Source organism: Grampus griseus (assembly GCF_964374135.1).
Source record: "Grampus griseus genome assembly, chromosome: X".
Taxonomy (NCBI): Eukaryota; Metazoa; Chordata; class Mammalia; order Artiodactyla; family Delphinidae; genus Grampus; species Grampus griseus.
In genome coordinates, this window is record NC_138999.1 from 97,155,236 (window position 1) to 97,299,414 (window position 144,179).

Here is a 144,179-nt window from a genome sequence, read left to right on the forward strand (position 1 = left end):
CCATCCTACTTGGCTCACCGCAGAGCATCCCAAATCCATTTCACCATCCTTGTCAAGGTAAGCAAGAAATGGCTACTGCCTGGACAATTGCAAGGGAGAGGCTCAAGAAAGAATGGACTTTGTAGTAACAGAAAGCACAAGAGTGGGTGGCTGGAAGTAATAAAACTTCATGTGAGATTCTAAAGTTGACTGCAGCATTCCTTTGGATATATGGATGAGATTTGATGTATATCTAGCTTCCTCCTCCCTCCTCTGACATTCAGAGCAAGACCATGTGGACATAAACATTTTTATCTGAGATGACATCAGCATCTTAACTCCTTACATTGCTCTTATTTAACAGGCGCCTAGTGGAAAGTGACGAAGAAAGCCAATCAATCAATAGGCATTAATGGTGTCAGATGTGACAAGAGGAACACTGGGAATCTTAAAGGAGAGTAAAAAGGTATTTGACCAAGGGGCCCTTTTACCACTTCTATGAGGAAAAGAGAGGCCAAAAACCAATACACTTTTCTAACATTACAACTTTGTCTAGTATTACCTCAAGCTGAGTGTAAGTGTAGAAAATACCCAGAAACTGAAGGATCCCCACTTCAGAAATGTAGTCTATGAACAAAGATCAACTTTGCTCATTTTCTAAGTGAGTGATACTTTCAGTGCCACAGACCTAAAATTTAATAGAAATAGTGTTTTTGAGACATCTGCCAATGTGACTGAGAAGGAATTTCCAACTAAAAAGTCCTCACTTCCAGGCACTGTTTTCATTGACATTATTACTGTGATACAAAAATCCATGTGTGACTATTTTTGTGGCCTGGCTGGTAACATATAGATATGGACTATTTTTTTTCAAACCAGAAATCAAGACAGATGGTTTATCAAGATTTCTTTTTCTGATTTGCTAATGTATTATGAACATTCTTACAAGTAAGTAAGAATTAACCCGCACTTAGTTATACATTTACTTTCCCTTTATTTAAAATAAAATAGTAACAAATTGAAACTCTTCTGGAAATACCTGCATTTTTTTTACTTATTTGTGCAATGAATTTGTTGATAACTATTTCAGCTATACTTTAAGTAGCATCCTAGAATCCCTCAGTCCCTTACCCTTCCATGCTAACTGCCTTGTCACCATACCCAAACATCTGTTTTGTTTGTATCTGCCGAGCTCTGCAATACAAAGTTGGCCCCACTACAAATGAATGCCATTTAATCTCAGTTCAGCCCTAAATACTGATTGGCATTTCTTATTCTGCTCATCCCTGTGTTGATGCCCCTCAAACAGCTGTTCAAAATTGTTTCACTTTTCACAGGCTCTCAATCCTCAAAGAAGAAAATCAAAGGAAGGAAACAGAACAATTTCAAAAAAGTATAATTCATGAAAATGTATCTGAAATAGGATTTGAAACTGCATAGTAAAAAAGGAAATTGACCCAGTCAAAGCAATGAGACATATTCAAGTAAAGTTACTAGACTCTAAGGAGAAAAATGTCAGTAAAAGGACAAAATTGCTCATAAAGGAGAGAAAGCCAGATTGTTGTCAGACTTTGACAACAAATCATTATGCCAGCAGGAAATGGAATAGCATAGTTAATAAACTCAAGAAAAGAAAAGATGAGCCAAAGGTTTTATACCCAGTCTGATTTTCAAATGGAAAGGCTACAAACAAATGTTTCCACATGTGAGAATTCAGGGAATATTGTCCCCACAATTCTCTCCTTATTTTAGAGGATGAGCTTCTGACAACCAAAACATCTAGAAATATCATCAACCTAAAGCCTGATGGCATTGATCATTAGTGGCAGCTAAAATGACAGGAAAGAGAGGAAACCAACATTGTGTACCTCCAAACAGAACACACCACCACCTAAGAAGTCAAAAGAAAAAAATAAATAAACCCAAATCTGATCCATCCTGTAGAACCAACCACTAATCTACAGGAAATTCAGGACTGAGAAACATATTAAACTGCAACAGAGAATGTCATCAAGTGAAATCAAGACTGTGGGAAACTCTGGAGAAAAAGAACACCATTTCTTCAACAAACAAATTACAAAGAAAAAAGAGGACAGTCTCTAGATTAAAAGAGACTTATGGGAGAGTGGGAAACAGAACTAAACTAGTGCTTAGGAATGAACACTTGTCTGATAAACTTATAAAGAAAATAAAGAAATGATTACTATAAAGGTCAGGACTGTGATTAACTTTGAGAAGAGGAAAGGGGTTGTGGGTAGGGTAGGTAGATGGCAAAATTCTATTTTTTAACCTAGTGGTGGTGGTTATAATGTTGTTTGCCTCATAAAAACTGGTTGACCTATACATTTATTTTATGGAGTTTCTTATATCTGTTAGATTTTATACTAAAAAACTATTTTTAAAAATATACTATATATTGCTTCATATAGATTTTATGTTACAGCATTAAAGCATTAACAGCCAGTCCAAATACAAAGAATTTTACACAGCAGGGCAGGTCTAGAATGGTCTAGTTGCTTAGGAGATAAAGAAAAACTTAAGGTTTATGCAGACTCTTGCAGCAAAAAAAAAAAAAAGGAGAAAGAGGAAGAGGAAGAGGAAGAGGAGGAGGAGGAGGGAAAGGGAGGGAGGAAAGGAGAGAAGAAGGGAAAAGGAAAGGAGAGCGGGAGGGATAGGGAAAAGGAGAACACCATAAAACACATTCTCCTTCTCTTGTCTATAAGAAGTCTCATCACTTCCATTATTTCTGTTGTAAGTGGAGTTCCCCCATGTTTGCAACAAACGAGCAACAGAGAACTGTTTAAGAAAACAGTGTGCACAGGGACTCAGCCAAATACTGCCAATTAACACAATTGCTTGCAGAAGACCAAAGCTAACAAAATCAACAACTGTGTCTGGAAGTTTTATAATATCTTACGAAATTTTAAGTTTGCAGTGTTATAGCTGTACTTTAAAGTTCAACCATATGGATAAAGGAAGGAGTATTTACCTGGAAGCAAGATTTGGGGTAGCCCCAGCTACACGTTAAATTACATCACTTAAAACTTTGAGCCTGTCTCTTCAGAAGATGAGTGATACCAAAATTTTCTTGAAGCTCTATATCTCTAAGTTTTTAATAAATTGATTTTGAGTAGTATTATCTTTCTATGGAGTTAGACGATAAAGCTTAAAATCTCTTCACAACGAGTTAACTGTAGTTGAAAAACGCTTTAAGAGAAATAAGAAATAATATATTAGCACTGGGCTTCCATGGTGGAGCAGTGGTTGAGAGTCCGCCTGCCGATGCAGGGGACGCGGGTTAGTGCTCTTGTCCGGGAGGATCCCACATGCCGCAGAGCGGCTGGGCCCGTGAGCCATAGCCGCTGAGCCTGCACGTCCGGAGCCTGTGCTCCGCAGCAGGAGAGGCCATAGCAGTGAGAGGCCCGTGTACCGCAAAAAAAATAAATAAATAAAAATAAATTAAAAAATATATATATATAAGCACTTTAAGAAACACTTTCAATACAAGTTTTAGCTAAATATACAATTACAGGTGTTCCAAGGAGCTGCTATTTCTAAGATTGTTTTTCTAGCACAGTTCTGGAGATATATTGTTCTCTAAAGAGTTGGAAAAGCGTTGATTTGCTATATACTGAAATACTCACCTAAGAAGTAGGAGTGGAGAGGGAAAAACATGTTAAACCAGAATTCTGTTTCAGATAAATTTCAGGGCCAGATTTTTACCCTCATCTTAACCTCCTGTAATAATAATGTTTACATTCAAATTACGCTTAGCATTGTCATTTCTAGAAAAGTATGGGATGTAAAACTGCTCCTAATAAGAAAAAATCTCTGGATTGAAAATGCTTATTAACCACTAATTGGCATTAATAGCGTTCCAAACCCATCCACCTACCACCATGAGAGAAGTCCAGAGCGTGGCATGATGGGCCACACTCTGAATACCCTCCTTTAGTGAATGGCAACTGCCATATCATGGGAGTATATCACTCAAAACAAAAAAACACAATTCCTAATTCCCTCCAAACGCTCACTAAAATTAATATAATAAATTCAACTTCCTTTTCGATGTCTTACCCATCTGAAGGAAGCCTTCAGATTGCAGTGCAGATTCTGATCCTTCTGTTGCTGCTCTTAACTGGGAATGGAGGTGGAGGGTTCTGCCACTCACTGACACTTCTCTCAAAAGTCCAGTGGTCCAGTAGTCAAGATCTCTCCCTCTATGTTGTTGACCTTGTGGATTGTGGTTGGCTGGCCACTCTCTGCACACATTTCTACTCACTTGAAGACCTACTCATTTGAAGATCAATGATTCCAGACTACCTGGAATTCTTTGCCCTCTACTAGTTGCCCACATTCCTTTCCACAGTAAGATTTCTGGCTGCTCATCCATAATCAGGATGCCCTGGGTATGCAGTTGCACACTTTCCTTTCCACTAAGAAACCAGATTTGATTGCTATTATAGTTGGAATTTCCTATCCACTGACAGATTTCTTGTCTACTACCGCTGTAGCTGGAGTTTCTGGCCCACTATAGCTGTCCATTTTCTTTTCCAGCATGACCCAGGATAACCTATTGTCAGGATTCTAGAGTTTCCTGCTGACTCTGAGGCAAGACTTCCACTACTTCTATTATAGTTTGCTTCTACCACACTCCAGTATTTTCTTCATACTAGGAGACTCTCTCATGTCCTTAATTATTTTTCTTCACCAAATTTGCACTTGGGGACAAAAACCAATGCCAGTCACATCCACAAAGTTTTCCTTGATAAGCTAGTTGTATATAATACAGCTTAGCTGGCCATGTATTCCCCCCCTTTCTTCAGATAAGCATTTACTCATATGGATCAGACAACATTAATAACTAGTCTAGAAACAAATGCCACTGCAATTCATTTGGGATGATACTTTTTCCTCTCTTCCTTCAAATCAGCACTTACTTACAATTGATCAAGCCCCATAACTAACTTGCCCGGGATCCTATATCACCAGAATTAATTTTGGTATTAGAATTTGTTCCCCTCCTCTCTCAGATTAGAATTTACTTAAACAACACAAATACTAGCCTAGAAACAAACATAACCTCATATAATTTGAGAAGTGACTTTTTCTTCTCCCTCTTCAGAGAAGGGATTACTTATATGAATTGGACCCCATGAATACAGGCATATCTTGGAGATATTATGGGTTTGGTTCCAGACGACCACAACAAAGCAAATATTGCAATAAAGTGAACCACACAAATTGTTTGGTTTCCCAGTGCATATAAAAGCTATGTTTACACTATACTGCAGTTTATTAAGTATGTAATAGCATTATATCTAAAAAATATGCATAACTTAATTAAAAATACTTTACTGATAAGAAATACTAACCATCATCTGAGACTTCAGTGAGTCAAAATCTTTTTGCTGACGGAGGGTCTTGCCTGGATGTTTCGTTTGTTTTGTTTTGTTTTGTTTTTTGCGGTACGCGGGCCTCTCACTGCTGTGGCCTCTTCCGTTGCGGAGCACAGGCTCCAGACGCGCAGGCTCAGCGGCCATGGCTCACAGGCCTAGCCGCTCCATGGCATGTGGGATCTTCCCGGACCGGGGCACGAACCCGTGTCCCCTGCATTGGCAGGCAGACTCTCAACCACTGCGCCACCAGGGAAGCCCTTGCCTGGATGTTGATGGCTGCTGACTGATAAGGGTGGTAGCTGCTAAAGTTTGGGGTGGCTGTGGCTATTTCTTAAAGTAAAACAACACTGGGGCTTCCCTGGTGGCAGGGTCCAGAGCCTGTGCTCCTCAAGAGGCCACAACAGAGAGAGGCCCACATACCTCAAAAAAAATAAAAAATAAAACAATACTAAAATCACATCAAAAAGAATAAAATACCTAGGAATAAACTTACCCAAAGAGGTGAACGACCTATATTCTGAAAACTATAGAAGATTAATGAAGGAATTTGAAAATGATACAAAGAAATGGAAAGATATTCCATGTTCTTGGGTTAGAAGAATTGATATTGTTAAAATGGCCATACTACCCAAAGCAATCTACAAATTTAAAGCAGTTCCTATTGACAGATGAATGGACAAAGATGTGGTACACGCACACACACACACACACACACACACACACACACACACACACACACAATGGAATACTACTCAGCCATAAAAAAGAATGAAATAATGCCATTTGCAGCAACATGGATGGACCTAGAGATTATCATACTAAGTGAAGTAAGTCAGAAAGAGAAAGACAAATACAATATGATATCACTTATATGTGTAATCTAAAATATGACACAAATAAACTTATTTACAAAACAGAAATAGACTCACAGACATAGAGAAAAGACTTGTAGTTGCCAAGGGGGAGGTGGGTGGGGAAGGGATGGATTGGGAGTTTGGGACTGGCAGATGCAAACTATTATATATAGAATGGATAAACAACTGTATAGCACAGGGAACTATATTCAATATCCTGTAACAAACCATAATGGAAAAGAATATGAAAAAGAATATATATATATATATATATATATATATATATAAAGGAATCACTTTTCTGTATAACAGAAACCAACACATTTTAAATCAACTATACTTCAATAAAAAATAAATTAAAAAAATAAATAAAGCAGCCCCTATCAAAATACCCATTACATTTTTCACAGAACTAGAATAAATCATCCTAAAATTTATATGGAACTTCAAAAGACCCCAAGTAGCCAAAGTAATCTTGAGAAAAAAGAACAAAACTGGAGGTTATCATGCTTCTGACTTCAGACTATACTACAAAGTTATAGTAATCAAAACAGTGTGGTACTAGCACAAAAACAGACACATAGATCAATGGAAAAGAACAGAGAGCCCAGAAATAAACCCCCACAGCTATGGTCAATTAATCTATGACAAAGAGGCAAGAATATACAATGGAGAAAATACAGTGTCTTCAATAAGTGGTGCTGGGAAAATCTCAACAGCTACATGTAAAAGAATGTGATTAGAACATTTCCTCACATCATATACAAAAATAAACTCAAAGTGGATTAAAGACCTAAATATAAAACCTGAAACAAAGGCAGAACACTTTTTAACATAAATTGTAGCAATTTTTTGATCTGCATCCTAAGGCAAAAGAAATAAAAACAAAAATAAACAAATGAGACCTAATCAAACTTGAAACCTTTTGCACAGCAAAGGAAACCATCAACAAAATGAAAAGGCAACCTACAGAATGGGAAAAATATTTGCAAACAATATGACCAAAAAGGGGTTGATATCCAAAATACATAAAAAACTCATACAGCTCAATATCAAAAAAACTAAACAAACCAATTAAAAAATGGGCAGAAGACCTAAGTGACATTTTTCCAAAGAAGACATACAGATAGATGGCTAACAGTCACATGAAAAGATGTTCAACATCACTAATTATTAGAGAAATTTAAACCAAAACCACAATGAGATATCACCTCATACCTGTAAGAATGATGGTCATCAAAAAGTCTACAGTTTACAAATGTTGGTGAGGATGTGGTGAAAAGGGAACCCTAGTACACTACTGGTGGGAATGTAAATTGATGCAGCCATTATGGAAAATGGTATGGAGGTTCCACAAAAAATTAAAAATAGAACTACCATATGATCCAGCAATTCCAGTCCTATGTATATATCCAGAAAAAAGACAAAAATACTAATTCAAAAAGATACATACACTCCAATCTTCACAACAGTATTATTTACAATAGACAAATGGAAGCAACCTAAGCATCCATCAACAAATGAATGAATTAAAAAGGGAAGAGATATGGGAACATATGTATATGTATAACTGATTCACTTTGTTATAAAGCAGAAACTAACACACCATTGTAAAGCAATTATACCCCAATAAAGATGTTAAAAAAAACGTGGTATACATATACAGTGGAATATTACTCAGCCATAAAAAGCATGAAATTCTGTCATTTCCAACAACATGGATAGACCTAGAAAGTATTCTGCTTAACAAAATGTCAGACAGAGAAAGACAAATACTGTATGATATCACTTATATGTGGAATCTAAAAAATGAAACAAATGGATGTATATAACAAAACAGAAACAGACTCACAGATATAGAGGACAAGCTAGTGGTTACCAGTGGTTAATCCCAAACCAGGGGTATGGAATTAAGAAATACAAACTACTATATATATATATATATATATATATATAAATAAAATAGATAAGCAACAAAGATATATTGTATAGCACAGGGAATTATAGCCATTATCTTATAATAACTTTTAATGGAGTATAATATGTAAAAATAATGAATAACTATGTTATAGACCTGAAACTAATATAATAAATCAACTATACTTCAATAAAAAATCAATAAAATTCTGATAAAAGTGAATAAAGCATTTTAATCTATAGGAAGGAAGGAGGGAAGGAAGGAAGACAACAATGAAGTTTGCCACATTGACTGATTCTTCCTTTCATGAATGATTTCTCTGTAGCATGCAACGCTGTTTGATGGTATTTTACCCAGAGTAGAACTTCTTTCAAATTTAGAGTCAATCCTCTCTAACCCTGCTGCTGCTTTATCAACTAAGTTTATGTAATATTATAAATCCTTTGTTATCATTTCAAAATCTTCAGAGCATCTTCACCAGGAGTAGATTTCATCTCAAGGAACCACTTGCATTGCTCATCCATAAGAAGCAACTCCTCATCCATTGAAGTTTTATCATGAGATTGCAGCAATTCAGTCACATCTTAAGGCTGCAACCTTAATTCTAGTTCTCTTGCTATTTCCACGACATCTGTGGTTACTTCATCCACTAAGTCTTGAACCCCTCTAAGTCATCCATGAGTGTCAGAATCAACTTCTTCCAAACTCCTGTTTATTTTTATATTTTGACCTCTTACCTTGAATCATGAATGTTCTTCATGGCATCTAGACTGGTGAACACTTTCCAGATTTTCAATTTACTTTGCCCAGATCCATCAGAGAAATCACTGTCTATGGCAGCTATAGCCTTACAAAATATATTTTTTAAACAATAAAACTTGAAAGTTGAAATGACTCCTTGATCTATAGGTTGAAAAATCATGTGTTAGTAGGCATGCAAACAACATTGATCTCATTGTACATCTCTATCAGAGCTCTTGGGTGACCAGGTGTATCGTCAATAAGCAGTAATATTTTGAAAGGCATCTTCTTTTCTGAGCAATAGGCCTCAATAATGGGCTTAAGATATTCAGTAAACCATGCTCTAAACAGATGTGCTGTCATCAGGGCTTTATTGTTCCATTTATAGAGCACAGGCAGAGTCAATTTAGCATAATTCTGAAGGGCCCTAGGATTTTCAGAATGATAAATGAGCATTGGCTTCAACTAAAAGTCCCCAGTTGCATTAGCCCCTAATAAGAGTCAGTCTGTCCTTTGAAGCTTTGAAGCCAGGCGTTGACTTCTCCTCTCTAGCTCTGAAAAGTCCTAGATGGCATCTTCTTCCAATAGAAGGCTGTTTCATCTACATTGAAAATCTGTTGTTTAGTATAGCCACCTTCATGAATTATCTTAGCTAGGTCTTCTGGATAACTTGCTGCAGCTTCTACACCAGCACTTGCTGATTTACCCTGAACTTTTATATTATGGAGACAGCTTCTCTCCCTAAACTTCATGAACCAACCTCTGCTACCTTCAAACTTTTCTTCTACAGTTTCCCCACGTCTCTCAGCCTTCATAGAATCGAAGAGAGTTGGGGCCTTGCTCTGGATTAAGCTTTGGCTTAAGGGAATGTTGTGGCTGGTTTGATCTTCCATCTATACCACTAAAGCTTTCTCCATATCAACAATAAGGCTGTTTCACTTTCTTATCGTTTGTGTGTTCACTGGAGCAGCACTTTTAATTTCCTTCAAGAACTTTTTCTTTACATTCACAACTTGGCTAACTGTTTGGCACAAGAGGTCTAGATTTTGGCCTAGTTGGCTTTTGACGTGCCTTCTTCACTAAGCTTAATCAAAATTTCTAGCTTTTGATTTAAAGTGAGAGACGGGCGACTGTTCCTTTCACTTGAACACTTAGGAGCCATTGTAGGGTCATTAATTGGCCTAATTTCAATATTGTTGTGTCTCAGACACACCTAGAGTCTCAGGTAATAGGGAGGCCCAAGGAGAGGGAGAGAGATGGGGCAGTGACCGGTTAATGGGGCAGTCAGAACACACACAACACATATTAAGTTTGCTGTTTTATATGAGCACGATTCGTGGTGCCCCAAGGCGATGACAATAGTGAAATGAAAGATTACTGATCACAGATCAGCATAACAAGTATAATAATAATGAAAAAGTTTGAGATAAAATGTGAACATTACCAAAATATGATACAGAGACACAAAATGAGCAAATGCTATTGGAAAAATGGTGCCTATAGACTTGTTTGATGCAGGGTTGCCACAGATCTTCAATTTGCGAAAAGCGCAATATCTGCAAAGTGCAATAAAATGAAGCCTGTCATTCATACAGAATCCAATAGCATTTGGATTAATTTTGGTGCTGATGGATTTCCCCCTCCTCCCTCAAATAAGCATTTACTTCGATGAATCGGACAACCCAGACAACTAGTGGGGAAACTAACATTGCTGGATGTAATTTTGGCAATAACTTCTTAATCCTCTCTTCCTTCAGATAAGCATTTAAGTATATTAGCCAGACCCCACAGCTACCTCATCCATCCTCAATATCACTGGAATTAATTTCAGCGTTCACCTAGAGCCTAAGCTTTCCCCTGGGCTTCGGGGTTTTGTCTGTTTCTTTGCCCAGTCACAACCTCAAGCCTTGCCCTTTTCTTGTACCATTCTTGTTCTTTCCACTCTAGTTAGCACTCTATTTCACCTCTCCACTTCATAAAAATACAAGATTCTTCAACTTGGCATCTATAAATTACTTGACTGTCTGGTTTAAAGATTGTCTGAGGCTGACACACTCTAGCCTTGGGATTGGATGTAAAGAGTCCATATTGTAAAATATGAAGAGAGAGAAAGGACAAGCGGAAGGAGAGCAAGATACTACAAAGAAGCCGGTCACGTAATGTGGCTTATAATCAGAAAGAGCTGAAGAATGCCAGCTTTGATGTAGGAAAGAAAACCCACATAAAAGAGAAGTTGGTCCACTGTCTATTTAGAACCTTGAGAGTCATGCTCATAATTGATAATCAGTCTCCCTATCCAGAAATAGCCTCTGATAAGCTCTGCCTTTTATCACATAGCTCTTTTCCAGAAAGTTCTGTCCTCATTCCTCCACTTTCAGAGAAACACTCAGGGGAGGGGGTTTAGTTCAGCTATTCTTCAACCAAACACATCTGACCTTCCACCTCACTGTTTGATTCTTCCTGAATGTTCTGTTTTCATGCCCCTGCCCTTGCAGAAATTCCCAGAGAGGGGAATTCTACTCAATTTTCCTTCCATCAATCACGTTCTGAGCCTGCCCCTGATATTTTCCTCAACTAATTTTCACAAGCGCTCCTGATTAGGCTTCTTCTGCTTCCAGAGGCTAAGTTGTCTGGCCTCTCCAGAGCCTTGGGCCCAGACAAGGCCCTGAGGGAAACCTGCTCAGGAACTGTGGCAATGGCAATAGAGAGCTGGGTTTAGAGCGAGGGGCCTCATGGATACTGTCTGTGCTGTGTGCAACAGGTGGCCCTACCCTCAGGACACACACATGGCTAGACATGCAGGTCCTGGGGAGTGGGCCACAGACACAGCTCCTCAGGGGGAACTTCTGAAAAGGGGCCTGCCTGAGGCCTGAGCTTGAGCGACTTTTTCTGGTTTCCCTCACGTCTCCATCAGTCCAGTCCAAGAGCTTTGCCTCACTCATCCAGACCATACAGCAGCTCCCCCAAATAATACCCTAATGAAATTTATAAATAATGATGAATTGTCTTCTCCTCTTCCAGCAAAACAGTCCCACTCTCAGTGTATGCATTGATGGTATTTTCATGAACCAAAAAGTAGGGCACATTTTCTGTTGTAAGGACTTAGAGCCAGACAGAGATTTTGGAATTGAGTCTACCTTGGGGGATTCAGACCTTTTGGTTTCCAGGGAGTTGTCTAGACTAGTTTGGGGGAGGAATCTGAAGTCCAGTTCACTAAAATGAACATAATTCATTCAGCTGGACTTTATGAGGTACTTCTGCGGTCAGCACTGTGCACTGTCAAATCAGAACTTTCATCATCCTTGTCCTCAAGAGAATGACAGAGATTGTTCCATCTCCAAAATATTATAAAGAGCACAAATTTCTCCTTAAATGTGAGTACGTATAACAGTTGGATATGCAGGGACTCTGATGACTGAATAGTCTGAACGCTAAGTAAACATCCTCAGAGTGATTATTTATACAATGTAGGTTTTGTTCATATACCACTGACTATCAATACATATTGTAAACATTTCCAAATCATGCCTTGTACAAGTACAGTGATGGATGACAAGAGTTATGAACTGGCCATCAAGAAACCCAGGCATTACCATTCACTTGCTATGTCACCTTAACCAATATAAGTTGCTTAAAGCAGGTTATCTAAAAATCTTTGCCAGTTCCACAATGGATCAGAGCCTCCACCTTGACAGTTTTCAGGATTCAACAGGAAGGAAAATAGTAACAGTTTGGAGCAGTAAATTGTTTCTTGGCTCTATAGGCTCTCTTCAAGTCTAGGTATATCTGGAAATATAGCTAAGGCATCTCAAAGGAAGAATAACTCCTCTCTTTCTCCAGACTAAGAAAGATGCTGTGGTCTACACTGCTATCTTTGTTCAAATACAAATGACCACGCTACTCAATGGAACCCAAAACAAGGTTGAGGCATTTCTCTTTTTCTTCCAGAACCAGACATGTGTTGCTAAATTTTAACAACTGGCTCTCCAGCAGGGAAAGTGGTCTCTATTGTAGCATCTACATATTCCAATGGTATAAAAATCTCTTGCTGTGGGCTATTTCAAGCCATCAAAGTGATATCACTGAATGGGGAGTCAGGAAGAGGTGCACAGAATTAGCTCTCACGAGATGATGTGAGTCAGTTCCGGCTCTGTGACCAGAAATGTAAGTCATTCAGAAGAGAAGAGAAAGTTAAAAGGATAAAGAGAAGTAGCTTCCAGTTGTGAAGGGCTATCATAAAAAATGATGATTATTCATTTATTTCAATGGTGCAAAAAAATACGTGAAACTGTATATTGCAGGAAGATGAGCAATTGGTGTAGAATATAGAAATTACAGCCAATTTGGATTCAAGTCCTGGTTCTGTCATTAAAAACTTTGGTCACTTAATCTTATGGAGCTTTAGAATCCTCATCTAGCATAACTTAAGATGGTAGTACATGCAGAGTTCTAAGAACAACATATAGCACAGTCACTAAAATATTAGCTCTTATCATCATCATCACTATTATCTGCAGAATTGGTATAACAACCAGCCTATTTTCCTCACAGGGGTTTCACAAACTGAAATGCTGCATGTGAAAGTAATTTGTAATCTACAAATGCTAGTCCAATCAGGTATTTCCATAATCATTGATTAACCTAGAGAAGTAAGAAAACTAAAGGCGTTCCCGAGGGAAATATATCCTTTCTCTAGGAAGCTCTAAAAATAAGAGTGTCACTGTCTATGAAGGATCGTGTCATAGTCACAGTCATAGTCACAATCATGGGGAGTGTGTTAGGTTTTAGAGATCATCTGATCCACACCCTCTTGTATGGATGTGAAAATAGTTGCTGAAAGTTCAGGTAACTTAACTAAGAAGTTATTAGCAAGGCAAGGATTAGCATCCAGTCCATTTGACTTACAGTATTCTTGCCATCAAGGGCACATCAATATTGGACCCTACACTCTTCAGTCACTTGCAGATCCTGCTGACTAGGTAGCTAAAGTGGGATAATAAATGAAAATGAAATTCTTAACCAACATCCTAAGATCAGAAACTAGTGGGAGTTTTGATACATGTTACACGCTTAATTCAGTACCAGGGTTTTGGATTCTCTCTCATGATATTTTGTTACAAGGTAGAGAAACTGAAGGATCTGATTTAATCTAAGTTCTACTGCTGCACTTGTATTCTGAGGTCATTTTTTGCCTATCCTTTCCAGGGACAAGAAGAAAGGCCCCCTGGCCCACTGGGATCCAAAATGTAATCTCATCTAAAAAGTCCCATCACCTCCTTGAGCTTCAGTTTCTTCATCTGTAAAGACAGATGGTTTGATTAGCTATTTTAATTTTCAGTTTGGAAAACATTTATTGAGTACCTAGTATGTGGCAAATGTGTTAGACTCTGGTGATACCAGGAGAAAGCAGACAAGCCCCTATCCCTATTAAGAGTCTAATGGAGGAAACAGACACATCGGTTACACTACAAATGTAACTACTACAACTTGTGCAATAATAGCAATATGTACACGACGCCACAGAGGAGAAAATGGCCCCTGGTAATGAGGAAGGCTTCAAACAGTGGGTGACATTTAAGCTAGGTCTCGAAAGATAGATAAGAGTTTAATAGGTGAAGAACTTACTTAAGATAGAGTATTCCAGGCAGGATAAACAGCATTCACAAAGGCAGAGAAGCATCAAAGTTCCTGGCTGGTTTTGGTGACATCAAGGAATTTGGAATGACTAGAATTGAGTGTCTAGTAATAGTAACAGCTAACATTTATTGAGCACTTCACATGAGCCAGGAGATGTTCTAAAATCAATATAAAAAAGATTAATGACATACTTTGTTTTAAATCTGATATGTATTTTACATATACTCTACATCTCAATTCAAACCAGCCACATTTCCAGGGCTCAATGGCCACCTGTGACTAACGACTACTACATTGGACAACTCAGCCTCTAAGTGATACTTTTTGTACCACTGCAAAAAGAAGATGGGAAACGTCATCCTTTCTGTTGTTTACCATCTTTTTTGCTGTGATGTAGTATTTAGAGGGATTTTGTTGTTGTTGTTTTTTCTGTTTCAAAAATATCAGGTGATGCCCTGTGGACCCTGAAAACTCAGAGACTCCCTAACCAAGTTGTTCTGTAGTCTTGGGTCAGGTCAACTGATCTTCCTCTGGCACCTTTTGTGCTCTTGGGCTTGTACAGTAGGTAAGCGAATATGCATATCTGGACTTCAGCATAGACTTAATAGTGGGAGATATGCACGGTGACTTATTCATCAGCACATGTGGGGAATTGAAACCACGGGGATGGATGAGGTCAGTCAAGGAAAGTGTGCGTGTATATGGTGCAGAATGAGAAGACAGGAGGGCTGGGGGGATCAGGAAAGCTTCCACACCAAAGGGGAGAACAAAGAGAGAGAAATGGTCAAAAACTTATGAGCAGAGCCAGGGACAGAGTTGTGTCTCAGGAGCCAAGGAAGGAGAACCTTTAAAGAAAGGAATAGACAACGATATCAACTGCTGAAGACCGGTCACAGTGGTTCAGGAGCCTGTCAGCTCTATCATTATACAAATCCATGATCAGTTAACTAATGTGTTTTCAAAGATCACAAATTTAAATTTTTTAGTGAAAAGAAAATACAGTAGAGCCTGAATTAAACTGCCTTTATTTTCATTTTAGCTAAAAGCTCCCTCTTGTGTCTAGAAAGGGAATTTCTTTGACAGTTGGCAAAAGGTTTTGTGGTTTTTGTTTCTTCTTTTTTCTTTCTAATGAGAGTATAGTTGATTTACAATATTGTGTTAGCTTCAGGTGTACAGCAAAGTGATTCAGTTATACATACATATATATCTACTTTAAGAACATCTGTTGATTTATATTTTTCCTAATATTCTTCCATAATACTCACTCTGGCCAAGAAATGTTTATGAATGTTATAATCAAACAGAAACATTATAATAAGAAAAAAAAAACAAGACAGTGCTTTCCCTTCAGATTTAGGGCTGCACTGGAAGGAAAGTCACCATGTAAAAACACAAAAAATTCCGTTAAGTGGTATACCTTTCTCAAGGGTGGAGAGAGTTCACTGAGATTCAGTAACAGCTAGGAAAGACTGACATGTTTAACAATCATCTCAGGTGTTTCAGATCAGTTTAGAGTTTGAAACTATCTCTCTAGACCCCCAAACTCTATCTATCGTGTCTCCACTACAAGGAGAAAATAAAAACAAAAAACCTCTCTTTTAGGGACCCAAGACATCTGTAAGGCTCACAGTCCAGACACAGGGAATAGAGTAGCAGTGGAAGGTGCCAGAAGCAGAGGTCCTAGCCTGGTTTGTTCGACTGGTGGAGGTGCTGGGGAATTAAGAGCACTGTCCTGGGAAGCTGGCGGCCTAGGAGCTAGCATTCCAGCTCTGCGTGTGTGTGTGTGTGTGTGTGTGTGTGACCTTGGACAAAGTCCTTCCTTTTCTGGACCTCAGATTTTCCTTTGATCGGACAATTCCATTCCATGATCTGAGTTACACCCCAAAGGAGGCAAGACTATAAAGCTGGTGATCTTTCCCATCCTCTCATCTTACCTGTTTTCAAGGCTATTATCCCCTGAGAGCTCAAGGCCTGATGCCACCAACCCTAAACTACCAAGGACCCTCTATCTCAGCACCCTGTGCAAACCAGGAGCAACTTGGACCAACCTGCTCTCCACAGTAAATCTTACCTGTGACATAAGGAATGCTTAACAGTGGTTCCACAGTTACATTTGGATGAGGAACTGAGGGTTTTTGTAGAATAGGGAGTAGTATACCTTTTGTTAGGTTTGGGTTGTTTACCCCATTGTATGTGTACAAGTGTGTGTCCATATGTGTGTGTGAAGCAATACTTTGTCAGTTGGAATCTGTTTCCCTTATAGCTAAACACCTTTGAGAAAAGTAGATTCCCAGTGAGATGTTACTGGCACCACATAACGATAGAAAAATATACAGCCCAGGAATGTTGGCATTGCTACAGGTACTCAAATACAAGAAAGGGAGTTGATTTGGCACTGTGGGCCAGAAACTGTGCTAGGTCCTGGAATGAGAACCCGGGGTGATCCTGTTCTACTTCCTGTCCTCTCTCCATCATATCATATACTCTCCTGACCCCAGAGTAGAGAATGGAAAGGCTGTGGCTCAAAAACACCCATCATTTGTTTAATGAATTTCTGAGGCGAGAAGCAGGGAAAGCCACATGAGCTAGGCGTGGAGCCTGGGGACAATTGTTACAGAGGTTTTCTTTTTTTTTTTCTTTCTCTCCTTTTCTCTTTTCCTGTTCCTTTTTTCCTTTATCTTACCTTTCTTTTTCTTTCTTTTCTTTTTGTGCCGAAGCCTGAAAATTAATTTCCCTTTCCTTCATCTCCTGGAGACAGAGGTTAAGAAAGTGGCAACAGCAGCGGACACTTGGTGGTGATGAAGGCTGATGTTTGTGTGGTAGCTATAGCCTGGCCAGGGGAAAACAACCCTCAGCTGATTGATGAAGGCTCCACCTTGGATGAGAGCACAGCTCACCTGTGGAGCAGCAAAGGGCAGCAGTTTTGTAGGGGGCTGTAAGGAGGAGTGGGTTATTGTAACATGGGCTAGAGTTTTTGTTTTTTGATTTCTATTTTTAAACTCAACACTGTACTTAAAAAAAAACAGGTATGTAGGAAACAAAAGACTCTATCTTCTCCTCATGAACAAATCAGGGATCACGTTTGGATTAGATTGTTACCACTAGTCATTGGGAAGAAAATATCTTCGTGGGATTTAGGACACATGTGGGTATTAACCATTAAAAGTACAAAGCACACACAGGAAAGTAGTGCATGGCAATGGCAATGCATCCTCTCTTCCCTTCCTCTTACTCTCTCCTCCTCCCTCCTCTTTTTCCTCTTTTTTTCTGTTTCTTCTCTCTCTCTGTATCTCTCCACTCTTCACTCTTCTCTTCACTTCTCCACTCTTCACTCTTCTCTTCTCTTCTCTCTCTCTCTCTCTCTCTCTCTCTCTGAGGTAATCCAAACAGAGAGTCTTTGCAGAGATTTATTACAATTACATTGAGAGAAAGCAGAGTCGCTTGGTTCTCCCCTGTAAAACCCTATGCACAGATGGCAGCTCAGTACTCACCAGGGAGATCTCTAACTTCCCTTCTCCCTTAAGAGGGAGAGGATGTAAGCAGCTAGTCAGGCCCGCCCGCTGAATGGAGGCCAAGTGGTGGGGGGGGAAATGACTGAGTGCTACTCCTGTGCTGGAGTTTGCCTTGAGAGCCAAACCCACTAAAATGGGGTCTGGAAGCTATCAGAGAAGAAATCTGATGCATGTATGTTTTTACCCACAATCGTCCATCACCAAGGATTTTTGCATTTGAGGCATGTTGCAGAGACTCAGGCAAGCTGCTGTATATCAACTGTGATCAGTTTTTAACATGCTGTAATAATCTAAGGGGAAACAGCCCCTGGAATCTACATACTGCCTTTTTTTTTCCTTTTTCTAATTTGCCTTTCAGTATGAAAAAATTAAAACAAAAACCTGAAGGGCAAGATTGAAGGTGAACCATCACTATTTTAGAAAGACCTGACTTACTTTCATGGTGTGTGCGTGTGTGTGTAGTTATAGGATGGTGTGTGCATATTTAGGTAAAAACAATGAATTCAGGTAATGCCACTTGGATTGTTTTTGCCACCTGCTATGTTGCTAAGCACTGTGTTTGGTGCTTTACCTAGGTTAAAACTAAGAGGAAGCAACTCTTTCTTAGTCAAAGGGATGTGGTACTTCAGAGCATTTAGGTAAATGAGACAAAGAAAATAAATAGAATGTTTCTGCTTACAGAGGTTTTTAGTTAAGGAACTCGGAAAACTTTGTAATGAACATTTTTGCAAAGCAATTTGCAACAATATTCAGAAGTTACTACATTAGAAGTTGAAAAATATGCAGTCCTAAAAGTTGTTAAGATCCTCAATCATATAGGCCACAAAAAAGGTTTTAGAAAGTTCCAAGAAGGAAAGATTGGGGCTACCGTGTTGGGGTTTCTCATTCAACCCCACGGTTCCTAAAACATATAGTCCAGGGTAAGCACCAAACTTTCCTGAACCCTCTGCTCTGTCTGCCCATTGAATACTGATAGTCCAAAAAGTTTTTATCTTTGGCCCTCCTCTATTTTCACTATACATCCTCTTTCTGGTGATCTCATCCCCTCTGATGACTTTTACCATCATCCATATTCTGATGCTTTCCAAACCTAAATCTCCTGCCTTGATATCTCCCTGGAGCTCTAGACTCATATATCAAAAAATTTCCAGTGGACATTTCCACTTGGATACCCCACAACCATCTGGAACTCAAGATGTCCAAAATTAATCTCATCATTTTTCTTCCAGATTCTGCTCTCCACTCTTGGTTGGTGAAACCAAAATTCACTCATCATTAAGGTCACAAACCTGAGAATCCTGCTTAACTCCTTTTCCATCAACCACCATATCAAATCAGCCACCAAGTGCTGCCACTTTTAATCCCCCCGATCACTCCCCTCCGCTCTATCATACCTGCCTCACTTTGGTTGAGTCAGTCATCATCTCTAGTGTGAATTGTTACAATAATTTCCTACCAGGTTTTCCTGCTTCTGGTCTTGCCTCTTCTAATCTCACCCCCTCCAATCCCAGCCTCCACACTACCACTAGTCTAATAGGTGCATCAGTACCTCTGGTAGGCCCTTAATTAAGTTACTTCAATGAAAGGGAACCCTCCTACACTGTTGGTGGGAATGTAAATTGGTACAGCCACTGTGGAAAACAGTATGAATGTTCCTTAAAAAACTAAAAATAGGACTACCATATGATCCAGCAATACCACTCCTGGGTGTATACCCAGAGAAAACTATAATTCGAAAAGATACATGCACCCCGATGTTCATAGCAGCACTATTTACAATAGCCAAGATATGGAAGTGACCTAAGTGTCCATCGACAGATGAATGGATAAAGAAGATGTGGTACATATATACAATGGAATAGTACTCAGCCATAAAAAAGAATGAAATAATGCCACTTGCAGCAACATGGATGGACCTAGAAATTATCATACTAAGTGAAATAAATCAGAAAGAGAAAGATAAATACCATCTGATATCACTTATATGTGGAATCTAAAATATGACACAAATGAACTTATCTATGAAACAGAAACAGATTCACAGACATATAGAACAGACTTGTGGTTGCCAAGGGGTGGGGGTAGGGAGAGGGATGGAGTGGGAGTTTAGGGTTAGCAGATGCAGACTATTATAGAATGGATAAACAACAAGGTCCTACTGTATAGCACAGGGAACTATATTCAATATCCTGTAATAAACTATAATGGAAAAGAATATGAAAAAGAATATATATATATATATATATAACTGAGTCACTTTGGTATACAGCAGAACTTAACACAACATTGTCAATCAACTATACCTTAATAAAATAAATTTTAAAAGAAATAAAATAAATTACTTCAATGACTCCCCTTCACCTACTAGATTGAGTTCAAACTCCTTGGCATGGCACATAAAGTTTCCTCAACTTGGCCTCCGCATTTTTCCCTAACCCCATACCCTACCCCTGATGCACTTTCTGCTCCATCTATACTGAAATACTGGTTGGTCCTCCCACATTCCATGCTGTTGCCTATCTGCGCCCTTGCTGTGTTACTCCTACGACTGGAATGACAACACTACTCCTATCTTTTCTTTGCTTGGATAATTCTTTCCACCCTTCAAGACTTAGTTCCAGAAGTTCCTTTTATGAGTAGACTTTTCTGACCTCCCCTCACCCCTGAACAATGTTCTTTCTCTGTACTTCTCCAGAGCCCTGTGTGTGGGGCTCTCCCACTGAGCATACCACATTGTATTGGAACAGTTGGTTTGCCTTTGATTTGGGAACTGTCTTCTGCACTATATTGTGAGGCCCTTGAGGTGAGAGTAGAGGCTACATTGCAATTGAACTTATCTCTGTATTCACACTGCTACTATGTTAGTACAGACCCTCATTATCACTAGCTTAAATTCCCTCCCTGTATGCAGCCTTTCCACGTCTTTGATGATTCTCTCGAGTGTAAAGTCCAAACTCCTCAGTGAGGCAGACACAAACGGGTCTCAGTCAACCTTCAGGCCTATTTCCTGCTGATACCCACCTTGCCCACATCTGCACTCCAGCTATGCTCAACTACCATGCATTCACCTTTGCATACTGTCTGCCCCTCTTGGTGAATCCTTGTTTATCCTTCAAAGCCAACCCTATATGAGCTCTCTTCTGTGATGCCTTCCCCAGGTTTCCCCAGGAGGGGTTAGATACGTCCATCTTTGTATTCCTATTGCACCTGTCTATTATAGCACCTTCTACACTCAATTATAATCATCCTCTTAACTGCTCTTAGCCTCAGTTTCCTCATCTGGGAAATGGGGGATAATAATAGTTTCTGCATTATAGGATAGTTGTAAGAAGTAAAGGACACAATGCATGGAAACCATGTAGCACAGAGCGTGGCAATTAGTAAGCACTGACTAAACAGAAGTTGACATCAGTTGAGCACTCACTATGTGCCAGGTACTTTACAGGTATAAGCTTGTTTCACTGTCCGCATGAGGTAGATACAACTATTGCCTCCCTATTCTAAATGAGGATACAATGAGTCAGAGGAGGAAACGACTGGCCCAAGGTCACCTGGCTGGTTAGTGGAAGATCTGGTTGAATTCATGTGGCCTGGTACCAGGGCCATGTTCTTAACCATTATACATCTGTGTACACTTTTCTCTTCCCTAAACATAAATTCCTTTAAGACAGGAACTAAAAATTAGACTTACAATCTCTGACTTTCTCAGTTCTGCTCCCAAGAGGAGAGAGGGACACAGGTTTCAGGCCCTCAGCTCTGCTTAGACAAGTAGCACTTTACCTCTCCTCCCTCAGTGGCCCCCAGCTATTCAGCCACGTTGCCCTAAAACAACTTGCTTTACATTTCTAAGCCTGTCTCCAGCTGCCCTTTTGCCCCTTCACACTGCCTCAGTGCCTTTAATGCATTCCAGATCCACCTGAGGAGGCCCAGAGCACTTCAGGTGAATAGAATGAGGTTCTACACTGCATAAGGATTTCAATCAATGCTCGTTAACTGTTTTATGGAGTACAGTTTTATAATGATTACAAACAGAACTGCAAGGGCACCACAGAGGCTGTTATCCTGATTGATGAGTCCAGGCCACAACCTGGGACCTATATACCAGGTAAATTCTACAAACATTGCAGTCCATTCCAAAGATGTTAAATGTTGGTATGGTTTTGCAGTCTTGAGAAAGAGAGTAGCATCTAAAGTGGATGGACAGTGGTAGCTCTAGAATTTCTATATGGGGAAGCTGCCCCCTCATCCCTATATATATATATATATATATATTTTACTGTTTTTGTTCACATTCTCTATTTATGTGAAGGGGCTTGGTGGGGTTGGTAAAGATTAAGGGATTTGTCTTGAAGGTGTATTCGTAGAGCAAGCAAGCACACTTTCTGTAAGCTGATTTGGGGTAACTTGAGGGTGGCTAATATCCCCTTCCACAAGCCAAATGGCATTGTCACTGAGAACGGCTCATGGTCACATAGTGAGTCTTGAGAAAAGATAAATTAGAAGTCTCCACTTCTTAGCTCCAACTGCTGGGTTACAGAAAACTTAGTTCCACCATCCTTTCCAGACACTAATTTTGGAGAAGATGGAAACCCTTTGCTGGTGAGAAATCCCAATTAGAAAGATAAGAGAGTTAAGCCAGGAAAGGAGGGAGTAGGGGAAGAATGGGACAGGAGCCAGGAAGAAGGAAATCACACCCACACCACAGTCCAGGCAAGGTTTGTAGTTCCCACTAAGAAACCAGAAAGCTCAAAACAGGAAGAAAGAGGTGAGGTGCAATCCAAAAAGCAATCAGCTCGCTGACATTTTATTTATTTTTACCTGGGGGAAAGCGGTGTGGGGAGGGGCTGGAGCTCCCAGGCTGACCCAGCAGCTGCAGCTGCTATAAAGGAAGTGGGTGTTTGGGGGAGGGGAAGATGGGACCGGGGCAGGGGGGCGGCCGGTTCCCTGCCCCCAAAGGAGGCTCAGAGAATCTGAAGGAAGGAACCTGAGACTGTGTGAAGCCCAAGAGACTGAGATATTTCCAAGCCTCACAGAAAAGGAAGCCGCTCTCCATGGACACGGAATCTACCCCAGTCCGGACCTGGAAACCCAGAGGAGACCTCCCAGCTCCCACTGCCTTTAGAATGCACTGTTTGCAGATGAAGGCAATGGAGGCGCAAAGGGGATGAAGAGAAAGACATAAACTGTGCCAATAAGATATACAAAATTAACTGAAAACAAGACTTTCCTGGGATTTTTCCCTTGGTCTTAGAGCATCTGGTTTCATTTCTCCTCCCTGAAGGAAAAAAAAGAAAAGAAAAGAAAAAGGGGGTGGGGCTGGTGAACACAGCACGTATGTTTTCAATGGAGTCCTTTAAAACATACACAGGCAGCTGGGAGCCTGAGCCCTGCCAGGAGAGTGTATGCTGAAAGGTATAATAACCCTAGCCCTAACATTTTCTAGAAGCTTTCCTGTGCTTTACCTGCATTTTCTCATTTAATCCCTGCAAAACTTGAAGTGATTATTATTATTATTGTTCCATTTTATAGATGAGAAAAACAGATAATAAAGAAGTTGACTTGCCAAGGTCAAACAACCAATAATTGGAGGGACTTGAATTCAGTTGTACGGACTCAGGAGCTTTTAACTCCTAGATTATATAAGGTAAGATTGTTGGTATTAACTAAATGGTACACTTCGTGGTTTCCACAGTTTGTCTGGAGGAAATGTTAAATCTGAGTACAATTTTCTTATCTGATTTTGAGAGATGAAGACTGGGGTGCTTCAGCCTGTAAAGTGGGAATTGAGAGAGAGGAACATTTGATGCCATGATGCAAATTCCCAAGTTATGACTGGAGCAAATGACACCTCCCATCAGGCATTCTGGACTCAGGAATGTCAGCCTGAGCTAGTCAAGGAGTACTTTGCCTAAGTACCACTGTCCTCAACCTCTCTGTAATCCAGTTTTCTCATCTATAAAATGGAACAATAATACTACTTATTACATCCGGTTTTGTGGGAATTAAATGAAAAAATGCATGTAAAGCACAGGAAACTTCCAGCCAATGTTAGTGCTTTTATTATTTGTCTCCTGTCACTCAAGAGTACCATCCATGGGCTGCGTCCAACTGCACCCTCCTAAAATCCAGAGCACATGGGGGAAGGAACATGCCCACTGGGTATGGAACAGTGGAAAGATCTCTGGAGTTAAGGATGAGATCCCTTGAGTGCTATCTTTCCCTTTCTCTAGCAGTATGACCGTGGGCAAGTCACTTGCCTGTAGGTTTATGGGGTTAATCATACTTGCCTAGTCAGCTCACGGACTCATAGCCCAAAAGAGAGAGAGTAGTACAACAGAAAGTTCTAGAGTTGGTTCCACAGGGCGCATTCTTGACTCTGCCTTGTAATATTAAAGACTGAAAAACTATTCTGAGAAATTGAAAGTAATATTTTAACATAGTGACACCCTTATTTTTTTTCATGGGTTTAGAATGCAAGTTTTATTTTTGAATCCCCATTGAAATAAATATGTTAATCTTTGAAAAATATTTGGTTATATGCCACTAAAATTATCCCTAGAGCCCCCAGTGATAGTCGTGCCCCCATTCTGGAAAACACTACTATAGGGAATTACTGGAGGTACCCTGGGGAGGTAGGATGAGGCCATTGTTTGTTGGTGACACCCTTATTTTTAACTGACACGTCACACCATTTGTCAATGAAGAGACTAATTTTCAGCTTTGTCCCTACTGAACAGAAACGGCCCCCCCTTCACTTCCTAAATTTTAAACATATGTCTGGGTGGCTGTTGAGAGAATATGATGATCAGAGGCTTAGAAGAGGAAAATGTGACCAGCCAGGAAATCACCCTGGAGAGTAAAAATACAACTCTCTTTTCTGGCCATGGCTTAGCAAGTAAATATGAAAAGGGAGTGAGAGAAGTGGGAGATGGAAACAGATAAAGGAACAGAGAGGCAGAAGGCAGAGCGGAGGCAAAGGGAGGAAGGCAGGGTGAAGGACAAGGAGTTGAAGAAATCCAGATGGAGTCTTGGGCTTTAACACATCCAGCAGAGGCTTGACCTGGAGCAGACGTGGAAGGGTGTACAGATTTTTAATTTCCTCTGTGAAAAATACAAAATAAGCATTCGGTTCACATGAAGATAGCTTGCGATTTCTTTTGTCAATCAGTGTTTGCCTGAGTGTAGACACCAAAGGATGTTTCTCTGCTGTGAACTGACTCGACTTTTCTCCCAATCTTTCCCATTCCCTGCACTTTGGGGCTCTCAAAAGGTATTGGAAATGTTGGGGATGACAGCAGAGGAGGGGAGAGAGATTCAGAACTGAGGTGACTTGGATGAGAAGGGACATCCTGTCCTCTACAATGGTCCCCTGACTGGCCAATGATGCCATTGTAGTATGGTCATGACGAGTATGGGCACTGAAGTTGCCCAGACACGGGCTTGAATTTTGCTTCTGCCACTTATCAGATATGTGTCCTTGAACTTGTTGCTTCCTGTCTCTGTGCCTCAGTTTTCTCCCACGTCATGTAAACATAATAATCACTTCTGTCTCCTAACGTTATTGTGAGGATTAAATGGGTAAGTACACGTCAAAGGCCTGGTGCAGGGCCTAGCACATAGTCGTAGGCGCTTAATAAATGTTCAGCATGACTCTCATAATTCAGAACAAGAAAGAGCTGCCGGGCTTCCCTGGTGGCACAGTGGTTGAGAGTCCGCCTGCTGATGCAGGGGACACGGGTTCACGCCCTGGTCCGGGAAGATCCCACATACCGCAGAGCGGCTGGGCCCGTGAGCCATGGCTGCTGAGCCTGCGCGTCCGGAGCCTGTGCTCTGCAACGGGAGAGGCCACAACAGTGAGAGGCCCGCGTACAGCAAAAAAAAAAAAAAAAAAAAAGAGCTGCCACCTGGGCCATATATTTCGCAAAAATGTCTTATCTCATGCAGAGTGATCGCCAGAACCAGACTAGCCCGTACCCTCCATACTTTTTCAAACGTTTTCTCAAAATAGTGAAAAGGTTTTTCTTTTATCCATCTCTTTCTCCTGCCCTAGTACCCTCTTTGGCTCTCTCACGCTCTCTTGTGCTCTCCCCACCCCGCCTCCCCTGCTACCACCAAAGAAGCCCCCAGCTCTCCAAAGAGATATAAAGATGTGACAGTACACAGGCCTGGCTTCATTTGAAGCTGGGTAGACTTGTCCAAAACGGATGACAATATTGCTTTTGTTTCTCAGATCCTAAAATCTCCCACAAATCCTTAAGTGGACATTCCAGCGCCTCTTCAGCCCACTCCTAGCTACTTCAGCCTGGGCTCTCAGGAATCCAACAGTGCCACCTTTAAGGCCTCACTCACAATTCTGACACCTGCATCCTGGCTCCTATAGAAACTCTTTCCCTCTTCTCAATGTATGTGATGTTGAGAAAACTACAGGATGAATGGGGAAGGCATAATCATAATGTTAATGGGACTTTAGACATGCAAATGTATGTTCAAAGCAGGGATGAGCTGAACAAAGTCAGTGTGAGGGGCAGGAATGGACAATTGCCATCAGAGCCCCAGATGTGTGATGTTGGGAGGAGGGGACCGAGAAACGGTGAAAGGAAACATAGGGGCTATTTAGAAAAATGGGACATTTGAAGGACTCAGTGAGAGGTGTGTCAATGGACAGACAGCATGAGAAAGTCGGGGAAAGAAGTCTGAGTGCCTGCAGGGAGGACAGTTCAGAGAATTCTTGAAAGCCAGAGAGCAGGAGAGGAGACGGGTGGGAAACTGCTGGAAGCTGGGGGCTTTGTGCTCAAAGAACTCCAGGACAGGAGGCCATGGGAACCTGTCCGCTCAGGCTGCCAGGTAGATTCTGAACAGTTTCAACCTGGGACCAAAGCACTCACCTAGGAATCGGGCTGAAAGGATCTGGCTTTCCACTGATGAGTTAAGATGGACTGTGAACCTAGGCTTTTGCTATGTGTAACCTTTGAACCTGGAACATTCCTGGTTTTGAGTCTAACCTGCATCAGTGTCTAAGCCCCCAATAAATTGCTCTTCTCTTAACAGTGTCTTTCAAATTATGGACAAAACCAGAGTATTCTGCCACTGAAGATGAAACGACATGATAGTCTTTTCCCCAAATTTTTCAAGGAAGAGCAATAAGCTAATGGATAGAATGTGTTCTGGTCCCGTAAATTTTGCTGACATCCTTGGTGCCTATACTAGAATATAAAAGATAGCACTTGAGTTAGCATGGAATCATATTGGTAGATATTTTATGATTTAGATATGAATATTTTATGATATTCCACGAGCTCTGTGATTTTCAGTGCTATGTCACTTAAACAGGTTTAGAGGCTCTAGAATTAGGGATTGAGATCATTATCTTTATTCTGCATGATGATTTTCTCCCTTTCATGCTTGTTCCCTTCCAATTCATTCTCCACGATGTAGCGAGAATGATCTTTCTAATATGTCAACAAGATCATGTCATTTCTCAGCTTTAACTTTTTTAATGGCTTCTCATTGCCCTTAGACTAAAATAAAGCCTCCTGACCATGGTCCCACAGGCCCTGTAAGCTGGCCCCTGCCTGCCTGTCCATCCTCATCTTGCCCCACTGTCCTCCTTGCTCACAATATTCCAGCTACACATGTTTCTTAGTTCCTCAAATATGCCAAGCTGGAGTCCATCTCACTGCACTTGTGCATGCTGTTCTCTTGGCCTGGAATACCCTTTCTGTCTGTGGGAGGCCTGATAAGACCTTTGCAAGGGGAAAAAGAAAAAAATACACATATGCACATGCAACTTTGCATACAATGTCAGGGAATTCAGAGATGTCATAAACCTCAGGTTAATTTATATGCTACCTGCATCAAAGGGTAGTCACATTTTAATAGAAGTTAGCTGGCTTTGATCAGACGAGGTTCAGATGCCCTTCTAGATTTTAGATGGGTATTCCTGAAGCTAGGGAAAAGCCTTTATGACTCAAAGACGTTACATGCCAACAGTAAGGTGACAGGTATGGTGGTGGCTAGGATTTTAGGGATGAGGCTCTAACATCCTCTATGACTAAAAACCATGTGTCCCCCTGGTAAGACCTATAGGCCTGTAGCAGTTTCTCTGGTGGAACCTAATATTCCAAGTATTTGTGAAGTCACCAGAGATTTGAGAACAGCCTGAAGCAAAGCGAGTAAGAAAGCTCACCACAGAGCTGTGAGTTTTGAGGGAGGCCAGGATTCCTAACCACCCAGCTCCTGTGGTTCAAGGTCTGGGAGCTGTGACAGTTTCCCTTTCTCCAAAAGCCCCCGCCCAGCCCTGGCTCCGAGGAGTTTCCAGTCCCCCTCTGAGGACTGTTTCATCAAAACCAAGTATTTGTGTTCCCTCTCAGCTTTGTGTAACACTTGAAATTCCTTCCAGATAAACAACAGGATTGTGCCCAAGAAGGAGCCCAGAAAGAAGTGAGAGATAAGACCGTGAGGTTTGATTGATGAAGTCGAGTTTCTGAAAACTGCTCGTATCCCTCAGTGGCCTGCAGCAGCTGGCAGACTTCTCTTTTCCAGCTTCGCTGCCACCGTCCTAGGGTTTGCCAGGGCTCTTCTGGTGCCCACAACCTTGGAATGCCACTCTCCCTTTCCCTACCTCTCATCTCCTTCCTCACAGTGAGTCATGATGACCCCAGACTCTCAGGCTGGGCTTCCCAAGGGCAACTGAAACTACTCTGGGGAGGGCAGCAAGGAGAGCATCGGTACACGCAGTTCACATGCAAAGCTTGCTCATTCTCCACAGAGGGGGGCCACCCCAAAACGTGTGTCCTCTTAAGAGTCTGGACGTTTTCCAGCTAAATCCCCTTCACTTTTCTAAATGGCCTGCTTGCTCCTCATAGCCTTCCCTAGGGTTTCAGCTTCCAATTTGCGAGGGGAGAGCATAGTGGTTAAGAATTCAGGCTCTGGAGTCACGCTGTCTAGATTCATATCCAGTTCTGCTACTGTTTGCTAGCTGAACGGTGTGGCCTGCTGCCAGTTACCCAACATCTCTGGGCCCCTTTCCTCCTCAGTAGAAAGTATAGTATAGTTACTATGAAGATAGTAACTATAGCCCTGAACTCTTGGTGTTATGAGGATTCAACGAGTTAATATAAGTAAAGCACTTAGACCATTGCCTGGCTCATAGTTAGCACTCATCGAAATGTTAACTATTACTCTTTACCTATTCTGGGAGGCAAAGAATCCTCTTGTATATCCATAGCACAACTAGATACCTTACCTGCTGCTTTCAAGGCCATTGCTATGTATCATATAGAGCAATGTGTGATGGCCTCAACTTGGAGCTATGCATTGCCCCGCCACATTAATAATAACAGACATGACTTATTGAGCACTTACTAAGTTTCAGGCCCTGCCCTAAACACTTCACATACATTATTTCTTTTAATGCTCACTAGAAACCTAAGAGGTGGATGCTGTTGTTTTCCTCACCTACCCCATCAAGGCACAGAGAGATTAAATAACTAGGTAATGTAAAATATAAGTGAGCTTTGTGCAAGGGGTAATTGTCATGGGTTGGGGCAATAAAGGAATGCTCTGTGGAGGAGACAGAATGCTGATTTTGGATCACATAGATCCATAGATCATTCAGATAAGCAAAGGGGAAGAGGAGGGAGAAATCCAAGTAGAGGAAATCAAGGAAATGGAAGGTGGAAATGAGCCTGGCGTGTGTCCTGATCAGTCCAGAGGCCAATGTAGGAACTCAGGCTGATAGCATTATCCTTCCCACCTCACAGATTGAGCAATTGAGCCTTGGTCCTGGAACAGCCACCAAAATCCAAAAGCAGCAATTTTTTGCTTTTCCGCCCTAGTTTATCCACTTTAGATGATCTTGCTTTCTAAATCATCCCTCCGGGCTCCCCCCACCGTGGGCTCCATGGCCACATGATAGACCCTCAGTTTCCAAGGCCAAAATCTCACCCCCACTGAGATATAGCAAGGTGTATAGGTTAGGTCAGGAGAGTAAGCCTTGTGAAGTCTGAGCCAAAGTGGATCTATTCCCTACCTTAAAGTAGGGCTATCCCCTACCTTAGGATCCAAAAGCAATTCAAATCCATGCCAGAACCTTACCCCACCCCCATTCCTGCCCTCATTTAAATTTCTTACTTCTCTGCTGACCATGACTCTTGGGTTTTGCCCTAGGTGGGGAGAGCCCTTAAGAAAATTAATATTTATTTTTGCCACAAAAACTTGTGACTCTCTCAGCCATGTCAGACTGTTGGTGGAATCAGGAGAAAGGAGTAAGGAGGGTTGGATTTCTAAGGAAGCAGCTACAGCCAGAACAGGTTTTTTCCAGGCCAGGAAGGGTTAATGCAGCACAGTATTTTATATTGCAAGCAAAATACCAATGAAAAGAAAAGCTTCTCCTCTCCCTCTCTCCCTGCCTCCCTCCCTCCCTTTCTTCCTTCTTTTCTCCTCCCTCCCTTTCTTCCTTCTTTTCTTCCTTCCTTCCCTTCCTTCACCTTCAAAAATGAGGACATTGCAAACAGGAAGAAAAGAGAGTGTCCACCTTCTTATCACCCCACCCTGCCCTCCCCCACCCCTAACACTTGACAGTTGGAGGCCCATTCTCTTGGAGTGTCGAATCCCATCTTGACAAGAATGAGAGACCAGGCAGTATGTGAGAATTCTATCTTCTCCCTTGAGCCTGAAATGCATGCCCAGATGTTGCTATGGTAACTCGCTAGTACTCAGACTCCCATCTACACAAGCATGATGCTTCTTTAGTGACCACCGGTTCCCTAGCTTTTATGTTTGTTTCACCTTTTCTGGACATACATAACATGCTGGAGCCTTAGCAGATCACAGGCTAGTCTGAGCAACAATTGTACCACCAATAAACACAAAGGGAAAAAGAGTAGGCTAAAACTGGTCTGTAAGGTGGAAGACTGGGTTTTATGTGAAACTGCATTACTGGGCTATGTAACTTAGCAAGATGCTTCACCTCTCATGACCGCATAGTCCCTTCCTAGTATAGGGGGGCATGGGCTAGCTGATTTCCAGAGGCTTTTCTCTTCCCAAAATGATTCCGTGCATATCTTTAATATGCACAGAAATGTCAGTGGTAACTGTTTATAGAGCATCAGCTGGCATCCTGAGAATTTTTTAAAGAGGCTATTTAATGAGAGGCCTGTGAAAGGAGTGGGAGAAAGGAAGTAAATGGTGGGTTGGAGATGGCTGAGAGTAGGAGACAGATTGTAACTTTCTACCTCCCAGTTTGGTGGGAGAACACTCAGAGTCAAATACAAGTGGGAAATGGAGTCACCCTTTCACTCCTCTGTCCTTTGTACCTTCTGGGTAGGTGGTGTCCCTCACTTTACTCAATATCCCAAATTTCTAGATTACAGGAACTCAGTCTCACTTTCTTGTCTTTATGTGGTCCGCTTTCCCCATCTGAACTCCATATAATCTCTGCCAACCAAATCCTACCTATATGCAAAGTTTAACTTAAGCTCCATCACCTCCATGAAGGCCCTCCATAGGTCTCTTAGGCTATAGAGATCACTCACGCTTCGGAATGTGTATGGCTCTTGGGATGTCACCTCCTAAATCTTATCATAGACTGCTCTCTCATTTTAGCTACCCTTATTTTTATAGTTTTAAATATGCTTCCTTTTTAAAATTTCATTACTTTCATATTGATTTTAAGTATGGAGAGATGCAAAGAAGAAAACAAGAATGAACCATAATCTTCCCCTTTCTAACACTGTTGACGTTTTTTTGTAAAAGTAATACCCATATAAAAGTTAGAAAATTCAAACTATGGAAAGGTACCAAATGAAAAGCAAAATTCTTTCTCAACCATCCCTAGTCTCTTTCCCCAAGTTAACTATAAAATATTACATATGGTATTGTCCATAAAAGAAAGAAAGCAACATATACCAGCATACATATGTATATCTATATTACAGAGCATAATCCTTTATCCTAAACCCTTGAGGCCAGAAGTATGTTGGAATTCAAAATTTTTAACATTTTAACATGGTGAGATAGTGCTTGTGACACTTAGCATGTCACTCCCACAGTGGGGTTTGGGAGAGCAAAGACAGATTAGACATGTTCAATATTAATCAAACACATTAAAATTTGTCACACTATTTCGAGATAAATGAAGATTACAAATAGCCACATGTCAGCTAATATCAGGTTTTTCTCCAAACGAATTTGTGCCAAGTTTTGGGGAAAAAAAAGTGTTCTGTTTTCAGAGGTTTTAGGCTTAAGGAAGAGCAGATAAGGGATTGTCTTTGTATTCATATTCTCTCTCTCTCTCTCTCTCTCTCTCTCTCTCTCTCTCTCTCTCTCTCTCTCTCTCTCTCTCACACACACACACACACACACACACACACAGAGGGTACTATATACATACTGTTCTGCTCTTGCTTCCCTTTCTCCTGAATAACTTATATTAGGGAATTTTTAACGTCAGCCGATACAGATCTAACTTTTTCTTTTCGCCATCCCCCAATATTCCAACGTATGGTTGCATTAATATTTACTTATCAAGTCCCCTACTGGTTGACATTTTGGTAATATCCAGGTTTTGGGTTTTGGTTTTGATTAGTTTTGTGTGGGTATTTCAGATTTATTTATTTTAATTGTTTTTGCTATTACAAAGTTGCAGGGAAAATCCTTCTTTATACTTTTTGGTGAACTTTTGCATTCTATCTGCTGTAGGTGATATCCTTACCAATAGAATTTGGTAAACTTTTATGTGTTTGGATCGTGTCTTTTTAGATAAGTTGCAAGCTCCAAAGAACAGAGTTTGTCTCTTTAAGTTCTTTGTCATCCACCTCAGAGCTTTGACATATAGTGCTAGTAAATGTTTGTTAAATGAGTAAAAACAATAAACATAATGAAAAAAATAAGATAATGAAAACCCTTATGAAGGTCCTCATATAGATCTTAAAAATCAGACAAAAATATGTAGCAAGACCTTAAAAACAGCATAACTATTTGACCCTGTAGTTCACCTCCTGGTTATATTTTTCCTAAGGAAAGAATTTTAAATGTATATATTTATGAATAAAAATATCAGTTGGAATAGTATTCATGATAGTAAAACCTTTGAGAATGTATAAATGCTCAACCCTGCTGGTTTGCAAAATGCTTGTTTGCAAAATGATATAGAGAAAATTTTAAGATCAAGTGGGGAAAAAAAGCAAGGTAGAAATTATATATACAATTCTCAATTATCTAGAGGTGTTTTAAAGGCACTGTAATAAAACTTGACTAAAGCATGAGCAGTGGCTGCATCTAGGCGGAGGAATAATCAGGAATGTTTTTCATCTGTTTTATAACACTTTTCTGTACCATGCTTGTTATATTTCTACAGTTAGCTTGTATTGTTTTGATAATTAGAACCAAGATTTTTTTTAAGTTAGCTAGAAGGAAACTATCTTAGTCTATTTGGGCTGCTATAACAAAATACCATAGACTGGGTAGCTTTTAAACAACAGAAATGTATTTCTCACAGTTCTGGGGGCTGGGTAGTACAAGATTAAGGGGCTGGCAGATTCAGTGTCTGGTGAGGGTCTACTTTCAAGTTCAATAGACAGTGCCTTCTCTCTGTGTCGTCCTCCACATGGTGGAAGGGATGAGGCCACTTTTATAAGGCACTAATCTTATTCATGAGTGCTCCACCCTCATGACCTTATCACTTCCCAAGGGCTTCACTTCCTAATACCATCACATTGGGGGGTTAGGATTTCAACATATGAATTTTGGGGGGACACACACATTCACTCTAAATCAGGAAGGATTCTCATTTTCATCTCCACATGGAAGTGAGGGGACATCTTTTGGTACTTGCTCATATTTTCCTCCACCTGGTACCCTAGTGAATTCTCACAGGGTCGCTAGGATGCATTGCTAGCCATAAGGTATGTTCTGTCATGTACCCATTTTATAAACTCCAGCCCAGGTTGAATCATGCCTTCCTCAGAAAGTCTTCTTCTCCCCATCCCTGGCTCCACACATACATACCCTTTGGGCTCATTCTAGTTCAAATTAGTTAGGTTGACTACTTAATCATTTTAACAGCTTTCCATTCTTGGTATGTTTTTCATAAGAGTTGTCTGGTCTCTCTCTCTCACTCTCACTCTCTCGGATGTTGGCCCACTTGAAGTCCCCTGAGATCTGGGGAAGAGCCATGCCATTTATCAGAAGGAGGAAAGCCAAAGAAGTTAACAAGAGAGTCTGCTTGATTTGGGTCATTGTCTGGCACCACCTTTCTTCTGCCCGATTGGTTTCAGATGGATATCTTTTTCTGGGTTCTTTATTCTTGCCTTACCTTTGGGACTTCATAGAGAGTGGAGGCTGTTTATAAAGCCAGGTCTGAGTAGTATCCCACCTCTATCCATCCAAAATTATGTTCCCAAGCCATCCTTGCCTTTCTTATAGCCATGACCATATTTTTCCAGCTGATATGCATGATTACATGTTCTAACTGGGGAAAGGAGGCCTCTCATCTACATGCCACCTACCATGTGAAACACACTGATTCTTGGGACTTCCCTGGTGGTCCAGCGGTTGACTCTGTGCTTCCACTGCAGGGGGCACTGGTTTGATCCCTGGTTGGGAAACTAATATCCCATGTGCCACCCCATGGCCAAAAAAAAAAAAAAAAAGATATCTGGCTCCACCACAGATGCTGCAGGGTTTGGGGGTGAGGACTGGAAATGAAAATGAGGAGAGAAGTCTAGAATGTCCATCTGCTGCCTTATCTATGTGACTTCTCTTGTGGCCTTACACACCGGTGACCACTCTATTCTTGGAGCTCTCCACACTTTCTCCTCCATCTCTGGCCTGTTTTACTATTTCTTTCTGTGGCTCCTCTTGTGCTCTCGTCCATTAGCTCTCTCCCATTAACCCAGGGTTCTCTCTCCTGTTGCCACTCTTTCAGGCGCCTGGGTAGATAAAGGGGTCACTGAATTTACCCTTGGCTCTGTTGTTCTCGCAGCATCCTTCAGATTCTACCCAGAGAGGGATAGGTTCTAGAAGGAGTTGGAAGCCCTACTTAAGCCTCTGACCTAAGCTATGTACTCCAACCCAACTTTCCTAGAGAACCATGTATTGAATTTTCAGCTTTTCTATTAAAGTGATGTTTTGTCCTCCATTTGGCTACTGTTCTTTGCAAATCTTTCCCTTGGGAATCTCATGAGGGGAAAGGGCTGATTGGCAGCAAAAAATTTCAACATTTCCATGTACTATAGACAAATATCACCTAAATGCAAGCAAAATTTCACCCCAGTTCCCAACAGAAACCTTTTCTCTTGGTTCTCTTTTTTCCTCTCAGTCTGTTCTATCCCAGGCTCCATTACTAACCCTTCTTCTTGCGTCAACCCTTTACATGCTGCTGTGACCCCAGATTTTTTCTTTGTTCCTTTTCTCTTCACACTGTACACACTCTTCTTGGTGAATCAAAAAATCTTTATCTCTAGTCTAGATTTCTCTCCTGAGCTTCAGACCCATATATTCATCTGCCTGCTTACCATCTTAGCTTGGCTACCCCAAAGGCACCTCAAATCAACAGGTCCCAAAATAAATCAATTATCCCTACTCCCTCCCTTCAAACCTTCTTCTCTCCCTATGTACTCTTACTGCATGGCACTTCTATTCCCCAAGACACCCAGGTCAGAAACCTGGGAGTCATCTTAGATTCCTCCCACTATACCTCCCTCACCACATTCAATCACTCACTCTGTCCTATGAATGTCACTTCCTAATTATCTCTGAAATCCACCCCTCCTCTCCATTCTTATTTCTACTATTTGCCCTGGTTTAGGCACTCATTATTACTCATCGAAAAAGAAAAAAAGCAACTATGGGAACAATCTGCTTCAAGTCTACCCCTTTCAATCCATCCACCAGACTGCCAGAGTGATTTTTCTAAATTGCAGAGCAGGTTGTGTCCCTTTCCTGCTTTAAAACCTATAACTGCAGAAAGTCAAGTCTAAATCCCTGTGTGTGGCATGTAAGACTCCGTATGATGTGACTTCTGCTTTGCACACTCTTCTTCAAATACATCCTGCCCTAGTTGTCTTGAGCACCTTGCATTGCTCAACTCCAAACACATCAAGCTATTTCTGACCTTCGTGCCTTTGCCTAGAATGCCCTTCCCCATACTACCCTGCCCACAACAAATCTTGTAGCACAGCTTGTCAGAGCTTTGCTAGGTGACAAGCTAGCTAACATCTGATAGACATTCATACTGAGATGGCTGGTGGCTACTTCTTGTCAAAAAATAATACTAGTAATAGACAATACTTATATAGTGCTTACCATGTGACAGGCATTCTTCTAAGTGTTTTCTTATAGTAACCCAGGTAATCTTCATGACGGCTCTATGAGATAGGTACTACAATAATCTTCATGTTCTAGATGAAAATACCATGGGTCTAAATCACAGTCACAACAGCTCGTGGGTGGTAGAGATTCAAACTCAGGCATTCTGGCTCCAGAGTGTGTGCTCTTGACCACAGCTCTCTTGGTGTCACATTTCCATAATTCTGTCACCACTTTGGGGAAGGCAGTATGGGCTCTTCAGCCAGAACTTGTTTCAAATCGAAGCTCTGCCACTTACTAGCCATTTGACCTTGAACAAGTGAATTAATCTCTCTGATTCTCAGCTTCCTCTCTGTAAAATAAGGATAGCTATTGTAAACGTTAAATGAGATAAGCAGTATTTGCGAATGCGTAGAACAGAACTTGTTGATTGTTATAGTGAATAAAAACAATGACTCTAATGGTGATTTCAGATATCAAAGGGAAGGGAATATAGAAAAGTGGTTAAGAAAAGGACTGACTTCTAGCTCTGCCTCTTGATAACTGAGTGATCTTAGGCAAATTATGTAATCTTTCTGTGTCTCAGTTTCTTCATCTATTAAATGGGATAATAATAGTATCTATTTCTTAAAATTATTTTGAGGATGAAATGAGTTAATAAATGTAAAACTTTTAGAACAGTGCCTACATAACTGTTGGGTTATGATAACAAATATATTCCCTTGAGGCCCTTGCCTCTTCTGTCTCTGTGTATGGACCACCCTATATGCATCTTTGCTTTGGTAACATTTGTGCCAGATGGCTACTGTTTTTTTTTTTAAATCACTAGTGTCCTTCATAGAGAATGGACTTGAGGACACGGGGATGGGGAAGGGTAAGCTGGGACGAAGTGAGAGAGTGGCATGGACCTATATACACTACCAGATGTAAAATAGATAGCTAGTGGGAAGCAGCCGCATAGCACAGGGAGACCAGCTCGTGCTTTGTGACCACCTAGAGGGGTGGGGGGGGGGAGTGGGAGGGAGATGCAAGAGGGAGGGGAAATGGGGATATATGTATACATATAGCTGATTCACTTTGTTATACAGCAGCAACTAACACAGCAATGTAAAGCAATTATACTCCAATAAAGATGTTAAAAAATCATTAGTGTCCTTAAAGGCAGAGAATTTACTTTTTCAGTATATCCCGAAAGCCAGCATATCCCCAAAGCCAGCATAGCTCTCTGGAGCATGGTCTGATGAGTCAATGAATAAATGAATGAATGGGTCTGAAGAAAAACATGAATAAATAAACAAACAGAAGAATGAAAAATTGGGTTGAAGTTCTGGGGCTGATATAATATCAGCAGGTTGGACCAATTTTTCTGACCAAACAGTAGAATGGAAAATTTCTTCCTGCCCGCTCTGGGGACTTAATAAATATTTAATAAATGGCACTTAAATAGCAATATGCAAATGGCATATTCCATTTCATTTAGCTCAGTATGCTGCCTCATAGTCCTTCATTTGAAAGAAAACATGACAGATCATTCATTTTGCCTTACATATAAAGCATCAGAACGAAAAAGCTTCCTTTTTTCGAATCATGGCAGCCTGAGGGTCTGCAACTGATCTAGCTAAGGAAAGCTGAGGTTGGCTTTTGTGGATATGTCCACCTGTTAATTTTGGAGGCCCTCTAAGGCAAGGGTTTTCAATCCTGACTGTGCATCAGAGTAACTTGGGAGTTTATTAAATATGCAGATACCCAGGTCCTCTAACAGAACTACTCAATCATATCCTCCGGGAACACAGGTCCAGGGCCTTGACTTTTAAAAATCTGCCCTTACTCTAAAGCAGTGCCTTAAGGGTAGTCAAGATTGACCAGTAGCTGTCACTGAATCCTTCCTAGGCTCTATCACCTACCTGTCCTGTTGTCTTAACCTTTCCATACTTACTTGGAATACTGTCTACAGCAAGTAGCTCTGACCATATCCCAGAGGCATCCATAGCTCAGGTCACATGGACCATGAGAGAGAACAAGAGCCCTGTCATACATAGCATCTGGAAACCAAATGTTTTCCTGGGCAGCTTGGTAGAGCAAGCTTGGTGAAGCCTGTGCAGGAAGCAGTCCCCAAGCCTGTGGTTTTTCATTCCATCTTGATGCATTGACTGCTAAAGTGATATAGTCTGAAGGAGCCACTGTTCCTTTGGGTGCCTGGAAATAAATAGATCTGTTAAATGGAGCACAGAATCAGAAGCAGCAATTTTGTTTTCTTTAAAAATGAAAGAAAAAGAAAAAGTTTAATTTGTAAATCGACTTCAATTTTTAATATTTCTAGTTCTAAAGAAACAAGGCGGGGGGGGGGGGGAAGCACAGCAAAAGGAGGTGCAGAAATAATCCCATCTGCTACAGAAGGCCTCTACAGAACTTGACCACTAAAAAAAGAAACAGACTGTTCCTTGCTTCAACAACTCAGCCTCTCATGGTTCAATCGAGACAATCGTACCACAAAAGGATTCAGGGATTTGCTCAGAAATGTGGCTTTAGTTTAAAACACAAACGACCCCCTGCTGGAAAACAGTTGTGATGCTCCTTGTCTGGGAAGGCAGGCACCACTCATTCACACACCACACACCACTGCTTCCCATGTTTAGGGGCCTCAGATCAGGGTGGAGTTTCCTCTTGATTTGTAGCCCTTTCCTCCATGGCCGCTGTGTGCACGTCTGCATGTGCCTGAAGTGTGTTGGCAAGTATCTTAGTCAGCACGGACTACCAAATACCATAACAAATACCATAGACTGGGTGGCTTCAACAGCAGACATTTATTTTCTCACAGTTCTGGAGCCTGGGGAGTCCAAGAGCAAGGTTCAGCAGGGTTTAGTTTCTGGTGAGAGCTCTCTTCCTAGCTTGTGGACAGCCCCCTTCTCACTGTGTGCTCACATGGCCTCTCCTCAGTGTTCGCCCATGGGAAGAGACATTTCTCTCTCTTCCTCTTTTTGTAAAGCCACAAATTTTATCAGATTAGAATCCCATTCTTATGACCTCATTCAACTTGAATTGCTTCCTAAAAGTCCTATAGTCAAATATTGGGGGTTAGGGTTTTTTTTGTTTGTTTGTTGTTTCCGGTACGCGGGCCTCTCACTGTTGTGGCCTCTCCCGTTGCGGAGCACAGGCTCCAGATGCACAGGCTCAGTGGCCATGGCTCATGGGCCCAGCCGCTCCGCGGCATGTGGGATCTTCCCGGACCGGGGCACGAACCCGTGTCCCCTGCATCGGCAGGCGGACTCAACCACTGCGCCACCAGGGAAGCCCGGGGTTAGGGTTTTAACATATGAATTTGCGGATGGCAGGGGACACAATTCAGTCCATAGCAAGAAGGCAGTGTAGGAAAACTGCAAAGAGACACCTAGACTGGCCTGCAAGCACCTTCTGGAAAGGCTCAACCGAGAAAGAAAAGCACATATCAGATGAGGGAAGGAGCCCAAACTCAACTGACACCGAGCCAGTCAGTCTGCGCTCCCCAACTCCCACCCTCCCCCGCCCACACCTGTGGCCATCCCCGACGGCCAGATGTGTACACACTGCCAAGGCAAGGCGTATGGCTTTAACCCCCATTTCAACAGGGACCCCGGCCAGAGCATTTATACTCTCTAAGGCTCAATTATTCTCCCTCTAAGGAGAAGGGGAAGTTGGATATATTGGGTACCAATTACCAGCATGATAAGTAAGAAAAATGAATACTAACTAGGTTTCACAAGAGCAGAGACATGAAAGCCTTGCATAATGATAATCATAATTGCATCTGTAGAGTGTGGTTTACTTTGACTAAGTACATTCTGGTACATTACCTATTTGATCAAAGTAAGTCAGGAGTTATTAGTCCCATTTGACAGATGAGGAAACAAGTACAAATGACCTATGACAGTGCCCAAGGTCATAGACCAAGTTAGTGTTGAAACCAATACTGCACTCTTAAAGAATGTAAGCAGTCGTTGATAAGTTAACAGGGCCACACTGACCCCCTGGACACCAGAAGTGCTGTTATGAGGACAGCACCACACAATTTAGCACTGAATTTCTTTCCTATTCTTTCATATACATTTACTTGGTCTCCTTGAATTGTGAGTTTCTCAAAATCAGAGACCTAGGTTTGTATATTATCGAGTTGCCCATAAGGCTTAGCATAGGGCTGGGCCAAGAGAATGAAATCATTGAAAATACTTAACTGTTGGTATAGCACTTTACAGTTTGCAAAGTGCTCTCACATATACTAGTTTATTTCGTCTTTATGACAACCTCCAGAATATCACTTTAGGAAAAGTCATTTTGTCTTCTCATTCTCATGATGCTTATTTTAATGCATTCATTTTATGAAATATTCACTGAGAACTTACCGTTATTTTTATCATGAATAACTAACACTGATTGAGCACTTACTGTGTAACAGGCGTTGAACCAGGCACTGGGCCTAATGCTGAGAATACAAAAATAAATCATGTGTCCCCACCCTGAAGGAGTTTCCTGAATAAATAAATAATGCCGTTTGATGAATGCCTGGTAGTGATCATTTGGCTTCTGAACTGTACTGCTCTAATGATGAGGATCTAATTATCTTCTAAGTAGCTTATTTTATTTTCCAGATAGTTCTGGTACAAAGCTCTTCCTTACCTTGTATCTCCTTTGCTTCCACCCCTTTGCTCTTAGACTTAGTCCTGGGGCCACACAATATAAATTTTCCTTTTCACTTGACAAACTTCCAAATATTTGAAGGCAACTGGTATCATCAGTCACCCCGTCCTAAGCTTCCCTGTCTCTGGCTCTGCCTGCCCTGGCTCTCCGACAGCTGGGCCCACTGTTTTACCCCCAAGGACTCAGTTCAGCCCTTCCCCAGTTTCCAGAGCGACAGATGCTTGAGGTCAGAAGCACTCAAGTGGCCAGCCTGAGCCTCCTCCATTCCAAATTCCAATCCCTGAGGCTCTGCATTAGGGCACTCTCCTTGTTCTGTTAGTTTCTGAATCCCAGCTTCTTCCCCACCTGTGCCCTAGTTTGTAAAGCAAGAGATGAACCTGCAGCTTGAGCACTTTAATTAAAGAGGAGGAGGAACTGATAAGGGAAAGGGAATTTCGTGGGTGGACCAAAGTGCTTGAGGAGATAAGGATGAAGTCCAGAGCAAAGGTGAAGATGATGGGATTGATCTTGATCGGGAAGAAGGATGCCTTATCCACAGAGACTGAAGGAAAATGGTGAGCTGAGCGGGAGCTGTCGATAAGTTTGCTGTTGGAGAGGGCTGGGAGTTGAAATTGTTCCTGAGGCTGATTTTTGACCTGGTTAACACCAACATGGTGACATCACCTGTTAAAGCTGAAGTGCTTTCTGAATGTGCAGGGATAGTCCTTTACCTATTGTTAAATATTTTCTTCCAGATTCAGTGAGATATAATTGACATACAGCACTGTGTAAGTTTAAGGCATACAACGTAATGATTTCACTTACATACATCATGAAACGATTACCGCAATAGGTTTAGTGAACATCCATCTTTTCATATAGATACAACATTAAAGAAATAGAAAAAATTGTTTTCCTTGTGATGAGAACTCTTTGGATTTCCTCTCCTAACAACTTTCATATATAACACACAGCAGTGTTCATTATCTTTATCATGTTGCACAATACATCCCTATACCTATTGTTATATATTTTTAATAATAACCTTGGGTTCCCAAATGAAAACTCTACTTTCACACTGAAGTGGGAGTTGAGGCTATCGGTGAGGGAGGGAGGCAGGCGTGTAATTGCAGGCTTCAGGGAGAAGAGTGCTATGTGTGGAATACTTCCTGAGGGGAACAGGAAACTGGCCGAGGGCAAAAACAGAAGTTCTCAGCTGGAATTCGAGCCTCTGGCTGTGTAGTGGCACCAATTTCATTATCCTTCTTCAGCAACCACAACAGCTCAGATACAGGAATGGAGAATGCAGTTTAATTCATTCATTCATTTATCAAAAAATAATTTAGTGAGCACCTACTTTATGTCAGGCAGTATTCTAGGCTCTGAGGGTATAATAATGAACAAAAATAGGGTCATTTACAGTATCAATATGTCTGCATAGGTCAGCATTTTCCCTTTCACTTCCTGAAAACTATGCAAGAACAACAAGGAGAATGGGAAAAAAAACTCTCCAAGCTCCACTTATCTACCAAGACAGATATAATCTCCAGACTCCAAACTGCAGCTGCCGAGAAAGTATTTGAGATAGGGGAGGAATGGGAAGAAGGCATGGGAAGTGAAGAAGCACTGAGAGTGTAGAAAGAACACAGAAGATCTTAGGAAGCTTCAACAAAAGTATACTTCCTGAAGGTGGCCGGTACATCCTGAGGTATGAAAGCTAATTCTCTAGTTGGCAACAACAGGTCCAAGGACTAGGATGAGTACAGCAGGGGCAGATATCCTCCTAGACTAGGTTTGACTCAGAGAAGCTGACAAATGAGACTAGAGAAAGAACCTCACAGAGGAGCCATATTTGCTGTAAGATATCTTTGCCTGCAGGGGATAGAGCTTTGGGGTAGTGAAACGTGGAAGGCTACTCTGGCCCATTTTCCATCCCTGGAATGTCCTGCAAATAGCTGAGATAGGATAATCCAAATCATTCAAGGATGGATAATAAAAAGGGAACTGACATAGTATTGATAAAAGTATATTATCTGGGCTTCCCTGGTGGCACAGTGGTTAAGAATCCGCCTGCCAATGCAGGGGACATGGGTTCAAGCCCTGGTCTGGGAAGATCCCACATGCCGCAGAGCGACTAAGCCTGTGTGTCACAACTACTGAGCCCGCGTGCCACAACTACTGAGCCCGCGTGCCACAACTACTGAAACCTGCATGCCTAGAGACCATGCTCCACAACAAGAGAAGCCACCACAATGAGAAGGCCACGCACCGCAATGAAGAGTATCCCCCACTTGACTCAACTAAAGCCTGCGTGCAGCGATGAAGACCCAATGCAGCCAAAAATAAATAAATTTATTTTTTTAAAAAGTATATTATCTTTTAAAAGGTGGAAATGTGTAACAAAAACAAAACACCATAAACAATTTTGCCACTGAGTAGATGAAAATTGTTTCCAAAAATTCCTCCATATATTTAAAAAACAATGAGGTAACCAACTCTCTGAATGAAGAACACAAAACAGAGATGAACAAATTCTGGAAGAGATAGTGATGTAACAGAAGGTGAAACTAGCAGAACTCAAGGGAAGTGATCAGATTCTGGGTGTATTTTGAAGATGGAACTGATGGGATTTACTGATGGCTTGGATGTGGGATATGAATTCCAATGCCCTAGGAGAGTTCCTAGCAATGGGTTCACGTGGTAGTGTGTTTCTATAATATTTACAAACATAGGAGAGCTTAACCTTTTGGTTAAAATTGGTTAAGACTGCTCTGATTGTCAATTTTATGTGCTAACTTGGCTATGGTGGCCAGTTGTTTGGTCAAACACCAGTCTAGATGTTGCTATGAAGATATTTTTTTAGATGTTATTAACACTGAAATCAGTAGACTGTGTAAAGCAGATTACCCTTCATTATATGGGTAGTTCCCACCGATCAGTTGAAGGCCTTAAGAGCAAAGACTGACGTTTCCCAGAGTAAAAGCAGCTCTGCCTCAATATTTCAGACTTGATAACTTCTCAGTCTTTCTCTTTCTCTTTCTCTTTCTCTCTCTCTCTGTCTCCCTCCCTCCCTCCTCTCCCCTCCCTTATATTTTGCTTTTTTGGAGAACCCTGACTCATATAACTGCTATCTCATTCCACTCTCATTTCCCTCCCTTACACTTTCTCTCATGTTTGAGATCCAGCAAAGGGGAAGTTCAGTGGAAGATATATTTAGTTTGTGTTCAGTGACATATTTATGTGGTTTGCAGTCAGTCCTGTGTATAGATAAATCATTGCTAAACTATCCTGGTAAAGGAATGGCTTCCAGAAATACCTCCACTGCTCACTCTGCTGACTTATCCAGCATGGTAATACAAAGGTGCAAAGCCAGAGGTCTTACCACTGTATGAATGCATCTTACGGTCCTTGGCACTGAAAGTGTGTGGGTACGGAAATAAGGTTTGAAATGTATGGATTCAGAAGCTAATCTGAGGAAAATTTCTTCAATCCCCTGGTGTGCAAAATGGTATGCAGAGTATTTGGTTCTCACTAATGCCTGAAAACAGAGGAAGTTTTCTTCTGTCAGAAATGTACTCGATAATACAATGTATACAACTAGGCACAGTACTTTTATTTATTCTGCGATGGGAGCTGCATAAAATATAATTTATCAGAATTCTTCTGTGTATAGAGCACAAACCTGAATCAGTTCTACAAGTATCCGTTCTACTTCAAGTGTGTGAAGTTGCATTCTTCAGCTTTCCAGCTATCAATAATAACAATACATTTTGATCAACTATGCTAGTGGAAAGAGTAAATTATCTTCCTATTCTCTAGATAGGAAACGATATTACAAAACCACTGTTATATGAAGAAGCCAACAAAAGTATAAAGCCAAGAGTGTAGGAAAAATGTATTATAGAGGTGTGTCGGGCAGTTAATTCATAAAAAAAAAAATACCGCGTCGGTTTTCTTTTTTATTGTTATGTATGTGGTATTTGTCAGCTTTTAAAATTTTGTAGTTAGTTGTGATTTCTCATTCTAAATAAGTACTTTAATATCTGGTTGTGTATTTATAATTTAAAAAAATTCTCTTTCATAAAGAGGGCCTCCAAGCTGTCTAAGTTTCACAATTCACAAGATGTGGATTAGCCCCTGGGTGTGAGAGAAAGAAAAGAGTTTTAAAAGATACATTTGTTTTTGCTTTTTGGATCTTTTAACTTTGCTTGTTGGGAAGAATACATATGTTACATTTTTTGTCACAGAATTAGTTTTTAACACCTAGCAGTTTACAAAAATTTTATTTCCCTTTCCCCTTTTCCTAGCTCTAGTTAGTTCCATGGGTATCATGGTGGCTCAGCAAATGCCATCCTTCTCTTGGCCATCTACTGCAACATGACACACGCCTTGATTACTTCCCCTTTTACCCTCTTTTGTTTGTGTGACTCAGCCCCCTACAACTGGATAAATGTGAATTACCATAGACTCATGGCTTGAAAGAAATGTAAACTATTCTTCCTTCCCTCTGTTTTGATCTTCTCAGATTTTTCTGGGAAATTTATTTTTGTGGATGTGTCTTCTTTGGAAAATGACATGTATAGTAGGAGAATGAAGTAGGTATAGCCAAGATGGGGGAATAAAATGTCAAGTGTGGGCAGAACCAGTGGGAAAAAAAATTGAAGTTTGATTAATAGATTTTAGGCCTGTAGAATATTTTCAATATATTTAGAATTTAAAGTCTTTTATCTGTGCCACATAGCCAATTTTGGATACATGTGAAAGAATTTATAACCTGGGAGGTAGTATTTAGTCTTACGGAATCAAGGAACAGAAGAAGCAAAAGGGACATTAGAGATCGTAATCCAGTGACTTCATATTATAGAACAGTCATTGGAGATAAATGAGCTAACCAAGATCATAAATATGTTGGTGGTTGTCTCAAGGACTATAAACCATGTAAACCAATAACAAAAGCAACCAACATGTCTTGTTTGATCAGAGCAGTGAATCCAACCACTTAAGAGTTATATCTGGGGAGAATAGGCAGCTATATCACCATAGGTACTAAGGGTGAATGAAGAAAATAAAATGGCTGCCTACTGAAGTAAGGGTGTGTGTGATAGCTAATGTTCAAACTGGACTTTGAGGAACTGAAGAGGGGAAGGGAAGTAAGATAAATGCCAGGAAATCTTCAGCCAATGTTTCTCAAAGTTCTGTAGTCTCAGGACAAACTACATCAAAGTCTCCTGGGAAGCTTGTTAAATTGCAAATTCCTGGGTCTTATGCTAGAACTACAGGGTAAGTTCTCTGGGGGAAAAGCCAGGGAGTGTGCATTGAATAAACGCCTGCCTGAGGTGATTCTGATACAGATTGTTTGGAGAGGACTTCAAGAAGTACTCTTCTAGATTAGTATCAGAGAAAATAAGGATGCCATAGCAGTAGTGTCCTATAAGCGTAAGAAAAAGAAGGTACTCAGAATAAAGCACGATAATCATTCTACTGGAATAAGAGTCCAAGATATCTGCATTTTAGTTTCACAACCATCAACTGTAAAATTTGGGGTTAGTTGTTTGACTCTCACGGTCTCATTTTATTCACTTTGCAATGGAAGCTTTTGAAAGATTTTAAGCAGGGGAGTGACATGAATTATATTTGTTGCTGAAAAAATATAAATATTTGTGCTAAACAGATAAGAGAGTAGAACAAGAGCAGGCATGGCAGATCAGTTAATATGCTATTGAAATAGTCTAGGGAAAGATAATGATAGCTTAAAATATGTTGCTGACAGTAGAGTTGGAGAGTAGTGAATGGGTTTTGTTATTTATTTTGTTAGGATCAGTGATGGATCGTATGTCAGCTATGAAGGAGAGGGAGGTGTCAAGGATGACTCATGAGTTCCTGGCTTGTGATGAATGATTGACATTTTAAGGGGTATGAATGATTTGAGGGTTCAGGTGATTGAGCATGAGGTTCAGATCAGGTAGGTCAAGGCTAAAAGCCTACGAGGAAATGGGGACGTCAGATGACTTTGAAGTCTCTCAGAAGTCAAAGGGCAGATAGAGTAGAAGTAGGAGAACTGGGAGGATGGGAGACTGTGGCCAGAGAGTGGGGTCCTGGTGTATGTGATTTCTACGGTGGAGCGGTTCTGTGTGATGCCAAGGTCTGTGTCCGCCATGGGCACAGAGGACTCAAGTGGAATGGATGTGGGGGTCTGTGGAGCTGGAGAGGGCAACGAGCTAACAGGCCAGGATGCTAGCTGGGCCTTTGAGCCTGGAGAGGACAACTGTGATTGGGGGCCAAAATCATCATCGCACTTAGGATAGTGACCAAATTGTTAGATGAGAGTAAACAAAGACTAGCTGGATGACAGGGACTTTAAAGGAGCCGGAGCTTTTTATACGAGTGGCAGAGAAATAACAGCTTAGAACCTGCACTGGGGAGCCTTTAAAGAAAATATCTCCCCCTTTGATATGTGAATTGTGGGAAAATGAACTCCTCCAGTTTTGAGACTTGAAGTTGCAGTTTAAGGCAGGAGTTGTGGTATCAAACAAACAAGTTTTGCGAGCAAAACGAAGCCCAAATGTGATATCATTCTGTTTGGTTGGTGAGTTGTACGTTTTGGTTCCAGGTGTAGCACTTTAAATTTTTCACTATTAAAAATTTCATCTTTACGCATACAAAAATATTTTTGGAGGAGATGCTATGATGTCTGGGATGTGCTTCAACGTAATATAGGATGGATGGGTGGGAGCTAAAAATGAAGCAAGATTTGGCATGTGTTGAGAATTGCTGAAGCCCAGTAATGGTGACATGGAAGTGCCTTGCACTGTTCTGTTTTGTGCAAGTTTGAATTTTTCTTTGATAAACGTTAAATAAACCACTTCATCTTTATAGATCCAGCCTATCATTTTGACTTGCATTTTTTATATTCTCACTTTGTGAAGCTCTCTTATCCCCTCTCTATGAGGTTCACAGGGATAACTATTTATCCCCATTTTACTGATAAACTTCTCAGATCCTGTTAAGGGATTTGTCCAAAGGTAAACATCTGCTAAGCGGCAGATTTAGGACCAGAACTCCATGTTCTTTTGACTTCTGGACCAGTATGTTCTACCACCTACTTGAGTGAGTTTTTAAGTTTCCATTAAGAGGTCGTTAAAATTTAGAGTAGTTATCTAGGGACTTTGATCTTGGAAACAGTCTTCATTTGGTTGCGGGTCTGACAAAGTGAGATTGCCTTTGCACATGCTCTTTCTTTTGCATGGAATGTTTGTTCCCACCCCCTAGTTCACCAGGTTAACACCTGTGCATCTTTCAAAGCTCAGTTTCGTTTTTCCCACACACATACAGTCTCTGTTTCATTCCAACAATCATTCCCTCCTTTGCCTCGTACATAATGGCAACATCTAATATGGAGTTATTCAACAACTCCCACCAACTAAAACCATTGATAGAGGCAATAGGCTAATGAAAAAACATGGGAGACAAAATAAATACCCTGGACTTGGCCAGTTTGTGTATCTGAGGAATGAGTACTTGGATGTGGTATGAAATTTTGGTGCTGTGGAGAACATTTCTCTCTCTTTTTTTTTTTTTTGGTACACGGGCCTCTCACTGTTGTGGCCTCTCCAATTGCGGAGCACGGGCTCCAGACGCGCAGGCTCAGCGGCCATGGCTCACGGGCCCAGCCACTCCGCGGCATGTGGGATCCTCCCAGACCGGGGCACAAACCCACGTCTCTCCCCTGCATCAGCAGGTGGACTCTCAACCACTGCGCCACCAGGGAAGCCCCATTTCTCTTTTTGGAAACGAAGTCCTGTCATTCAGGTGTCTTCACTCAAATACCACAGTGATTGCCAATCAATGTGGAAACTATTCTAAGACCAAATGACTTACACTGAGCAGATCACTTATGGCAGGGGAGGCCCACAGGATGGGAGGTGCAGTAACACAGAGATAAGAAGATTGGTTATAACACTGGATAATATATAGAAATGTTCCTACAATGTGATCTTTGTCACTTTTGAAGGAATACTTGCTTTTTCTCTCCACAAGTGACTGCTCATTAAGAACTAGGTACAATATATTTCTGAAAGAAATGCTTCACAAAGCTTTGTAAGAAGGTGTGGTTAACTTAATGCTGTCTTCTTTGTCCTGAAAAACAGGAGTGGGCTTTCACACGTACAGTTTTCAAAGCACTCATCATAAATATGGAGGGAATTTAGCCCAATTTAGTAAAAAAAATCAAATTTAGAACGGAATGAATTCTATACCCTCTCCCTATCCATTCTGCAACACCCATCAAGCCCAATTTCACTGTGAAAAGTGTCATTTCAAAGCCTGTGGGGATCTTATCTTCCCGGGTCAGGCTGGGACTCAGTGGTAAACAGGAGGCACAGAGAGGGCAGTGTAAAGGCAGCTTTAACATTTTCAGTGAAAAGAGCCAACTTGTTTGTGGTTTTGATTTGCTTTTAATAACAAGCTCCCTCAACCAAAACTGATGAATTGGCATAAGAACAAGGGTACAAAAGGAACATCAAGGGGCCTTCCAAAATGCTAACCAAAGGATGAATTCTCTGCTTTGGGTGGCCATCATTTTATCCCTTGGAACCAGGAGATAAAAAGATGCAAAGCTTTTAATATATGCTTCGCGAGTATATAAAGGAACTGATTAGACCATGTGGCCCGTGGTGGTGTTGTCTTAATACTTTATAATCACATTCCATACTTTAAGCAAATGCAAATTCTGCCACATGCTGCCCTTGAAAGGCCATTTCACTGCATACTGAATTGAAAGTAATCACTGACACAGCGTAAATAAAGCCTCTGTTGGGTAAACACCAAAGCATTTTCCACACAGTATTGCATTTTAAAATAGCTAAGTTTATTGTCAGTGAAAAGATAGGCACAAAGTGGATTCAAACCTGCTTCACTTTATTGGAACTAGCTCAGTCAATTACAGAATGGGGTCTCAATCATTATGGGGCCACATACATTTTAAACCAAAGGTGATCCCTGTCTAGCCATCTGCCAACCCCAGCTATCCATTTTACAAACACATGCCATCAATCACAAGGGAGGCCAGAAGGAGGTTTGATGGCTCCATCGTTGCTACCGGAAAAAAATAAACAAACTCCCAACACTTGTCCAACTGATGATGGATGGTACTTGGACGCTATATTTCCAAGGATCATGGCGGGCTAAAATTGGTGGCAATTAGCCCATAGCTGATGCCTTCCTTTGAAAACATGTTCAGTAAGAATGCACACATTTTAAGTAACACATTCCATATGTGAATGAGCAATTGAGATAACAGGAGATGGTATGGCTAACAGACATGAGAATATCATTCATAAAGGTTAGTGCATATGTATACACTTGAAGCTGCCGCATTATGTTTAGGCTCTTCATAAAAAGTAGTCTGGGGCTTCCCTGGTGGCGCAGTGGTTGACAGTCCGCCTGCGAATGCAGGGGACGCGGGTTCGTGCCCCGGTCTGGGAAGATCCCACATGCCGCGGAGCGGCTGGGCCCGTGAGCCATGGCCGCTGAGCCTGCGCGTCCGGAGCCTGTGCTCCGCAACGGGAGAGGCCGTTAACAGTGAGAGGCCCGCGTACCGCAAAAAAAAAAAAAAAAAAAAAAGTAGTCTGCACAATCAGTTTGTTCCATTTTCCAATTGGTGTCCCCAACCCAACTGTGTGACAAGAAAAAGAATGCACGACGGGGCTCTCGGTGTGTTTCCTATGGCAGATGACGGTAGATATTTCAGGTTCCTGCTATCCTGTCATCCTGAAGCTCAAAAGCAGCACTGAGAATAAATCCTTCATTAAAACAGCAATCAAGATACATGATCTTAAAAGACAGCTCAAGCTAGTTTTATTTAATAAAAAAATTGTTAATAGGAATTTTATATCAAGTAAAGTTTGTTCTAATGAAGTTTTTCTGTACATGGGACATTGGTGTACAACTGACTTAGAAGGTCCCCAGAGACCACCAGGCAGTACAAGTTAAGACAACAAGGTCACCCTCCTGTCCTGAGGTGCCAGTAAAATGCATAGATAGATGGGAGTCCAGAAAGATCCCCCAAATGTTATTACATCCACACAATCATGAAAAGGTGGCTAACTTGAGATTTCTCCCATAAACCTGAAGTTTTTAAATGACACCTATTAGAGATTTTCTGAAAAGGCTGGATCTATCTTCCTCGTAAACATAATACACTGACATGGACTTCTTCCACCTCTTAGATGTTCCATATTATTTTAGCAAATTACCTGTGATAAAAAATTGAGCCAAAAGGAACTGCCTCTGGTGTGAGGGGGCAGAGAAGTTGTGGAAAGTTCAAAATAGTAGTTGGCCAAGAAGTTCCTCCTTTCCCCAAAATATATGAGTCTAAAGAGATGGCTGCCCCACAGTGTGGAATGTATGACATTTGTCACCTTACAGAATGTGATTAAAATGACGGCTCCCAGAGCTAGCAAAAATTCTGGCAATGTGTCATAACCATGAAAGGAGTAGATGAAAGGTTTCTTTTTATTTATTTTTTATTTATTTGAATAGAAAGTAGCAGTCCTGAAGTTTGCTACTTGTTGCTTCTACTATTTGAAGGATTTTTTTCCCCTGTGACTATAGGGTAGTATGAGTATTAACACAACTGCACTTTTAATTTCTATTTGGGATTCACTTGATGACTGAGGACTCGTGTAGGATGATCACTTCATCTTTGAAAATGTCAAGACTGGCTGAAAAATCACATCACCTTCCCTCCTGTCTCTCCCTCACCACATACAAAATAATTCCCTTTAGGAATGACCAGAAAAACATTGTTAAATATACCATTCCTATACTCGCAGAGGAACCCTGTAAGATGATCCGAGATAGCCAATCCCATAGCAAGAAAAGTGAGGTTGATTTCTTAGGGGGATGTTTCATGTGGCTCAGTGTTGAAATAAGGATCAGGAAAGGGAAAACCTTGCAAAAGGCACTGCAGGAGAGGCAAGATAGGAATTCAAAACCTTGGACAAATTACTCAAGCCAGGGACATTTTCCAAAATGCATGTGCCCTGGACCGTGTCAGTGTCTTTTCTTAAAGTGGGGCTTTTTGTATATAAGCGTTTCCCAAATTAAGCATGGTAATCGGCAGAGTAGAAAGCTGTGTTGTGTGATCTTGAAAAAGTCACTTAACCTCTCCAGGTCTCAGATTCCTCATTACTAAAATGAGGGGGTATGGCTATATTGCTAAAGTTCCTTCCAGCCACTATGCCTCACAATGTAATATATCAGGCCTACTCTTCTATGAATTTGGTTTCTAACTAACATATCCCCAAACCTCTACCCCCTCACCCTTACCTAATACCCCCACTCCCCTCACCCCCCCCAATACCCCTGAAAACTGATCTTAATGACATTGTCTATGGATTTATCACCTTAATGAAGGGCAGAGAGGCGACACAGGGCAGAGACCTGTGGCAACAGGCAGCCCTTCTGTGTCCCTGGAGGCAGACCTAAGGCAAAGCTTGGAGCCACGGCCTCTTTGGTCCCTGCCCACATGTGCGTTTCCTGCTGCTCTCCAAAGGTATTCCAAGATGGAGTCACTGGCAGTGAGAAGAGGTAGCTGAGGATACTGCTGCAGCCTCCCTCTCCCCTGACTGCAGCATAGTACTTTGGGCTTCTGATGCTATTCCCTTGGAGGTGATAGTCATATATGCCTTTTAAGACGTATGCTAAGAATTTGGGAAAACAACACGAGTTATTTCAAAGTAGTCACCAGAAATTCAAAGCATTCAACCTGTCAACGAAAACGCTTCCTCATTTTGCAAATGATTGGCAATTTGAGACTGGTGACACAGCCAGTGAATTTGTGCTGGAGAAGAAATAAACACTAAGCAGGTTGGTCTCGGGAAAGGCAAGCGAGCTATGTTCCTGGCTACACACAGACCACACAAGTCTGCATACAGCGCCTCATGCAACTAACTCTCCATCAAGGCCTCGGATGGTCTAACTCCCTAAGAGAGAAGAAGTTGTACATCACTCAGCTAATTTACTCTCCTAGCATCTGAAAGCAATATATTAATTATCCAAATGCATAAATTACTCCACAGTATATATATGAATGTATGAACCTCCACGAGGGAACCAAAAGAATCCACTTCCAAAGCACCACTGAAATAAAGATAAACACAATCTCCTGGCCCAGGGTAGCTGGGAAATTGGGAGGGAAAATTAGCTCCAGCACCCTTCCACACCCCAATACTCCCTACCTTTTCTCCAGTTTACATAGCTCTTAAAACTATTCCCTTTCATGTGCCTGAGGCGAGAGCTCTTTCTGGATGCTGCCTAGATGGAAACTATACAAAACAGCACACACCCAAATCCTCTCTGGCTTCGACTTCTGAACTACATGTTACACACTGTCTTCCAAACATACTGTGCTCTTCGATTAAAGAATGATCCAGAATATGGAAATGCTAAACAAATTTCAGCACATTGAAAACACTGATGTATATCCAGCTATTAACAGTCCCAGAATTTGTATAAATCCCAACAATAAACTTTAGAGCACATTCTCATTGATCTGTCTTTAGAGGTACTCTCTAAGTGTACCAGAACAGACTGGAGTTCATATGGTATTACCTAAGTACTATGTTGTTTCAATAAAAAGTCCCTTTAAAAAACATCCCCCCACCCAACCCTTGTCCTCACCCTCAAAATAAGAACAAACAAAAGGGAAAAATGATTAAAAGCATTCTTGCTGATAAACTGCAGCTCTTGATTAGGCCATTTAGATGAGATATTCCACCATCTCTGCATCAGGCTCTTGTCCCAGGATCTGAATGGGAGCTTTTCTTTCCAGAGTATTGGAGTGGAAAACAGGGCCATCTAAATGGAAATAAGGGGTTAGAAAACACTTAGGGACAAGGTGAAAACTCAAATTTTAGAAGGGGCTTTAGAGCCCCCATTAAGCCTCAGGCAAAGTGACATTGGCCCACTACACTCCCCCTGTTGTTCACCTGAGCATTTACTTTTACTGGGAAAATGACCTTGACTCATCCCCGTTCTATCCTGGAGAAGTCATTTACAGACTCTCTGCCCCTATCTCCTCTGATTAATCCGCTTTAGAACTTGAAAAGCCCTGCCCATATGACCGGCTGTGCCTAAACAGCGGGCCAACCACCCGATCTGTCACTGAGGGCGGAACCCAGGGCTACCTGATCCAGAGAATTACTACCTGTCTTATCTGGATTGCAGCTCAAACTTGGTATAGACAAACGACGTGGTCCAGAACCGGCAGCTGGACTTGCAGGAGCCTCAGCCTGAGCCAAAGCTGGAGCTGGAGCTGGAGCTGGAGCTGGAGGAGCAGCTGCAGCCGGAGCTGGAGTTGGTGCCTGAGTCTGAGCTGGAGCAGAAGCCTGAGCCGCTGCTGAAGCCGGAACTGGAGTTGGAGCCGGAGCTGGAACCGGAGCCGGAGCAGCTGGAGCAAGCTGAACAGCAGCAGCAGCAGCAGGAGCAACAACAGCAGCAGCAACAGCAGAGGCAGCAGCTGGAATCTGAGCAGCAGCAGCAGCTGGAGAAACAGCAGCAGCGAGAGCAGCAGCAGCAGTTGCTGGAGACGGGGCGGCGGCGGTGGCGGCGGCTGGAGCGGCAGCAGCGACAGCCACTGGAGCAGCAGCTACCATGGTGGTGGTGTTGGTGGCAGCGGTGGCAGTGATGGCGGCAGCAGTGGCGGCAGCAGCAACTGGAGCAGGAACAGAGATGGGAGCGACAGCTGCGGTTTTGTTGGGTTCCGTTCCCCGTTCTGTTTGCGTGCTGCAGTCCCGGCTGCCTGTCTTGGAGTGAGCTGACAGTAGGGGAGTCGAGGGCGGCACAGGCGAGGGGGTGGAAGGGACAGACTCGGCACGGTAGTCTCCACCCAGGAGGATACCTACAAAGGAAAGAGGGAAAGAGCTTAGAAAACTACAGGCTATTCCAATATAGACATCCGATTACCTCTTCTTCCTTGCAGGAGGTTCAGGAGGAATAGGAATGGTCCCAAATTCTCTACTTTTGCCTCCAGTGAACCCAGGAATCAGTTTGTCAGGCACCTCCCACCGTGGCTAAAAGCTTCTTTCAGACTTGGCAGATCCCTTCTGGTTCTCATTCTTTAATCCCCCAGCGAAACGTATTAAACCTTTAAGTGTCCTGGGTATCTGTTCTGATTTATTTTTCCAATGGTGATTGATTTCCAACGAGCTGTCAGAATGCTTCTACTTGGTTCCACTTATAACCAACACCAGCCATTACCAAACAGCTGGAAAGGATCAGGGAAAGAAGTCTGTGGTCGCAGAGGAGTGTGATAGTAATTGTGTGATCTAAGGTTCTAACCATGACCATGGTCCCCCAAATACCTACTCTAAGCAAAGGACACTGCAAGTGTCAGAGGACCAAGAAAGGTATTAGAAGCAACAAAGAGAGCTCAAATTAAAATATACATAGCTTGTTTCCTCAGCCTCCAAAAATGTGCCTCGTGGTATCCACAATGCTTCTGGGGTTTTGATTAGAGGGGAAGGAATGGACAGGAATGGAATGAAAAAGTACATTCTGTTCTCATCTCAGAATATTCTGGTAACAAAAACCTGCCACCCAGCTCCATTTAGCTTAACTAGAACTCTGCGTCCTCCTATTATATGGGAGGAAAGAACACAGAAAAAGCTGGAATTTTGAAATTTTCAATGACACGAAAGCCACATGGGCTTTGGACAAAGACAAAAGGTTCCGCATGGCCAAGGCCAAAGCTGAGAAGTTTTAAGAGGAAATTGAAGTTATCTTCTTTCCCACCCAAACAGAACTCAGGATTCTTATCGTCTAGGGCTGTGGCTTCAACCAGTGTTCTCTCAGTGAGACTTCATGGTGTCTGCTAAATATGCAGTCAGCCTCTCAGGAGGACAAAACCCAACCAGGTATATCTTCCTCTCTAGAAGTGGGACTATTACTCCTTCTCATTGCCACGTGGGCACATATCCAAGTCAGGGCTCTCTTTAAACGTGTCACTTTAATCTTCCTTATTTACTGTCATTACCTAGGCTCCCCTTCCAGCTCTTGTCATCCCGCTTCTCTTCCATGATGGGGGTGCCAGTCAGGGTGGAAGAATGGGAGAGCAAGCCTGATCCAGCATTGGAAATGGACATCAGAGACTTTGCTGGCCGCATGGATGACAGCTGCTCTGTCTTACTTGGCTCCTTCCGGGAACGCTGCTGGAGTACCTTGATCATGGCATCCTTCTCAATAATCTGGGCATGGAGGGTCTTAATCCTAGGAGCCAAAGACAAAGAACATATAAAACACTGTTGCCACCTCCAGGTTCTGGTCTCACTTCCTGCATGGACTTGAGCTTCCGTTATATTTTTGACTAGGGGGTGGTCTACTTATTTCTGAGTTGTAAGACAAGAGACAGTGTGCAACAATTTTTAATGCACACCCATATGGGCACAGAGGAACATCCAGGAGTTGTCAGTTAAACCTTAGGAAGCCAAAGAAAAGTATCTGTGAAAAGAAGGGCTGTATATGAGAGAGTAAACTGATGTAGTGGGTACCTTAGTGAAGAATCTGAGTCAATGGAAATGATGAGTCAGTCAGTGAGAAGATGAGAACTTCTAAGAATGGGCTACTTCGGCTAATAAGTAAATGATCACGCGCTTGTAAGAGACATCAGATGCCCTATCTCCGAGTTTGAGTGGATGTTCTTTTTTTTTTTTTTTTTGTGGTACACAGGCCCCTCACCGCTGTGGCCTCTCCCGTTGCGGAGCACAGGCTCCGGACGCACAGGCTCAGCGGCCATGGCTCACGGGCCCAGCCGCTCCGCGGCATGTGGGATCTTCCCGGACCCGGGGCACGAACCCGTGTCCCCTGCATCGGCAGGCGGATTCCCATCCACTGCGCCACCAGGGAAGCCCTGAGTGGATGTTCTTTTACCGAGCACTCTGCTGTACCACAGAGTTGAGGTGCAATGCTAGAAAGAATACCTCAGAGTGCAAATACCAACAATTCAGTTCTGGCAGAGGGCATATGGAAGCAATTTACCAAGGACAATGGGAAAAGCAGTGTTACTTGGAATTCCAGAGTTAGTGGGAATGATCAAGGTAAAGGTCATTGCATCTCAAATCCTAAATAACAGGCTGGCAGGGGTGCAGGGGTTGGGGGAGGCTGCATTATCAGGTCCCCCTGTTGTGAATGAAGATGCTTGCCCTTCCCTACTGACCTATCTGGTCTCCATATCAACTTCTCAGATCCACCAGAGTCCAGATCAACATTTTACCTGCCCTCCATGTCAAGGCAACGCTTGTTGGCCATCAAGATTTCTTCTTCCTCCTTCTGGATGCGAGCTTCTAGAGCTGTGTCATAGCTGGTGTTAGGAGAGTGGCTGATGACTGTTGTGTCCCTGGGAAGGAAAATGGCAGTGATAATGACGGGAGGGCAACAAAATCTCTGTCCTAAGTCAAAAGCCTTAGGCTGGAAGGCCCTACACTGAAATCAAACTTATTAGGAAAGGTCGGTTTCCGGGTGACTTACTGATAAGAATCTCCAAGATGGGAAGGTTCAGCTTTCAGAGCTAGAAGAGGTTATTGACAGACATAAGTGCAAAAGTCAGTGATGAATTCTATGAGAAGTGCACAGGCTTGCCTTCAGAACTAGAGAGACACCCTCCCAAAACCTCTGGCAGAAAGTCCCTTCAAGTTTGTAGATCATGACCAGGCAATAGGAAGATATTCATATTTCCACTTTATATGATTATTTATATTACATATGAGATATGCCCACTTTATTCTCATGACAGTCATGAAGGGGAAAAGGCTAGACTTTGAAGGAAGTCAGAGAAAGTACCAAAGAGCTATTGCTACATTCAACAGCAGTAACTCCACCTGAGTGTTTGCTAGAAATGAACTCTAGACATGTCAATAGCCAAGTTCAGGTAGGGCATGGGAGCTGAGTGAGAAGCAGGGCCTTTGAGTCCGTGCCCCTTGATTCCTATCTAAGCTATATCTGAAACATTCAAGTGCCAAATCAATGAGTCTCCCCCAACTAAGTGACTAATCTCTTGCCAGAGTCCCAACTGCATGAGGGACCATCATGTTCCATCTGAAAGTGTCTCAGGTCATTAACTCAAGGGGTAATTAATAAGGAGAAGAGTGTGTGTGTGTGTGTGTGTGTGTGAGAGAGAGAGAGAGAGAGAGAGAGAGAGAGAGAGAGAGAGAGAGAAGAGAAGAGAAGTGAGGAAAGGAGAGGAGAGGAGAGGAGGGGAAAGGATGTAACCCATGGGCAAGGCTGATGTTTAAACAGCACAAGTCAAACACATAATGGGAATCCTATACCCTCCTGATAAGTGACGTCATGCATCTTTCTTTAGTTCATTTAGAACTAGTGGTAGAGTAAAGAGGGAAGGGAAGAAAGAAAACTGGATCGCATTTGAGTAACTTGGAGGGAAAGAAAACGAGTTTAGGAAGAATGTTGATGTAATTATATTGGTCTTAAAGAAAACCAGACTATAGGCTGAGGAAACAATGAACTGGCACTGCTGCATTATACTTCCTCTGAGAATGAGGATCTGTGGGAGAACTCCAGGCATCTCTTCTGCTGGCAGCTGGTTATGTCCTGTTAGCATAGAGATTGTGACCAGTGCAGATGGCTGTGAAGGAGCAGGGAAATGAAGAGGCAGAAAGTTGGTATTAAAGTTGGGGAATTTTGGTGAGCTTCTGCAAAACTACTGTTCCCCAAAATGCTTCACCTTATATGCAAGGTGGAAACAATTCATTTGAATGGTGAAATAACTGGAGAACAAGAAGGGAAAGGACCCCAGTGGCTTTCATCATTTGCTAAATTCAAAATATTTTAGTATCTTGGAATTCTACACTTGCTCTAGTGCAGTTCACTGGCTTGTAGTCCTACTGGGAATGGCCCCTGTGTTCCAAAGTACCCAAGAGGAAGCAGCATTGTGTAGTGTTGAGAGCACAGGCCCTGACTATAGGCCATGCCAGGGTCAAGTCCCACTTTCCCTAGTCCTCTGCCACTAACAAACTCTATGAGCTCAGGAATTGGGTTAACTGCTCTAAGCCTCAGGCTCCTTGTTTGCAAAATTGAGATAATAATTATACTTATATCTCATGGGATTTTGGGGGGGATGAAATGAAAGTGTGCATGTAAAACATGCAGTGCCAGGCACAGTAAAAACACTCAACAAGTTATTATTAAGGGAGAAAAGTGTAGGTAGAAAGAGAATAACATACAAGAGAGTATGAGTTGAATGAATTCCAGCTCTTGGTATGATCCTGGAGGCGATCCCCGCAGTGCAGAGTTCCAATGTGATGGCAGAGGCTTCAGAGGCAGGCCTCTTTTAAAAGTGCACAGTGTCTACGGACACTGGGGACTTGAGCGTACGGTTTGTCCCTGGGGGAGCCACTTTCATTGCATAAAAGACCATTCTGGGGACACAGAGGCCTGCCAGCTAATTGATATGGACACTGTGAACTCCTCAGGAATGGAGCCTGAAAATGTGGGGCACTTAGTGAATTCCTACAGAGCTGCCAGGACGGCCTTCAACATCAATCTTCCTTCTAGAAGACTGGGGCTACTGAGCAATGGCTTAAGCAAAAGCAAGCAGGCACAGCATTTGAGGGAGTAACTTGGCCTGCTAACTTCCAGTACTCTGAGCCTACCCTTAAGCACATCAGTAGAGAGATGCTGGGCTTGAAATGACAACCTACAGACCCCAAACCGCATTATCCCTGAATTACTATCCTGCACCTCAAATTCTTAAGTAAATGGTTTCTGGCAACTATTCCTCCAGTCATCTTCTCTCTCCTTCCTCTGATGAAGTTATCCCCGTCACATTACTTACACTGCTTTCTAGAATGTCACCCATGACCTCCTAATTAAAACATCTAGCGGCCTTTTAAACTTCAAGTCCATCTTTTTCCTATCGGTAGCACCCTTTTGTTTATTTAAAATGGGAACTCAACCATGAGTGGAGCAGTGTGTTTGAAGTTCCTGGGAGGCTGGAGAGTGGATGGACATGGATAAGACTAGTCCCCGACTGTAGGGAACTTGCAAGGGGAGGGGAAAAAAGTAAATAATCAACTATTACAGAAATGAGTTTGGACTTTATTCCAATAGGCAGTGAAGCTTATTAGAGCTTTTCAAAGGGAATGAAATGATCCAAGCTGTGGTTCAGGAAGACAGCATTATCTCTGCTGAAATGTAATGGAGGGATTAGAGGGGCCATAATACTGGAATCGGGCAGACCAGTCAGAAAGGTTATAATCCCAGCAAGAGATATTGAAAACAGGACCCGGCGAAGTGGCAAGGGAAATGGAAACAGGCTACAGGACGCAGAACTGCTAGAACTTGGAGACTATTTAAATGTGGGTGTTAGGGAGAGGGAAGAATGAATGAGGACTTTGTTGTTTCTAATTCAAATGACTAGAAAAGATGGCATACTGCTCGTTTTCTGTGATAGGAAACCAAGGAGAACTTTCTTTCTTTTTGGAAAATGCCTATAATGGTTTTTTTTTTTTTTTTTTTTTTTGCGGTACGCGGGCCTCTCACTGTTGTGGCCTCTCCCACTGTGGAGCACAGGCTCCGGACACGCAGGCTCAGCGGCCATGGCTCACGGGCCCAGCCGCTCTACGGCATGTGGGATCTTCCCGGACCGGGGCACGAACCTGTGTCCCCTGCATCGGCAGGCGGACTCTCAACCACTGCGCCACCAGGGAAGCCCTATAATGGGTTTTGATTTTAGTTACAGTGGACTTAAAGTGTCTTATGGATAGCCATATGACAATATCCATCCAACAAGTTGTTGAAAATTCTAACTTTAATCTTAGAGATGTCAGAGTTACTATTTGAAGCTATAGTAGAGAACAAGATAACTAAGACAGAAGGTAGAATGAGAAGAAAGCAGGGGACGGAACCTGAGAAAGGCCTCCACAACGCAAGACTAGGTAGACATGCGTCACGTGTGTGACCAGTTTCTACCTTCTGCTTTCCCTTTCTTTACTTCCTTCTTTCCCAGATTTACTTTGTCCCAAATAAAAGTGAAACACTGCACATTCAGAGAAAGGTAACAACCTGATTCAGTAAATGCAAAGAAATAAATTACTGGTTGATCGGGTGTGTTATCTTTTTATCTTTTTGCTGCTATTCGGAAATAAATCACCATTTGTGAGCTGAAACTAAAGATCTGCACTGCCAAATCAGTTCTTCTGAGATGAACTCCTACTTGGTAGTAATTTCCCTCATCTACATTAAGCATCTGGAGAGGAATACTCTAGGAACACAATAATATGAAGTTATAATATAGGCCATGTTTTGTGATTATTTATAATAGTCTAAGAAACTAAATAATAAGCCTCAAATAGTAACTCTTGAACAGGTAATACTCCCTATTTCACCATCTTTGAAATCATCCTATCTGGGAGGCAGCAGAGTATATATAGCACTCAAGGTGTCAAAAATGTAGATTTAAGTCCTGGTTCTTCTGCCTCTTAGTAGCTGTGTGATCTTAGGGGAATTCTTTAATTTGTCTGTGCCTCAGTTTCCTCATCTGTAGAATGGACACCAGTACTTCTCTCAAAGAATTATTGTGAAGATAAGCAATAACTGTAAAGCGCTTAGAAGCGTATCTTATATAGTAAACACTACGTGTGATTTCTTGCATTGACAGCTTTCCCTTTGACAAGAGATGCTTCACAGAATCAAAATGCCGGAATGGGTATAAAACAGATAACCCAATATGTCTTCTCACCTGAGAAAAGACAGATGTCTATTCCTATATTAAAAATCTATATTTTATTATTCACAGTGGCCAAACACTGGAAACAATCCGAATGTCCATCATCAAGTGAATGCATAAACTGTGGTACATCCATGCTATGGAGCACTACTCAGCAATAAAAAGGAATAACCTATTGATATATGCATTAACTTAGAGCAAGCTCAAAGTAATCATGCTGAGTGAAAGAAATCAAACAGAAAAAGTACATATTATATGGCTCTTTTTATATGACGTTCTAGAAAAGGCAAAATTACAATGACAACAGATGTTGTCTGGGGTCAGGCATGGGAGGAGGGGATCAAGTTAAAGGGGCATAAGGGCACTTTAGAATGTGTCCTCTATCTTGACGGTAGTGGTGGCTACATTGTTATATATAATTACCAACATTCACCAAACCAGACACTTAAAATAAGTGGTTTTTAAAGATGTGAATAGTACTTCAATTGAAAAATTTCTACAACTACCATTGTATGACCCCAGCAACATTTCCTAATTGCACAACTTATTATTTATGTATGAGCTATTATTTTACAAATATATTAAGTTTGAGATACTTAATATCTCAGAATAATAAGCAGAATACACAGAAACTGAGCAGGCTGGTACAATGTGGCACTAGATTTAAGGATTTAAGTTGTATAGAGTTAGAAAGCATTTCCTTTCTTCTGTTACTTCTTCCTTTTGCCCTCTTTCTTTTTTCTCCTTTTTTTCCTTCCTTCATTACTCAAACATATGTTGAGCACTTTCCATCTGCAGCCAATATCCTAGGCACTTAAAAATTATTTTGGAAGAAAATAGAATATAAAGCCTTTACTACAGAAAGGGGTGAAGAACAGAACCTTGGTCAGTACATTTAGGGTTGGGAGGAGGGAAAGTGAAATCACTGGACAGAAAAGAAATGGCAAGAAGAGATGTTGGAAGGGAAGGCAGAAGAGCCCACAGGTTCTGAAACAAAGTTTTCTGAATGTTACTTTCCAAATTTGAAATCTCATAAAGAAAGAAAGAAAGGAGGAGAAGGAAACTAATCTCCGTGGCAGAGCATAAGAAGCAAATCTTTGGAAAAATAGTATAATCTTAGCAATAGAAGGGTCTGGAACAATCACCTAGTCCAATTCTCTCATTTTACAGGAATTCAAATACAATCTCTCAGTCTCTTCTGTGGGTTGTATTAATAGGCATCAAAAGGTACACAGTCCAGATATGGAATGTTTGTCCGGGAAACTATTACAAAGTGTTCCTATTAGGTGGGAACTGACTGCTTTTTACCATATTAAATGATAAGCATTTACTGAAAACAGTGATTGCATGGAAACTTTCTACCTGGTGATTTAAAGGAATTCAATTTAAATTAAATCTATTTTATGGGAGCCAACAGATTCTGGAAAGAAATCCATCTGAAAGGGGATTCTCCCAATATTCAAAACTTTCCAGGGAGGAAGGAAAGGGGTAGTTTCTTTATACAAGGCCCCCAAATGACAACCTCCTAGCTTTCCTGCATTTTGACTTGGAGTCTATTCTGAAGTCAGTTTCAACAGTGAACTTCCCAGCACCAAGAACCCTGGCTTTCCAACATTTTCTTACACCGCACACTTTCATGAGCTGTATCTTTCTAAGTTTCTGCTCAAAGATGACAAAAATGCCCTGCACCTCTTTGTCAGTGTTAGGGTTTCCTGAATAACCTCTGAACAAGCACTGGGCACAGGTGTTTTCTTGGGAACCAACAGCTAAAATTACACTTCATTCTGCTTCTAAGCTGCCTACAAACTTATCAACCATCTTCCAGCCCAGCTGGGGCTTCTCTGCACTCTATTACTACACTGGCATGGACTGAGCACACCGTTCTCAGAAAAAAAAAAAAAAAGACAGGTAAGCTTAAGCCCATGAGGACCTCAAAATCAAGGCACAGGCAATTTCAATCTGTTTAAGGTTTATAGGGGGTATCTGGAGACAGACAGAGCATGTTAGAGAAACGTAAGATGTCTTCCTGAAGAATTGGGAATAGGTTTACAAACCACCAGTCCAGCTTTTAAGCATTGACCTTCCTCTGATTTGGGATGAGAAGGACTCGAAAATAAATGTATCCACTGCCTCCTCCACACACATATTCCAACCCAAAGTCTGGCAAGTGCTGCCAGGCTCTGCCGGCTCACCACATTTAGGAGAATGCTAAAAACAACGCCATGGTTTTTAATAACTTTCTGGATAGAGACCTATCTGGGTGCAATATGCTATAGCCTGCTTTAGAGACCCAACTCCAGACCATGGCCCTGTCTGTATCTCCAACAATCCACATCATCTCCTGATTTGAATTTAGCTTTTGTTTCTTTCCCAACTGATGATTACAAACAGCAGCGAGACAAACTGGATAAGAGCACTGTGTCCTCCAAAGAGCAATAATACATGTTTATAATGAGAAAAGGGGAACACATAAAGGGCAAAAAATGAAAACGCCTCCTGCCACTTTCTCTCCCTTACCAAATGGAATGTGACTGCTTACATGTGATGAACTTGGAGGCACAGAGAATGTGGGCTTCAAATATAGACCTTCTCAAAGGGCAGGGATGGATTCATGTTCAGCACAGTCTTTGGCATACCTTGGACAAGCCAGAGCTATCAAATGGCAGTAGCCACTCCTGACTGACATTTAGTTTCTGAGTGGCATTTCTCTGGAGAAGCTTTCATTCCAGTCCTGGGGCTAAACAAAGAAACCTACACATGTGGCTGAAAGAACCTGAGGCTTTGGGGAAGGAGGTGTGTGGACGTTCAGTTGATCCCATCTGCAAGTGTTCTGGCTCCTGAAGAAAGCTGAACTATGATTCCAGTAAGTTCGTCAGTAACTTTAATTTACAAATCCTGGACCCTCTGCCCCACAGTTGTTCAGTCTCTGCATAACCAGATTGAAAAAAAACAAAAACCACACACTTAAACAGAAACTGAGAAAAAAGAAACAACATTATGGGCAAAAAAACACTGGAAAGTCTATTCATCAGTCACTTTTCTGTTCTCCACACCACCCCTGCCCTTCATTCAGGGGCTCTACCAGCCAGCTACTTACCTCTGAGCAGCTACGGTGGCCGCAGCGTCCAGAGCAAAATGTCTCATCACATTCTCCTCTAAATACTTCTGCTCCCACTTAGTCATGTCAGCTTCCAGGGCCAGGATCCTCTCCTCCTTCTCACGAAGGAGCTCCATCAGTGCAGCGGCATTGTATTCTGAAACATTGGTGGGCTGAGAGTTGCCCTGGCGCTGTGGGAGGAGATGCCGAGACCCCAGATGTTAATGAGTTAGGACCACAGTGGCTGAGTCCCATTTGAAGAGCCCTCATTTTTGGAAAGGATTACTGCCCAAGCCACTTCAGTTTGGATTCCGATTCAGAAGCAAGGGGAATTCATAGGACTTTCTACCTCGGGCTTGAGTACGAGACTCTCGATCACGAAAGGAGCCTGCCGTGTCAAATGGTCGTGCTGCTCAGAAAGTGGATCAATGGTTTAAAAATCACTAGCCCTGCCGGCCAGCATGGTTCTCTGTAGAAACGGAAATTAAAAATCTAGGATTTGGTCTCTGCCTTGCCCCTAAACTTGTTGTATGACCTTAAGGGAGTCATGCCACCTTTCCTGGGTCTTGATTTTCTCTCATCTAAAAATGAGGAGATATATGGCCAAATGATTCTAAAGACCATTTCCAATCCTAAAATGTCCAGGAGTCTATCTGTATAGTATCTTCACTTCTTATAGGGCCTACCGTTTCTGGGGTTCATATGAAAACAAAAAGTGCAAGATAATAGGCGTTAAGGATTTTGCTGCGATAGGAAGCTAAGGAAGCCAACTTCATCTTTACAATTGGGAGGCGCCCTGGAGTAAGATCAGTTGGGGCAAAAAACCTGAAGATGAGTAAGAGTGTGTTTTTGGATTCTCATGTCAGACACTATCTGACAAATAAGCAATGAGGAGCAATCTCATTTTCTTGACGTTCTCTATACCTGCTGGATTCGGAGGGATTCCAGTTCTCTCTCCAGTCGTGTCCGGAGACGGTGCTCCAGCTGCTCTCGTTTTTCACACGCTGCCTGGAGCTGTACGAGAGCTTGCTGCATCTTTTCCACCTTATCTACGTACACTTGCTTCTTTTTCAGCTGAAAATCCAGGTTGGGAGAATTACAAGATAGAAGGAAAGAGAACAACAGGGTCAGTTATACAGCCCCCAAATCCAGCCTTGTGTTTAGATCTCTTCCTGTCCAGCTCCAGAAAAGCATGAATGGCAAGAAGGTCCTTCATGAGTATCGGGCTGCCTTGTATTTACCATACAGATAATGTCTCAAGGGATAGGAATTACGAGCTCCTTTTTCATCTCTCCCTCCTTCCCCATCTCTATGTTTTCCCCAAGTCTATTTCTATCAGTAGAGTCTGTCTTAGATGGCAAGCTCTTAAGATTCCCATTTATGGATGTCCTCACCTCTGCTCTTCTTCACTCTATAAACTGTAATATTCTGGGAGAGGGTATATCTTACTTTGGTCATTATAGTAGGGGAATGCTAAAAAAATAAAAGGGGGGCTCTCCAGGGAGAAGAGTTTAATTCGGAATGGAAAGGAAGCCTACCCACTTTATATAGCTGTCTCCTCTCCAAGTGAGAGAAAAAGGGTGGTCAACTGCTGCACGTAGAGGGAGGCCAGAATTGTCTTTCTGAACTCTACAGTCCTGGTAATTACTCAATGTAATCATCACTGCTCTCCTGGAATGTTTCTGCTCCTCAAAAGTGAAGCTGCTGGGACTTCCCTGGTTGTCCAGTGGTTAAGACTCTGCGCTCCCAATGCGGGGGGCACGGGTTCGATACCCAGTCAGGGAACTAGATCCCTCACGCCGCAACTAATGATCCCGCGTGCCGCAATGAAGATCCCGCATGCTGCAACTAAGACGCGGTGTAGCCAAAAAAAAAAAAAAAAAAAAAGTGAAGCTGCCATGCAATGGTTCATCTTTAGTCTCTTTATTGACCAGCACTGCCCCCTCCCCCAGTTCTTATTAAAAGAACACAGGTCACTTGCGATTTCTGCCTCACTCATGAGCCTGAGTTGATAACATTGGACCGTAATCTCTCAACTATCACTCTGGGACCTTTAAAGATATCTAAAGATGCAAAGTAATGAATCAAATCTAAGACTAAATGAGATCAAATATGATTCTGCCTCTTTGCAAGCTTATGAACCATAACCAAAAACAAAGGTAGAAGCAGGTTGGGACTAAGAGTTTGAGTTCTTTGTACCCTTGTAACTTCCAAGGCAAATCCCATCATGGTAAATCCCCGACTCCGTTGAAATGAAGGAATGAAGAGAATTTCAGAGCTTTTTAAAGAAGGCATACATACCCTCAACACCTAAGAAGATAGGGGAAAGTGCAGCCTTCCCAAATTGTTAGGAATGAGCAGATGGTGCTTCTTCATACCTATAATACTTGTGCGGGTGCCTCTCTTGCTAATAAAATCAACGCATGGACTCTTTCTAAAGTAGAAATTCTTCCAAGCTGGTCACATCTGTTATTATTATTTTCGTGAAACCTGCGGTTAGGGATACTCTCATTATTAAGATTTAAATGTGAAAATATTATTGATAACATGGTCCAAAGGAAATTCAAGAATTCAGCTCAACTCTAACTTTCCAACAAATTCTCAAGCCCTTGAGATACCTAGATAGACAGTTGCAATGTAAGAGGTTACCCACTTTACCAGCACTGCCCACATCCATTTAGCTGGGGCCAGACCAGCAGAACCAACCTGACACCCTCATTGCAGAAACCAGGTAAGACCTTCGTGGTAATGTGTCCAAATCACTGCTCTCTAGAATGTCCACTCAGACAGCAATGGCATGTGCTAATGCGGAAACTCTCCTTGTCTTATAACTGCTCTCTCTCCAAATTAGAATTGCTGAACTTTCTCTAGGTGGAAGAAAACTTATATTTTCCTACCAGACTTGCATTATGCCTTGCCTAGGTGACTGGGAAAACTTTAAAAATTCGTGCTACACTTCTTGACATTTCCTTTCATTCCAAGGCCTAGTTCAATCTAGCCTTGTAAACCAGTTGAGGTGAGTTATAAGTCTAAATGTTTTTATCCATTAGACCTTTCCCTAGTTAATAAAAGAAACAAAAATTGCCATTCTCATCCTCTCAATAAGCTTAAACCTTTCTTTCCTGGGATATGCGACTATTTGTAATAACACTGACTAGGGCAATCAAGACCTTTAGGCCATGGATGCCTCTGCCTTCCTATTTGCTAAGCTTTGAATAATTGGAGAGCAGGAAATATCCTCCATCCTTTGCCTTTTGGGTTCTATAATCCTGATGAGCTATTTAAAGTTGAATGCACTTATTTGTGAATCGCTCTGAAAACCCTAGGGGAGCAGTGCAATGTTAATGCAGACAGTGTTAACTATAATTACTGAGGCTTACAGGAGTTATAGTTAAAGGCAATTAAAGTTAGATAGTATGCAGTTCTTGCCTTGATGGTAAAGTACTGCAACGTAAGCTCAGAGAACTGAAAAATAAGCATTCAGGACTAGGTGTATTTCTCTATGCCCTGCCTTTCTTGAGAAAGGAATCCTCAATGTCTTAGCTAAGGAATCCCCAGCAGTGGAAGTCACTGAGCCAACTGTCTGGAAGGGAAAAGCAATAAAGGCCCAGAGAGTTTTCTGAGTTGGCTGAAGATAGTCACACAAGTCAGACAACTTCCACAAACCAGGCCAAGGAAAATCCCATCGTGCTTTGCCACTGGGATGATTTTCCACAAGGTACCAGGACCTCTATTGTTGGCATAATTCTTCTACTTCCTTTTTTTTTGCATATCTTTTTTTTTTATTGTGCAAAATGCCAATCTATTATGTCAGCAGATCCAAATAACCATCTAGTAGTATGGAAAATCAAGGACATTTGCAGATATTAAAACCAAGAGTCATGGAAATTAAAGTCCCCAAAATAACTTTTAATAAAAGAGAAGATTTTACAACATAATATCCAAATCCCCAGGAATTTTTCCAGATAATTTAGAAATTCACCAAACGCTTTGCCTATCATAGTTTTCTCTGAGGGAAACTTTTACATCTTCCCTAACGAATCTCTTAACTTTATGTCCAATTATGAATCACAATTACCCATATACAGGACGAAGAAAAAGTGCAGCTCAGCCATAAACACCAAGATCACCTAGTAAATGCTTAATACCTAGGTAATTTAGGGTACAAAAGGACAACTGTTGGAAGCTACCAGTGCAAGACCCTATAAAGATGCAATCCACAAAGCAGGCTATCTTCTAAGTTACATATTCTATGTTTTCTAGATCTCATCTATACATACAAAGGAACAAAGGTCTATGCGGCTTATTAACACCTGTACTATCCTGAACTTTATATGCTTCACTTTTTCCTTCATTATGGTAAATCCCCTTTTCTGCCTCTCTTCTATAAACTTATCTCCTGTGCTAAGTTCCTCAAATGTTAGCTCAGTAATTAAGACATCCTAGATCCCCAACTTCACCTTTCAATGCCATCAGAAATGTCAATGGTTCCTTCTAGGTAAAGAGAGAGGCCATACAGTAAAATCGTTAAGGTCATGAGCTCTGGCCTCAGGCTACCCCAGTCCAAATGTTGGCTCCCCACTTACTAGGTATGCAACCTGAGGAAAGCTACTTAATCTCCCTGAACTTCCCTTTACTCATTCATACATAACATAGAGATGATGATAATTTGATATACCTCTAAAAGGAGCAAATGAGATAACAAATGAAGTGCTTAGTAGAGTGTCCGGCACAAAACGTGCACAGAGTTTTCTTTTTTAAAGAAAAAGTTAATCCCAAGTCACACATACTCTAGTCCTCTCAACATTGAACATTCATTCCAGATAGCCTTGACATGGTTCTCATTATCTCAATAACTCTAATTAACACATCAATTAAGACATTAAAAACACAGCTATTTTTCCCCAGGAAGACATATAACACTAGGCCTCAAACCCTTCAAGCAACAGAGCTTCAGATATCTTTATAGGGCAAGGCCTTTCACTGGAGATACAATTAGAAGAGAGTACTGAGTAGCTGCAAGGACACCATATTCTCTCAAAATGACACGATTTAGAGAGCACCTCCACTTTGTGAGAGATACTTTACCTATAGTCAAAGGTACTGTTTAACTAAAGACACTTAGGCAGAGCTCATTTCCTGCCACACACGCATGCGCGCGCGCGCGCACACACACACACACACACACACACACGCACACCCCAGGAATTTCTATTTGACAGCAAATTGAAAGGTAAAGGAACAAGGTGGCAATCAGGAGACTTGGGTTCTTGTCTTAGCTCTTTTTAATAGCAATTTGCTTCCCTGTTCTCAGCCTCAGAGTCCCCATTTGTTAAAAAAAAATGACGGGGGTTTTGGGGGGTCAGCAAACCAAAATGGTCAGCAGTGGGCCAAATCCAGCCATGCCCATTCATTTACCTATTGGTTAGGGCTGCCTCCCTGCCATAATGGCAGAGTTGAGAGTTGCAGTTGCAAAAGAAACTCTATGGTCCACAAAACTGAAAATATGTACTATCTGCTCCTTTATAGATAAGGTGCCAGCCCTTGGAGTAATTTTCAAACTGTGTTCCACAGTCCTACTGTTCTAAGGAGTGCTTCAGAAGCCACTACAATGGGTGAGTTGTAGCAAGTGGCTCCACTTTTATGTGTTTTACAATGAGGGTTCTACATAAAAATTTCAAGAAAAAGACTGTTACATCTTTGAAGATACATGTGAATATCCAGTTGACCCTTGAACAGCATGGGGGTTAGGGGTGCTGACCCTCCCTGCAGTCGAAAATCCATGTATAACTTTATAGTCAGCCCTCCATATATGTGGTTCCTCCATATCCACAGTTCCATATCCAGGGATTCAACCAGTGGCAGATCGTGTAGTACCATAGTATTTACTACTGAAAATGTCTGCATTTAAGTGGATTCACACAGTTCAAACCAGTGTTGTTCAAGGGTCTACTGTATATATGTTCTTGTGCTTTGTCTTTTTTCCCTAAAGAATGGGCTTCCCATCTTACCTCACTCCATCATCTTTTCACACTTGACACTTCAGCATGGTTAAATAACTTTAGGTTCCCGAGGACCCCCTCGTATTTTAGCTCTCATTGCCTTTGGATATGGCATTCTCTCTCTTAGGAACGCCTTGCCCACTAGGTTTTAAGAAGTTTAAAAAAAGCAACAAAAAACCAGCAACAGTAGGATAGACAGATGTCTATCTAATAGTCTTTCAATTCACAAATATTTTATGAATCTAAGCTTCCCCTTTTCATCTTCAACACTGACCAGTAACTAAGGGGACTGGACAAAATGGGATCCTAGAAATCTATATAGGTATATTCTTGGAGGTAAAAAAAACCCCATAAAAGTCCTGCCTTCGTTTGTGTGTACGTACATGTAAGAGACAGATCACATAAGGTGTGTACTCTCTATAGGATCCTAGATGATTTATTTTTCTATGCCTTTAGTGTTCAAGGAAGTGAAAGTTCACTTGAAAAGTTTCTAAAGCCAAGGTAGTGGTTCTGGTGTAGAGACAAGTACCCACAGATCTCTAGAAGAAGCCAGAACCGAGTTCCCTCTAGATACTCAGTGAATGGGGGAACTCATTCCATCCATTTAAATTTTCTTACCAAATGCCAATTTTCAAAAACCTGTCAAAACCCCCCTTCCCTAGCTTCCCTAAACCTGTGTTCTCCTAACATGGTTCCTTAAATCATTCTTACTTTCTGTCTTGATCTTTTAGACCCACCTTCCCTTCCAATTTCATCCCCATCTCCTGCTATACCCCAAAGGTCCAATCTATGGTAGTTTACTCTTTTACCTCTATACTGATGGTTCTTAACTGGGGGTGATTTTATCCCCAGGGAACATTTAGCAATGTGTGGAGACATTTTTGGTTGTTACATCTGGGGGTAGGTTGCTATTGGTATCTTGTGACTGGAAGCCAAGGATACTGCTCAACACCCCACCATGCACAGGACAGCCTCCTCCATCACTATCACCAAAGAATTATCTGGCCCCAAATGTCAATAATGCTGAGGTTGAGAAACCCTGCTCTCCACTTCAGCACTACTGGAGACTTCCTTCATGCCACAATTCTCACAACTGCTTATATTCATATTTTAATGTTATTATTACTCTCTTTAGTCACAGACCCCTAGCTGAGGGCAAGATTTCTCACTCTGAAACAATGTGCCCCAATGTGCTTTCATCTTTATCCAAACTGCTATCCCTTCAATAGTTCAGCCATTATAATCATTTATCCTGTTTTTCCAGTCTCCAAATCTTGGAATTATTGTCCTTTCTTCCCTCTTTCCTTTGACCACCATATCCAATCTGTCACTATATCTTAATTTTAAATAACATCTCTCATATTCTTTCATTTCCTTACATTTTCATAGCCTACATAGTTTAAGTCCTTATTTCACAACTAAATGATTAGAATAATAACCTAATAGATCTTCTTACTTTGTTGCCCTCTCCCATCTACACACAAGCACCTATGCACAGATGAATACACACACATACACACACGCACAATCAGTCCATCTGACATACAATTGCTATAACAGACTTGCTCGAGTAGAACATTATGGCACTGCCTTATTTAAGAACAAAAGCAATCTACTGCTAGCACATCCACTGAACTACTATTGATTAGGTACCTACTATATATCGAAGGCAACTTTACACCTCCTCTCTCACTTCTTTAGACCACAGCTATTCTTTCTCATCCATATTTTAAACCACTTGGTATTTTTCAATTCACCCCCCGATCTACTGTCTCATTGTCCCCTGTCCATCCTAGATATGCCTCTTAGAAATGCCTTTGTCAATGTTCTAGGCTCCTACTGCCTTACAATTCTACCAGGCCTACTATGCAAATGATCAACCTTTGTATTAGTCTGATCATTTCTTCATCCTTCCTCACCATATCAGTAAACTCTCAAGGAGTTCTTCCTGAATAATCTTACCTGACCCTGATTGCTGCTTTTCCCTAGAGCCTCTTATAACGTGCACTCTATTAGCAGTCATTTTATAAGATTTTGTTCAAGTGTGGATTCATTCATTCAACAGATATTTACTAAATGTTTATCACACATCAGGCCCTATTCTACATCTGAGAGCAGTAGTGATGCAATGGGAGGCAAGACAAAGTCTGTGCCCCATTGAAGGGCAGTATCCCATAAGCCACTTAAGGATAGGGCCCTCTATTTTCCTTCATATCTCTCTTAGGTTATAGATCTAGTTCATTTTTCACTACACTCTTGGTGACCAGTTAATATTAAATAACTGTCAAATACAAAAACAAGAATGAGCATAGCTTAGCTATAACAGTGAAAATATAAAAATAATAAACACACACATTCATAAATGTATTCACTTTGCTTGGAAAGTCAAGATAAGGGTTTCAGATCATTCCTATTAAGAGATAAGTTTTTAAAGGGGAGTCATAAAATTGGGAGGAAGAACAGCAGGAAGGCAACCTATTGAAGAATAGAGCAAATACTCTTGAGCTCAATCAATCATGTTTTTCCATTGCACTTCTGCAATAATTTGAACCCATTCCCAAGCATTTGGCAGATCTCTTAACCCCCTTCTGACTCAGGAAAATCTGATCCCTGCAAATGAATACCACGTGATGGCATCTCTTCCCTCCTTCCAACAACTGCAGATGTCTTTCAAATTTATTTTTTCAAGGATGGCTATACACAAAATTACCTCTAGGGCCCCTAAAGCTACCCATTTGTCTCAGCCATTTGTAAGGAAGTGATTTAATCATCAACCTTCTCCATTTATTCACTGGTGGACAAAGCATAGTATGGGATATTTTGGAATTAAGAGATCTGGGTTTTCTTCTAGATGTATTACTAACTGTATAAACTGTCTGCACTTTAATTTCCTACTCTACTGAAACTTCCAAGCTTCATAGTGGGGATGTAGTAAGTATTTGGAAATATTTTTGAAAGGTTAAAAATACATGGTAGGAATGAATAGGCAGAACACAGAGGATTTTTAGCACAGTGAAAATATTCTGTATGATACCATAATGATGTATACATATAATTACATACATTTACCAAACCCACAGAATGTATACTACCAAGAGTGAACCCTAATGTACACTATGGACTTCGGGTGATTATGTGTCAATGTAGGTTCATCAGCTGTAACAAATGTACCCCTCTGGTGGGGGAAGGTGATAACAGGGGAGGCTGTGCATATGTGGCAGCAATGAGTATATGGGGAAGTCTCTGTACCTGTCCCTCAATTTTGCTGTGAACATAAAACTGCCCTAAAAAAGTAAAGTCTTAATAAATAATAAAAATATATAATATGGATAGAGGGGGTGGGCTACTATTATTAGGTAGATGAACACCAACATATACACACACTCTGATGACTAAAGGACATTGAGACGAATAATACAGAACTAAGTCCAGTGTCACAGAGGCCATCCTTCATTATGTCTGATTTTCATCTTCCCTTCTATCACCCAGAACTCCAAACACTTATGGTGTCACAAATGTCACAACTGAAGTGTACTTTCTTTGCTCCTCTCCTTCATACAACTAAGTTATATGTTACTCCAGGAGCCTTCAGTGATTTCCATTTGATCTTATTTAGCCTTGCCCAGGAGCCCACGGCTCCAAGTAAGAGTTCCCTCTGAAGCAATTTGGTAACACTACCCTGGTATTAGCAAGTTGCCTGTGTCCACTGCCAAGAAGCTGTGGTCCACTGGTAGATATTAAAAGAATTGAAGAGTAAAAAAAAAAACCACGCCTAGAAACTTGCTACCAAGGGAATGGAGTTCATTCTCTTAAGGAGGCTAAAGAAAAATACACGAGACTTTCAATTTGGGAATTTCAAAAGCCAAAATCATAGGAAAAACTGAGAAAATCAAGCTTTGAGAAGTAGCTCCACCTCTATTGGGGGTGGGGAACATAATTTCTTATACTGAGTGGAGCAATACCTACTTCAAAGAAAATATGCTGCCATAAATATGGGAAAAGTCATCCTTAGATGAAATGCCCTTCAAATAAGTCAACAGAACACTCTGGAAGATTCCTGGGTAGATATGTATTTTATCTGAATTCCTATCAATACTCTCAATGCACACATAATTCATACCCTCAGATCTTCTGTCACATTTATAATCCATTATAACAATTGTATGAGTTTTACCTATACCAACAAAATCCTACTGTTTGAGGATTATTTTGGATTAGACATATAAATGTCTATGCCTAGGACATCTTCCTCTAATATTGGCAAAGAAGGAGACTAGTTATGGTGCTGTGTGGATAGGTGTGATAACAGAAAATGATGTATCTCTAAAACCAAAGAGACAAATCAAATAAATGGCAAGAGATCTAGAAATAAGAGAAAATATGAACCATGAAGAATAATGGTGGAAATGAGGTGAAACAATATGAATTTAGTTTTGGAGAATTGAGAGGAGTGGCAAAATGACTCTGGAAAATGCACCGCCACTAAGAGATTTCACTGCAATGTCTAAATGTCTGCACCAGACATTGCAGTTGAGAAAAGGTTAACACTTGGGTCCTTTTTTCCCCTGAATCTCTGTGGCTGTCAATCTAGCCTAAAGCCAAAGAACAAGGCTCACTGGCTCTTTCTGCCAGCCCTCCCACATTCCGCTCTATCCCTTCCTATGCACTCTGCTCAGTAAGCAGCCCACCCACAGCATCTTCCCTCTTTGATCTTGCCAGGGCCTTTTTCCCACCATCCCTGAAACAATTACCCAAGCAGTGGCTCGGCTCTGGATCATCATAAGACAGCAGCCAGCCAGAAGCCTGGGCTGCCTTGAGCCTTGTGAGTGGATATGCCAGGCATCTGTCAAAACTCTCCAGTGAGGTCAAATTAGTGGGGGGCAGAGGGAGGTCTCTTTGAATGGGAGAATACCATGGTTGCTGTAGGACACAGAATTCTTTTGACTTGGAGTTTAATGAACCTCCACTTCAACAGGACCTACGTGTCCCGAAAGATAAGGGCAGGGATGGAAAGGCACCATTTACGCCAGCCAGCTTCCTGCTGCATAAGCTGTAGATTGGTGGCAAGACCTGGATTATAGTGAATCACCAAAAAACAGATCTGCTCTTTAGAGTGCTATCCCCTTCTCAGCAAGATACCGTATCCCTCGAGGTCAGCAGAGCAGGGTCTGTGAGAGAATCTGTGCTGAACTTGGAAGAGGAAGGAAGTTGTGATTGCAGGAGAAAGTTCTCTGTAAGCCTGAGGCACCATTTCTGTATAGAGCTTAGAGCACAGTGAATGTTGAGTGTCATGGGCAAAAGACTTAATAGGATTAGAAAGATGGAATGGATTTTAGGAAAAGTATCTAAATGAGGACCTTGTAAAGAGAAAGACATAAATACATGCAAGAGTCTTCAGACCATTAAAGTAGTCATAACCGTTCCCTAACCATCTTTTTTTTGTTTATTGAGATATAAATGACTTGTAACGTTACATGAGTTTCGGGTGTATAACATAATGAGTCAATATATGTGTCAACCTGACCATCTCGATGCAACGCAAAATAGTTAAACCTGAGTGGCCTTGCACTTAGTAGGCTAAGAAAATACTCCCTAGAATAAAGGCTTAATTTGGAAAAGTTCCCCTAATTCTCATTTGCTAAGTAGACTAGAGAGGTTTTCCCTAGAAGAACTTCTAAGGAAAATGCATGGTGCCATTTGTAAGCCATAACTAAATTATCTGTTTCTATGAGACATAGGCATCTGACATATCCCTCTGCCTTCCAACATGACCTGACTTGAGCCATCTCCAACAGATAGAGGGATATATTTTCTATTTGTGAATACTCTTATTGATTTAGAAATGCTCACTAATTTTGTGACGGAATCACAATGAAGAAACCTTACTAGATTAGTTCCAGGGCTACCTACTCACCTTAAATACCTCCTAAACGTTCTGTACTTAAAAATTTTACCCCAGGAAAAATGAGACCTAGTGGGGGTTGAGTCACAGCAAAAAAGCAAAACTTCAGTTATCAATTCCTGTCTTTGAAGATAAGGGAAAGGAATGTTTTCCTTTGAATATTATGGAGGAGATAGGACAAATACCACCCAGGAGCAGACTCAGCTCTGATAGGCTACTAAAATGAAAAGGAAAATAGGAATCTGTGGATTTTCCCTGAGATGTGGTTTAAAGCCCCTGTATGTGCTAGAGGTGATCTAGCTTGAGAGTCTGGAAGGCATTACATGGCCTCTGCCTCTGATTCCACTGGGTAGAAGCTTGCTCTCCCCATCAAAGGTTCCGCCTCCTTTAGCAACAGCAACTCAGAATTTCCCAACGACTAGACTCCACGCAAAAGAACAGGTTGGATGAGGACTAAAAAATTAACAATAATTGATGAGTTCATGTGAGATATCTCTGACCACTAGATGCCATCATTCAATCCTAGCCCAATATTTAGAGCTTCTTCCTTAAATTGTAAATCTACATATTTTGGAGCAGGGCCTTGGAAAATAACTAAAAATCTCTGGAACAAATTCCCAGAAAAGCCTCAGAAGTCTGAAGTCAGAAATATATGTCAGGCAACTGTTTCAGTGAGGGCTGCCCGGTGGGAACTACAGATTAAGATCCTCTCCATACAAGTATACTATTTCCATGATTAACAACCAGTTACCACTGAGCCCTCAGACACTGCAAACCAAGATGGTTGCAGAATCTTTGTTTCCATTTATCTCCAACTGGAGGGGCACCCTTCCAGGAGGGGCAGTGGGGCTGTTTATATACCCCAATCTCAAAGCAGTCCAGACAAGCTTCTCATAGTCTGTTGAAAAACAGGGGTCCAATGGGTAAAGCAATTTCTTTTCAAATTAAAAGATGCAGAGGTTACTAAATCTGAACAGGCGCCCACATTTTCTTTTTGGGAGTGGAACCAAAGGATGATTCAGACGGGGAGACAGGCAGCAGGGTCTAGGGAATGAAGAGTCATGAGATTCCAGTTTTATTCCTGGCTCTGCCCAAGACTTGCCATGTGACCACCAGCAAACTACTAAGCGGGTCTCTCAGTTTTCCCTTCTCTAAAAGAATACAGTCTTATCCCTGTCCTGTAATTTACTCTGTCATTTCCTTGCAAAAAGGGAAAAGAAGGGAATATATGAGGTATGGCGAAGGGCTGGCTAAAGGGTGTGCTAAGCTCTTAAGACCTGGACACCAAGCGTGTACAAGTATCCCTCATTTTCAATAAAGCAACTTGGCAGTATTTCTGATCTAGACAACTGATGAAGCAGACATCAGCCTGACTTTATACAACCTGAAGTTTAACAATTAAGCAATTCAGGTTAAAGGACATCATAGGTTAGATGGCATCACCTACTAGAAAAGCATGAGCCCACAATATAGCTCCAACAAGTGTGTTAACACCCACAAAAGAAATCAAAGGATATCTGTAAGTCGGGAGATCTTTAAGAACTAGACATTCTTACTAAGGGAGAGGAAGCAGGCAATGAATGAAAGTAGGAAAGATACCTCACCTGCAATAGCCAGAATGCTCAAGGTTTGGTCACTAAACACTTTTTTGTAATCTCGAGTTTATAAAGAGTTCAGCTTCTTATAATGGAGGCTATTTTTTTCTTTTAAAACAATTCCAATTTTAGAATAGACAAGTCAGTGAGATGTGAAATTTTCTTTACCAAGTTACATTTTAGCGTCATTTTTTTGCTGGAATATACCCATTCCCTGAAGTGCAAAACATCTAAGACCTAGTAGTACTCCAATACAATGACAACTGACATCCAAGATTAATGAATAACAGGCCAGCAGCAAAGTTCCCTCTATTTCATATAAACACAGCTTAGTGTTGCAATTGAGTAACATCTACGTTGAGAGTAATCAGATACATATTAATCAGATGCTTAGTAGTTTGGGGGCCCTTGCATTTGTCAAGGAAAGGCTCTATCCTTGCACACAAATAACTGAGAACTTCACCCTACCACATACCTACATTCCAGAACCTAGCCAGTAGGAGCCAGGGCAGAGCTCTTGGCCTACCATAAACTGTAAATGGTCCTTGGATCCCATCCTGTGCCAGGCACCCCAAGATTGCTTCTATTCAAAAATCAATCTGCAAAATAAATCCAACAAGAGGCATAGCCCTCAAGATTCATTTTTTTGCCTGAGAGGACCAACTTCCCACTGAGCATGGGGAGACAAGGACCATTCTGATTTCAACATCCTTGGAGTACCTTAAAATATCTGGAATATATATATATGTGTGTGTGTGTGTGTGTGTGTGTGTGTATACATACACACACGTGTACATATACATATGTAAGTGTATATATATATTATATATATATATATATATATATATAATCTGTCATAGGCTTAATTTAAGGCAGGGCTAGGTACACAGTCAGAACTTAGGGAAGGCGGGTGGTTAGCTTATTATATGAATGAGCAAATGAAAATTTATCCTTGACCTTGGTGACTTTCTAATCTGGAGCAAAAAGAAGGAACTTGAAGAGAAGAAAAAACAAATCAAGGTCTACTCACATCAGCACAGTTATAACTAGAAGTAGCAGATGGTACCTTCCTGTTGGGGGATGATGCAGCTGCCAGTTTGCCAAAGTGGGGGGCCCCCAGTGCCCTTGGTTCCCCAGCTCTTCTACCCTCAGGCTCATATGCTACCCGAGGAAACTACACATACCTCTTCCTCCAGCTTTACCACCTTGGCCTGGGCGTTGCTCAGGGCCTGGTCTCGGATTTCAATGTGTCGCCTTTGGTCCTCGTTGGTAGAACGGGCAGTGGCCAGCTCCGCTTCCAGTTTCTCCTTCTCCCGTTGGCTCTCCTTATCTATCAGGACATGAAATATCAATACTGCCATTCCAGAGCTAGCTCAAAACCTTACCTGAGCAAAACTGACAATAATCCCCATTACTAGACGCTCTAGTGTTCTCACACACAGCCACAAGAAGCAGGACACCAAGATCTGGACTCTTATCACTGGCTCTACCACTAACTTGCTGTATAAATTCAGAAGTCACTTAACAATGGTGGTTGTGCAGAAGCAGTGAGAAAGTAGATGTAAAACGTGTTGTGGAAGGTATTATACAAAGAAGAATATACACACATACACATACACACACACATATGTCAGAAGAACAGGTAGGCTTGTCTCCTCAATTTTATTTCTCAGTCTTGTCTTGGCCAATGAGCAATTGAGCCTCCATAAATTTTCCCCATTGTTTCCTCATGACAGTATATTAAATTGATATAAAAATGGTATTTCATAAAATGCATAAAACCGCAAATCCCACCCTTTACTCACTAACATGATTTTCTAACTGAGGTCAATCCATGATCACATTGTAGCTACAGATGACCATGACACATGTAGTTATGCCTCATGCCTTTCTAGGTCCCTCCCCTTTTAACCAGGACAGATCTCATACCAGAAACTCAAATGAGAGGTTTTGATTCTCATTGGGAGGTAGAGTGCCCTTCCTCTCAAGACACTGATATATAAGTTTGTAGGAAAGACTTTAATAGGACAGCCTCACCTTCCTTCCCACTCTGACTTTACATATCTATTCAGATGTACCTTGGGAAGAAATAAACATTTGTTGAATACTTATTGCATACCGAGTATTGTAATAAATTAATCCTCAGAACAAAACGGCAGGTGTTGTATTATTCTCTTCTCCATCGTGCATATGAGAAAACAGAGCCTCTGAGGGCTTGAGTAACTTGTACCAGGTCCCACAGTTGGAGAGAAAGTAGTGGAGCCCACACTTAAGGCCAGGTTGTTCTAAGCTTTTTGTACTGTACCACACGGCCTTCTCTTAGGATTGCATTGGTCTGGCCTCTTTAGGGGGCCTTTTCAAGAGGGCTTTCTTGGCTCCTGACATACTTCCAACCCTGTGGCGCCCTGTTGACGCCCAAAGGCAAAAGAAATTAAAGTCATGTCCTCTTCCCTGCCTACTAGGTAGAGTCCACTTTTCCCTTCTAGAACCATTTGACAGTCTTTCACCCTGCTGTGAATACAATTTGACCTACTAAATTACCACATTTTATAAACCAGCAGCAGAACTCCTAGGACACCTGAAATACCATCTCCATGCAGGGAGAAGTGTGAAGTAGCAGATCCAGGGCCAAGAATCCATACATTTTCTGTCTTGTTTTATGCTGGGAGGCTGCCACCCTCTCCACCAGTGAAGTAGCTTCCAAGGTAACTGTGACACTGCAAAAGCAACTTCACAACAATTTACACTAAACACTGATGACACCAGAAAAACTACATTCCTTTCTCTAAGACATACTGACAGAGGAACAGGAGGCTCAGAGAAATGAGGAAGAAAAAAAAAAGCCCTAGTTCTAAAGCCAAAGCACAAGAGAACAACCCAGGAAGGGAGGGAGATATTGTTAAGTGAAGATCAAACAACTTGTAAAAGCTGACTGGAAGCCGCATGGAATGACTTGAAAGGGTCATGTGGAGGCCCAGCAAAGATGGGGCCTGACAAGTCCCCACCAAGCGCCCTCCAGCTGGGAACCACACTGGTGGAGGCTAGGGGTAGGGGATACCAACTATGGGCATCTGCCGGAGTCAGGGTAGATCATCTGTTTTCCCCGAAATTCACTCTCCCTATGGACTCAATCCACTGTGTAGTTTTTATTGCTGGTTTTACTGTGGCAATTGGAAAGAATGAGGCATTGTCTAGCTGGGTGGAGTCCATTAGGGACCCGATAAAGAAGAAGATTAATTCATTGTCAGGGTCCTAGGAGTATTTCCAGACAAAGGAAACACTATTAGGAGGAAGACATAGCTCTGCCCTCCCCCACACCCTCCAACTCCACACCAGAGTCACTAGTTGAGGCCTTAGCAGTGGTCTCCCTCCAGCTACCCTTGCAATCCCCCAACATGGAATGATATGATACAATACAGGGTGTTTAAGGGAGCCCCAGGTACAAGTTGGGTATTCTAAGCACTAATCATTAATCCTGCATGTTAATCCCATCCCTTCCAGAGCCAACACATGCAGCCTTCAATGATAAATCCCTTCAATATTAAGGGACCCCAAGTTTATCAAGGTCCTTTTCAGCTAGCATGACAAAAAGCAGGGATTCCAAGGGGCTTCTCTGTTTCAATACAGAAGGAGTTATGTTGATGTGACTAGATGTTGCAGCAAGCAGCCTTCTTGGCCGGAAGGAAAAGAACACAATCTCCCAACTTCATGCTTGAACAGGAAAAAGAATCCTTAGATGACATTCACTCTGCCCTGGCTGTTCTAGAAGGCTAAATAGAACTGTGTAACCTTTTCATACACCTCACTCCCACCCACATATTAATACCTGCAGCTGAAGCTTTCAGACTTACTTTTTGCAAAGAGCTGAGAGATGGTTTTTCTGGTATCTTCTGACCCCTCATATTCCTTCTCTGCAAGCTGCTTGTTGGCCGTCTCTAGACGCTCTGTGGAATTTGGAGACAATCAACAGGGCCCTAAGGACAAACTTCCAAGCATATGCTATTTGCCCTCTAAACAGTGATCTTGGGCAAAACAAGCCTGTCTCTTCTTGTTACACAAGAAGGGGTGACACAGATATAGGTTTGCAAATGTGGATCCCAAAAACCATACTAGACCATGACGGGGAAGGAGGAGGTGAGGACTTTAATACTTTCACTCCTCACTGACAAAACCTTAGTGCAGATTTCTAAATTCCAACCAAGGAATCCATCCCTGAATATATGATAGATTTCATTCACCAGGAAAAAAAATCATCAAAGTTATTACAAAATCTTTAAACCTGGAAAGGTAGAGAGGTAACACAGACTATGGGCACAGGCCAAGTGGGTCCAGGAGACCCAGGAGGGATACTGTCTGATTCACACATCAGTGCATCCCACTTTGATTAAGAAAGCTTAGGACCAGACACTATTGTAGTCACAAAAACCTAGCCTGGTCTATGCTCTGCAATTTGCTGACTATCCTAGTGGGCTGGACAAGACCTAGAAGCCTCGCCATGTGCTCCTTAGCTTAGCCCTTCCCTTCACCATCCTTTTTTTTAAATTGAAGTATAGTTGATTTACAATGTTGTGTTAATTTCTGCTGCACAGCAAAGTGATTCAGTTATACATATTTATATATACATTCTTTTTTTATATTCTTTTCCATTATGGTTTATCACAGGATACTGAATATACTTCTCTATGCTATACAGTAGGACCTCGTTGTTTACAGTAGGACCTTATTGTTCCCTTCACCATCTTGACTGATGCTTCAGAAGTGATTCCCTCACCTCTCAGATCCCTGTTGAAGTCATGCATCCTTCGAATCTCGCCCTCAAGCTTGTTTCTCATGGCTTTCTCCAGGGCCTCTCTTTTGGAGGATGACTTCACAAGGTTCTCATATGCCTCTGAGACACGCTGGATTTCTGTCTCCACCTGAACAACAACAAAATGAAAGATAGTGATGATGACAGGAAGTTGATGGGGAAGACGATCTGAAAACATATATGTAAATCCTTAATGACAACTTCTCCCAGGGCTTTACAGATGGCCAGGAGGCAAGCATAACACAGTCAGATGAGAAAAGTTTCCTGGAAGAATTTCTAAGTTCAACTTTGAGCTCAGTAATTAACTCACCAGGTCACGAGATTTCCTCAGGTTAAAAACAAATACATGTTTCTGCCTTCAGAGAAGGTGGTAGGAGAGGATAAATTTCATAAGTATAGTTATAAATGATTTTCCTTTCCAAATAAGAATTTCTTAATTTTGAAAATATTAATAATAATGTATATAGTTATTGCAGAGCGTTCAAAGGGCTTTCATATGTTTATTTCAATCTGGGATGATATTGGCCTACACAAGGGTACCTCTCCCCATTTTAGCAGAGAGAAGACTTCAACGGCCTTTTCTAGAGCAAGTCAGTGGCAGAGGTGAACCCTAAAACCCCGAAGCCTCAGCCTCATGTAGTTAGTTCAGTTCAATTTAACAAACATTTACCAGGGGCCAAGTATTACAAGAACTCTTTAAAGCACTGTAGGGTGTGTAGATATGAATGAGGACATTATAACTGCCCTCAAGAAGCTTTCAGTCTAATCAAGTAAAAGAATATAGGGAAAGATACATTATTAAGAAAAGTAGGAGTAAAGTTATAAAGTGTAGGGGAGGAAGAGGTTATTCCTGCTTGGGGGTGAAGTGAGAGGAGAAGAATTTCAGGGAGGAGGTGGCATTTAGAGTCGGATCCTGAAAGCTGGGTCAGATTTCAATGAGCAGAGGTGAGGGGAAGGGTATTCTATTCTGAGTGAGCGAATGCATTCCCAGAATGACCAGTAGTCTCGTTTGGCTGGACACTGTGGGGTACACAGGGGGAAGCTGGTGAGATCTGGCTGCAAAGACAGATTGGAGTCAGATCATAAAAGGGCTTTAATGCCAGGCTTTTGGACTTTATCCCGTAGTCAGTGGGAAACCAGAACAGATTTTTTAACAGAAACTCACGATCAGAGTTGTTAACAGAAACTCATGATCAGAGTTGTGTTTTATGACACCCCAGCAAATCTTGTAAAAGGGAAACACACACACACACACACACACACACACAAAACCTCAAAGAGAAAGGGTCCTGCCCTGAATCAGCCCAAATCTGGAAGAAAATAAGAAATTAGACTCCAGAGTCTTTCTGGAACCAGTAGAGTTTCATTGCACATATCACAACCACAGAGATATTTGCATATGATTTGTATAAGATAAGTAAACCTCATGGCCTATTAAGCAATTTTCAAATAAAATTTGACTCCTGCAACCATTCTGCATTCCTTCTCAGCTTTCCACTATCCTCCTTAACAAAGCTCAGGCTACTTTATGGGGAGAAATATCAGGCCCCCCGTGGGAGACTCGGAGAAAGGTGGGGTTACCAAACAACTTAGATTCCACCTGTCCCAGCTCCAAAATGATGCCTGAGGCAGGACTGCCTGCAAACGAATGAGGATTACACCACAGAAAAGAGCAGACTTGAGAGTGTTTTTCTCCTTGCAGATGGCACCAAGATAGCAGCACAGAAGGTGAAAACTGGTGAATGGCATTTAGAGACAAGATCTGCAAGGCCTGAGCCTGATAAAGCTTTTGCATGAAATTCAAGTGCTCAGTAGAGAAAATACACATTTCCATTTGAAAGAGCAGGCTTGGTATTGGTCTGCTCTGGGCAGCCTTTAGGGTACAAGGGTTTCCAGTGCCCCACAGAATGCCACACCTGGAAGGCAGTCCCCATTTTTTGTTTGTTTGTTTATGGTTTTTTATTGAATTATATTTGATGTACAATATTATGTTACAGGTGTACAATATAGTGATTCCCAATTTTTAAAGGTTATACTCCATTTATAGTTACTATAAAATATTGGCTATATTCCCTGTGGTGTACAATATATCCTTGTAGCTTTTAAAAAATATTATTTATTTTTGGCTGCTTTGGGTCTTCGTTGCTATGCGCGGCCTTCTCTAGTTGTGGCAAGCAGGGGCTACTCTTCTTTGCAGTGTGTGGGCTTCTCACTGCGGTGGCTTCTCTTGTTGCAGAGCATGGGCTCTAGGCACGCAGGTTCAGTAGCTGTGGCTTGTGGGCTCTAGAGCACAGGCTCAGTAGTTGTGGTGTGTGGGCTTAGTTGCTCCGTGGCATGTGGGATCTTCCCGGATCAGGGCTCAAACCCGTGTCCCCTGCGGTGGCAGGCGATTCTTAACTGCTGCGCCACCAGGGAAGCCCTGTACCTTATTTTACACACAATAGTTTGTACTTCCTAATCCCCTATCTCTATCTCTCTGCTCCCGCTTCCCCTCTCCCCACTCTTAACCCTAGTTTGTTCTCTATATCTTTGAGTCTGCTTCTTTTTTGTTATATTCACTAGTTTGTTTTGTTTTTTAGATTCCACATATAAGTGATAATGTACAGTATTTGTCTTTCTCTGTCTGACTGATTTCACTAAGCATAATGCCCTCCAAGTCCATCCATGTTGCTGCAAATGGCAAAGTTTCATTCTTTTTTATGGCTGAGTAGTATTCCAGTGTGTGTGTGTGTGTATGTGTGTATGTGTGTGTGTGTGTGTGTGTGTGTGTATACATACCACATCTTCTTTATCCATTCATCTGTTGATGGACAGTTAGGTGGCCTCCATATCTTGGCCATTGTAAACAATTTTGCTATGAACATTGGGATGCATGTATCTTTTTGAATTCGTGTTTTTGTTTCTTGCGGATATATACCCAGGAGCGAAGTTGCTGGGTCACATGGTAGTTCTAGTTTTAGTTTTTTGAGAAACCTCCATACTGTTTTCCACAGTAGCGACATTAATTTACATTCCCACCAATAGTGTACAAGGGTTCCCTTTTCTCCTCATCCTCGTGGAAGGCTGTCCCTTTACTCAAGCTGTTCAGAGGACTCTTTCAAGATGTTGTACCGATCCTTTCCCTACCCTCTTTGTAGATACTGTTCCCTCCAAAAGGGCAAGTTGTACATCTGTCAACAGGACCTTCCAGGAAAAGAAGTCACAGAAGGGCGTATCCATTGGTTTGGTCTGCGGGCAGGGGAGAGGGAGGATGGTGGTGGGTTTCTAGACTTATTCTGTCTACTTATTCCCCTCATGAGCCTCGGGCCTTCTTTTTTCTAGCACCAGCTGATATCTACCTTATTCTCCCCACTTTCTTTGTCCTCTTCTCCCCAACCTGTGCCTCTAATGCACTGCAGCACTGGGTCGGCCTTCACTTCTCCCAACACTCAAGCTGTCCCGATTACGCTTGGTTGAGGCATTTTTCCCCATACTGGGGAACAAAACAACAACCCAAATCCTATTCTGCTCCGCTTTCCTGCCACCCACCCTCCCCCTCAAAAAAAAATTCACCATCCTCTGGCAAAGAGAGCCTGCAGAAGATCTGGGTCCATCATCTGTTTACTGCATCAAAGATGGGGTCAGGGCCACCATGAACAGAGAGTTTAGGGAGCAGTATCAACTGTTAAACCTAATCAGCCAATAGGCCAGTCTGCTTCTAGTGTGTGAGTATGATTAATTTATTGTACCAATGTGATGGGGGGGCAGGTATGAGAGGAGGGAGAAAATGTTAAATTATGGGCAAAGCTGGGAAGAAACATTTCTTACCCAACAACCCCCATCCAGACTTGGGAACACTGGGTAGGTGGTAAGCATTTTTTGCTACATAAAAATACTTAGCTGATAGTAAGCCCTCCTCTTCATTAGGACCCAGATCTGGTGTTTACATATTGTCAGCTTCATTCAGGCCCCTGAAATTTCCACTCCTGGGTGTCTTCTAAGGACAGAGTCGCTGAACAATACCAGGCAACATTCCTTCCCTCCTCCACCTTCACCCTCACCTCCCTGAACAGTCTGCATTGTCAGGAGATCAAACCACAGGAGCTCCACAATGACAAAAGCTGTAAAGAGGCTGCCAAAGGCATAACCCCATTCACCAACAGCCACTGGAAGCCAAGAGGTAAGGTTCCTAGCTTAGGGCACTCAAGAGCTAAAGTCCCAGCCGCAGTAGACTCAGGAGGGGCCCAGGAAAGAATGTGAACTTGGGACATACACTCCTTTTGCTACTTCCTCAGCCTAGGGCTGTCACCTGTCACCCAGCTGTGGTGCTAAGCCCCTCCTGCCCCCCACACACACCAGAGAAAGAGAGCAGATGTTGAATTTGATCTGCAGGGAAGGACCAAAGCAAGAAGAGGGAAAAGGAAAGGGTGTTGAAAAAGGGTTACTGTGAGAACTGCCACTCGGAAAAGTACTCTAAGCCCTTTCCAGAACAAGGCAGGGCAGGATCTAACTTCAGTGGTGAGATTTTTCTGGGAACTATGGGTTTATATTTAACATTCAAAATCAGTATTTGGGAAAATATAATCAAAAGGAAAAGTCTTTATGCTGGCAGGTCCTTCACCTACACAGACCTCTCCAGTGTTCTTGACTTTCTGAAGCAGTTTCTCTGCCTTTCGTATTTCTCAAACACTCAATTAAGCTTTCTTGAAGGCTGTGGTGTCTGCGAAATGTTACTTCTGCTAGAAAGACAGGCAGAAGGCTTTTCCAAAGTTTGCTCCACCTATAACCTTGAAATATAAGAATCCTGAAGATGCGCCCATAAGTCATGCAGGGACCCACAAGTGGAGACTTTTACATCGATATTAAACCAGTAAGATTTCAAAAAGACTCAAATATCCCCATAGGGGGGCCTCACCTTCTGCAGTCTCGCCACCTTCTCATAGCATCCTTCCAACTCCTGCCTCAAGTTCCGGTTCTCATCTGAGAGAATCTCAACCATCTGCTGGGCTCTGGAAACAATGGCAAAAGGGTCGGCTGGCATTGGCTGATACGAAGCAGACGACTGCTGAGCCCGAGGCATAGCTGAATAGGCTTCTCCTGGCTGCTGCTGCTGCTGCTGCTGGTGATGGTGGTGATGGTGTGGCGGCGGCGGTGGCTGCGGCTGCTGCTGACTCAGGCCAGGCTGGGGGAGACGGTAATGATCCCCCTGGTGAGCCTGGTTAGCAAGGAAATGCTGCTGCGGCCTAGGCAGGTGAGCTGAGTGGTCTCCTTGGTTTGGGACCAAGGGGTGTTGGGCAGGAGATAATCTAGTGGACGGTGGAGACTGCAGCAAGGGTAAGGAACCCCCAGATGTGAGGGAAGAAGTAGGGCTGTGAGGCTGAGAGTTCCGGGCTGACAACGGCAATGAGATGTCCTGCGCTGGCCTGGAAAACATGGAGGGTGTGCTCAGGTTAAGCTCCCTCTAAAGGCACTGGGGAGAGGGGCACAAGAAAGGGAGAAGACGAGGCTCCCAGGGCCCCCAGGCAGCTGAGAAATGAGGAGCAGGAAGGGTTAGACTACGGGGTCCTGTGAATACCTGACCGACAGAGGTGTGATCCCATGCAGGATGGAACCAGAAGATCTCCAAGGTTGCTTTATGAAAATCTAAGCGATGCATCCTTGTACACTGGTTATTCAAGGGGAAGCATTTCAAATTCGTCTTCAACTAGGTAACTGTCACCTCAGGATTTTAAACTAACCCTTTGCTGGCATTCTGTATGTGGCCCAGCACACAGAAAGAGTCACAGTTAGAAAGTTCGTTCCACTTGCGCAGAAGGAAACGGCAAACCGTCATCAAAACAACCCTTCATCGTGTTATCTGCAACTTTCTCGGATAATTCATATAGTCACAAAAAATTACTTGAGGATATATAGGTACTTATTACATTAGAGACACCAAATAATTATTGTTGATTACAGTTAATAATTGAATGATGCCTTTAGCAGCAATAATCCCAAGATTTGGAGGGGGTTACAGGCAACGCTACCGTACTATTTTTGACTTAACTGAATCACAAAATGTAAGGACTGGAAAGGCCTTAAAGAAATCCTTTAGTTCAACTCTGTTATTGGACAGAGGGGGAAACTGAGGTACAGAGAGGGGAAGTGATCTGCCAAATATTACAGGGTGAGTTAGTGGCAGTTCCAGGGTAGAACCTAAGTCCCATTTTCTGGTTCTTTCCACTACTATAATGCAATGATTTCCACTGATGTTCAGATTCCCAGCCTATTGCTTATAGAAAGTTCTAGAAAGAGAACTTTGGTACGTGGTTTAATGTGACTCTTCCATTTTTGTACCTAATACTGGACTATCAGCCATTAAGGGAAACAATCAGAGTATGCAGATGGATCGCTTCTACCATCACCACGACCAGGAAGAATATGTCGGTATACACTGAAAACAAAAAAACTTGTTCACCCCCTAGCCCATGCCCAGCTACCCTCATATACTCCCACATCCTGTGGATGCCTGTCCTACAGTTGATATTTCTCAATCCGGGGAAGACAGATGGCTAAGAGCACAGGATTTGGATCCCAACAGAGTTTGGAGACCTTTCCTACTGCTTACTAGCTGTGTAACCTTGCTCAAGTTACTTCATCTGCATGAACCTATTTTGTTCCCGAGGTCACAAATGAATTACAAAAATACTGGACTCTTCTCAGTTTTGAGCTCCATAGGAATTACAAAGAGTCTCATATCTACCTCCCAATGAGAATGGTTGACCCTGTTAGTGATTTTACTTATGGGATATCCACTTAATCTTTGCACTAAATTGCATAAAATTTGTGGTGAAACTGGGACGCATCACCAGGAGCAATTAACTTTTAACAGGCATTCCAGATGCTAAAGCACACCCCTCCCACACACACTCCAGTTGTCATTACTGTTCATTTATCTCTCTCTACAAGAGATCCTCACTATGAGGGATTTTTACAGCTACAAAACCATTCCAAACACTTGCTCACAGATACCCAATAACCCAGATGTTCGCCAGAGCCCTCGAACCTGCTCAAGCCGAAGGTTGTCTCTCAGCCCCATCAATGTCTCTGGTGTACCCACATTCTTCCAATTTCACACATCTGTCACTATAAATAATTGTTGAATATTGAAGAGGGAAAAGTTTTTGTAGACAGAAGAATTTACATGGTTTTTATGATTACAACTGGAAAGTTGCTACCATACATAACCGTTATGTCGAAGAGCTCAAAGCACTCATTCAATCAAAAGCCTGGGAGCTGTTTATAAACTTATTTGGGGGAGAGTCTTTCTGCATTTTTCATGCTGTGGATCTTCAGTTTCCTCAGAGGTAAAATGGACTATGTGCTCTCCTTCCACTTCTAGTAAGAGCTATTATAATTTATATATATCCCTAGAGTTAAAGCATGATGTCCTGGGATTTGCTGGGGCTTTTGTATATCTTGCGCAGAAAAGAGGGGCTTAAATTTCATGTTCTTCAATCCAGATTTCAAATTTTAAGGGGTAAATGACCATATTAACCTTCATCCTCAGTGCCACGGTTTGGAAACCCAAGGCCCGGGAGGTGTTCTCTTTTAAAGACTGAATGCCCAGTTGTGAACTGGGCCTCCTTCCCACAGCTCCCCTGGGTCCCATCAGCAACCCAGACCTCTCTCTCAAACAGACCAGCCATTGGCCTCCCTCCTGCCCTGGCCTCCCTCCTGAAAGGCCCCTCCATGCCCTGGACAGAACATGGCCTCCCAGGGGCCTCGGGAAAGGAGAGACCACAAGGTCTCTGGGAGGAGGTCTCCAGGGTAGGATAAGCCCAGGATGGCAGTGGCCCCAGCCACGACTCTGGGCTCTGCCTAAAGATAAGTGGAGAAAAGGCAGCTGCCCCTTGGGTTCCCCAGGCTGGAAAAGGGAGCAGATTTCAGTGCACCGTGATGTTGGGAAAACCAATGCAGTCCGTCCCTGGCAGGTTTGCAAACACGAAGCAAGGTTTGGGCAGTCGCAAAAGGAGAGAAAGCCCTCCAGCCAACGAACTCCATCTGGACTCCGGCATCCGCCCACCATGAAAAAGTAGGACAGTATTAACACTCCTGTGAATTTCCCCCTGAGAGAAGGGGACTGAGGAATGATGGGAGTGGGAGCGAGCTGGGGGAATGTCAGAGGAAGCAAAACTACACTCAAGATTAAAAAATAATCAGAGTAATAGTAATAATAAAGGTGGCAGCTGGGTGAGCGGCACACTCCCCAGGTCCTTCCACTGCACAGCAGCAGGAATCTCTCCCCACTGACACATTAACCAGGAACAACAAGCCGCTTGTAGACCACACAATCACATGATCCCATGGACGCCCTGACCTGCCTCCCTGCCCCTTCCCTCCCTTCATCCTCCTCCTTCCTAAGACAACCTGGGCCCCAGGTGCTCTGCGGAAAAGGAGACCTGACATATACGCAGGACAGAGGCCAGTGACCAAAATCAGCATCTCCTCAAAGCCGGGGGAAATCCCTCCCAGAGACAGCTTGTGAGGACACAAAGGGAAAGCAAAAGCAGATCCAGTGAGCTGACACAGCAACTTCCACCCTGCCACCTCTCTGACTGGAGCCCCTGCCCTTCCCAGACACACAGCCCCACACACACACCCCCAAAGCACACTATACACTCCTGGCCTACACGTGTGCAAGCCCGCACATGCACACTCTCACCAGAGCAGGTGCCAACAGCCTGGAACCCAATTTATTCTCCCCACAGAAACTGTGCCTTTCCCAGGCTCTGTGATGGTTACTCTCTGAATCCTGGAGAGGGCTGCAAATTCCTGATTGTTTCTCTTGCACAACCAGCTCCGCTCTGAACTACAGAGTTAGGTCACCCTTAGATTCCACTAAAAAAGGATTTCAAGAAACCTCAGATCTGGGCATGATTTCAACAATTGAAAGGAGGTGGCTGCTTTACAAACAGAAAGGATTTAATTTTTAAAAACAGTTGATAAATGTATAAACCCCGGATGCAGAAAAGGCTCAGCACTTAGAAAGACAAAGATTCAGAAAAGTTTTAATTCTTCAGATGGCTTGGCCTTGTTTCCCATCTGGAGTTCTGGGCATTCAGGATATTTATTTTTTAAGTGGGGAGGAGGGCATAGGGAAGATGAAGTAATAAAAAAGACTGTTTATAACGTTTTGTTCATTTTAACAGTAAATCTCTAGCATTTCACCGCACCTCTAAAGGCCAACAAAGGTTTTTTGAACAGTTTGTTCAAAGAGCTTACTCTGAATCTTGATCTGTAATTTGTGGATTAAGAACTAAGGATTTTGTCTTCTAATCGTTTGGTGCTAGCGGCAGTTACTTGGAAAGGTACTCACAAACTGTCCTGCTAGTTGGTTCAAGGAAATAAAGGAGGAAAAATGTACCACCACCTAAAAGTGGTATTACTTACGGAAAGCAATTCAAGGACCTCCCATTGCCAGTAATTTGTCAACAGGTGCCACACCCTCACCCCAGGCTCTGCAAAAATTTTATTGCCAGAGTTTGTCTGCTGCAGACCCAAAGCTCACAAAGAGCATCTTCTGGTTAGGATTGTCTTAGGCTTGATTATTCTTTGAGCCTATCAAGCACCCTATTCCTCTCCCATAGAGGAAAAAAAAAAAACTGTTCCAGCAACCCTGTGTATTAACATACCGCTCAAGAGAGGGTAATCAGCGTGGAATCTACTGCTTTGGGGAACAGAGCGAGAGAGCCACAGATAACATAGGAGGGAGGAGAAAATACAAATACCTTCCAGTTAAATATATGCAGCTAAGTTTCTCTGGTGGTTTAATCAGTATGGGGAGGAAAAAAAATCTCTCTTTGGGCTCCTTAATATTTTTTTAGGCAGATCAAAGGGCTTTTCTATCTAGCTTCAAACACTGTGGGAGTCATTTCAGATCACAAACAATGCTAGTGAATGAGTTCTGAAAATAGCTTTCCTGGGAAGGCGGGCCATGTGTTGAGCGGGGCTTGGATTCTGCTCCACACCCCAGCCAACACACTCCCCTCCCACAAGGCAATACACTTACAGCCCACTCACATACAGGAGGGAGTCCCACACACTCTTCCATGCTGCTGACGAGAGCAAAATAAAACCCCCCAGCTTCACTGCCATGTTGCTGGTTTGGATGGGTTTCCATTAAGCTAAGCAGTCCAATGGACCAACCCCTCCCTGGGTCTTCCATTTCGTTGGGCAGATGGGAATTGGGTTCTTGCTCATTTAAACCGGAAGGGCCCCGTCCATTACCCCATTTCCTGTTTCAAGCCACTTATCAGACATTAGGCTCCTGCCCTTTGAATGCTGCACAGAGGAGGTTGAAAAAGGTTAGGAAATCAGCCTGGGTTAAGGAATTAAAAAAATCCTAAACTGGCAAAGTTAGGGGTGGAGCCCAAAGTGAATTGCCTCTGGCTAAAAAACAGGGCCTAGAGGTGAAAAAAAATGAAATACCAGGAAATGCCAGGTGCATTCTCTTACCTTCACCCTACTCCACCCACTGACTGCCTTCTTTCTTGAGTCACCCACTATACTTCAAGCCAAGAGACTCTTTCCCAAATGAGTACGAGGGGACAGGAGGCAAAAAGTTAGGCATCAAAGAGATCACAGGCCTCGTCTAGGGGCTGCCTATGGAAAAAAGCCACCCATAACTACCCATGGTAACACGGCAGGAATACCACACATAACTGCCATCATTTTTGCCCAAGGTTGAAACCTTCCCTCTGTCCCATATGCTGAAATACTCCTGACTGGAGACATGGCCCCAACAGGAACAATGAACAGAATCATAGAATCCTAAGGTCTGGTTGATACAGCAATGAGTCAATCGGTCCCTGAATAATTCAGAAGTACATTTAGGAATTAATGAATATACAAAACAGTCCTCCTGAACTAATGGCAAGTTGTACAGAAGCCATGGGAATATTTTTCCTTCTGCATTTTAGCATCTATATGATATGAGGTGAATTTGACTTAGATGTTTAAAAACGTCACCGGCAGCTAACAAACTCTCTACAGAAGAAAGATGAAGCAGTCCAGACTTCAGGAACTGCAAGGAAGTACACGGCAAGTCACATTCTGAACCTGCACATATATAGTTCTCCCAACAATATCTGGATGTTTGTTTAGTGTCTGAGAAAATCATACAAATTCTGCAGAAAGATCTGTTTGCAAAAATTAGTGAAGAGAGCTTTGTGGAGGAGAATAAATGAAAGTGATAGGATATTCCAGACTCAAGCGCAAGATAATTTACTTCCCCTCAAAGAAGGGCTTAATAACTCACAAGAAGAGGAACACTGACTCTTCCTTCAATATCTGAGGAGACCGGACAGCGAAAAGCTGCTGAAATCAAGACTTGTGCTCCTGTTCAGCCACTAGGCAGCTGGGGCCATGCTCAACCTATAAAGTCAAGGGTATGTTAATACAGGGCTAGTGACTGCTGAAGAGGCTAGAAATTCAGGTTGGCAGGAAATTTGCTAAGCCAGGGGCCAGCCATGCACTGCAGAGTTCGTTATACCAAACACCTGCCCATTCCTTCCCTTAAGATTCCCAACACACAGCAGAAGCTGGTTGGGGATGAGGTCAGGGAATGACAGAAAGGGAACTCTCTTACCTGGCTGCTCCATACTCAGGGGGATGCTGATACCTCATCAGTTGCCCCTCTGTTCTCCCTGGCTGGTTCAGACGATGCTCACTATAGAAGTGCCCTGGCTCTTGGGGCTTGCACACTACAGATTGGGGTGGCATGCCCTTGAAGGGATACTCTGGTGGGGGGCCTCGGTGTTCCATGCCCTTCAGGCTATGCTGGCTGGGAGGTGGCCCTTGGGCCTTGTAGAATTCACTGGAACTTGTGGGATTCTTGTAGAGGTCATTGGGTTGTGGTGGGGAGAGGGGAGCGCTGGTAACAGGCGGATGAGCCTTAACTCCACTGGTGGCCAGTGACATCTGCATTAGTCGTTCACTCAAGGAGCGAACATGTCCTTGCTTAAGGTCTCTGAGTCCTTCATCCTGATGCATCTTTCCAGGATTGAGCCGCTGAACTGACGGGCGTCCCTCAGTCCTCATCTTCTGGTTGGTCACTCCAGTGACATAGAAGGCAGCTCCGACACTGGCATGCTGTTGGCCCCGAAAGTACTGGGACTGGACCTTGGCTTCCTCATAGGTCGGGAGTTCTTCATTATTCTGCATTCGAGGGGAAAGCTGCTTCTCCATGATGATGTTTTCTGACTGGATTTCCTGCCCCTGGGGTTCTTGTCGAGCAGCATGAGCCACAAGCTGTTGGTGGTGGTCTTGGGGACTCAACACATCATTCTGAGGGCCTGGGTTCCCACTGCCACTGGGGAAAGGAGGGCCGTTCCCTGTGGCTTGCTGGTGTATGGCAAGCAGGTTGCGATTCTCATTAGGATTGCCATAGCGGAGCTGCTCTTGTAGCAGACGCTGCAATACTGTGGTTCCTCCACTTGGCTGTTCTTCAGAATTTCTCATCTCTATTGCTGGTGGTGCCTTGTGAAGAGAGAGAGAAATTGGGCACCTGGGCTGCCCTTGACCTGGGAAGGGGAAACAGGAAGCTTAACATCCAGGTGATGGATAAATCAGTCCTCTAAAGGGGAAGAAAATGGGTATTTGGGGGTGAGGATTCCACTGCAGAGACAAAGTAGAGAACTGAATCTAGAATTAATCAGTTAATCGTTGGTGGCTTCTGGCTCTAACATTGACATGATGAGGAACTTGGAGGCATAAGAGCCCTCTGTTTCCTCTTTTACTTTTAGCCTGGGTTAAGTATTCAATCTTGACTTAACTCCTAAAAGCACTGGGGAAACGTGAAGCAGCCAAGTAGGGTGATCAGAGAGGGCAATTTTCCTAGGTCCTTACAAAGTTCATCTCTCTGTATTCTACTGAAATGAAAAATCCAACTCTTATGGTTGTGGCAGCGGGGGAAGGACCATGAGGGAAATTACCCCATAGGCAGGATCTGTAAAGCTATTCAGCATGTGGAGGGAGCTACAAAATGCCAAATAATAACTCAAATAAATACAAAGTGAAGAGAGCTTGGCTTGCACCAGATAGAAATGATCTCTGCTTGATGCAAATCTTTTTCTCTGATCTCATAAAACTCTGAAACATATCTTTTTTTAAAAAATCCTTTTTGTATTGTCCATTTTGGATACTCCTTAGCTTAGTAAGAGAAGGGCTTGGGAGAATTGTTATTGACAAAGTTTCTCTTTCAGCCATCCAGAAATAGTCATTGAGAATTTGTTGTTGTTGTTGGGTAGGAGGAGCTTAAAGGGGAAGCCCTCTTTATTTGAAGTGTGCCACTGACAGCATTTAGAAATTGAAAAACTAAAAGGTCATCCTTCTGGAAAGGATATGATTACCACATCCCTTCCCCCACCCCAATTCTTCTTAGGGAGATAATATGGGTTGAGTGAAATGGATATCAGTAGTAAAGACAACTTAAAACTCAAATTCTAATCATGCTATGGGTTTACAGGTTAACCTAAGCAATTGATTCCTCTTTTCTTGGCTTCTGTTTTCCCACCTGAAAAGTGGTAGTAGGTGACCTCTCTCTTCTCTCTCTCTCTGCACGGCACAGTCTATGCAAATTCATTACAGGCTCATAAAATCTTTGGACAGAATCTGTCATGTTAAGTCCTGCAATTCAATACTAATATTCAGTAGTGAAACTTTCACTTCAAGGATCTTAAGTAGTGTTGGAGAATGGACATGATGTCACACAAAAAGTCACAATGAGGTCAACCTAACCAGCCTCGGGTTCCTAGATGAGAACTTTGGAGTCCTGGCTCCCAGGCCCTGACTTCTATGATTTGAAATAGTCTCCAGTCTCTCTGGAAACATGACCCCTTTTCCTTTAGTCTTGCAGGGAGTGACCCAGAAGATGCGTGTGGTAGATGGAAAAAGGTCATCCCCCCTCCTTTTGCACTTCTTGCATGATTACTGCTACCTGGTTTCTAATTGTTCTATTGAGCAGTTTCACCCCACAGTTAACCTTCCAAAGGCCCCTTTTAAATCCCATTCATCATATTTTGGGGGGAAGTCCGCACCAAGGGGCTGAGCAACCTGCCCTTAAGTCCACTTTCCCTCTCTCGCAGTGACCCTCTGGGACTCCTGTACTTAAAAACTGTCAGATTGCGATTTTCTATTAGGCTGACAGGTATAACATATAAATTTCTGCTGGTGCCTGAAACTGGAAAGATGACTAGAAAACTACTTCTCTTCTCTCCAAAAAATAGAAATGGGAGCATGTATGGTTCAAACAAAATCACTTAGAAACCCTTCCTGAAAGGCAGGGAAATGCAGACTCTGAAGAGCGCACCACCCCCTCCCACCCCACACCCGCCCCGCCCTGCACACACCCGGGCTCGCACTCACACACCGGCACCCACTCACACCGATGGTCCATACCTATTTCTGCTTTCTTTTAGGCTTAAAGCCTTGCTCAGGATAGGGAATTCTTGCTTATGAGCAGCTCCAGAAACCGCAACGGCAGATTCCCTCTCCCCTAACACTCAGGTTCAGGGTAAGCGCCGCCAAGAGTCCAACCACTGGTCACTCTGAAATGGTCAGGAAGGGGAGGGAGGGAGAAATAAAAACGTCGTTTCTATTTTGCCACCAATGGCCAACAGTTAACCAAACCAGTCCTTCCAAGGGGATGACTTTACCCGCCGTGTGCTTGCCTTTTATGTGAGTGGCAGAGTCCATTTCCACAAGGACAAAAAGAAACCTCACTCTCCAGCGGCTGTGTTCAGGGGTTCGTCCAGTCTCCAGGGGATGGAAATGTTCAGGATTGCTCTGCTCTAGCCTCACAGCCCCCAGGCGCAGCTGCTTCCATTCTGACTTGGAATGGTAGGTGACGACAAAAGCTATAACCACTGTCACCTTTTGGGTGCAACATTTAAACTGCTATCAGTAGCAGGAAAGGTAAGCGAGACTCACTGGCCCACATCCCAGACGGGAAGGCAGTCATCAAAAGGTAGATTTTAGACAAAAAAAGAACACTCGGTGAAGCTCCTGATTTAACTGCTACAGCCTCAGGGGGGCAGAAGAAAACCCAAGCTTCTTTTCAACCAAGTCATTAAGTACTTCTTGCATCCTGGCTATTCCACACATTTTCCAGCCTTGTGCTAAACACAATGAGGGTTACAAAGGACGCACAACACATAGTTCCTGCCCTCACAGAGCTTACAATCTGATCAATGGCCCATCCATTCTTACTGGAGTAGCAAAAGTGATTGCCCTTCTCCACACATAGCAGCAACTCTTCTCCAAGAAGATGCCTCAACTTGCTTTCTCAGCACTTCCACTGCCCCAGTATCTCCACAAAAGGAAACTACTGGACTCACATTACAGAGACTAGATGCAAACGCCCACCAGATATGGATCTGACATAGTCCTCATTTCGAATTACTCCTTTGACCCTCAGAAAAGCCCTGCAGGTCCAACCAAAATGGTTATGAAACTGAAGGGTTTGTGTTTAGGTGAGAGGCACATGTTCTACATTCCTATTTTCTTCCCTGGCCTAGCCATGACTCACTCATATCACTTAAAGGAAAGCCTTTAATCCACACCAGGGACACCATTTGAGGAGCAAAGCAATGCAAAGGAAGCACACAAGCATCCCTGTATTTTGGGAGCATGTCCAAAACATCCAAGTTTAAAAAAAAAATCCACAAAACCACACAGTGATTAATTTAACATTATTTCCTTGCAATGTTGCCAAAAATAAAATGAACAGATATACAGTGAACAAACATGGAAATTTGTCTTTCCATCTTGTTTCGGTCCAACGTATAATCACAAGCAAAAGCAAAATCACCTCCAATATGCAAGGTAATTATTTTTGGGTGTCTCCCCCAATTTCAAAACCGAGGAACAACTTCTAATTGGAATCAAAGCTGGGCTATTAACAGAGCTATGGTAAATAACCGCTGTGCTTCTATTGTCCAATTTTGAACAAAACAGTTGTCTTTTTTTTTTCTTCAACTGAAACACGCAGAAAACAGCCCAAGGCTTTTAAACTTGAGCCCCTGGTGAGAAACCACTACAATTCTTTTCCAGTACTATTTAGATTCTTCATGCTGATTTTGACTGGCTTGCTCCTGGCACCCAGCTCCTCACCAAGAAAACTTTACATATCCAAAATCTTACTCTCTTCCTTTAATTTTGTCCCCTCTCCTCCATATCCTTTTCAAAACCCAAACCACTTTATGTCAACCGGACACAGATTGTCCCTCCCCACCACCCCGCCCCCTGGCCTTTTTTGTTTCTGTTTAAAAGAGGAAAAGAAATCCGTCTAAGAAAAAAGCTTTGCTGATTCCTCCCCAGTTTACTGATTTTTTTTCCTTAAAGAACTTATGTTTATCTACATGATAAGAGTCACATAAGAAGGGGAACACTACTCCATTTATTTATTAGAGAAAGGAAAGGAAAAGATTCCTTGTCTCATGCGCAAGAATTAAAATAGTTATGAACTCTGCAACCTTTAATCTGCCCACAGCTTTAATCATGCCACTGCCAGGGGTCTGACATCATCTTCAATCAATAAAATAACCTTGTTTCCCCTGGACAAACAGACTGTCCCTGAGGATACTTGATAGGGGAAGAAAGGATATCCATGGTTCTCTCTTTAAAAATGCAATTGGAATCTATATATTCAACTCTTTTGTAACAACAACAGGGCAGCGAGGCCAAGCTAAATTCTTACTCCATTTGCAGTCATCGGCCACTCCCAGTATACCTGAGGGGCCGAGCCAAAATGAAACACATTAGCGAGAGCCCAGATATTTCCCAAGCCAAGACCCAGAAAATCAACATTACAAGGTGGGCAGGGCAGACCGAATTCCTACCCTTCAATTAATTTTGAAATCTGCCTATAAGATCTTCTTTCTATCCCTTCTACCTCCTCCTCCTATTCTGCCCCCACCCCTCACTCCACCAACCAGGATAAAGAATCTAAGTCTAGGAAACCTGTTTCTCTGCTAAATCTTGGTCAACTTGTTTCATACCATTTTACTTCCAGCTAAATGGAAAGAAGCCAGTTCAAAGTTTTCCCTATACCTACGTGCACGTATTTGTGCATAAAACACACACACAGCCTCTACCCACCCACACACACCCACACACACCCACACTCACACACAACCTCCCACACAAAGATGCAAAACAGCCCACTGAATTCTCTCATGTCCTCTCATGTTGGTCCATATTGTGGCCTGAAGTGTCCTAGAGAACTGCTTTCCCAAGAGTCTTGCAATGCAAGATACTAATTGCTTCCTTTGGGAGGTAAGAAACAATGGTCCCTTTGCAGGTTATCCCTAAACTTTCACTGGGTAATGGGCAGGCAGTATAAATACCATGGTTAAAAGCCTGGGTCTAGAGTCACACTGCCCAAGACCGAATCCTGTATCTATGACTTACTAACTGACTTCATACATGTCTCTTGATCTCCCTAAAGTCTCAATTTCATCATCTGCAAAATAGGGCTAACGGTGCTCATACCTCAAAGGGTTGTTATAAAGATTAAGGGAAGTAATCTATGTAAAGTGCTAAGCTCAGAGCCTGGTACATAGTAAAGGCTCAATAAATATTATCTATGAATATTATTTTTTCAAAGGGGTCTTTTTCTAGAAGGGTACAGCAATTTTATGAAGTAAGGGTTTTTTCTTTTAAACCCTTTATTTGCAGCTCAGTCTTTTGTGCAGGTGTCCTTAGATAAGTGAAGGCTAGAAGTAGAAAGACTCTCGGGAGACCATCTAGTGCTTCAACCCTCTCTTTCTATAGATGAAGCTGCTAGAGCTTAAAAGTGGTCAGAGCCAGGACCAGAGTGCAGGTTTTATTACTTCTAGGGTAATAGCACTTCCACTACAATATATTATCTAGCATATTAGCTCGTACATAGAAGATGCTTAATAAATATTAATTAAATTGAATTGACTCTGGTTTTAACAGATTATAAACCTGGCTTAATGCTACCTTCAATTTTCCAATTCCATTGTAAGTAAAATGTTAAAGGCAGGAGGGAAAATTCAAAAATGTAAGAGGAAGGCGTTTAGCCAGAAGTATGGCAGAAGGACCCTGCAAAATCTCTCCTCTCTAGGCTACGATATGCAGGTAGGTTGGAAAGCAAAAGGAATCTCCACTGATCAATGTTTCCAGGACCCTGTTCTAGGTCTTGTCAACATCATACCAACTTGGCACTTGTTGTTATTTAAGTTCAGCGCTAGCTTAAGAACAGGCTTTGAGTTGGCCCCACCTCTTTGCTCCTATCTCTACTTCTATCTAGATTAGGTTGGAAAATTATTTTAAGAACCACAGTAAGTCCTTGGCATTTCCAAATCTTGGACCAGTGTCAGTTATCTGTTTCACAGATGATAACTCAAGGCGTGGTCAATTTGGTAGTTTTACTCTTCTGAACTCTAAAACAATTAGCTTGAACATGGTAATAGGCAACAAAGGTGATTAACCCTAAAGTGTACACGAGCAGTGAAACACTGAGTAACAAGGAGAATCCTGTTGCCACCACCCCTCCACCTCCCTCCACGCACACCCATTCCAAGGGAGGAACAGATCACACCATAATATCCTATTTCTTCTTGCCTCAGAAAAAGTATAAACAGTCCATGAAATCAGATTGAGCATAAACCCAGAAAAGTTTAAGAATATACCTACGAGCTGCCTGCTTTACCAATCTCCTGTCTTCACTGGCATACTACCCACTTTTATTTTTACTTTATTCTACAAGTAATATAAGCACAACATGCAAATATTGAGAACAAAGAGAAAAAAACCCACTCATAATCCCAGCACCTCAACCCAAGCATTGTAGAATATTTCCTTTAGTTTTTTCCTATGTGTTTTTGTATTTTTACAAAGCAGTGGAATATTAATGTACATATCATTTTGGGTCCTACATTTCACTTAGTCATCAGCACTTTCTCCATGCTGTGGCATAGACTTCTTAACAGACATTGTGTGTAACAGTCCATTAAACCAGTGTATCAAGATTCACCGACCCATTCTCCAATTATTAAGAGATTTAAATTGCTTTTCATTTTCTGCTAGTCTAAATCATGTTACAAAAACATCTTTGTGATTTAGCCTTTTTTTTCAATATTTTGGATTGTTTCCTAATGATAGTATCCCGGAAGTGAAATTAATGGGTCAAGTAACATGAATGTTTTCAGACAACCCACTAAAAAAATAAATAAATAAAACTAACAAAACGCCAGAGCCCCATGAAATCTCTCCACTTAATGAAAAGTTCTCCTGCTCCCATTTTTCCACCAGGGCAGAGCAGGACTCCTGGGAGGGAAAGAAGCCAAGAGGAGCAGTGTAGTATCCCAGTGGCTTGCGAAATGGCAGAGTGGAATGTGGGCTCCCCTGTGAATCCAGCTTGCATGCACTTGCCCCAAATTGCCACCCAGCCAAGAAGCTAATTAGTAAAAGCATCAGGTGGGTGAGAACAGGTTCATGGCCTGTAATGGCTGATATCATGTTTCATTTTTGCCCTTGGAAAGATCTGACAGTCAGCTCAAAGACATTCAGTTCTAGTGACCCAATGTGCTACATTCTGAGACTTCAATCTGTTAATTTTCAGAACCAATCTTCAATATATTTTAAAGGGTATTTTGCTGTATAGAACTAAGCATACATGACCCATGAGCCTGTGTGTGTACCTCGATTTTCAACCACGGTTAAAGAGGCACATTTAAGGTCAGCCTTGTTTAATATTATATGACTAAGTGGCACCTGTCTTACATGGTCAATGTGTTATAGACAGAGGTTTATTTGCAGATCCGACCATAAAAGTCATCCAGTCCTAAGGCAGGGGAGGCAACTGGCCAGGGATGCCCCTGGCTTAGCAAGAGCAGACACAACAAGCACTTCTTTCCTGGGCTGCTTTGTCAGAACTCTCAGAAGAGGGCAGTTCCGCTCTCCACCTTCTCCTTGAAGACTTTTCCCTAGTCCTTCTCCATCTTCCCCCTGCCCCCAGCTCTGCTCAATATGGAAATTTAATTCTCTCTTCTCAGTCTTCCTACTGGACTTTGGACACACATCTCTATCACAACATTTATCACCATATTTTCCACAAACTTTATTCAGCACTTACTATAGCCAAGTACTGTATAGGCCCTAGGATGGATAAAAAAGAGAAATAAAACAGGGTCCTGTCCTCAAGGAGCTCCCAGTAAAGCAGAGGGGTCACAATCCAATGGGAAACCAGAGGTACGAGCAGATAGCTCAGGCAATGCAGAGGACCCTGCAAAAAAACTCTGGGCCACCTGAACAAAACTTCCTAGAGGAAAAAACTCATGAACTGAGTAGGAGACATAGAATCTGATAACCAATGTTGGGGAAGCTGAAAAGGGAGGAGTCAAAGATAGGTTGATATACATCTTTGGGAGTTATTAGCATATGGATAACAGCTAAGGTCAAAGAGTGGGCTGGATCATATAGAATAGGAGCAGAACAGAACCAAGGATGAAGCTCAGGATAGACGCCTGAAAAAACAGTGATCATTCAAGGGTCAGGTACTTTGCTAATGTGGGAGTGAGAGAGAAATTCCTTTATTTACACTGCACGGTTTTTCCCCCACATACCTTCAATCTAGACCTTGTAGTACACCGCTCCAGGGACAGAAGTCCCCAGTTACAATGCAGAGAGAAAAAATGAAGTTAATTCTTGTCTTTTATGCTTCTAAGTACCCAGGTAGAAATCATTATAATAGGCTGAGCCAGAAATGGAAGTTGCAATCTTAGAGGGCATGGACTGGGTGCATGATTTTCCTCTGTATCATTCCCAACACCTAAAATACCAACTGGTACGTAAAGCATGTTTAATAATTGCCTATAACTTTCCAAAGACTTTGCTAGAGGCAACAGAAAGAGAAGAAAAGGAATGAAAGACACAGAATAGCAATAACAATAATACTCTTACCTTAAGTTTCTCAGCCTTTCTTCTAAGGAGACAAGAGCTCTTTCACTTCTGTTATCTTATTTGTCCTTCTCTGCAGCTCTGTGAGGAAATAAAGGCCGATGTGATTAATTCCATTTTACAACCGGAGAAGCTTAAGTCCAGGACAGATAGCTCATGATAATTAATTTGACCAAGGTTTCACTGTGGCTTACTGGTGAGGCCAGGATCAGAACCCAGGTCTTGTGACTTGCTGCCCTGTGCTGGGTTACTAGACACAAACTTCTACAGAGCTGACTCTCCAATTATTAAGAGGACAGTTCACAGGAGAAATTCATTAGGAAAGCAAATTCCCTAGGGACTCCAACAGTCTCTCTCGAGCAAGCCAGTGCACTGCACCTGTAAGAAAATATCTAAGACATTTCCCCATACCAACACTAGAACGGCTGGATGTAATCGTTCACAGTCGTGCTCCACTAACATAATTGGGAGCTCCCCGTTTTGTTGTACCCCTTTTGAAGGGAGCTCCATCTGCCTTCAGTCTGGTTTTTGTGTCTGCGTGGGGCTCAGGTGCTGATTGCAGGTGTGGCATCCAGCAGGTGCATGGACAGAAGCCAGAATTTCATATCTTCATACCAAAGGGCCTGAGTCACTCCCCAAAGGCAGCTGCCCCTCCTCCCTCTGACTTGCAAGCCCCAGGAGCCTGTCTTGACTGAGTTGCCACTGCAAAACTAAATCTAGACCCTGACTTCTCAGGAAGGGGTAGGGTGAAATCAGTTAAACTACAAATTAGATAACTCAGCCAACACCCCCACTTACTCTCCAGACCTAGTGCAGACATATGCCGCAGGCATAACATTAGGGAATATATGTACAGAATGACTGTCCCTTACTAGTTATGGGAGAAAGGAAGACTACAGCAGACCCATATTACATATTTAGCTACAGAGCACTTATTCTATTGCAAATGGCCTTGAACCCTCAGGAGCAAGTATTCATTTCCCTAAATGAGATGGAGTACAGTAGAAAGAACATGCTAGAAATCCTGCACTCCAGTTCCCATCATAACCACTCTCCTTCAGGCTGCCAAGGGAGAACTACTCAGTGTAGTCACAAAAAGTACCAGGACAGAAAAGTCATCACGTTGTCCTAATGGAAGCCTAACTGAGAGCCCGAGGCAGACAGAATGTTCTAGGGGGTAAAGGGGGGGGGGTGGTCATCAAATTTTTCTTAGCTCCAAAAATTTTTGTTTTAAAGAGAAAGCAGGGGCTTCCCTGGTGGCTCAGTGGTTAAGAATCCCCCTGCCCATGCAGGGGACAAGGGTTCGATCCCTGGTCCCGGAAGATCCCACATGCCACGGAGCAACAAAGCCCGTGAGCCACAACTACTGAAGCCCGCACACCTAGAGCCCATGCTCTGCAGCAAGAGAAGCCACCGCAATGAGAAGCCTGTGCACCACAACGAAGAGTAGCCCCCACTCGCTGCAACTAGAGGAAGCCCACCAGCAGCAACAAAGACCCAACGCAGCCAAAATTAATTAATTAATTAATTAATAATAAATAAATTTATTTTTTAGAAAAGCAATTTGCCTCCACCAAACACACACACACACACACACACACACACACACACACACACACACCCCAAAGAGAAACTAATTGTAGGAGGAAAAAAAGCCCAAATGTTATTTTAATAGAATGGTTTATTGTCATTTGTCATATTTCTTCAATTCATATGGGAAACTCAAATTAACAAGCTTTGGTTTACAGCCCATGATCCAGAAAGTAAAACTAGCTACTAAACTAAAATGTGATCACTGTATATAAACAGAGTGAAAGAAAAATCTGAACTGAAAACCTAAATGTAATAAAGAGGAGATTAGATTTCTTCAAAATAGGCAATCTAAATAATTTTCCCCATCTGTGATTTTTATCTTAGTTTGCTATCACATGGAAAAGAATGTCGTTAATTCAATGCAAATCCATGCCCCTTGAAAACAACCAAAATGAGTAAGTGATGTACTAATTAGCTTCCTAATGGGGAAGGTTTTAATTGAACCATTCTATAACAACCTTCATCAAAATTTCCAGGGCAACTTCATAAAAGGATGTCAAACCTGGCCCATATTTTTATCCCCTTAAAAATAATTCTCAATGCACAGAAACACGGAAAGCTTATTTCTCTTCAATGCTGTTAACACTCAGGCCACTACATTTTCTGATGTCAGCAATCTCCTTCCCACAAATATTCCAAGTATGCACCACCGTCATTCTCCTTTCAATTATGTGGTTTCTCTGCTCCTTTACTGATTGAGTCCAGGCCTCTCGGATAATGAGAAGCATGTGCAGGGAAAATATGCTCTTAAAAAACACATACATCAGTTTCATCTGCATTATGAAAGGGGGGGGGATCATTTGTCCATATCAAAAGGATCAAAATGTGAAGTTTGCTATGGGATATATAAAGGAAAAAAAAGAAGATCAGCATCAATGCCTAAAGTTGGGGGGCAGTTATTGTGATCTGAAGCAACACCAAAAAGAATAAAGAGGACTCCCCCAATCCACCCTTTCTAGCTTGGCCACATTTATACTTAATGTTATCTTAATGTTGCTTTGGGGGGTATTTAAGTTCTGACATACACATGGAAATGAGCCACGAATTGTACAGCAAGCATAAATATTCCATCATTAATGAAAACCAGCTGTGTATAAAACACTACAATGGCTGGGTTTCAGTTACTGGCTATCATCAGTATGTGTCACAAGCAAATGTTACTCAAAACTTTCCCCCTTAAAACGCACACACACACACACACACACACACACACACACACACACACACACAGATACATGCAGAATTTTTTTTTTTTACTCTTTTTAATCTTTTGGAAGAGCTTTGAAGAACTCACTGATCTCTATGGCACATACCAACTAATGTCTCTTTTTGAAGCTATTTTTCATCACCCCAGCAGATGCTAGAGTCCTCTTATTAGAACTTCAACTTACCACACAGAATGACAATGCTTAATTTTTTATAAAAGCCAAGAGGGTCAATAATACAAATGTTGGGACAATCAATTATAGTCAGTAAGGGATTTGAGGCACCAAAGGGCACTGTATAAGAGAGCAAAGCTCATTAAAGTGAACACCTGCTCAGAACCCTATAATAAGCCTGCTCCGCCATCGTGCAGACACCTTTCATCCAATGACCTCAAAGCATGTGCCTAATATGAAGCATGCCTAAACACCTCTGTGAAATATTAATATCCTTGCTTCCCAGAAGGGTAACTGAAGCTCAGAGCATCTAATTCATTTACCCTTCCTTGGTCACGTGGCAAGTCAGAAAGGGTTGGGCAGAGAAACCCAGAGCCTGGCTTCAAGTCATGCAGTCTAATGATATTTCATGGAGTTGGGACAATAGTGAAAGTGACTTAACAAATGTCAAGGGCAGCCTATACAGTTTAAAAAAAGTAGATTTTCAAAAAACACCTTAGGAGATGTTAGCAAATATATCCATCTGCATTTTCCCCATGTACACGTATCATAAAAAATGTTCCTGTGCTTAACTTGATACTTTCTAAGTACTGAAACCCATACTTTACTTTCCTATTCTGGCTAATGAAATTTAATCTAATTTATGAAGAGCCATTGGTTTCCAGGAGTGAGTCCATCCAAAATTGGAGATCATATGTATACTATACCTTCATTATCAAAGGAAAATTAAAGGACCGTGTAACTGAACTTTCATTATATGGTAAAGCCTCAAACGAAGAACCTCTTATGTGTGGGTCATCCTGCTACACCTACATGTCTTTTATTTAATTATCTAAAGCCCTTAGTTTCCTTACTATTATTTATTCTAATTTAAACATATTATTTTCAAAGCTATTAAAAATTTTTGTGCTTTCCCGCTTTTCCTTTCTCATTCGGGAGATTTCATAGTCTACCCAAATTTGTACTCTCTTGATGGGATATCATGATACAGTGATTTAAGAATCATTGCTAATGATTTAGACAAAGTAAACAGTGAATCCTAGTTCTCTTTCTGCTTAAAAAGAGTGGAGGAAGGGTAATGAGGTCAAGGGAGTAGCATTAAAAGCCTTGCTACATACATGAACACCCTAAATTACAGAAATGGTTTAGGGATTACTTACTAAATCTGTTAGTTTCTTCTGGCATTGGAGGAACAAGCGTGTGTGATTCCTCATATGTACTCAGTCAGGTTCTGACTTCATTCCTCTACATAGGTTTACAAAGCTAAGTCTTAGGTGAGCTCTTTTTAAAATTTAAAAGCAGCATTGTACACTTCTATGACCTTCACTCTGTAAAATTCATACAAGTACAGAAACAAGGACTTGAAAGGAACTAGATAAAATGAACACAGGTAATCTGTTAGGATGATGGGATTCTTGATGAAGTTTTGGGCAGGGTCTTAGCTTTTTAATTTGATATGTTGTTAAAATACAAAATACAATGCATTTATATTGATATATTGATTATTGATATCTCCTTAGAGTTTTTTTTTGTTTTTTGTGGGTTTTTTTTTACATCCAGGTGACTACATGATTGCACTTCTAACAACTGTTACACCTCATTCTAGTAGGAATCATTCACATTCACACCAGAAATGGAGGCCTAAGAAGAGAACCATAAGCTTTTGATAACTGGTTCTCAAAATCACCCTGTCCAACCTCCCACAATTTACAGAGGAGGAAACTTGCTAAGGGTGGTAAACTGATTTAGAGTTGGGCCCAGAGCCAAGCCCCTCTCACCAATAGGCTCACTAGGAAAGCTTATTGTGGATTCTTTGATTAAAAATGGCATCCGTTGCTATTATTTTCGACAGCCTTGCTAGATACATGAACAGAATCCCAGAAAAAATTTTCTGGATCCTTGGGTTATTCAAATACAACAACTAGAATTTAAATCTTTTACCTATATGGGATAGAGTCCCATCCTTAGACGTACCAAAATCCATGAAGTCTGATATATTTCCAGAAAATCATACTAGCTCTCTTCTACAAGTAGATGTAGGCTGGGGCTAAACGTGGCCAGCATTATTACAAGCCAGAATGATTTAGACAATTAACTCCATGCCATGTAACTAAAAGATTTCAAAGGCCAAATAACGGCCTCACTTAATTCAAGAAATAATCATTACAACAAAATTCTAATGCCTTCCTTTATGCAATAAATATGTTTCTGAGCAGTCTCAGTTATAGTGAATTTTTATATATCAAGGCACTAGTTCAAAGGCACTAACTAGGAAAGCTATTTCTTTCAAAGAAAACTGTAGTGGATTCTTTTATAAAGCAAATGACCTCCTATTTTCCTGCTTTTTCCTTTTTTCTAGTTCAGATTTTGTGTGTTGTGTGTGGAAGGGGAGACATCCCTCCTTTCTCTGTTTTAAAAGGGGTCAGAAGCCCACCACGGAGGAGAGTAAAGCAGTATGGGCAGCTTGTTTAATGCCCCCTTAGTTCCTGAGACCAAATTCTAACCTTTGACTTGGGGGTGGGACCCTAGATTTTGGACCAAAGTCCACAAAAGCCAGCAAGAAACGAAGAAGTAAGCAAGACTAAAGACAACACATCATAGTAAACCACCAACGAAAATTCCTGGGGACAGGAAATCAATGGAGCACAATTCTAAACAAATTGGTTTAGTCCCAAGCTAATTAACTTGTCAAGCAGATCTCCAAACCCACTCAATCCATGGGGGAAAGAGGTGATGTAATAGGAGATTTGGGAACATTTACCCATTTACCATCCTAAAAGGCTCAGCCACGACCACACACACCTCTCTCCACTCCTTTCAGTGGGTTTAAGCTGGGCTTAATGGGTGCAAAGGACAATTTCTTCCAGACAGTCCCTAAGAATAGACTGTTCTCATGCATTCCAAATGCTCAGTCTCCATGGAGGAGGCTACCTGGTCACAAACATTTCTCAAGAAGGAATATATCCTCAACACTTCCTCATTGGTAACACCCCCTCACCCCAACAAAACAAAATTTCTAACCATCCTGAGAACTTTGGGGCGCTTTTGGGGGGAGAAAGGAAAAGAAACCTTAAGAGGAAAGTAGAAGAATGTGAGAAACTCCTCTTGTCTCCAAATGGAAAAAAGCCCTTAAAAAGTTGGATCAGAGGAAGAAAGGGGGATGGGGGAGAAGGGCTGCTTAATTACAAAGACACCCTTTTAAAGAAGGCACAGGCCCTGGGAGAGGGCTCTTAGGAGAGGCACAGAAGCAGATGTACCCACTTAGAATTCTGGCACTCAGTGGGACCTCAAGGTCATAGCATCCATCCCTCTGCTTTTTGAATAAACTGTTCTTAAGGCATTCTAGAAAGAGACTGATTCGTTCTTTACAAAACTTCAGAAAAAGCAACTCCACAAAACGCCTTACTAATGCATTAGTCTAATAAATCCTACTTCATAAACCAGAAATGAGATTTCAATTTCCAAATCCAAAACAGTATTGAATGTGAATTTTTAAATTCCCTTCTAAAATCTTTTAAATAGGTAAACAGATCCACAACTTTCACGTAAAAGTTACTCTACATATAAGCATGGTCAGAGGTTTACTTCATATCTAGACTATGAAGTAAGAAAAAGCACTTTCAATTTTACGGAGCCATAGACTTTTCCAAAGAAAGAAGTATCTTAAAATGAAGTATGATGTAGTGCCAGAAAGTGTCTGTAAATGACACCGGATAAACCCATACAGAATAGCTGGAACCTGAGTTATCATCTGTAAATAGATGCAACTACTCTACAACCACCTGGCTATTAAAATGTCCCAGGCCAGTTATAAAATATAGTTTGGTCAGGCCAACTTTTCCTTTCCAGCTGATCTGAAATATGATAGCCTTTAAAATTGTCACCCTGTAGCGTTCCTTCTCTCCTTCCTGCTTTCTCTTCCCCCATTAAAACCAACTAATGAACTTAGGTAAAAATATAAGTAAATAATTTGTTCCCAAATAAGCAATGTGTTGGGGACATCTTTGTAACTGGTTTTTGAACACCACCATTCTTATAAGTTTGCCACACTTGCTCAATTGGAGGTAGGTGGGAGATGGGTGAAGATTTATCCCACAGCCAAAATGGTATTTCAAACTGTTCTTAGCTAGTAAATGAGGGTGCTGAAAGGTCTAACTGGGAAAGCTTCACAAAGACTGTCCTAAGAAAGGACTTTTCACAAAGCCTAGTTCAAGGAGACTTACATACACTTAGCCCTCCATTATTGAAGATTATGGTGACTAATTATCTTCCTCTCTGAATGGGAGAAGAGGGTTACATTTTTAAAAGATTTAATCTGCCTCCCGACTTCCACTCTTCATGGGGATGGGGGAGGACAGGGAGGATGAAGGAAAACTAAATTAGATACTTGATACACAAGGTGTCAGAAAATTCTAAAATACATGCTAGAGATTGGAAATGCCGTTTTTCACAAACTGCCCTTTCCTCTCTCATTTAATTGTATTTAGTCCCTTGCTGCAAATTACTATTGATATTATATTATTATTAGTGGCAATTTACCAGGGATTGCTCAGTCTACAGAGACTGTACTTTCCCTCTCACTTTTCCTTCTCTTCATTTGCATATACTGATAAGTCCATCTTGCTGTTGAAGTACCTACGTACAGTGACCCAGGCTTGGGACCCTCAACACACCTGCATGATCAGGCAAAACTAGTTACTAACATCCATAAAGCAAATAAGGGGCAACCCTCTCCTCACGACCACACACACACACATATACCTAAAAGAGTGTCGCACTGCAGATCACTCCAGGCTAAGGCTTCAAGAATTCACAGCCCCTGGCGGAGGGGAGTGTGAGCCCCCACCCCAACCCCAAGCATTAGGAGTAACGCATCTAACAATCTGAGATAAGCGCGTACATTCCAGATGAGCTAAACGTAGCTCAAGTTTCCTTTGGTCTTTAATTCCTTTTGTGCTTAATGACCTAGAGACCTACAAGGACCCCAGGAGGCAAGAAAGTAAAAGTACCATCTAGTAGTGGTACCCATTAGCATCTCTGTAGGACGCGGAAAGTGCGCAGACTCTTTAACCTATTTAACTTGCTGCACATCCCGGAAAACTCTCGGCCAGCAAAGTAGAACACAGGCATCCCCACACGCATCTAGATTGACTCACTCACGCGGAGGTTACGATCAAGTTCATGCCACCATGGATTCCTGCCCCAGTTCCCCGCGAAAAGTAACCACGCGTCTCCTACCCCTGAAGGCAACGAAGACAAGGTGACGACTCTGCTCGCTCAAGTGGCTTCGGTCCCGGGCCAGAGGCCAGGGATAGGCAGGAGGGAAGCCCCAACTCCCGGCTGCTTCCCTCCTCGCTGCTCCGTCCGGGCTCTCCTTGGTGGCAGTGCACAGGCAGGATACCGGGCCGGAGGGTGGAGCAGCGGATGGTCCGAGGCGAGACAGACTGGAGGTGGGGGTGGAGGGGGCTGTGAGAACTAAGAGAAGATGAGGCGAAAGGGAGCGGAGATGGAGGAATAAATCAGGGGGTCTACCAGCTTAGGCAGCCAGAAAGCTCCTCGGAAGGAAGGGGCGTGACCGCGATGAAGGCAGCTCCTGGGCAAAGGATTGGAGGTAGGGGAAGGGGGACGAACGGGTGGCTTTTCTTCTTGCGGTGAGCGGCTAGGACCGCCCAGGAGCCGGGGGGCGGTGGATTAGGGAGTGGGGCGGAGTAGAGGGCGGGGAAAGAAGGGAGGGAGTCGGCCTGTACCCTCGGGGCGGGGTGGGGGGGTGGGGGGCGGAAGAGAGGCGGGGCTAGGGGGCGGGGAAGTTCAAACAATTGATCGGCGGGGTCCGGCCACTCCGGCGAAAGTTGGGGTGGGGGGCCCTCACTCTGGTCCTCCCACTAAAGTGGCATGACTCGGTTACAGTAGCCCTGAGAGTCTAAGCAAGGACTGGCTGGGAGGAACGAAAGGGTTTTGCAAAGACTCCAATAATAGTGTACGGCAACAGCGGAGCGGAGTCGCGTGGGAGAGCTAGTGCAGCTCCCCGCCCCACAGCGGGAGGAAGAAAAACAAATAATAGAAATGCTGAAAAGCAGCTTCTTGCAAAGGTTGCTTAAAATAATTCAGGAAGGAGCAGCGATCCTTGGTTTTCCTTCCCCTCTTGCTTCCTATGACCAGCAGGCCCCCACCCAGGTCGCAACTCGGCGAGACACCCTCCTTTCTTCCTCCACTCCCTCTAGCCACCCCCTTCCTCCCCCGCGCCACCCTGCGTCCCGGCCCCCTCCAGTTGGCAGGCCGCGCTGGCGGCAGGGGTGGCGTGGGCGGAGCTCTGCCAAGCCTCCGCCTCTGGGGCGGACTGAGGGCCGGCCTGGGCGGAGCCGGCCCAAGGAGTAAATCCCGCCCACCATTCTTTGGCAGCTATCGGTTGGCGAATCCTGGCCTAGGGTTCCTGTGCGATTGGTTACTTGCGTCGTCGATCCGATTCTTTTGTTCCACCCGCCCTCAAAATTAATAAAACTAAACAAGAGGCCATTGTCTAGCTCTCGGTTCTCCCCCAGCTACTGCTGAGAAAAGAAAGAGGAGACGCTTGGTTTCTCAGTCTCCTAAGAGAATGCGGCAGTGTGTCGGCCGGCTCTAGTACACCTTTATGGCACTGCCCGGCCCTCTGGGAACAGGTAACTTTTCTCCCCCCTTAATTCATTAGGCCAAGAGGGGGGGAAAGTATGAGAAGTGTCAATGTGGTGTTCACATTTCCCGGCTGCGAAAAAATTGATATTGCTTGAAGAACACAGAGGGTTGAGAACAGCCTCCTGGGACACTGAAAATCAACCATTTTACAACCGGGAAACGAAAGCACAAAGAAATAGCAGGATAAGATGGAATTTGGAACTAAAGGAAGAACTCGTTTCAGACTCAAGCACTTACCAGCTAGTTGTGCGATTTTAGTTAAGTCCCTTAACTTCTCTGAGGCTTCATTTTCCTATCTGTAAATAAAGGCTATAAAACATATCCTATTAACTTACTGGCACTGGTATATGAAAATAAAATGAATTGTGTGTGAAAACTCTGTAAACCACAAAGCACTCCACACGTGTATGTGTTCCTACTTGTGTCTGTCACATGGTGGAGATTCTCACATGTGTTTGGGAATCAAATATTCTGCTCATCTGTTTTAAGCATTTATAGCCAAGGTGTGTAGGTTTTGTGGCTTTATTTTTAAAAGTCAACTCTTTTCCTACACTTTGTGGCTCCCTGAAGTTAGAATGATAAATTACTCCTTTTCTATCCAGGATAGGTGAGATTTCTTCTTTAAACTGTTCTGCAGTGGTGCCACGACCTAAGTCTATTGTGGTGCTGGTACTGAAAGAGGAAATCATACTGTGTATCTCTGAAGAGAACTTAAGAAAACAAATATGAGGGAACATTTACCATGGAAACCACCATTCTCTACAGATCCGTATTTCCTAGAAAACACTACAAGGAGGAAGCGAGTCTGTATGTAAGGCCTTGACAATGCAGAACTATTATAAGGAACTCATGCCAATGAGAAAATGACACCCAATTCAAGCCTGCCTACCGGGAGCTTCTGAGGGGCTGTGGACCAAAGCATGCAAGAGGAAATGTGCTCAGAGGAAATACCATCTCACTGTGAACAGGGTCCCAGAATAAAACCAGGTACAGGAAAAGTAGTGGGGTAGCCTCAATGTGCAGAGAGCTCTGCTAGAGCTGCTGCAAGAATTCAGAAGCCAGAGCATGGGCAACAATGGATTCTTGATATGATTCAGTTTATGTGTGAGATGAAGTTATTTGGGTGATTTTTCCTGGAGAAAGTGAGATTTTGAGTGTTAAAGACATGGAGACACCTAGTCTGTGAAACAAAGGAAGATTATTCCAGCTTTGTTTGGAGGGATGGACAGCAGAGCTGGATAGGATGGGTATATGCTGCAGACGACTACTGATCAGAATGGCAATAGGATACTTGCTAAAATTAACACTGCTATTAAAGTGGGAAAAATAAAATACGTGGGCTTCCCTGGTGGTGCAGTGGATAAGAATCTGCCTGCCAATGCAGGGGATACAGGTTCAATCCCTGGTCCAGGAAGATCCCACATGCCGCAGAGCAACTAAGCCCGTGCGCCGTAACTACTGAGCCTGCACTCTAGAGCCCGTGAACCACAACTACTGAGCCCACGTGCCACAACTACTGAAGCCCGCGCACCTAGAGCCCGTGCTCTTCAACAAGAGAAGCCACGCAATGAGAAGCCCGCACACCGCAATGAAGACTAGCCCCCGCTTGCCGCAACTAGAGAAAGTCCACGCACAGCAAAGACCCAACACAGCCAAAAATATATAAAGAAATAAATATTTAAAAACTAAAAATATGCACATGGTAAACTGAAAACAGTTTAGGACCATAAAGAGTTCCTCTCCACCACTCTGTTCTCATAGTCCCTTTCTCTCCATACATGTGTATAATCTTCAAGATATATTATTTGCATACACGCACACACTTTGCATTTCTTTACTCAGCAATGTCTCTTAAATATCCTTCCATCTCAGGATAACTTCCTTTGCCTCATTCTTTTTCATGATAGTTCTGTGTTCCAATGCATACATATGCCAAAATTCTTTTACTCATTCCCCTATTGAGAGGTGATTCAGGCCATTACAGAAGATGCTGGGAAACAAACCCTGGTAGCAAAGGTCTGGTGGCTCTGTTTGCAGAATGCCTGTCCCCAGCCTTGAAGTTGCCCTCCCAAGACCTGCCTTCCCCACAGCTAGTGGGGCCTTCATACAATGGAAACCCCTAAAACACTTAATTCTTTTAATACCCCCCTCCTCAAATCCTGCCTTGGGCATTATTGATCTCCTCCAATTTTGAATTTTGTTGGGGTAGAGCAGAGCACAGCACTGAATTTCATGGTGGATCAGGCCCCGTGTGAGTCACTTTCTTAGCCTGTGGCTAATAACAGGTTTTTTAATACCTCGTCTTTGCCCAGGTCTTCTAAGCGTCTTAGGTGTTCCTTCTCCCCTGCCACGCAAGACTTCCTTCTGTTTTTACCCTGAAAACCCTTCAGTTTGTTTAAACTGAGTCTGAATGTAAAGCTATGCTTTGCCAGCTCTACTTAAAAGGAAGGGGGAGGGGGGCCAACATCAGCAAACATTGATGGAGCTGCTATTATGGACAAGACTGAAAAAACAAAGAGGGATGAGACTTGGCTCCTGCCTTCAAGGGTATATACAGAAAAAGACAACTAACAAGCATATGCTAAGTGCTAAATGAATGGGATTGACAGTAAAAGCTGTGGAAGTTGAGAGCAGGGAGCGAAAACTAGTTCCAGAGAGTGAGTTTATACAGCGAAGTATGCCACACACATTTAACTAATCCCCAGAGCATCCCTGTGTCTTCATATCCTGACTGTAAAATATAGAGAAGCCTCTGGGGGATACCAGGAGAATTAACCACTAACTGTAAAACACCTGTGTAAAGATGCAGGGTTACCTAAGTACATTAAGAACCTCCACATATCGATAATGGATGTAATGATCATTTAAAGAAGTCAAGAATCTTCATCCCAAACTATCTGTCCTATTTGACTTTTTTCTTTTTTCAGTGAAATGCAACTCCTCCTTTAAAATGCAATAAAAAGCAGGAGTGGTTAGGACTCAGTGCTTTCACTGCCGTGGCCTGGGTTCAATCCCTGGTTGGGGAAGTAAGATCCCTCAAGCCGAGGGGTGTGGCCAAAAATGCAATAAAATTCAACGTCTATGCGCTAAAAAAAGGCAATTAAAAAATCAAGGTCTTCCTTAAAAATATTATGCTAAGTGAAAGAAGCCAGACACAAAAGAACAAATATTGTGTGATTCCACTTATCTGAGTTACTTAGAATGGGCACGTTCACAGACACAGAAAGTAGCACAGTGGTTATCAGGGCCTGAGGGGAGGGACAAATGGGGAGTTATTGTATAATGAGCACAGTTTCTGTTTGTGATGATGAAAAAATTCTGGAACAAGATAGTGATGACGGTTGTACAACATTTTGAATGTATTTAATGCCACTGAATTGTATACTTACAAATGGTTAACATGGTAAATTTTCTGTTATGTATATTTTACCAAAATAAAAAAAAGTTTAAAATACCAACCCTCAGGCTCAGTGTCAAGAGACAAGGCCAATTATGGAGGCTGCTAAGAAGGCAGGACCCCTCTAAAGGGGCAGCTTGGTCAACACCACAGGAAATGCAGGCCCAATGTAGCCAGGACTTCTGATTTTTCAAGAGAAACCAGAAGTCAAATGTTTTAGTGTAAAACCTCCTGGTTTTTTATTTCGGCAACTAATAAATATTTTAATTAAAAAATCTGCCCTTTGCATGCAATATTTTCCCCAATGTACAGGAAAAGTACAAAGGAGAACATGGTTTATAGTTGATTCCTTGATCCTTGGCTAGATTCTTCTAGAAGGAAAGACCACAAAACCATAGTGCTTTGTATTGAATGACATTCTTCCCCACCCACCAAGTCAACTGGGAGTGTGAAATGAGCACATCTTCCTCTAATTGCCTGGTGAACAACTCAATCATTTAAATGTATTTAGAAACAAAAGCAGAGGCAAGCACATACACCAGGGAAAATAAATCCTAAGGATTTATGGGTCCACATAACTCTCCCTCTTCCCCCCAACTCCAGAAAAAAAAATACCCTTCAAATATATTCGACAAACACTGAAAAGCAGCCTTCTCCGGGACACCTCTTAAAGTCAGTCTCTTATTTATTCACAAGGATACCAGCCGTTGCACATACAGAAGCCAGCTGATTAGAAAATAGCAGCTTTATCTGAACAGGAAAGGATCAAAGGGATACATATGCAATACAAGCATTGAGTTAAATTCTCTTCCTTTTGGGTTCCCCTCCTCCCCCCTTCCACCCTTCCCAAGCATATAAACACACACACAAACGTGCGCACACACACAGTCCAGACACAGGAAGTTTGAAGCCTGATCCATGCGTGGAAAACAGCAATGTGGGAATTCAGGAAACAACACCAGAACTGTGCTCCAAGGCCAAGACCTGCTCCAGCATTTGGGAGCCAAGTTACTCCTGGGGTACTTGTGGGCCCCAGCATTTTGGAAGTAAATCGGCTGTAGAAAAATAAAGCTGCCTGCAAGTCTATTCCCCAAGCACCTCCTAGGGTCCTGTTTGAGTAACCTGGGTTCGCCTCTTTATGATTTATGCAGGGCTTCACTTCAGCTTAACTAAATATCATATCTCCTTCAGCAGCTTGAGTTTCTGGAAAGGCCCAGACTGTCCATACTTCTCAGTAGGGTTTGTTTGCAAAGTCCTAGGTTAGCTGGTGCAAGAGGGAGGTAGGGAGACCGAGGAACACACATCAAAGTCTGCGCTCTAAAAGGTGGTGGGATGAGAGGAAGAAGACGATTTAGTCAATGATAAAGAATAAATCACTGAAAGCAAGTCAGAGGCAAATCACATTCCTGAGCCAGTAAGCTGTTTAACTGTACAAAGTTAGCAGGATTTAAAGGAAGTTCATCCTCTGACATTACACTTTGCAAATAAACTCTTGATTGATTCGGCGCTTTCTCTGTTCCTGTAGTTGCCAGAGTGTCTGAGAGTTGTTATCCCAGTTGGAGAAGAAGGCTGTGACTGGAGTAGAGATTTATCTTCTCTGGCATGCTGCCCCACTTCAGTAACTACGCGGAGAGGGTAGGTCAATGCCATTCCGGTGTGATTTAAGGCAGGCTCACCTTGCAGCCCCCAATTAGCCTTCTATTCACGTTCGCCACGGTCCCGTGAGATTCGCACAGGAAAGACCCCTGTTAAAGTGCAAATATGTAACCTGGGAAGGGTTAAATATTAAGCCATCTTTGGTGTGCTCTGATGGAAAAGGTGTCGGCTTTTGGAGTCACTCAAGCCTGGATTTCGGTCACAGCTCAAATACTCACCAATGAGGTAAATTACTTAACCATGCTGGGCTGCGGCTCCCTCATCTGTAAAGTAGGGATAATAATTTCTCCACCGTGATGGGGTTGCTGTAAGGATTAAATGAAATAACATATTTAGGGGCCTTACCATGATTCCTGGCTTTTAGTAGTCACTTAACACCGTTTCTTTATGCCCCTCTGTTCAATCTTCTTAGGGAATTCCAGGAGTTAGGCCAATGGGTTCGCTTAGTGGCCTACAGGGATTAAGGCTCTGGTAATCACTCTTCCCTACTAACCCTGCTCAGTGGGGCAGCGTCGTACTAAGCATATGGGTTTTAGCACCAAATGGACCTAGTGTCACAGTCTTTGTTCTGTCACTCACTAGCTATGTGACTTTGGGCCCATTTGGAGCCTGTTTCCTCATTTGTAAAAGAGTAATAACAGCACCTATTTCACTGGGGGAGCGATGAGGATAAAATGACAGCCATATGCAAATATTAGCTAATATTTTGTGCAATGGCTGACTAGAGTTTACTTTTATACCAAGCAGTTACTAGTGAATGGTTTTAGCAAGAGTGTTGAAAATCCTTAAGCATTAACAGCGATGTGTTCCTGGTTTCCTGGTTTTGGCTAAGGAATTTGGGGTGCCGCTGGAGCAGCTACAGACATCTCAGTTCCAGGCAATTGGAGCTTCTCCCCTCTCCCAAGATTTTCACAGTGTTTTGGAAGGATATGAACGAAACAGGGATTCCTAGGAGGTGTTGCAGGAGATTCTGGGATAATAGAGTATTCTTGTTGTGGAGTGTGGGCCTGAAACACTCAGGCCTCCAGCTCTTTGAATCTCACTCTTTTCCCTGCCTTAGAACACTTGCCCATACTATTCTTTCTGACAAGGACCCTACACATACCTCTCTCCACTCCATTCTTCACCTCGCTGACTCAATCTTATTTCTCAGGCCTCAACTTAAATGTCACTTCTTCAGGGAAATATTCCCTAAGCAGTAACCTCTACCCTAGTCTCCTGTTTAAACATTCATGTGAATTGCATATTCTATGTGATAAACTATATCAGAAGTGGTTTTAGTATACAACTAATACTTAAATTATTCAATAGGTAAATTATTTAATTTTGTCTTCCAGTCTGGAAAATCATTGGTCCAGGAAGAAGCTTCAGGCATATCCTATAGCTTTGTGTATGGCCTGGCACCCTCTTGCTTACTTCCTTAGGGATACACATGGGCTGGCCTGAGTTGGTCATTTGTTAGAGTTCTTCCTGTACTAGGTGGGCACATTGAACTAGATGATCTTTAGGGTTCCTTGCAACTCTTGACTGCTGACAGTTGTCAGATGCTGACAAGTTTGCCGAATGCTGGAGTGGGAAGCTATGTCAGAAGTGTCATCCGTATCCTCCTGCCTCCCAGTTCCTTGATCTTGGTGTATAACGGGGAGTTTTGAAGTATGGCAAGGAAATGTGGGTGTGAACTGTTTAAGCACAAGGTGGTATATTTATTTGATGGCTAGCAAATGAGTGCTGTGAGATCAGAGGGAAGACAGTGTAAGTATGAGCACTAGGGAGTAGATTCATTTGAGTGTGACTGGCTGGCTGAAGGCCTTTGATGGCAAGAAGATTGTTCCAGATGACTTTATGGATGGTGTCGCTTCCTGTATTCCCATCAGAACCGTAAACCAGGAATAGTTTTACCAAAAGGCAGCCTAGTGTAGTGGGAGAAACAAAGCAGTTTTTCATTCAGGCCAAACTGGGTTAAGATCCCCACATTCAAGTGGCTATATGACCTTGGATAAATCACTTGACCTCTCAAGTCTGAATTATAATTTGTTGGTTGGACAAATATGTATTGAGTATCCACTATGTGCTCAACACTGTTCTAACCACTTGGAATGCATTGGTGAACAAAACAGGCAAAATCCCTGCCCTTAAAGAGCTTACATTTTGGAGGGATGTGGGAACGGTGAGTAGATATTTAAAGATCTGTGAGGATTCAGAGTGTTGTCCACACAGGCCCGGAACATGGTAGGTACTCAATAAATAATAATAGTTGTAATAGTAGTTATTATTATTATATTTTTAGTAAAGCAATCAACATCTGTGAAGCCAGGTAATTTCTATACAAACTCAAATGTCTATACAAAGGGTTGTTAAAAAGAAACAAGGAAATAAACTCAGGTGAATCCAGGTAATTTCTACGTAAGAGATAATAGATGTCTTGAACAAAGTACTTGAGATTCATGTAATTAGTAATAACAGGTGGCTTGTATGAGTTTTTCCATCCTAAGTGGCAATATTTTTTCCTACTATTTAGTAGCAGTTCCCTCTGTGGCAAAATTTAACCCAGGGTGACCCTAAGCCATAGGTTTAACCTCCATTTGGATAAACTTTCCTCTTCGTTATCTCCAGATCAAAGAGCATAAATCTGGGATCATGATATTCCCCCTCCACCCACTCCTGGCATGCTCCTCCCCAGGCGACATTAACCAACCAAACATTTTACAGAAGTTTGATGTCCCATGCCTCTACTCCCATAGCCCCCTTTCTAGAAGCATAGTGTCAGAGGGGTGGGAAAGAAGGGAAGGCTGCTCCTACTTTTTCATGGTTCATGGTTTCTAGTTGGATAAAAAAATTTTTTTTTCAATTTTTACCTCATTGCAGAACAATAGAACCACAACTTTTGTTTCACAGTTTATGTAGTTCATTTCACAAGGTGTCATGTTTCATATACTATAGGGTTTCCAACGTTTCAATTACCACTCCCCTCCCTCGGGAGTGGGACAGGCATTGAGTCAGGGTGTGCTGTGGGCTAACGGCACCTCGTCCCTAGCTCCCTCCCTCTTTCCGTAGGCTCCAGTTCCCTTCCTAGCTCCTCTCTCTATCAGATTACTTTTCATACTGTCTTGTAGCTATTTATTCTCTCGATTCCCAACTAGACTTTAGGTTCCCCCAAGGTCATGGACAGTGTCTTAATCACTGCTGTATCCACAACACCTAGCACATGCTGTATCTGGCCCATAGTGGGTACCTAGGAAATATTTGTCGGGTCAAGGAAACATATTTCATGACACAGGTTTTTTGTGTAAATGAGTCATTTATAATCCTTTCCAATTCCCCATCTCACTTTGTGTTTAAAACCAAAATCAAAGCTATTTTTCTCAGCATCTGTGATGAACCGAGCAGGCAAAGTCATTGCTTCGGTGCACCCCTCTGCCCCAGGTAAAAAAAACCCTGAAGCCATTCCAACCCTATCTTGGTGGCTTTCCCAGAATACCCTCAATATTTTAAAAACTCATCTCCCTGTTTCCTTGGAATGCAGAATCTGGATTCAGAACTATTTCAAAGTAAAAACTTTTTCAATTCCCAGCCTTCTGAAAGCCTGAAGTTTTTTCACAGCTCTACCATCCTGACCTTTTTTTTTTATATATATAAATTATTTACTTTTGGCTGCGTTAGGTCTTCGTTGCTGCACGTGGGCTTTCTCTAGTTGTGGCGAGTGGGGGCTACTGTTTGTTGCGGTGTGCGGGCTTCTTACTGCGGTGGCTTCTCTTGTTGCGGAGCACAGGTTCTAGGCACGTGGGCTTCAGTAGTTGTGGCATGCGGGCTCCGTAGTCGTGGCACCTGGGCTTAGTTGCTCCGCGGCATGTGGGATCTTCCTAGACCAGGGCTCGAACCGTGCATTGGTAGGCGGATTCTTAGCCACTGCACCACCAGGGAAATCCCTACCATCCTGACCTTCTAACTTCATTTCTGTCCCCAGCCTCTCCAGCTCCCAAGTGGGTCACCTCTCCCTGTGGATGTACTTCTTTGCCGGCCATTTCCCACCTCGGTGTTTTGTCACTAAGAACACTGGCAGTAGTGTAAGTAGCACTGGATATGAACTCTTGAGAGATTTGAGTGTGGCACTGCTGTTTACAAGCTGTGAGAACTGGGGCAAGTAGCTCAACCCTTTTGAGCCTCAATTTCCTCATCTGTAAAACTTGGGAGAATAATCTCTGTCATGTTTTAGGACCACACTGACTTGTTGTGAACTTCAGATCAAACGGTGGGGAAAACACCTTGGAAACTGAAATATATGGTTATTTTCAGGACACCTGTGGTTACTGTGGTTACCACCCACACTAACCCTTCCTCCTGGCAATTAGGCACCGAACATTTATTTAGTCTTAAATGCTCTAGCCCCAGGCTATAGCTGGGTGGGGGAAGCATTGTTCTTCCTATCTTCTTGACAAGTTGATCTCAGCTTAAGACTTGTTGCCCTCAGGTCTTTTCAGTCAGCATCTGGGGGGAGCCCCTCCCTTGGTTTCTCAGAAGCATATTTGTCAGGTGTTCCTTAGATACTCTGTACTTTCTACCTTCAGGCCTGCTTTGTCCTCCCTAGTGAAAAGTGGTTCCTGTGGGGGAATGGGAAGGGAACATTTCTAACCTCTTCCTCTCCTGCACCAGAACTCCCAGGGTCCCCAGACTCCAATTTTTCAGGCATAATTTCTTTATGTCCATCAGGGTCTACCCCATAAGGTATTTTAGACTGATCCCAGGCAGGTGAGTTACATTTTGCAGAGATTTTACTTATTCCCAAAGTGCAGTCTCAGCTGCTTGGTAATTACAAAGCCCAGGACTTCCCCTGCTTTGTGGTCAAAAAACACCCTGAGCGTTTGCCTCTCCTTGACCCCAGCTTCCAGACTACGTTTGGGCCTGCTCTGAAAGCTCCTGGGGGAGTTCCCCAGCTTTAATTTGGCCAGATGCTCAGTGTCCTGCTCAAATCACACTCACCGATTTTTTTTCCACTTTGAACAGCTTTTGCACAGACCGTTAGATTCACTCAAATCTGGTTCCCTCCTCCAGCTAGTTCTTCGTGCTGGGAGTGTTGCCCTATTTAGGGTCTGAGGATCACTGGGTAGTTAGCTTTGAGTTTAGTCTTTCCCTCATTCAGAATCCTCTTCACCATAAGCATTCTTCAAGCTAAAATGGAATTGAAATTTACACACACACCACCTTCTAGAGCAAGAGTGGACAAACTGCTGCTAAGAATTCTTCTAAAAGCATTTTTAAAGAGTTGTTAAAAGAAACAAAGGAGAATGCACTGCAACCAAGACTATAGGTCTATAGCTTGCAAAGCCTAAAATATTTACTAGCTGGCCCTTTACAAAAAAGTTTGCTGACTCTTAGACTTTTCCTCAATATCCAAAAACAGAGTTTGAAGCAGTTTTGACCCTATCACCTTCTCTTCCAAGGCTACAGGAAATTTCTGACTTATTTATTGCCACATTTAACCATCTCATCTCTCTCTTCCATTCAATTTCTAGCCTGGCCATGAAGAGTTGAAAAGGTTTCTCTTCTACCTCCTGAACTCACATTTCATTTCTTTCCCAGGGAATAAATGAACTTCCTTTGGTGAGGCCAGCTCCCTGCTCCCTCCTCTTCTGCCTCTAATTAATATTCCTTTGACTTTGGTGGACATTTTGGAAAGTGAGAGCTCTTTGCTCATTTGCACAGAATCTTAGAAAAATGCCCAAGGTAATTTGAAGACGGAGCAGATGTTAATATGGGGAGATTTCTGTGGAGGACTAAACCATGGAGACACTTAAAATCCCCCTGCTATGGAGACTAACTCTGTTTCACCCACAAGGTGATTTATTTCCATTGCTCTTTGGAAGAAGACAGGATCAGTTTACTAAGGCTCAGCTTACTCAGCAGAAGGGCTAATCTCCTCTGTTAAAATGTATTTTTCTGCCGAATTTAATCTTCCTTTCATTGGTTTTCCTTGTGCACTACCTTCCTAGTTATTGAGGGTGGGCCACACCTAAAGAATGTTGCCAGACTCAAACAAAGAACATCAGTACTTAGTCCAAACACAAATACTTACCGAACAATGAACAACTATTAGATACCTAGCATGTGATTGGTGCCATGTGGCGTACAAAGAAGTCTAAACTTGGACTCAGCCTCCAGAAACTCCAGTGTAGCTAGAAAGATAAAATGCTAAGATAAATATGTAAAGGGTTCTCTGATATAATTCAGATGAATGAATATCCTCAATTTTAGATAATCTCTCCTGATTGTCTCATAACACAAATTTATTTGTCAAACTGTCATTTTATCTTGAATATGTGGTTGCTGTAACCATGCTTGCTATATAATATAGCAAGGAAGAGAAGGGAGAGAGCTGTATGAACTTTGAATGGCAAAGAAGGTATATTGTATGTGTTCAATGAAGATTCCTTGAATGACTGTAGCTACGTAGAGAAGTTAGTAGAGGGCATTTCAAGCTCATGGAATAACTATTTAACTCTTGCATTAGAAGAGTTTACAATTTGAAAAACTCTGGTTTGTTTTCAGTACAAGTGAGTTGTCAGTTTGTGTAGAGGCTAGGAATACTTCAGTTCAGATGTGTAAGGTTGGACCAGATTTTTCAGGAACTTGAATGACAACTAGAACAATTGGAACTTGTTCTTTTGGAGGTTTGGGAGACTAATAAAAATGGTATTTTATGAAGAGTAACCTGGTTATGGTACAGAATGGTTTAGAAGGTCTGTAAACTGGGGTCAGGAAGACTTTACAGAGCATTAAGAACAATGAAGGCCAAAAGCAGGAGTATACAACCTCTTATTCATTCTGTCAAGTTCTCCTTGATGCATAAATGCTATTTAGTGAGGGACCAAGACTGACAGGTACCAAGTTTGATTTTCTTGGATCATTTACCACCCTTTGAAGAATACATTAATTACTGCATACATCACATTTCACAACCAAAGTCCACACACCTATCCACCTATCCTGGGACAAGAGCAGATTCAGTTGGGCCGGCGGTGGGGCAGGGTGCACAAGGCCAACCGGTGGCCAAGATCATAAAAGTATTTCAAAGATACCTGCAAGTTTTTCCCCCCTTAACAATGTCTCTTCCACCTGCTACTGAGCCTTCAGAAGTCAGACTTTTTATGATCTCACAGAACAACAAGGGGACATGTTGACTGATTCCAAAATCAATACCGTCTGTCATATCTCTTATAAGATCCAGGTATCAAACTGCATGCTGAAATCCCCTGAATGTCTCCTAGGCATCTCAAAATTAACATGTGTAAATCCAAACATATCATCTGCCTCCATCCCTACACGTAATTCTCATTTGCTTCTTCCTATATTACCCATCTCCTTGAATGACACCACCATCTACCTTATTGCCTAATTACCCAAGACAGAATCACAGGAGACCTACAAAAATCTCTCTCTCTCTCTCTCTTTCGTTCTCTCTCTCTCCAGAAATTATTGCCTCCCTGGGAAACACTCCCTCAATTCTCCTAGTGTGTGTTAGATGTTCCTCTGTGGCCTTTGCAGTATTCTGGTTACAGTTTGAATATAAAATAATGACATTCAACTCTATTGTAATGGTCTGTTTGTCTTTCCCTCTAGAAAATGAGTTTCTTGAAGGAAAATGTCCATGAATTTTTTCTATCAATGATGTCTTCACATAGTACATCCTTCAAAGTATTTATTATTGGAATGGATGAATAAATGAATTTGACCATATTCACAGTGATATGTAAAGGTTCAATACCTGATCCCTCTGGAGAGCAGTTTTGATAGGTAGAGCGGGAAATCATGATGGTGACAGAGGATTGAAAATATGGGGGGAATGTTGGTATGTGGAGTATTAGGGGATGCTATGAGCAGAGAAAAAAATCATACTCAACGGTCCATAGAAACTGCCCATCACTGGAGAGGGCAAGGCTTGGCAATCTAGGAATTTCTGTTACAACAGAGAAAGAGTGCAGCCTCATTAGGAGAGCCAGCTGACTTCCTGGGAGATTTAGCAGGAGGCTATAGAAGGAAGAAGACTTTCAGATTCTGGTCACAAGAAAGCATCTGAATGAATGCATCATCAACGACCTCCTCCTTCTCCCCCACCCCTGAGTGATTCTCTAGAATGAGAGTTCCTTAGACCTGTGTAAGACAATCCATGAGATATTAAAGGGATGCCAGGACTGACCTTGAGGCACTGACTACATGATATGATTTGAAGGGCATAGACATGCTCTACTCGTTTCTGCCTCATCCCATAAGGCTCGAGGCAGAGTCTTGAACATAAGGAGGTATTCTTTCAATTTATAACATGTTTAATGAGGCAGTGGGGTATAGAAGAAAGAGTATTGGACTGGGAGTCAGAGAGACATTGGGAACTAGTTCTAACTTTTATACATTCTGACCGTGAGAAGTCACTTCAATCCTCTGTCCTGCAGTTTCCTCTTCCTTAAAATTAAGATGTCAGTATCTACTTCACAAGGTTGTTGTGAAGAATACAGTGAGCTGAGTGAGTGAAAGAAAATACCTGGTCCAATTAGGCAAAGAACACATGCTCAATTCATGTCAGTTGGAACTGAATACATGAATATGAGAGGTTACAGAACCCCTGCCCCAAAGGATTCATCCACCGCATGTCAATGCATCATTAGAGCTATATTCCTTTTGGTTTTGAGTGCGTTTTGATCTCTAAGATAGCCCTGTTTAAAAATAAAATACTTCTCTGAGGGGGTCATAACTCAACCTGACACTTGTTATCAGTTAGTACCTTAGTGGGCAAAATTACCAAAGCCAGGCAGAGCAAGAACATGACAGGGACACAAGTAAGGGCACCTTCCTGGGGGTAGGCAGAGGGGAGAAGGTGGAGCATGATAAAAAAATGGGGGTCCCTAACTATGTATATGGGAGTGAAATAAAGACAAATACTGCCTATTTCATCAGTTTGTCAAAGGCTTGCCATGGAGGCAGCAAGGTCTGGCTTGGGCTCTATTACTGAGGGTGACATTTAATTGGCCTTAGATTTGCACCATAAACCCTGAGGTGAAGGCCTCATAGTGTGCACTAAATGAACTGTGTATTTTATTAAATTTTGGGAATGAAACAGTGCCACAGTGTGGTCCCTGCATAGTGTTTCATAAAATGTGTGAGAAGTTCCTCATTTTAGAGCAGGAGATAGATCATTGGGAATATGGATTCATTGGGAAAGATATGGGCAGAAAACCAAATGTAAAGCTATCCTAGAACCTTCCCCCTTTCCACTTCCCTACTTTCTTCCCATGGCCACTTCAGAGGGACAGAGAGCTATGTGAATGTGTCATTGGATAAATGGAATTGTCAGAAATGCCAGGAGAAATCTAGTCTTTAGAGCAACTATATACCCTCTATATATGAGCAAATAAGACAAAAAAATATGTGTTTGCCAGGTCACCTGTGGGGCCCTGGAAATGTCCTAATCCATCACAGAAGACAAGTCTGCTTTAAAGCAAGAATAGAACCTGTCTTATCTTTGTCTTTCCCCGGTTCCTAGCATAGTGCCTGGCACAGAGTAAATTCAGTAAATGTCTCATGGATACCCAAATAAGGGTGTGCTTTAGTTTCCTAAGGCTACTGCAGCAAAGTGCCACAAATTAAATGGCTTAAAAGAACAGAAATTTATTTTCTCACAGTTCTGGAGACCAGAAGTCCAAAATCAAGGTGTTGACAGGGCCACACTCCCTCTGAAGCTTCTAGGGGAGGATCTTTTCTTGCCTCTTCTAGCTTCTGGCATTCTTTCACGTCTGGCAGCACAACTCCAATCTCTGCCTTTGTGTTCACATGGCCATCTTCCTTCTGTGTATCACTGTGTCTCTACACAGTATTTTCCTCTCTGTCTCTTCTCCTCTCCTTATAAAAATACCAGTCATGTTGGATTAGGACCCACCCTAATGACCTCATCTTAACTTGATTATATCTGCAAAGACCCTATTTCTAAGGTCATATTCACAAGTACTTGGGGTCAGGATTTCAACATATCTTTTTGGGAACATAATTCATGTCACAACAGGGCCCAAATGAACCCAGGTCCCTGATTGCATTTCCTGGTTATTAAGTTTGGAGAGCACAATCTTTCTCTGAATCTAGCTTCAGGTTTGATCTCTACTACAGTGAAGCTCTCACTTCCTCTCCCAAAGATTTTTTTAAGGGGAAAAATATAGGTACAATCTTTTTTGAATGGCCACATTTTTAATATCTTAATTCACTTGGACAAATGGTACGTCCATCCCCATTGTGTTAGGTTTGCTTACTTTTTTTTTTAAGTGCTCTTTGTTCAAATTCTTTCAGTGTGACAATGTGTTTATTTTCTCTGGTTTGCAAATATTGGGGTGGGGAAAGGAGGGCTCTTGAGGAAGCAGGAAGTATCGAGATGCTGATGAAATACACAGAAAAAGTTCCTGTCCTACCCTTTGATTTGCCAGGCCTGGTTAGCATGGCTGTCCCATATGTTCTTCCATATCCTATCTCATATCAGGGCCTCCGGGTTGCTGTAATCAGCCCTCCCTCCTCCTAGTTGAATACCTAGCTTGGGGCTTACCTGAGTCCCTGGTTCCCGATCAGTAAATGAGAAAGGAGGATAAGAGCAGGGTTTCTCAATCGGGGGTTCACAGACTAACTAAAATCTACAAGACTGTGAGTGAATATATGCGTTTCTACTAGTCTCCTGTGGCTGATGTAACAAATTACCACAAACTTGGTGACTTAAAATAACAGAAGTTTATTCTCTCACAGTTCTGGAGGCCAGAAATCCAAAATCAAGGTGTCAACAGGGCCGTGCTCCCTCCAAAGGCTCTAGGGGAGATTCTGTTCCTTGCCGCTTCCATTCTGGCCACATCTCTTTCTCCATCTTCACACTGCTTCCTCCTCTTCTGTCTCCTCTGTGCATTTCTTATAAGGATACTTGTCAATGGATTTAGGGCCCACGTGTATAATCCAGGATAAATTCCTCATCTCAAAATCCTTAATTTAATTGTATCTACAAAGACTCTTTTTCAAAATCAGGTCACAGTCACAGGTTCTGGAGATTAGGACATGAATATATCTTTTAGGGAGCCACCATTCAACCCACTACAGCGTTGTTGTTGTTGTTTGGGGGGGCAGTTCCACAAAATTTACCAGATTCTCAAGTGTCTGTGATACAGAGAAACCTTAAGAACCAGTGATCTTTGGGCTTCCCTGGTGGCGCAGTGGTTAAGAACCTGCCTGCCAATGCAGGGGACATGTGTTCGAGCCCTGGTCTGGGAAGATCCCACATGCTGCAGAGCAACTAAGTCCGTGCGCCACAACTACTGAGCCCATGTGCCATAACTACTGAAGCCCAGGGGCCTAGAGCCCATGTTCTGCAACAAGAGAAACCATCGCAATGAGAAGCCCACGCACTGTAGCCAAGAGTACCTCCCGCTCGCCGCAACTAGAGAAAGCCCGCGCCCACACGCAGCGACAAAGACCCAACGCAGCCAAAAATAAATAAATAAAATAAAGAAATTTATTTAAAACAAAAGAACCAATTCTCTTTAAAGCCTTTTGAAGCCCAACATTCTGCTGTTCTGTAACTGATGAGATAAATGTTACCTGGCCTTAGAAAAAGACCTTACTTGTAAGAGATGCTCAGTAAATTTTTGTACATTTGATTTGACATTGGAGTTATAGAAATATTGATATACCTGACATTATCGAGCACTTACCATGTACTAGGTGCCATGTATTAGGTGCTATTCTAAGTGTTATATGTGTATCAACTCATTTAATCCTCACAAAAACCTTATGAAGTACCATACTCAACCCTATTTTTCATATGAGGAAGCTGAGACACAGAGACATTAAGTACTTGCTTAAGGTTGCACAGTTAATTGTTGGCAGACCTCAGACTCTATTTTAGCCAGTCTGGCTTCAGAGCCTATGTTTTTAACTACTATGTTTTGTGAAAGAACCCTGTTTACATTTTAAGATTTATGGAGCATCCGGTGTCATAAAAGATAAAGAACAGCTGTGGAAATATTCCAGATTAAATGAGGCCAGAAAGACATGACAGCTAATTTAAATACTGCACCTAGACTGGATCCTGTATGTGAGGGGGACAGTATGCTACAGAGGACATTATTGGGCCAATTGACAAAACTAGAAAACAGATGGTAGATTGGATAAAATATTGTACCAATGTTAATATCACTGAAGTTGTTAACTGTACCATGGTGTGTAAGAGAATATCCTTATACCTAGGAAATATACACCAAAGCATTTAGGGGCAAAGGGTCATGATGCATGCAACTTACTCTCAAATGTTTCAGGAATATAGTTACATTAGATAGATAGGTAGATAAAATAAAATGCGGTAAAATGCTAACAATAGGTGCATCTGGATGAAGGGTATGTGGATATTCTTTGTGCCTTTTTTTTTTTTTTTGACTGTGCGGCGTGGCTTGCAGGATCTTAGTTCCCTGACCAAGGATCGAACCCCGGCCACATCAGAGAAAGTTCAGTGTCCTAACAACTGGACCGCCAGGGAATTCCCTGTGCCATTTTATTCTTGCAACTTTTCTAAGTTTGAAATTATTTCTAAATAAAAAGCTATTTTTTAATGTATGGAACATTTATGTATAGAACATAATGTATGGGGAACTGGATGGCTCCCCTATGTTAAAATATTTGCATTTTATGCTAAATAAACAAATAACATATTTTAGGTTTATAATTCAAAGATGCTAACATTATTGAGTGCCTACTATGTGCTAGGAACAGTTACATATATTATCTTATTTAATGATTCCCCCAAACACTATGCTATTTATTTCTAATCCCATTTTACTGATGAAGAAACTAAGATCAATAGAGTCCCAGTGATTTGCTTAAAGTTCAGGACAATTATGTGACAGAGCTGGGATTTGAAGTCAGCTTCTCTGACCCCAGGTCTAGTGCTTTTTACACTATGCTACAACTACCTCCAATTACAAACGGCCGATTTCAACATTTCTGAATATAGACATCTTTAACTATTTTCAGCCTGACTTTCTGACCCAGTGGTCAGAATGTCATTGGGAGGGTTTTCTCCCTTCTCTGGCTGCAAGTGATTATAGCCTTGAGCCCTGAGGAGCCAGAAAGGGAGGATCAGTCTAAAGGAACAATGTTTCTGTCCTTGTTTGATAAATGGAATTAGCCTTCCCACACGAACAGGAAATGTTGAATTGTTAATAGCCTCCCTTGGGTTTATTATATATATAGTATATCTATAACTACATGCCTTAGCTATACCCAGGAGGTATTCAAGACAAGTGCTGCCACCTGAAAGTAATGCTGTCCTGTTTTCTGTCAGTCTACTGACAAGAATAGAGGTTAAACATACTGATTAATTTTCTAATATTACAACATGGCACAAACATATAAAGTTAGTTACAGGTTGATTGAAACATCCTTTATGATGGGATGGACATAAACCAATCAACATATTTATTGAATGCCTACAATATTCATAGCACTGAACTAAGTACAGTGGGGAATGTATGGTAGATATAGACTATGTCCCCAGGACTTAGAAACTAATTAGGAAAGTGAGACATGGAAACAGAAATTATTATAATACAAGGCAATGCTTAGGTAATGACTACATAGGCCAAAAGTGCTACAGGTGCCCCAAGGGTAGATAATCACTATGGTCTGAATTCCTTAGGGAAAGCTTCTTGGATGAACTGGAGCTTGAAGGATGAGTAAGATTTGGATAGGCAGAAGAAAGGCATTTCAGCATATGGTCATGGAGGTGGGAGGGCCTAGGTTTCATGGGATAGAATTGGGTCAGATTTTAAGGAGCCTTGAAGTTGGTCATTGGAGGCTTATTAAAGGTTTTGAGCCAGTAAATTATATAATGAGAGCAGTGCTTGCATTATATAAGTCCTGGCAGTAGTGAGTAGCATGGAATAAGCATTGGTTCGCAACCTTGGATGTGCAGTAAAATTAACTGGGGGCTTTACAAAATACTGATGCCTCAATCCTAACCCCGAAATTCTGATTTAATGGTATGGGATGTAGCCTGGGCCTTAGGATTTTTAAATAGATCTCCAGGTATTCCTAATATGCAGCAAAGTTTGGGAACACTGTCATGGAGGAAGGAGAGATACGAGCAAGGAGACCAGATAGAAGGCTATTATAAGGCAAGCTTAAGATCATGAGTTCTGGGCTGCTAAAGTGCGTGACAAAGAGAAAAGAGAAGAAGGTTTGGATATGGGCGACATTTCAAAGGAAAAGCTTACTTAGCTTCGGGATAGACTGAAGACAGAGAAAAAGAAGGAAGATTTAAAGGTGCCAGCACGATTTCTGGGCTCAGTGTCTTCTTCGTGGTAAGCATCCAATTAATATTTGTTGAAATGAACTTATAGAGTAGTCCGGAGACTCATGCTCCATTAGCAGAAATCAGGGAGGAAAAAGTCAGCTTGGGAGGAAGGGGGCGATTTTGTTCCTCGGCCAAGTATGAGATGGCAGTAAGTTATCAAAGTCATCAGTCACTTTTGAGAGGTAGAACTGGGATTCTGAGGCAAAATCACAGCTGGAGACCGCCACTTAGAAACCATCTTCATAGTTGATCGTTGAAATCCTGAGAGTGATGGTATCACCTAGGGAAAATAATAGAGTAAGAAGAAAAACAGTTTGGTGATAAAAGTTGAGGGAAGGCAGAATCATGTCTCTATTGTTGTTTTTAACAGTCAGAAGGTCCTGTGCATGTAAGTAAGCGAAGAAGAGCAAGTTAAAACATCTAGCTGGAGCAGAGAGCGAAGAGATGCCCAGCATTCTATAGCTATCCTGAGAAGTAGAAGTCAAGGTCCCTCTCTTCGGGTAGATTATAATCCAGTTGTATAGACAAGCCACAGTGCTGGCTGTATAAGTCAGTAGAGCTGTCCATACCAAATGTGACAATAAGTGCTTGAAATGATCACATGAAAGGCAGGAAGACTGAGCTTGAACAGTGATTGGTGCACTGTGGTTTTGAGATTGGCAGGCAGGATGAAAAGATGAATTCATAAATTAAAGTAGAGGTAGACAGGAGAAGTTTACCTCTTAAATAGCAGGGTCCATGACCCATATCTTCTCTGTCGCCTTCCCTGAACACTTCAGCCCATTGCCTACATCTTCTACCCTCCACAGACCCCACCCTTAATGTATCACTGCCTCTCAATCGAGCTGTGCCCTGAGTCACTAGACAACTGGAGCAATCCCCTTAATTTGCCTTAGCCTAAGATGTCCCCGGGGGGAACATTTAAGAAAATACTGCATGGGTGACTTTAGTCCATTTCAGAACGACATGAGTTTTTCCTTAAGGTTCATTCATTTTAAGTATTTAGTGAATGAATGTGTTCTACGTGTTCAGGATGGTTTATCAAGACGAAACGTGGGAGGGTGGCCCAGACAATTCCCCAACTTCACAGTGTTGCCGTGGGGCAGGCTTGACTGTGCCTCTCAGAATAATTTCAAGTTGCCAACCTACAGTGTAGGCATGACCTGAGACGCTCCCCAGGTTACTGAATCAGCTTATTATTTGTTCAGTGCCCTACCAGTTGTTTGACATTATGTAGACACAAGGCTCTATTGAATGAGGAGAGTGTGCTCATTGGTAGGGTCAAAATTGGGGCCTTGGAATTACAATCCAAACAACCTGTCACACATTTCAGTCACACATAAGCAGCAATATAATTCTGTTGCTTTGGAAAGAGTTAAAAGCTAGTTTTACAATAAGAAGACAAGCTCTTGAAAACAGGGAGGGGCAGGGTTAGGGTGTGATTGACAGACTGTCATTAGTATTTGACAGATATCCATGATTGTTTTTTCTAACAGGAAAATGGTGATTTTTAAAAGCAGTTTTAGATTCCTGCTTCTATTTTTGTATAAAGAAGAAAGCCTCAACTTTTCTGTGTAGTGTCAGTAAATGAACAGTTTCCTCTCAAATCACGCATGTTGCCTTGCAGCCTTCAACTGCGTAGTAATATATCACAAACATTTGGATGTGGGCAGGGGAATGGCCAGAAATAACCATTTAGGTCATATGGGCTTTCAAATGCATCTGTTTACACACAGAGGGTCCCTACAGAAGACTTTTATTTCAGGGAATAATTTAACCTGATGACAAACTTTAAGTCAGTGAGTCATTCTCATGGTCTGACATTTTGCTGTAAAAGTGCTTGAGAGAGGGTACATCACTTTTACAGGCTTGCTTGTGTCCTGAAGCAAAGTCGTAGGCATTGTGCATGACACACATAGGTTATGTTGGATGGAGGACCTTTATGAGACTGGGTTAAAATGGAAACTTGCATTTTTCAACTTTATTTCAATTACTTTGTTATTGAATATAATACTAGTTGCAATAATGGGTAATTTGAGAACTACAGAATAGGATTGGTATAATCTAATCACAATACCTATAATGTTACAGTTTAATTTGGCCATGATCATTTTCTCCCTGATTAAGACTCTTCATTTTCATATATCTCTAGACTCCCATTGATACACTCACTGTACTTCCAAAAAGAATTCAGGAAGTCCCAAAGTTAAGTTCCAAAGGTTTGTTTTTTTGAACTCAGAAACAATTTTCCCATATGAACAACGTTATAAATTATGGCCATATTCCCAAACCAGTTTACCCGAAGCTACTTAACCCATAATGTGCTTGAAGTAAAGTAGTGTGTATATCATATATAATAACATTTCTATGGAAAAAAAGTTCAGTTCCAACATGAGAAGACCAGAATAAATTTACCTTTTCTTCAGTGACCGCCCCCCCATCTAGTGCTGCCTCCGACCCCAACTCTGAATCCTTTATCAGTCAGGCCAAGTGAAGGGGAAACATCCTTGGCTCCAAGACTGATATGATTTCCTTAGTGGCAGGAAAGAAAAAGGAAGGCAGAGACTTTTAGGCAATTGAGGCTCACTACCCCCTTTCTTTTCCATCATCAGGTATTGGACTGCCTGCTGCCCTGACAACACAGTCTGTTTAAGAATTTTTTTTAGGACTTTAATTTTTTTAATTAAACTTTTTTTATGTGTAACAAAGTGAATCAGTTATACATGTACATATAGGACTTTTATTGATAGTAGTGGTGGAAACAGGGATAAAAATGAACAGATCTGTGCTTCCCCTTCTCTATATTCATTCACTCACTCAACAATGCATTAATCAATTCCTAGGTAGCTTTCCACTTCAATCTAAACCCTGGGGATACAAACATGAATGAGCCCTTGAGGTTCCCCCAGTCTAGTAAGGGACACAGACCAATAAACAAACCATTGCCATGCAGCGTGCTACCTGCAGTGATAGAGGGCTATACTAGGTAGGGTGGTGGGACAAAAGAGGCAGTGTTCTGCTTGGCCTGAGGAGTGGGGAAGGTTGTCAAAGAAAACTCTACAGGGCAAACACTAAGGCTAGTCTTGAAGGATGAGGTGTTCATCAGACAGATAAGGGACTCTGAGAAGGCATTTTAAGCAGAGACAAGAAGTCTTGTGACTTTTCCCCATGTTTGGGAAAGTAAGAGCAACCTGGTATGGTTTGACCAGAGATACAAAATAGGGCAGCGTTAGGAGATGGGACTAGGCAGGGGCTTCAGGTGAAGAGCCTTACATGTCAGGCTGAAAACTGCATTTTATCCTATAGTGGTTAATGGGGAGTGTTGTGGTCAGATTCACCATTCTAGTGACAATATGGAAAATAGATTGAATGGGAGATAAAGGGAGACAGGCCTTTTAAGAAGGACAAGAGGAGGGGAGAGAAACATTTTCATTTAGCTATTTTATTTAATTTTAATGAAAAAATTTTTAAATTGTGGTAAAATACATGTAATACAAAATCTTAACCATTTTTAAGTATACAGTTCAGTGACATTAAGTACATTTATGTGGTGGTGCAACTGTCAACACCATTGATCTCCAGAAATCTTTTATCTTCTCAAACTGAAACTCCTTACCCATTAAACACTAACTCCCCATTCCCCTTCTCCCCCCAGCCCCTGGAAACCACCATTTTACTTTCTGTCTGTGAATTTGACTACTCTAGGGACCTCATGTAAGTGGAATCATAAAATCTTGGTCCTTTCATAACTGGCTTATTTAGTTATTTTAAAATAAGGGAAATGCATGTTTGTGTTTAAAAAAATTCCAAATAACACCATAATGTGCAAAATGAAAAGGAAAAGCATGGAATGGCTGGTAGATTTTGTTAAGGAGATTTTCCATGCCCATTTGGGAACTAACATTTGCCGAATGTATGCCATGTGACACTATGTTGAATGCTTTATGTATGTAATTTAAGTTGCCTCTTAAACCATATGTGATTTCATTTACTCATCGTATGTTATCATTTCATCATCTTCAGTCCCTAGGGAGAGGGGTCTGACAGGAACTAGACAAGCAGTCAGTGTTAGTGCCATAAAGACTAGAATGTAGAGAAGAACTTCTGTGCCAGTAAGAGCACTAGAATATACTCTGGGAACCAAGGAAGCCCAGCCTTCAACACTGAACGGGGCAGAGCAAGGCAGGAGGAGGTTATTTGCCCAGGTGGGCCTGGAGTTCACAGGACCCTTCTCAGACTCACTGGTTCCTGAGCTTGAAAGACTTGTCAGACATGCTCCCTGGTGGGGTTGATGTTCTTATCAAGCTTTCTCTGGGTTGACTTAAGAACTTTTAGCTTGGCTGCCAGAAGCTTCTGACAGTGTCTTGGTCCTCCAGTATAGATATCAATTAATATATGTCATACCTATTGCTACACTAGCCTAGACTAGCATTCTTTTAAGTGTATTTCATGGAAACATACTGGTTTTTCTAAGATGTTAATATATAGTTATCAAAAAGAAACAAACAAAAAAAACCCTAGTCAAATACATTTGGAAAACAGTTCATACTAGATGCTTCTCCTAAAGAGTGATAGCACATAATGAGCTTATTAAGACCTCTGGGAAGTCCTGTAATAAATAATAGATCTGTTAAACTTTTAAACCACTATTTTCCAAACATTTTGACCACCATACTTTTTTTTTCTTTTCTCCTTAGCGACATGAATATACATTTGGTGTGACACTAGTATTCTATGGAGCCCAGAAGCACAGTAATTAGGTAGCATCTCAGCTAGGCTATATCAACCATTCAGGAATTGACAAAGGCTGCCCTGAGGCAGCATCCTAGATATACAGGATTCAGAACTGAGCTCAATAAGCAAAATGTCAAGGAGATGTCCTCAACTTCAAATTTGATTAGACTACCTCCAAAATGCCTAGGGTGATGATTTCTTCCAAAAGGTTTAACTAAATTTCAAATCCATAAGTTCAAGTTCTTTAAACCTCTTACACAGAGGCAGCCTACCACTTCCTACTTCCCGCTCCAATTCCATAACTGTAACTGTCAATAATCCATGACTTCCTAGGCTACATTTTCTCTTACCTAGGTCTCTGAAAGGCATACAAATTGATACAAATTTGGAAGGAGGATGAAGAGGAAACCACCTTCCAACTGAATACAGTCAATGTGACTACCAGCTCACTTTCCTCTGTGTAACGGTTCTGAAGTCTCCCAGAAATTTATGAACATTGTATTTCATCATGGACTAGAACAGCGTGGGATTATCAGTCTACTTTAGCAAAAATGTGATCTACCCTAATGTCCTTGCTTGAGTGACTAGAATACCTCATTCAGGACAGACTTAATGACAGCATGAATTCTACTTAAAAAACTCCAGAAATGTCAATTCAACCCTCTAAGCATCAGGTTTCTCATCCTATAAGGAATGAAGATACTACCTACCAAGGTCCACATCATTCTCTAAGTATCAAAAATATACCATAAATTGCCTATTCTTTTCAGGTTTCATGGTAGATCACCAGCATTCCATGGGAAATCTATGGCATAATGGTAAGAACACAAACCTTGGAGTTGGATAAACTAGATTTAAATACCAACTCTGAAAATGAACACTTCCGTTATCTTAACCAATTATTTAAAATAGAATAACAATACCTATCTCAATAGGGCTATTGCCACATAATGTATATAAAATACCTGGCATAATGCCATGCACATAGTAATAATAATAATAGAACCATTGACTGAATACTTAATATGGGCTCATTGTACTAAGCGCTTTATATGCGTTGTATAAATTAATATATCCAATACCATTTTGTTCATGGTCCTTCATAATTCTGGGTTTGAACATGGATGTATCACAACTTTGGAGCTGTGATGCCATTCATTGTTTTGAAACTGGATTCTCTCAAAAATATCCACAAATACATGCACCCTTAGGCAAATATCCTGCTCCCTGTCTTTCCTTGACTATTAAAACTCCAACTACAACCTGAATTCATCTCCTGGATCTGGAGGGTTCATCTTTGACACCTTACTGATTACATTACACTTCTCTCCTGTACATTATCCCCAGATCTTTGAGCAATGACTCCATTTCTATACCTGTTATAGCAAAATATACTAGGTAGTAAGGTTGCCTTACTACCTTCACTGGACTTCTCGAAAGATTACATATTTCATAGATTACGTATCTATCAAGAATACTCTATTCTATACCAGATGTGGTTTTCACCTTTGTATCTTCCAAACCATGCCCACTGCTGTCTTCATTAGACATGACTAACTGACAAAGATTGTAACAGCACAAATATTCTTCAGCAAGCAACATCCTAGGACAAACAGTCCCAATCTGTATCAAATTCCTGGAGAGCATCTGAACAGAGGTCTGAATCTGGACTCTTTTGCTCAGAAAATTAGATTTTAAGTGATTGGACTCTGTAGTGGTTTTATCTGGGTTTTTCTGTCCCTTTGAGGAACTGTTCCTCCTCCTCTCCAATCATGTGACTTTTGTGAGGGAGCTGCTAAGCGTAGTGCCCTATCTCACTGGCCCCAAGGTTAGCTTCTGATCCAGGCCCTTCCAAACAAAACTCAATTCCTCTAACCATACCGATTGTTCTGGGTTGAGCATGTGACCACGCTTAGTCATTTCGAATCCTTCCTCGAGGTTTTCAATTTTGAGCTAGAGAAAAATGGTCTCGCTTTTTTTTTTTTTTTTTTTGCTGTACGTGGGCCTCTCACTGTTGTGGCCTCTCCGGTTGCGGAGCACAGGCTCCGGACACGCAGGTTCAGCGGCCATGGCTCACGGGCCCAGCCGCTCCGCGGCATGTGGGATCCTCCTGGACCGGGGCACAAACCCATGTCCCCTGCATCGGCAGGCGGACTCTCAACCACTGCGCCACCAGGGAAGCCCTGGTCTCGCTTTTTAAGTCATAAATCTAGAAGAAGAAAGGAGCTACAAGCAGTTATCATCCCTGCCATAAGGAAAAACCTACCTCATTAGAGGAGAATGAGGCCAACAAACAAATGGAAACAAAGACAAAAGATGGACAGAGATATCCCTGATGGCATCATTTGAGTGTCTGGTCCAGATAGTCTAGATCTATCTAAGATTCCCCAGTTATATGAGCCAATAATTTTCTTTTTCTCTTCAAGTGACTTTGATTTGGGTTTATGTCGTTTGCAAATGTACTTTCTCATAACTTCCATCGTCTATCTGGTTGCCTGGCTCTCTCCATACCTCAGATATATTTTGTGTTCCCGCAACTCCTTCTCCTTTTGTGTAAACAGGACCCCACTCCATACCTGACTTTACCACTGAGTACCAATCCAGCAGTATTAGACTCCACTGGTAATCGAGCAGACATTTTGGAAGTAGCCATCTAGTCAAGAAATTGCTCTTCAACATCAGGGCAGTGTGAAGTAGGAGCAAATAGTGTTTACAATGAAACAGTGATGCATCCTAATAGAGAACATATTACGATAATGAGGAAATTCAGACATGGGCAATACTCAGAACACGAAGATAAGAAGTTAAAGTTGAGAGAAATGTGATTTTCAGTTTTTTTTGTGTCCTCTAGTTATTCTAGCTATCTCTAGTTAACTATTTACCTAATTACTCTGGTTGTATCTAGTAACCCATAGTTATTCAAATGAGAAATTAGAATTGAGTGGAATGTGTATTTCTGATCCCTTTGGCTCACTCTAGTTATTCTGGTTGTCTGTAGTATGTAGCTATTAGTTAGCTTGTTACTAGTTAACTAATTATATAATGTTTCTATTTGGCTCTAGTTTTCTAAAGTTCTCACTCACTGTTCTAACAAGAAATAAAAAGGTAGATTGGAGAGGAATGAGTTTTTGAGCCTCTTGGTTTACTCTAGTTACTCTAGTTATTGCTAATCAACACTAGTTACTTCTAGTTACCAATAGTTATTCCAGCAAGAAATGTATCATTCTGAGCCTCTTGGCTTACTCCAGTTATTCTGGTTATCTAGTTATTGGCTAATTTTTCCTCTATTTTTTCTAGTTTTCTATAGTTCTCACTTATTCTAGTAAGAAATAAGACATTAGATTTGAGAGGGCTTTTTTTTCTTAGTTTCTTGTTTTCATCTAGTTATCTCTAGTTACCTCTAGCTAACATTACCAAGTTGCCACTAGTTACATTTACTTATCAATATTTGTTCACCAAGCTTGTTTACTTTTCTTAGGGACACAGCTGAACTATCTTTCCCAGTCTTCCTTTGTCTAAATGGAGACACCTGACTGGTTCTCCCCCATGCAGTGTGGGCAGAAGTGATGTTTTTTCTGGGCAGAAGTGGTAAGAGTGGATGTGTTTTCTCCACACTCTCTTTTCCCTCCGTGATGATCTTAGAGACCATGTGTTGAAGATGACGGTGTTATAAGATTGAAGGAATCTAGGTCCCTGAATGACTGGTTGGAGTAGAGGCCCCTCTGCTTCTTCCTGATCACATTGGACTTTGACTTGAATGAACAAAAGTACTTTACTGAGTTAAGCCACTGATACCTTGAGGTTTGTTACAGTATTTAGCCTATGCTGACAAATTCATCCTATCATAGTACTTATCATATGCTATTATAAATTGCCTGTTTTGTTTCTCTGTCTCCTCCATTAAGACTGTGAGTTCCTTGATGTCAGGGCCAGTGTCTATTTAGTCATTATTTTATCCCTAGTATTTAGTGCAGTGTTAATAAGTACAGCAATGGATATTATTGTAAGGATATAATAAACAAATTTATATGCACTGACAGCATCCCCCTTATTGTCTCACTAATAAGGATCACTCTTAATTAAAGAGGAGATGCTAATTCTTTACTAATGGAGACTCAGTGCTTCTCCTTTAAGTTGTTTTTTGTTTAATTTAGTGCTGTTTTCATTTTTTATTTATTTATTTTTTTAAGATGTTGGGGGTAGGAGTTTATTAATTAATTTATTTATTTTTGCTGTGTTGGGTCTTCATTTCTGTGCAAGGGCTTTCTCTAGTTGCATCACGGTGCGTGGGCCTCTCACTATCACGGCCTTTCTTGTTGCGGAGCACAGGCTCGAGACGCGCAGGCTCAGTAGTTGTGGCTCAAGGGCCTAGTTGCTCCGCGGCATGTGGGATCTTCCCAGACCAGGGCTCGAACCCCTGTCCCCTGCATTAGCAGGCAGATTCTCAACCACTGCGCCACCAGGGAAGCCCCTCCCTTAAGTTTTGATTGTAGGTAGGTAGTGCAGGTAGGTAGAAGAGATTTGTAAAGATTTCGATCTAAGTGATGAGGTTCAAAGATCAACCAGTTGCTTACTCACAGTGGACTTGGAGACCCTTATTCTACATAGCTGAGTCACATTTTAAGTTGCTTGTAAGTAGCCAACATAATTTTTCTAAATAGCTGAATTTCTTTTATGGAGTCCATAGATGTCAGTATAACATAAAACAAATATACTGAAAACTGGCTTCATGGAGTATAAAGCGTACGTAGCAAAGCTATTTTGAAATTCATGTATATGGGGGTCTATGAAATTGCACTTGTGATTAGTCATTCTGGATAAAAATCCAACCAACCAAACAAACAAGCACAATTAGCCTAACTAATATTTGGCAACATGCAACCAAAAAGAAATCTGCTTATTTGAGACTTTTTCACTTTTACAAGTTGAGCAATCATATATAGAAAATGAGCTTAGTGTTTTTAAAATGAGTGTTTATAGTCTTCAAGCAAATTTAACTAAAATCTCATCAATTTCTAGCACATGTTTTGAAATGTGACAGGCATTTTCTAAGCTGGTAGGAAAGAGAAATTTGCAGTGTTAGGCGGAAACGTTTTTCGTTGAGTCTTAGAAAAAGTCACTGAAAAGATTTCTGAGAAACTTCTAGAACATTCAGGCTATGCCACTTCCTGAATCGGTATGTCCAGTTGAAAAGGAAACTGAACCCAAAAGAAACAAAACGAAACAAAACTGGGGGTTATCTCAAGGTCTACTTCATGCCAAATAACCATTTTGCTTTTATGTTTCAACTATCCTTTTGGCTTTGTTCGATGCAACCTGAGTATGTGAGGGATTACAGGGCTACAGGGCACTGTTTGACTCGGCTATAATTCAGTATACTGGGTATACTTGTTTTTACAGTTCTGAACATATTCTTATAACAGATCTTCTAAGGAAAGTGCAGAGTGACAGGCAGCTATTGTGCTACTAAAAGACAATGAAGATAAGGTTGCAGTTTTCCAAATGAAAGTTTTTAGTTATAATTGCATATGTAGCACATTCCTTAACCCACTTGCATAGAAGACATTACCAATTACTTCTGAGAGTCAAAAAGGAGCACTTAGGTCCATATTCATACACTAATAAGCATTGCATTATTTAAACCCGTTCTTTTTTTTTTTATAAATTTATTTATTTTTGGCTGTGTTGGGTCTTCGTTTCTGTGCGAGGGCTTTCTCTAGTTGCGGTGAGCAGGGGCCACTCTTCATCGTGGTGCACGGGCCTCTCACTGTCGCGGCCTCTGTTGTTGCGGAGCACAGGCTCCAGACGCGCAGGCTCAGTAATTGTGGCTCACGGCCCCAGTTGCCCCGTGGCATGTGGGATCCTCCCAGACCAGGTCTCGAACCCGTGTCCCCTTCATTGGCAGGCAGATTCTCAACCACTGCGCCACCAGGGAAGCCCTAAATCCGTTCTTTTTAATCTATGAAAATGAGAATGAGCAGTGGCAATGGAAACATATACAAGTAGTAATTACCTTCCTCAAAGTGCAGCTTTTCACATAAACGCATTTCAGCTGGCAGGTTTAGTAACTTTCAACAATAAAATTTGGTAAATAAACCTCATTTTCTCTTGTAGAAATAGCCTTTAAAATACAGAATATCACGTTACCTTCAAAACATCTCTAAGGAAAGAGGAGTTTGATACAAGTGCTGCAAACTTCCCATTTCTTATTTTTAAAAGCTTGCATTTGTAGAATATGCTAGAACCTCCATTTCATTTTTTTTTCCTTTTTAGAAAAAAATTCATCAGGAAGAGGAGCAAGAGGTAT

General features: G+C 42.0%; 1 protein-coding gene across 4 annotated transcripts; it reads right to left on the bottom strand.

The window, feature by feature from the left end:
- Positions 1–49,843: 49,843 nt before the first annotated feature.
- Positions 49,844–112,706, bottom strand: AMOT (angiomotin). 4 transcript variants are annotated; one of them, XM_082680796.1, is made up of 14 exons: positions 112,299–112,706; positions 104,092–104,169; positions 97,561–97,709; positions 94,751–95,684; positions 88,037–88,544; positions 83,107–83,251; positions 82,187–82,279; positions 79,520–79,665; positions 65,761–65,910; positions 64,837–65,027; positions 57,270–57,392; positions 56,034–56,266; positions 54,207–54,899; positions 49,844–53,857 (listed from the first exon to the last, which is right to left on the bottom strand). In XM_082680796.1, exons 4-14 carry the CDS (start codon positions 95,620–95,622, stop codon positions 53,760–53,762), a joined length of 3,252 nt encoding a protein of 1,083 aa, XP_082536922.1. In that variant the 5' UTR covers positions 95,623–95,684; positions 97,561–97,709; positions 104,092–104,169; positions 112,299–112,706; the 3' UTR covers positions 49,844–53,759. The 4 variants fall into 4 exon arrangements, with proteins under 4 accessions (XP_082536922.1, XP_082536923.1, XP_082536924.1 ...); XM_082680797.1 differs by lacking the exon at positions 112,299–112,706 and adding an exon at positions 112,221–112,282; XM_082680798.1 differs by lacking the exons at positions 94,751–95,684; positions 97,561–97,709 and having other exon boundaries at positions 88,037–88,303.
- Positions 112,707–144,179: the final 31,473 nt, after the last annotated feature.

Bases quoted from the DNA above. Each gene is read 5' to 3' on its own strand.
- AMOT (XM_082680796.1), bottom strand. From the start codon at position 95,622: ATGAGAAATTCTGAAGAACAGCCAAGTGGAGGAACCACAGTATTGCAG. The intron at 56,267-57,269 runs GTAAAATGTTGA...TTTGGCTCCTAG, and splicing joins TGCCTTGACATGGAGGGCAG to GATTAAGACCCTCCATGCCC. The intron at 54,900-56,033 runs GTAATGACAGTA...TTTCCTTTGTAG, and splicing joins GAGCTGGAAGGGGAGCCTAG to GTATCCTCCTGGGTGGAGAC.